The sequence below is a fragment of the Vombatus ursinus genome, unplaced genomic scaffold (genome assembly GCF_900497805.2).
Source record: "Vombatus ursinus unplaced genomic scaffold, bare-nosed wombat genome assembly UNPS02001419.1, whole genome shotgun sequence".
NCBI lineage: Eukaryota > Metazoa > Chordata > Mammalia > Diprotodontia > Vombatidae > Vombatus > Vombatus ursinus.
The window spans coordinates 31302847-31428571 of record NW_020941197.1 but is presented as its reverse complement, the minus strand read 5'-3'; the positions used below and the strand labels follow the sequence as shown (position 1 = coordinate 31428571).

General features: G+C 39.7%; 1 protein-coding gene across 1 annotated transcript; it reads left to right on the top strand.

Annotated features, from left to right (window-relative positions):
• The first annotated feature begins 11972 nt into the window (after nt 1–11972).
• On the top strand, nt 11973–92187 carry GPR156 (G protein-coupled receptor 156). Its single transcript, XM_027868426.1, has 9 exons — nt 11973–12068; nt 15368–15504; nt 45606–45741; nt 58928–59038; nt 60003–60128; nt 60542–60637; nt 69283–69519; nt 80686–80844; nt 90496–92187. Exons 1-9 carry the CDS (start codon nt 11973–11975, stop codon nt 91816–91818), a joined length of 2421 nt encoding a protein of 806 aa, XP_027724227.1. The 3' UTR covers nt 91819–92187.
• Nucleotides 92188–125725: the final 33538 nt, after the last annotated feature.

Genomic DNA, 125725 nt, shown 5'->3' with positions numbered 1-125725 from the left:
AGAAAGAAAGAAAGAAAGAAAGAAAGAAAGAAAGAAAGAAAGAAAGATGGTGCAGAGTGAGAAGAATTCTAGATTGGGAGTCAGAAGACCTTGGTTTGAATCCCAGCACTGCCACTTACTGTGTGACATTGGGCAAATCATTTAATTGTCTCAGCCTCAGTTTCCTTATCTGTAAAATGAGAGAGGTGACCTTTAAAGCCCTTCCAATTCTAAATCTAATATGCTATTAGATTTAGATTTAGGTATTACATGCTCTAAGAGAATAGAACAAGAGATGATTTTGGGCTGATGAAGAAATGATTACTGGTTAGAAAGGTTTCATGAAGAGGAAGAATTAAGAAAGATGGGTGGGATTTGGCTAATCAGAGAGGGTGAGGGAGAGCAGGTGTGTGGCCATGTTTTAGAATTTAAAGGGCCCTCATCTGGAGATCTGCTGTGAGACTAGCCAGCCTTGGTATTCAGATATTCTCTAAGGGGGTTGTGACTCAATCCCAGGGACCCCCTCACTGGTTCCATTCTGCTTGGGGTGGGGGAGTCCATCTTGGGAGGGATCCTGCAACAGGGAGGGCTGCAGAGTCATACTTCTTCCCTGGCCTCTTTCTTCCTCATGAATAAGAATTCCTTGGAGGATTCTCCTCCGGGGTACTGGGATGCTTTTTAATGAACACTTAGAAAGTATATAAGGACTTTATATGGAAGCACTGCCAAAGTTTTATGAGTGTACTTTGAGGTTTTATTGCTAAATCTCTCCCTAGGACAAATGTGAATTTCTGAGAAAGGGATTGACTCAGTCTCACTTTCAGAGTTGGGAAAGAAGTTTACAAGTCCCAGGGCTCAGGCTTCTTCAAAACGATGTCCTTTCTCTTTCTACCTGAGCACAGTTTCCTCCACAAATTTCTGATCATTACCTCATAACGATTCCCTCATTAATATAATTTGCCCTACCTATGTCAACCTCAGAATCAAGATAAATGAGATAATATTTGAAAAGTGTTTAGCACAGTGCCTGGCACGTAAAAGGCATTTAATCAATGCTTATTCCTGTCCATTCTATTCATCTTTCAATTCTTCCCTTGTTTTTGCCCCATGACCTCACCCCTACCACATGCGTACTTTTTTCTGCTTTGAAACAGCAACCCGAGCTGCTGGCTCAGGTTCCTGGAGCAACTTTACAACATCAAAGCTGGAGGCAAAAGGGGTTCATAGCAATAAAACCAAGTCTCTTTCCTTTTACTATAACTAGAATCCTCAATTAGAGAATTCTTCTTTCATCGAGTGTGAGACTGTGATCTGGGGCTTCAGCAGTTGCCTGATCTTCCCTCTTGTCCATCAAATCTAATTGAACCCCAAAACTGACACATGAAAGGAAAAGAAATCCTAAATGTAAACATCACCTCTTATTTGCTTGGGGGGTGCAGGGAGAGAGTTTAAGCAAGATGGTGAAGTGAGTGGTGGCCCACTGCCACATGACCTCAAAACAGCAACAGCTGTCAAATAAAATAAAGGAATAACCACCAGAACAAAAGAAGGAAAGGAAAGAAAATCTCACTTCAAAGAAATACTAATAGAAAAACTAAAGAACTGAGTAAGCAAAAAACTTTAGTGAAGTAAATGCCATGGAATAAAAGAAAGCCAGTGAGCCCCAAAATACAGAATGGACTAGCACTAAGAACCATCAAAGTTGTTAAAAACACTAAAGATCTGACAGCTACAAAAATAGACAAGGGAGGAATAAAAGAATAACCACCAAAAAAAAAAAAGATTAGATTTGATAGCATGAAACAGTTGCTTTGTAAATGACTTTCCCGTCTTTTCCTAATCCTTACCACTCTACTAGAGTCTTTCTCCTTTATAAACATTCTTTCCTGTCCAGTCATCTCCTCATTTTAAAGTAAAAATAGGCAGAATAACAGAAACTTTAGAGTTGGAAGGAACCTCAGCAACCATCTTTTCTAATCCATAGCCGAAAAGAAATCCCCTATAATGTACCCTATAAGAGGTCATTCAGGCTCAGCTTGAAGACCTTAGGTGAGATGGAGCCCACTATCTCAAAAGGCAGACACTTCTACTTTGGGGTAACTATTATTGAGTCAACAAGCATTTATTAAATGCCTACTATGTGCCAAATAAGCACTGTGGTTACAAAGAAAGGCAAAACCATAGTCTTTGGCTTCGAGGAGCATATTATCTAATGGGAAGAGACAACACGCAAATAACTATGTACAGTGTAAATGGGAGATCACCTCAGAGGAGAAAGCACTGGTTAAGGAATGAGGAGGGCACAAAGGCCTCCTGCAAAAGGTAGGATTTGAACTAAGTCTTGAAGATAACCAAGGAAAGTGGGAGGTAGAGGAGAGAGTTTTCCAGGCCAGTAAAAAAAAACAACAGAGACTCGGGAAATGGGGTGTCTGATTTGAAGAACTTCAAAGATTCCTACTCCATTGGATCATAAAGTATGCAGAAACGAGCAAGGTAAAAGAAGACTGGAAAGGTAGAAAGAGGCTAGGCTGTGAAGGACTTTAAAAGCCAAACAGAGAATTTTATATTTCATCCCAAAGGTAATGGCAAGCCCCTGGACTTTATTGAGGAAGAGGTAGAGGGTGACATGGTCAGACTTGCACTTTGGGAAGATCACTTTGGCAATTGGGGAAAGACTGGAGGCAGGGAGACATTAAGAAGTTATTTCCTGACATCAAAGCCTGAATTTATCTCTTTGTAACTTCCACACATTGACTACACTCTAGGAATAAGGAGAGCAAGTAAAATCCCTCTTGCCCATGACAACCCTTTAACCATTTGGACATAGCTATCATAGTCCTCCTGAATCTACTCCAAATTAAACACACCTAGTTTCTTCAACTAATTCTTATATAATATGAACTTGAGACCCTTAGTCTTGAGATGCTGTGGCCTTCTATGGAATGCACTCAAGCATTTCAATGTCCTTCTTAAACTATGGTGCACAGAACTGAACACAATACTCCAAATATGGCCTGATCAATACAGAATACAAAGAAACTATCACATCCTTATTTCTGGAATCTCTGCTTTTCGTGATTCAGCTTGAGGTTTCAATGGTTGTTTTGGCTGCCATGCCACTCTGCAGATTCATAATGAATTTGTAGTTCACTAAAACCCTCAGATCTTTTTTCTGTCTAACCATGCCTCCCCCTTCCTGTACTTGTGAAGTTAATTTTTTTTTTAACTCATGTGGTGGTTGCGCTCCAGGCCTGGAGTCAGAAAGGCTCATCTTCTGAGTTCAAATCCAGCCTCAGATACTTACTAGTTATATGACCCTGGGTAAGTCATTTAACCCTGTTTGCCTCAGTTTCCTCCTCTGTAAAATGAACTGGAGAAGGAAATGGCAAACCACTCCAGTATCTTTGCCAAGAAAACCCCAAATGGGGTCATGAAGAGTTGAACATGACGGAACAAGTAAAACTTTACATTTATTCCAATTAAAGTTCTTGTTACAAACACAGTCGTCAATGACTGTAGTAATCTACTGTTTGATAAACCCAAAGACTCCAGCTTCTGGGATAAAAACTCACTATTTGACAAAAATTGCTGGGAAAACTAGAAAACAGCATGGGAGAAACTAGGCATAAACCAAGATCTTACACCCTATACCAAGATAAAGTCAAAATGGATACGTAAGGGGTGAAACTATAAGCAAATTAGGAGAGCAAGGAATACCTGTCAGATCTATGGAGAGGGGAAGAATTTATGACCAAACAAGAGATAGAGAATATTATGAAATGCAAAATTACATTACATTAAATTAAAAAATTTTTGCACAAAGTGAATGCAACCAAGATTAGAAGGGAAGCAGAAAGCTGGGAAACAATTTTTACAGCCAGTGTCTCTGATAAAGGCCTGATTTCTAAAATATATAAAGAACTGAGCCAAATCTATAAGAATACAAGTTATTCCCCAATTGATAAATGGTCAAAGGATATAAACAGGCAGTTTCTGGATGAAGAAATTAAAGCTATCTATAATTATATGGAAAAAAATGCTCTAAATCACTATTGATTAGAGAAATGCAAATTAAAACAACTTTGAGGTACCAATCACACCTATCAGATTGGCTAACATGACAAAACAGGAAAATGTGGGAAGATGTGGGAAGATTGGAACACTAATGCATTGTTGGTGGAGTTGTGAACTGATCCAACCATTGTGGAGAACAATTTGGAACTATGCCCAATGGGTTATAAAACTGCATACCCTTTGATCCAGCAATACCACTACTAGGTCTGTATCCCAAAGAGATCATAAAAATGGGAAAAGGACCCAAATGTACAAAAATATTTATAGCAGCTCTTTTTAGGGTGGCCAAGAGTTGGAAATTGAGGGGATGCCCATCAACTGGGAAATGGCTGAACTAGTTGTGGTATATGAATGTAATGGAATACTACTGTGCTATAAGAAATGATAAGCAGGCGGACATCAGAAAAACCTGGAAAGACTTGCATGAACTGATGCTGAGCGAAGTGAGCAGAACCAGGAGAACGTTGTGCACTGTACAGCCACATTCTGTGATGACCAGCTTTGGTAGATTTAGCTCTTCTCCGCAATACAATGATCTAAGACAATTCCAAGACTCCTGATAGAAAATGCTATCCACATCCAGACAAAGAACAATGGAGTTTGAATGCAGATTGAAGCATACTATTTTCTCTTTTTCTTTTTTTGTTTTTTGTTCTTTTCTGTCTCATGGCTTTTCCCTTTTGTTCTGATTCTTCTTTCACAACATGACTAATGTGGAAATATGTTTAATATGATCATACATGTATAGCCAATATCAGATTGCATGCCATCTTGGTGAGGGGGAGTGGAGGAAATGGGGGAGAATCTTAAAAAATTGAATGTTGAAAATTAAAAATAAATAAGTTTAAAAAACAAAGTTCTTCTTACTAAATTCAGCCCAATACTCTAACCTCTCAGGTTCTTTTTTGGATCCTGACTCTCACTAAGTATATTAGTTCTCCATCCCAGCTTTGTTTTAAGCCCTGGTAAGAAATGCAAATCCAGTCTTACCTGGACTACTCTACTAGTCCTCCCTGCCTCTGGCATCTTTCATCTCCTATCCATCCTCCACACAGCTGTCAAAACACTCTTCAGATAGCACAAGTCCAACCGTTTTGGTTCCCACCTCAAAAATTTCAAATAGCAACACATTTCCTCAAAGATTTTTTCTCTGTTTGGTATTTAAGCATTTTCTGCATCATCTACAAACATAGTTGGCTTTTATCCAAGTCATTGATGCAAATTGTTAAACTGCCCAGAGTCAAACACAGAAGCCTGGAGGCTTCTCCATGATCTGATACTAAGCTGCCCAACCAGTGGCCATTGAATCTGGGCATTCAAGCAATTCCAAGTCCATCTAATTGCATTAATCATCTAGTCCATATCTCTTCCAGCAAAATTGTATGAGCTACTTTAAAAAATGCTTTGTTAAAATCTAGATAAATAATGTCTATATCTAGGTAAATAAACAAGTAAATAAAAAATTTAGGCAAGTAATAGCTACTAGCTTGGTAATCCTATCAAAAAAGAAAGTAAGGTTAGTCTGGTATGACACATTCTTGATGAAGGCATCCTGGCTCTTTGTAATCACCATATTTTTTTTCTAGATTTTTGTTGTTGTTGTTGTGTCATTTTTCAACTCTTTGTGACCCCATTGGGGGTTTTCTTGGCGAAGATACTAGAGTGGTTTGCCATTTCCTTCTCTAGTTCATTTTACAGATAAGGAAACTAAGGCAAACAGGGTTAAGTTAGTCATATAGCTAGTAAGTGTCTGAGGTTAGATTTGAACTCAAGATGATGAGTAATTCTGACTCCAGAGTGAGCACGCTATGCACTGTGTCCCTTTCTAGATACTTACTATCTCTTTAATAATGTATTCTAGAGTTTCCCCAAACCTTGAAGTTAAACTCATTGTCATGTAATTGGCAGACTATGTTTTATTCCTTTCTTTGAAAAATCTCATCAACACTTGACTTTCTCTAATTCTATGGTAACTTTCCCATTTTCCTTGATCTTCCAAATATTCCTGACAGTGACTTAGTTGTTAAGTTGTTTCAGTTGTGTCCAACTCTTTGTGACTCCATTTGAAATTTTCTTGGTAAAGATACTGAAGTGGTTCACCATTTCCTTCTCTAGCTCATTTTACAGATGAAGAAATGGAGACAAACAGGTTTAAGTGACTTGTCCAGTGTCACACAGCTACTAAGTATCTGAGGCTGGATTTGTACTAAGGTTTTCCTGATTCCAGACTCTATTCACTGAACTACCCAGCTGCCCTGACAATGGCTTAGCACTCACATTTCTCCATTCTTTCAGTGTTTGAAGATGTAGTTCATCTGAGCCAGGAGAGGAAGGCCTTGTTAATAGAAAAGGAATTGATTTGAAAAATGTGGGAACAGAGCTGACAAGATTTGCAAATGATGCAATATGGCTGGTGAAGGAGAGTGAAGGGTCAAAAATGTGACTCTCAGGTTTCTGGGAGAACGCGATACCCTTGAGAGATATAGGGTTGTGTAGAGTAAGAAAAAATTGAGCAGGGAGAATAACAATTTCCATTTTTGACATGTTGAGTTTGAGATGCCTATAAGACACCCAGGAGGAGATGTCCAACAGACAGTGAATGAAAGCCTGAAGCTCTGGAGAGAGATTAGGGTCGGATATATGGACATGGAAGTCATTTGCATAGGGATGATACTTGAACCCATGGGAGCAGGTGAAATCATCAAGAAAGTATATGTGTAGAGAGAAAAGAAGAAGATCTAGAAAAGAGCCCTGGAAGATGTCCATGCCCTGGGTGTGGAGTCATGGCTGAAGATCTAGTAAAGGAAACCTATATAAGCACTTGTTTTCTACAGTTAATTTTTGTCCTTCCTTTTCCAAGTTATTGACTCTCTCTTGCATACCTCTCATTTCTTTTCCCATTTTTTCTTCTACCTCTCTCATTTGACTTTTAAAATCCTTCTTGAGCTCTTCTTAGAAGGCTTTTTGGGCTTCAGACTAGTTCATATTCCCTTTTGATGTTGCAGATGTGGGTCTGTTGACAATGTTGTCTTCTTCAGAATTTCTGCCTTGATCTTCACTCTTCCCATAATAAAAATCTATCGTACGTTTCTTTTTGCTCATGGTGTCTGGTTATTTCGGGCCTTTGAAGAGATTGAGCTCTCCTGCTGGGGAGCAGAGGGCACTGACCCAAGCTTCTTGTGTTGGGAGCCCAGGGTCTGGTCACTGGCTTTGTGTGCTGGGGCCTCCAATGCTGGCAGTTGGAGGCTGTAGGGTTCTGGTAGCTTACCTGGTGTTGGGCTGGAATCAGCAGGGATGGAACTCTAGGAGTAGGATTGGATAGTATGGCTTCTGGAGATTTCCTGTTCACCTGGGCCTTTCCTTCCTTTCGTTTTCTTCAGCTCCTTTCAAATGGATATTGTAGGGTGTTTATCCCCTTGGGGCCCCTTGGGGCCCCTTGGAGCATTGCTTCCCTTAGTTTGGCTGAGGCACTGGGATACCCAGTTGCTGTAGAATGCCAAGGCACCTGGTGGTTTTCCAAGCTGGTTTCTACTGTTTCCCGTGCCCTCACTGAGGCACTCAGGGGTCCAGGTGTTGGTGTTTGCCTGTTCCACCACCTGGGTTTCAGGATCTCCTTCTGGTATGCTGAGGTGGGGCTTTCCATTAGCTTGCTGGGACACCTCCTGTTCTGTACTGCTCCCCTTCCCTCAGGGCAAGAGGGGCCTTTCCTATTAATCCCTCAAGCTACCTGGGCTACTGGACTGCTGCACCCCATCTTTCTTCTGGTTCAGCTGTCCCAAAGTTTTTCCTAGGGTGATATTTTCTGGGCTTTCAGAGGTTAATAAGGGAGGGTAAGAGTGACTTACTTCTTACTCTGCCATCTGGAAAGCTGTATAGAAAGAGAACCAAGAGAGAATAGACTCTTGGTAGCTAAAAAGGAAGAAGATATTGAGTAAAAGGGGGTAATCAGCAATATCAAAAGCTGCAGAAAGAATAAGATTGAATAAAGGCCTCTGGATCCAGAAGTTAAAGATCATTGGTAACTTCATAGACAGCAATTTCAGTAGAAGTGTGAGACTGGAAGCCAGATTACTGGAGGCTGAGAAGAAAGTGAGTGGGTGAGGAAGTAGAAGGAATGAGTGGAGACTATTCTTTCTAGAAGTTCAGCTGTGGGAGGGTATTTGGTATCTGGGTAGGAATAAATAATGAAGTTGCAAGGGTCAAGTAAAGGACTTTTTTTAAAGGATATGTTTTTCTATAAGCAAGGGGGGAAGAAGCCAGTAGATAGGGAGAGAGTGAAGATGAGAGAAAGATGAGAGTATGATTACTGGAGCAGGCTCTTAGAGAAAATGGAATGAAGGATGCAGGTAGTATGACATTGGCCTTGTCAAGAAGTAGGAGTGAAGAAGGAAGAAAGTGAAAATAATCTAGGGCTGAGAATAATCAGGGTGTTAACAAAGGATGGGAAAAAGAGGTAAGTGGGTCAAGGATGGTAGGCAATGCATAGGTCAGTGGTTCTCAAATTTTTGGTCTCATGAATAACTCTAGACAGTATAAAATACCTGGGAGTATGCCTGCCAAAATGAACCCAGGAACTATATAACTTTTTTATACAAACAAAATCAGATTTAAATAATTGGAGAAATAGTAATTGTTCATGGGTAGGCAAGGCCAATATAATAAAAATGACCCCCTTATACTCTTAAAAGTTATTTAGACCCTCCAAAGAGTTTTTGTTCATATGGGTTATATGTATTAGCATTTAATGTTTTAGAAATTAAAATGTCAATATTATTGTAAAATAGTTTTGACTTTATAGACCCCCCAAATGATCTTAATGACAACCAGGGGTCCCCAGACCATACCCTGAGAGCTACCGATGTAGGTGAATTGGTTAACTAGAGGGGCCAGACTGAAAGGAGACAAGGGAGATCAGAGAACAGGAGTGATGGACTGGGAAAACAAGAAGGAATGGCAAAACTGGAAGTAGTAATGAAATTTAGGTTGAGGAGGAGTAAAACAGAGGGCGTGATGGAAGGACAGGAGGTTTTAATAGAAGATGGGAATTTCAGAACGTACCTTGGGAGGTGGCCAGTGACTGAAGAGACACCATGCCACCAGATAGCCAGTCCAGTGGAAGGAGCCTAATGAAAAGGCACCATTGGCATGTATTCTGAAGTCTAGCCCAGACAAGAAGTGGCTCTGCCATGGCTTCTCTTGTAGCCTGAGTGGTCATGGAGTTTTGCAGAACTAGTTTACTTTCTATGACTCAGTACACAGTCCTCTACTGTGAAGATGTCCAGTAGGCCACCACTGTAACTGGGTCCTATATCAGTGTGGTGTAGTGGCAAAAGTACTAGATTTGGACACAGGAAAGATCTGGATTTGAATCTTGGCTCTGACACTTACTAACTGTATAACCCTGGGTAACTTACCTCAGCTCTCTGTGCCTCAGCATCTTCAAATGTAAAATGCAAGGAATGATATTTTGAGGCAGCTAGGTGGCACAGTGGATAGTGTGCTGGGCTTGGAGTCAGGAAGACGAGTACAAATTCAGTCTCAGACACTTATGGGCTTTGTGACCTTGGGCGTGTCACTTAACTTTTATTTGCCTCAGTTTCTGCAATTGTAAAATGGAGATAGTAATAGCACCTACCTCTCAGGGTTTTTGTGAGGGTGAGATAAAACAAGATAATATTTGTAGTGCACTTAGCATAGTTCCTAGCACATAGTTGGTGCTATATAAATGCTTTTCCCTTTCCCATCTAGGTAGTGACATCAGGTCATTAAGTGTCCTCTGGGAGAGGCCAACAGTCCAACTATACTGCCTTTCCCCTAGAGGTATAACAATAACAACAACAACAACAACAATAATAATAATGATGATAATAGCTAGCATTTATTAAGTGCATACTATATGCCGTACACTGTGCTAACCACTTCACAAATATTATCTCATTTGCTCCTCACAACAACCATGGAGGTAGGTGTTATTGTTTTTGTTCCCTTTTTACAATTGAGGAAACTGAAGCAAACAAAGGTTACGTGACTTGCCCAGGATCACACAGCTTAGCAAGCGTCTGAGGCCATTATGCTTGTAGATGATCTATATGTTTCTGTGAATGCAAATGCAGGAAAAAGTATGTCTCTATATGTACTTTAATTATGGTTCTGTTTGAATGGAGCCATTTACCAAGTGTGATTAGAGTAGCAGCATAGGAAAAAGAGGGCTGCTTTTCCAGACTGTCAGGTGGCACACCCAGATGTTTGTGAGCCTTTTCTTCTCTATTCCACAAGACAAAAACAAGGAGCTGTCTGGCTGTAAGTTCTAGTTGCCATGGGAACTGTGTTGCAGAATTTGTGACTGGTGCGCAATTAAAATTTCAACCTGAATATGATGCTAGCAAATGGTATGGGTTTCTATGTTTATTTCATTTCCCAGTCAGCACTTCTCCAGACTGTAGAATGATTTAGCTGACCTTGATAGGGGATAGGGGACACATTTCCCTAGGGATTCCATTGTGGCCAGCTGCTAAATAATTCATCAACCCAGAAGAGGCCAGTGACCGCTCAGCATCTGGTGCTACATTGTTCTTGCCCATGCACAAGGGATGCAGGGATGGCATTGTATGCCCTTCCCAAATATCCTGATTTTCAATGGGCCCCGTACCCCACTGCTGATAAATCAATAAAAGTTGATGTCTTTGCCCTCACCCAATTCACCTTCATAGTCAAAGAGAATTTGCTAAGTCATTTGAAGACCACATGAAAGAAATGGCACCTGCTTTCAAACTGACAGTAAAACTTGTGAGCTATTTTCTATATCTATAAATTATTTGTATAAAGGATTAGGGGTACGTCTCCGTTCAGACTACTGGGGCTGTTGCTTTGTTATTTTCAGCTTTCCTGCTCTCCTTTCGTCAATGAAAGAGAGAGATGAGAGAATGTCACTGAGTTTTTTTCAGTCATTTTACTGCCATCCTGCCGGCCTCCTCTGACTGTTCATTCAGCTGGAATTCTTAGAATGCCCTAATTCATTTTTCTTCTCTCAACTAGCCTTTCTCTCTTCCATTATTCAAAGAGCCAGAAAGTCAGTTCAAGCACTCTGCTCAGGTATAGCCACTTTGAGGACAAAATCAACCCAGGTTGGACAGGAAACTCACCAACCAGCATTGACTGAACAGTAAATTCTTTGGCAGTGCCAAGATGTTACTTTATTCTTAAGAACGGCCCAAGATGGAAGTGCACGTTGTTTTCTAATCTCTTCTCTTGGAGGGCGTGGCCTGTTTTTGCTTTGTTTTTTAACTGTAACAAGAGCCATAAAAATATAGACCTGAATAGAAACTGTGGAAATGTCTTACATTCAATTGTAATTTGACATTTTATTTTTTCCCAATTACATGTAAAAAAATTTAACATTCATTTTTCAAATTTTGAGTTCTAAATTTTCTCCCTTTCTCCAATTTGGCTTATAGGTTATACATGTGTAGTCAAGCAAAACACATTTCCACTTATATTCAATTGTAAACGTCAACTTTATCTACGTTAAAAAAAAAAGAATCATTCTTTGTTTCTTTGCAGGTTTAATGATGGATGGCCCCTTGCCACTGGGGCAGTCCTGGGGTACTTGTGGCAGTGCCTGCCACCTAGTGGCAAAAGAAAGTCACCATCATGTTGGTCAGTCTACACAGTCCTAATGGTTAAACAGATGCACCACTGCTCAGACATCTAGCAACAGCAAACTGGGGGAGATACCAGAGTTATGATGAAGGGAGTGGTGAAATGGTACCACAGTACCAAGAAGTGAGACCTCCGGGTTTCAATTCCAACACAGTACTTCTGATGATGAAGAGACCTGGGTTGCAGTTGCATTTTGGTCAAGGATCTGCCTCCACACCAAAGATGTGACTGACTCCAGACTCAGGAAGGGATCTGATGATATGGAGCCAGAATTAAACTGCTCTGATCTGTGTCACCGTATCCCTACTCAGGAACTGAATGACAGATCCCTTCAGGATTTCTGTGGAACAGCTGTGGTAAGTTCACAGTGCCAAGGGAGCGGGGCGTTTCTAATATGGATGGAGACCCTTACCCACAGACCAAAGAAAAGGCTGAGGAGGAATAACTCAACATCACTATCAAAGGGGATGCTGAGTCTGTCCAGTAGAGACCAGGATAGGCACAAGTATCAGTAGCTACACTCACCAAACCTTGATTTAAAGGTCATATTCATTTAACTAGGGATCCCCTAGTGGAGAGATGGACGCAATTCAATTGAAACCCAATTCAGGGGAGAAACACTTGAGTAGATAGTGTAAAACATAAAAACATACACATACACACAAATATGTGTGCATATCTATATGCACCCCAAATATATTTACATAGGGTTACTGATAGAAATGTACACAGAGGCACATATGGACACATATCCAGTATACTTTAGCTCCCACACATGGCTGCATATATACATGATACCTATACAGGCACATACTATAGCTACAGATCCATGCTCTGGGTGGATCAGAGGAAATCCTGTAGCTTTCCTTTTTTTCTGTCCATGAGGCCCAGGGAAGATCCATGGATTTTCCATGCAGCATGGAACAATCACCAATGGTCCTATTATACTGTATTGTTACTGGGCCAACAGCTTCAAACACTTTGATGGCACAGGGACCACTATGGACTTGCAGGTCTGATTACGGGATCTTAGAAAACTGTCACCACAGAAGGTAAGGACCAGGTTCAAGGTTGCCAGTGGTGCCCTATCAATATAAGCAGTTTGGCAGCAAATTGCTTCTCTATTGTTCCCAGGTGGCTCCTAGGGGCCACCCAGTTGCTGTAATATCCACCAAGCTATATACACAAAAACACAACCAGAATAGTAGGAAAAGAGGCAGGTGAGGACATAGTAGGTTAGTGTGTGGGAGACAAAGTAATCCAATGGGTAGGTGGTTGGGAACATGTGGAAGCTGGATGGGAGAGAGTGGTGTGGGGTGTGTATGTGTGTGTGTAAGGTAGAGCAGAGCAATCACAGGATGCCTTTAGACACTACAATCATCCACCTTGACCTTTCTCTTTGTTATTGCAATAAGTAAAGATCAGAGTTCTCTACTCAGCTTAATAATAGTCATGAAAATTACTACCACCTAGTGTACATTCAAGGTTAAGATCATTCCTTCTTCTTAGGATCTCTTTACATCAGGGTAGGGAACTTTCTTTTTCCTATTCAGGGCCACTGATCCCCAGAAAAAAATCAATCAAGGGTCACACACAAGTAAAAAGCTACGTACAGCTAATTCATTGTTTTTTTTGTTTGTTTGTTTTTTGAGGTGAGCTGAACTCACCCATTAATTAAAAATACAGGACAAAAAATTTTCTTTTAAAAATATCACAAAAAGTAAAAATTATATAATACCTATAGTTCAGTTCAATGCTATGAACAGAGGAGAAAAGAAGGGGCTGAGAGAAAGATTTTGAGAGGAGTAAAGGAAAATAGAAAGCAAGAGGGAGAAAGCCCTGCATTTCTTACCTATTATTCTCTACTCCTCATTCTCACCTCCTTCAGGCCTTTTCTGTGCCTTATTCCTGAAAGCCCTGTCATTCAACATTTTTATTTATATTTCAAATGATCAATTAACAAACATTTATTGCTATGTACTGGGTACTGAGCCAAGTGCTTGGGATACAAAAACAAAACAAAAGAAAAGCTAGACCTTGCCCTCAAGGAGTTTACATTGGAATGGAAAGAATACATACACACACACACATATATATGTGTCTCTATGTCTCTTTGTGTCTGTGTATGTATGTATGTCTATAAAACATATATATCATATATGTACATATATAGGCACATAGAAGATATGTACATACCCTGTATGGAGAGGGGAAAGCTTTCACAGTTTGCCATTGTTCATTACCATGGGAGCATGGGTCCACTGAACTCCAAAATTAATGACCCTGCACTTTATCTTGGCACAGATCAGGGATGGGGAACCTGAGGCCTCAAAGCCACATGTGGCCCTCTAGATCTTTAAGTGTGGCCCTTTGACTGAATCCAAACTTCACAGTCAGTCAAAATGCCGCACTTGAAGACCTAGAGGGCCACCTATGGCTTCGAGGCCGAAGGTTCCCCACCCTTGGTCCAGATAAACCTGGAGTTTTCAATCTTTTGTAGCCCTGTGAAATCATATCTGTTAGTAAGAAGAACAGTGGTAGTTTAGAGAAAGGAAACATTATTGGAGATTGAAGAAGTTAAAGACTTCACAGAGGAATGGGACTTGAGCTGGGCAGGATTTTTTTTTGGAAAATACATTTTATTGATGACTTTTGTCTTTATATCAGTTTCCCACCCCCTCCACATTAACTCTTCTCTTGTGATAAAGAAAAAGTTAAGCAAAAGCATCCTATATAATAACTTGGTGTGACAGTAGATATATTATTTGAGCTTCATGAAGGAGGTGTGTTTTGTCATGTCTTCCCCAAGACCTTCATTAATTCAACTAAGGATGGGTTCGATTTGGAGAGTCAGGTGGGAGGGGAGAGAACATTCCAGACAAGGGACACATGTCAATCATTTGAGCCAGACTGTCCTATCTTTGAGGGGCATAGTGAAAAGAGTGAAGACAAAATCTGGGTTCAAGTCCTTAAATGTAAGACCTTGGGTAAGTCACTTAATTGTTAGAGTCTTACTTTTTTCATTTTTAAAATGGTAATAATTATAGCATCTACCTCCACTACCCCCCCAGGTTATTTTTAGGATAAAATGGCATAATATTTATAAAGTACTTTTTGAACCTTAAAGTGCTATGGAAATGCTAGCTATCATCAACATCAACATCATCATCATCATCATTATTATTATTACTACTCCTACTACACCATCTATCAGAGTTGTTTCAAGGAAAACACTTTGTTAGTCTTAGAGAGGATAGGAACCAAACCTCTGATTTCATTGGTATAGGGAACTCCCAGATGAGGAAAGTCCCTCCACTTACGTAGGTCAATGTCTTTTCCACAACCTATAGTCTTAGAGAGTTGCCTAGAACCAAGAGAGGTTAAGTGACTTGCCCAGAATCATATAGCCAGTATATGTCAGAGGCCGGATTTAAACCAAGGTTCAAGGGCAGTTACCTATTCACTGCCCCACACTGCCTCTCTGAACAGTGCTTCAAAATGTTTTGTCAATGGGATCTATTATTTTGTGTCCCAATCCCTGACGTTACCTCAGTGGCATGTATTTCCCAAATCTAGATGAGTATCCTTGTCAGTTTGTGTTTGCTCTATGGAAGAGCCTTCATTCCTAACTACTGTTCCTTATTCCCTTCCTCAGACCTCTTCCGACCTTGGCACTGAGCCCACCTCCTCATTGTCTTCTGTCCTCTTGGGCATCGTGTGGACTTCCCTCAGTGGTGGACTTCTTCTGGTACTCTTCTTTCTCATCTTCACAATCCAATGTAGGAACAACAGGTATGCCACTCGACACACTGAGTTTCTCAGCTCCTCCGTCTTGCTGGTCTGTCTACATTTGTAAAATTACAAAGGTCATCAACAATTCTCAGAATGACCGGCGGCTAGTTAGTATGGATTAACAGAAATTTACTGCAGTGTTTATATACTATGTCTAGTCATATAATTTCTTTTCTACCCCTCCCTCCCTCTTAATATTTTCTCTCTTAAATAGGGTGGAGAAGAGAGATTTATTTGTGTGAGCATTTAATTCTTAGTCTATGGGCACCATTAACTCAGAGTGAAGGGGAAAAAAATGCATTAAGCATTTAGGTCCCTGTGTGCATGCCAGTGTATTCACAAGAGAAATGGGAGCAGGTGGGGAAGAGATAGATGATTTGCCAATTGAAAGGTGGCATTTACATTTAGGATTTCCTTTCGAGTTTCGGATTTGGATTTTAAATTCTTGTTATTTGGAGGAAGAAGGACCATGTTCCTGTAGAATAGCCATTTCTGTTATTGCCCTCTCAGGGGTAGAAGTGTACTGTTTCAGGCTTGTGATAGAGAACCACAATTCAGTGCGAATGCAATCATTCCGGAAGTAGGAGTGAGACAGAGACAGAAAAGAAGGAAGGAGGGCTGAGGCAGCTGGATATGTATGGGGGAGGGGGAGGGGAAGAAAGGGGTAGAAGATCTATGAATCAGCCATTGCCAGGCAGCTTTGAAAATTTAACCCTTTGTCTACCCTGACCAGTACAAAGCCTAGTTTATTTTATGTGAAAAGTGTTCCCGAAGGAAAGCATCTGCCTCCAACTGTGAAACTAATTTATGTTCTTCAAGTCCCCAAGGAACCTCTGCTGGCAGTCCTGGCTGCCGTTTCAAAGCAAAGAAAAAAGGCAGAAAAAAATGATGAAGGGGAAACACAGGCAGAGTACTGCAGAATAAGATGAGCCTTGAAGATGCTTTATATGTTGCCTGATTTTTGTCAGTAGCATAACCAGGCAAGGACCAATAATTGAGCAATCTCCTAGCAATGCTCTAAAGATGAGTTTTAAAATATAGCAGTACGTTTGAGAGTGCTTAAAGCCATTAATTGTAAAAGTTCACATTGTTACCTTAAAATCAAAACTGTGGTTAGAATAATGAAGTCAGCTGTGGCCATTGTTAAACAGAAAATCAGTGATGTGCATCGTCAAACTCATGGTTATCATAGATCTAGAACTCCAGGGACCCTAGAGGTCATCTGGTCTCCATTTTATAAACAAAGAAACAAAGACCCAGAGAGGTAAAGTCATTTATTTGCCCAATGCCACATTGACAGTAAAGGGAAGAACAAAGATGATTCCAAACCCAGCAGCCTTTCCAATGCACCATACCTACTTTCTTGCAAACAGCTAATATTGACTATTTTTTTTTTTACTAATAAAAAACTTCTAATCCACCCTTCCCAACTCAAGGGACCAGGAACATCCATACCTTCTCTGGGATCTCTGTATGGAGCCCCACCTTACAAATTGGGGGGTTAACTCATGTTGGCATAATCCCTAGGTTACTAGATTATAGGCAGTTCCATTTTCTTGCCACCACACCCAGCTTCCAAAACTTACTCATCAACCATCATTTCATTTGACTGGGTTATGAAGGAATTCACACCTTCCACCCCCAGTCCCTCTCTTTAGGGGAAAGAGGCAGAATCAATGTTTCCAAGTCAGCTTCTAATCCTTAATTATGCTGCTTTAAAAGGTATTGAGGACATGCATCTTCTGTGACTTGTTATGAAGAAATCATGCTGTGTTAGAGTTTTATTTTTAAAATATAATTTTCTAAATTTTACTTATAAAAATGTACCAGATCTAATAAAAAAAAAAGCTGATATCCAGGGTTTTATTTTTCATTTTTTTTTATATCCAGTTTTGTCATATAAAAGACATACTAGAAGGTGATCAGTGTGATTGAAGATTAAAAAAAAATAAGGTATAATTAGTAGACTGGAAAAGTTGATTCTACTTCTAAACTTCATCTCTCCATTTCTGCTGAAACTCTGTAATTTAAATAATAATAAGTACCTGAGGCAGAATTTGAACTTAAGTCTTCCTCACTCCAACTCCTGTACTCTAACCACTGTGCTACCTAGCTGTTCTAGAACTACATTCTGAAGATCATTCAGTTCATGTTCAAGGCATTCAGTTCATGTTCAAGGCATCAAGACTTGCCATTTCTTTCTTTTGCTTTCTTTATTTATATATGTATACACATACATATGTATATGTATATTATACATATATATGTATATATACACACATATATACACAATATACCTTTTTTAAAATTTTGGGTTCCAAATTCTCTCCCTCCCTCCAGCCCCTCCCCCACCACCCAATGAAAAGGCAAACAACATGATATCAATTATATATACAAAATCATGCAAAACATATTTCCACATTAGCCAAATTGCAAAAAAAAAAAAGGCAAAAAATATATAAAGTGAAAAAATTATACTTCAGTTTGTATGCAGAGCTCATCAGTTCTCTCTGGAGATGGCTAGCACTTTTTAATCATGAGTCCTTCAGAATTGTCTTAGATCATAATATTGATCAGAGTAGCTAAGTCTTTCACAGTTGATCATCATTACAATTGCTATTACTATGTACAGTGTTCTCCTTGTTCTGCTTACTTCACTTTGCATCAGTTCATATATGTCTTCCCAGGTTTTTCTAAAACCATCTCCCATGTCATTTTTTATAGCACAATAGTATTCCATCACAATCATATGCCAAAACTTGTTCAGTCATTCTCCAATTGTTGCACATCCCCTCTATTTCCAATTCTTTATCTCCACAAAAAAAGAAGCTATAAATAGTTGTATGCAAATAGGTCCTTTTCCTTTTTCCTTGATCTCTTTGGTATACAGATCTAGTAGTGGCATTGCTGAATGAAAGGGTATGCAGGGTTTTATAGCCTTTTAGGCATAGTTCCAAATTGTTCTTCAGAATGATTGGACCAGTTCACAACTCCACCAATAGTGCATTAGTGAGGGACCTACTATTTCTATTCACTGTACTGTCACTCACATTCTGTGCTCCATGTTTTCTTATTATTCCTCTCAGATTTGCTCTTTAACCATTCTGAGATTATACGGAGCTCAGAAATTTGCCCTTCCTATATACTCTTCTTTTAAAAAAAAATTTCTCCCAATTATGTGTAAAGGTAATTTTTAACATTCATTTTTTTAAAATTTTGAGTTCCAAATTTTCTCTCTTCCTCTCTCTCCTCCCCCCTCCCTGAGATAGTAAGCAATCTGATACAGGTTATACATGTTCAATCATGCTAAACACCTATATACTCTTTAATGCAGTACCTAGAGAGTAACATAGATTAGATGGTGATATAGAACCATGGATCCCTAGTACTAGTATCATTTCATCAGAGTTTGGAGGAGTAGAACACAGAATACAGCCCAACTCCTTGCTGCATTGGCTGGGTCTTCATACGCCTGCAAAGGTTAGCAATCCTAGCCTTAATACATACCTATTTCTGAAGATCCCAACACTCCCTATCTCTGTCTCACTCACTGACATGCCTCCTACACACTATCTGTTTTCCTTGCCCAGATACTCACCCCACCCAGGGCTAGTTTCTCCCACCATGCCTTGATACTAGTGTTAAGGGTAAGTTCTAAAGAAAATAACTGAGTCCTCTTCCCATCTTCAGGTACACAGCTGTCCCTCCTTTTGTGGACATTTTCATCAGTGTTTGACAACAAGCCCTGCCCTTCCCCTCCCCCCACTCCTAACTCCTCCTTAGTTCCATCTTGTTCTTGGAGAAGAGCAGGGGCCAAATCTGCCTCATTGGCCCGGAAGAGAAAATTTACCTCACTCATTTACCTTCATGTTATACATGCTGTGATATTCCATAAATGTTGCCTTCTGGCTAAAAGATTACAAATATTCGGTATACTCATTGGGCTTCTAGGCATAATTTTTTGAGGTTTAATTAAGTTTATAAAATCTCACCTTCTGTAAGAAGTTTTTCCTGATTTTCCTTAGTGCTAGTGCCTTTTCTTTGCAAATATTTACAATTTATCCTTTATGTCTCTTGTTTGAACATAGTTATTTGCCTTTATTCTCCCCTCTTAAACTGAGAGCTTCTTGAGAACAAGAACTGTGTTTTTGCCTTTCTTTGTATTCCCTGTGCTCAGCACAGTGCCTGGCACACAGTAGGCACTTAAGAAATTCTTGTTGACTTGACTTTTCCATCTAGATTTTGGGCCACATGTACTCGCTGAAGGAACCTCTGCCCCATAGGAACTCTCAGATGGGATACCAGGTCTGAGCCTTCACTTGCAGCTTCCCGCAGTTTCACTACATTCTTAACCTTTTTCTCCCAAAGGAGGTCTTTTTGTCAAGCTGTTGTGTTGCCTAGGGAGAGTGGTTCCAGATCCGTCACTCTCTCTATCTCCTTCCTTCTCTCTCTGGAACTGGAACAGCCCAGGCTTTGCTATACCCTTCTTCACATGATCCATCCCTCTGTAGGTGGAGGTTGGAATTCAAAAGTCTTTTCCAATTGGATCTCTTCTCAAGTTTGTACCTAAGGATCTTTTGTATCTCATTTAAAAAAAATATTTCTTAAGGATTTAACGATTATCAACAAACAGAAACATTTCAATATGCAAACAAGAATTTAAAAAGAGCTATGTGCCGGTGGACTCTATCATATACAAAATGACTCTCCTTGAGACCGAAAAGATGTTGTTCTTTCCTTTCCTACATCTAATTCTCATTTTGAGCACTAATAACCTCTTCCTTCTGGGGATCTTGGATTCAGGCTTCCACTGTTACAAAGGGATGGTTGGGGATCACAATTCTACCTCACCAGTCCTGTTGTGGTGGAAGGAAATTGCCCAGATCTACAACTGAGGCAGGAGCATGACAATCTGTATTAAAGAACCAAGTGTCCATGGGCCTAAAATGACTGATGGCTACATCCTTAAGAATAAAGGCCTTTATGTAATACGTGTCTGTTTCCACTTCTGCCTCTCCATGGGCTTACCTTTTTCCAACCTGAGCTCAGCACCGGGAGTGCTGGTGACCTAGATGTCCTAGGGTTCTGCCAAGCATTTAGGCAGTGGCTTGCCCTGATCTTCCGACATTGGGATGGCCTACCCATGCCAAGTAGGCCCAGTGACATGGTCTCATGACTTGGTTATTTGTCCATGGATTTTATCTCCAGTCTTTTGGATAACTATATTCATCCTTTGTCTGATATTGTAGTCTATCATTTCTCTGGATAAACAGGTCAGCAGTTACTAATAAGAAGGGTGCCTTGCAAAGTGGTCTTGAGGTTTATCATTTAATGACTACGCAGTATCTTACGACCACTTCTTCACAGTGCAAAGTGACTTTCAAGTGCCTGAGCTTATTCGCGCATTCCAGTAGCCTAGTACTCAGCAGGTAAGTGGCAGCATCCCATGTCTCATTTGAATATCAATCAACAAGCATATATTAACCACCTTCTACATTCCAGGCCCTGTATTATGTACTGGGCATACAAATACGTAGAATGAAACAATCCCTACTCTCAATAAAACCTACATTCTACATCTCCCCAGACTTCATTTTTAGGATACTGATAATTCCTTAGTAAAAGGTTACCCTTCTCCATTAACACCATGGTCCATCCCAGGGCCACACCCTTTAGTTTACATAGGATGTGGACTACCTCGGCCTGCAAAGTAGTCAGTGTGCAAGGCTACATCTTAACACCAGATGGCACTGTCCCCAAGACACCAGCGTTCATCCTGCTTCCCCTGGGAAACAGATGGAGAAATGGTCATTGGTACCTACAGAATATGGAGGATTCAGGAAGTAGGCAATATGACCTGCTTTTTGTGGCAATTTTGTGGCTCCAAGAGAACTACTGGGATTAGCCTCTGGAGCCCCTTCTAATTTGGAGAATCTGTGATTCTTTGTTGTTGAGATACCAATATATTGGTATCTCATCTTGAAGAGACGATGAGAGATATGGCATAATCTTTTTAACTCTTGCCAAAGTGATTGCATACTCCCTACTTATGGAGATATGTCAGTAGGTTGAGCAAGGTACAGGGAGCAGAGGGAGACTGAGAGCCACCCTTTCCTTGGCCCGGAGGATGCTCTTCATGGGATCATAGTATTTAGAGCTAGGACACTTAGAGCTTATATAGTCCAGCTAGATGAAGAAACTGAGACCCAGAGAGGTGAGGCATTGTGACAGAGGTAACACAGATGGGAAGTAGCAGAGCTTGGATTTGAACTCACATCCTCCAAATCCAGTAGTCTTTCCTCCATACTACATCCTGAGACACGCCCATGTTCCTTGTTATTTCTCTGCTTCCCAGTCTCTGGGAATCCCATTAGGAATCAGGATTCCAACTTCCCTTTGCCCCACCCCACCCAGAGCTGAGAGACACGCTCTTGTGGTATTTAATGTACCAAGAAGGGCATCGCCAGCTCCGTGTGTTCTTTATGCCTCCAGAGACCCTAGCTGTGCATATTATTTCACTCTTCTCATGCATAATGATGCTCAGACTTTTTTATATCACACCCCTCTGCTGCTTCTCTGATGCTTCACAAGCGACCCTCCCCCAGCTGTGGAAAAGGGGTGGGGTCGTCTTTCCTTTGTTTCGCCCATTTCTGAAATGATCAGGCTCTCACCACAGTCTAGGCCATCTCTCATCATCAACAATGAATACTTACTGAGCCAAACACCTACTGTGCTCAAGGAACTGTGGGAAATTTGATTAAAAAAACATAGCCCCTCCTTCCACTGCTAACCCCCAACCACCTCTCCACTTACTGTAGTCCCCGCCCCCCACCAAAATTTGTGAATTAAGTTATGGACAGTATAGCCTGAGTCCAAAATAGGTACAAAGATGAACCAACCTAGATAGTACATTTTGGATTTTTTTACTTTGAAAAGGTTAGTGCTTGATTGCAGGGAGAGGAGATGGGCTTCATCATTATTCCAGGCCTGGTTTCTTCAAGATGAGAATCAAGTTGGGTCTAAAAAAAAAAAAAAAAAGGAAGGAAGATTGCTAGAAAGAAAGGAAAGTAATAACCATGGGGCTGGCAGGAGATAGAATTACTAACCAGCTGCACACAGCATGGATCTCTGGGAGCCTTTCAATAACTCTCTGGAAACCCCTGTTTCAAAAATATGGATCTCAAGGGAAGGAGAAATGGAATGACTGTTGTCATCATTATAATTATCGACCTAAAGAGCAACTGCAGCTGTCATTTGCCCATCCCCCTTCTAGGACCAGATGTGTAAAACAGTGATATAAATAGAGGAGACACTCAGGTTGTTTTGATGATTACAATTAAGGGGTCTTGGAAATTCCTGGGAGATGGAAACCTCATCTTTTAAAATGGCCTTATGTAGTCCCTACCAACAGGACTGCCCCCATGTAAAATGCAAAGGAAGCCAATGTTGTCTTCAGTGCTCCTCCCTCTCCTCTTCAGTATCATCCCTTATGTGCACTTAGTAATTCCATGCTGTTCCATGGCTTCCAAACCCACCTTTTGCTCCTATGTTAAAGTCCCAACCAGTCAGTCTACCCTCCAGGCAGTACCCCAGACTCCAGAGCTACACCTCCAGCCCTGTCCTCTCCCTCAGTCAAAAGATGCCTTTCCCATCCCTCAGGTTCATGTAGTCATTTAGGATCATCTTGTCAGATCACCCCTCTAAGGAAGGATCACAGATTTAGAGGTGGGAGGGACCCTAACGGGTCTCTTGTCCAACCCTTATTTTATCCATGAAGAAACAGAGGCCCAGAGAGGGTTGAGAGACTTTCCCAAGGCCTCCCAGGTATTAAGAACTGGTGGTGAAATTCGAACCTTGGTCCCTGGGATCCAAATACAGTGCTCTTTACTCTGTGTTTTGCTGCCTTACCAATTCACGTTGCTGTGTCAGGAGCTGATAAGGGCATAAATCCTTTGCTGACACAAAGATTTTTTTTAATCTTAAAAGGGTCTGCTTTTAAAAAAAAAATCAAGTGCATGCATCACCAATGGATTGTGGATTTTCAGGTATCATAGCAAGATAAGGGAAAGATCTGGGGGCAGGGAAGCTTCTCTCCGTCTTAAATCATGCTTGGTAGATTCCTGCCTATTCTGCTGTTAAGATCAATCCTGACAGCCCAGGGAGAGTGAAAGGCATGGAGATTAGAAAGGACAAGAGAGAAGCTGGGCAGGAGCCAAGGCGTGCCGGCTACCTCCCTCTCTCATACACCAACCCTAGAAAGTGGAAAGGAGCCAAGGGGCTTATTGTTACCTATTTGTCCCTGGTGAAGAATCGTAGAATGTTAGATCCAAAAGGGGCTTTAGAGATTATAGAATATCCTTCATTTTACAAACGAGGAGACTAAAGCACAGGGAAATAAAGGGACTTTGGATCATAGGTTTAGAGATGAAAAATTATTTAGTCCATCCCTCTTGTTTTACACCTGAAGAAACTGAGCCCCACAAAAGTAAAAGGGCTTGTCTAAGGTCACACAGCTAGTCAGTGGGAAATTCAGATCTGTCATCTCCCAGGCCAGGGCTCTTTCTACTACCACTGCAGGGTACTTGTGACCTTTTACTTAACTCATTTATAGATAAAAAAATAAAAGCTAACACTGTGATCTTCCTCCAGCCCAGGCCAGGTCACCACCTCCCCCTACCCCCATAAATGCCAGTGTCTCCCAATCACCTCCAGGATCAAATGTAAAATCCTCTGGTGTTCAAAGACCTTCCTAACCTGCCCTCCTCATTCCCACCTTTCCAGTCTTTTCCAGTCTTTTTGCACCTCACACATGGAAATGATCTTCAACCTAGAGACACTGACCTCCTTGCTGTTCCTCAAACACAACATTCCTGAATAAGCATTTTTCCCTGGCTGTCCCCCAAGTCTGGAATGTTTTCCCTCCTCATGTCTGCCTCCTGGCTTCCATCAGGTCCCAAATAAAATCCCACCTTCTACAGGAAGCCTTTCCCAATCCTTCTTAATTCTGGTGCCTTTCCTCTCATTTACTTCCAATATATATAGCTTGTTTGCACATAGTATTTGCATGCTGCCTTCCCCATTATGTTGGGGATTTCTCCAGAGCAGGGACTGTCTTTTGTCTTTCTTTGTACCCTCAGTACTTAACACAGTGCCTGGCACAAAAGAGGCAATTAATAAATCTTTATTGACTGTCTGACAAGAGCCATTTAAGATTAAATGGTCAAAGTACATGAACAAGTAGTTTTAAAAAGAAGAAATTCAAGCTATCAACAACCTTATGAAAAGATGTTCAAACTCACTAATAAGGGAAATGTTAATTAAAATAATTCTGAACTCTACCTTATTGGCAAAGATGACAAAAGAGGATAATGGAGGTGCTATGGGAGGACAAACACACTAATGTTCTGTTGGCAGGACTGTAGGCTGGTTTGTTCATTCTGAAAATCAGTTTGGAATTGTACCCCCAAAATCATTAAATAGTACATGTCTTTTGACATAGAGTTACCACTAATAAGCATATGCCCCAAAGAGAGAAAGCACATTATACATACATCTATATGTGTATATGTATGTGTGTATAGTGAGCATATATAGTATAGGATATATACTGCATATAGACATAAATATGTGCATATATATCTACCCACATACCTAATATATGCATATTCAGTATATATGTATATAAGCATATATATCTATCCACATACCCAATATATGTGTATTCAGTATATATGTATATAGGCATATATATCTACCCATAGACCCAGTATATATACATATACATGTGTGTATATTTATTTTTATATATCTCCCACATACATATATGTTTTTATATGAATACATATATATATATAGTTGTAGCAAAGAGCTGGAAACAAAGTAAGTGCCAATCATTTGGGAAGAGCTGATAAGAAATGGTGAGTATGACAGATTCAGAGAAACCTGGGAAGACTTGTGTGAATTGATAAAGAGTCAAGTAAGCAGAATAACTTACCACAATAATGGAAAGGAAAATATGGTGAAAGAATGAAGACATATGATCAATACAGTAACCAATCGTGATTTCACAAGACTGATGATAAAGTATTCCTCTCATATCTTGGCAGAAAGGTGATAGGCTAGGGGAGCAGAATGGGATGTATATTTTAAGACACAGCCAATGTGTTGATTTGTTTTGCTTAACTATACTCATTACTAGGGAGGATTTTTATTTGGAAGAAGGAGTTGATGTGTACTGACAGTGATGTCAACAAAAAAAAAAGAAAGAAAAGAGCATTAATTTAAAAAAATTTAAATACACAGAAAAAAAGAAAGTTTGGAAGGGGACACAGACAAAGAAGTCAATTTTGTTATTATTGTGCTAAATTTACTATATACTTTTTTTTGTTGTTTTTTGCTAGGCAATTGGGGTTAAGTGACTTGCCCAGGGTCACACAGCTAGTATGTGTTGTGTGTCTGAGACAAGATTTGAACTCAGGTCCTCCTGACTTCAAGGCCAGAGCTCTATCCACTGCGCTACCTAGCTGCAGTAAAAAAAAAAAACTGTACCTAACTGGAGTTCACGGTTTCATACACAATCCTCTTTCCATCTGAAATGTTTGTTGATTTGTGTTAAGTTTATAATTTTGAAAAAAAAACTTTTACAAAATAGAAGTTGGCTTGCCTAACGTGACTCGAGATCTCTACTACGATTATCTGAGCCACACAGGAGAGTTCCAGAGCTGTCAGTGACACACAGGCAGCAGACCCTAGAGGGGGCAGAATATTTCTCTCCAGGGAGTCCAGAGGCAGTATGGCTCTGGGAGGGAATATGAGAAGAGAGCAGAAAGACATTTACCCATTCCCCACCCCCATGCACACATCCAGGGCACATTTCCATCTGTCTGCTGGATGACTTCATCTGGATGCTTCAGCTTACCACCTCAGACCCAATGTATTCACCATCATGCTTTTCTTCACCTTCAAACCTGCCTCTCTTCCCAATATTTCTATTTCTGTGGATTGCAACACCACCCTCCCAATCGCCCAGGCTGGAAGTTTTGAAGTCTTTCTTTGATTCCGGCTTCTCCCTAACTCCATAATATTTAATGAGTCGCCAGTTTTATCTCCAAAATAGCTCTTGCATCAGTCTCCCATTTTCTACTCCCACAAGCCTAGTCTTCATTACTTCTCATCTGAAATCTCAGGGAATCTCTGAATTGGAAGGGACATTAGAAGTCATCCAGTCTAACTCTCACCTAAAGCGTAAATGAATCCCTGCTACAATATCTCTGCCAAGTGATGGCTTTCCATGTGAAGACTCCAGTGACAGGAAGCTCACTACCTGACAGGACAGCCCATCCTAGTTTTGGAGAGTTTAACTTTTACCAAATTTTTCCTTCAATTTTGCCCAAATTTGTGTCTGTTTCCTTGCACTGGACTATTGTAATAATAACATTCCACTTGTTCTTCTTTATTCTAGTCTTTTCCTGCTCTGGTCTGTCACATTGCTGCCAGGATAATTTTCCTAGTATATAGGACTAAGCAAGTCATTATCTTGATCAAAAACCATTACTGACTCCCCATTGCCTCATGAAAAGCCTCCTTATCCTGGAATTCAAGACCCTCTAGAATCTCCATCCTACCCGCCTCCCAGACTTATCTTACATGATTTCCTTCATACACCTTACAATCCAGCAACTTGACTGTTTGCCATTCATTGATCTCATTGTGTGACTCCTCCTGATCCTCCCACTTCTCGTCCCCCCAAATCCGTTTCACTTCAAGGTCAGGGTAACACTCTATAGGAATTGAGGAAGAGGAGGTTACTGGAAAATTTCTGCCTGAACTGTTTGGCATCCATCTGTAACATCTGTTTGTAGGAGGCATGGCCAAGATTGGGCGTAGAGAACCTGTGGCCTCCAGGCCACATGTGGCCTTCTAGGTCCTTAAGTACAGCTTTTTGACTGGGTCCAAGTTTTACAGAACAAATTCCTTTATTAAGGGGATTTGTTCTGTGAAGTTTGGATTCAGACAAAGGGCCACACTTGAGGACCTAGAGGGCCACATGTGGTCTCAAGGCCACAGGTTCCTTACCCCTGGAAGATGGTGTCTACACCTATAAAGGCCTCTCTTTTCCACTATCTTTCCTTATTGAAATCTTTCAATTTTAATTTTTTTTCAAGGCCTAACACAGATGCTTCCTCCTCCAAGGAGTCTTCCTGATCTGTCCTGCTAGAAATGATTGAGCCTCCTCTCATTGACCTCTCGGAGAACTTTATTTAAACTTCTATGCACTTATAATACTTTAATTTCTATTGTAGGTAGTACAGTAGTATGCATGTCTTATCTCCCTTTACAGCTCCTTGAGGGCAAGGAATATTTCCAATTTCCATCTTGCTATCTTTAGCATCCAGAACAATGCCGTCTTTACACTGAAGAGGTGAAAAATGAAAATCCATTGATGTGAAAATTAGAGAGTAGAATAAGAAAAAAAAGGTTCATTAGTTGAAGTTACTGGAGTCAGAGGACAGATGTTGGGTCAGAAATGGAAGCCAAGAGTGTCTACAGAAGAACCAAATATATGGATGAAAACTCAATCATCCAGATAGTTTGTCTACATAAAAATTTCTAGTTGCTTCCGAACAGGTGTCTATATTGTTCCAAATACTTTCATAGTTCCCCCGCCCCCTTCAGACTATTTTTGTAAACATAGCCTACTACCAGAATTGCCTTTAACTTGGGCATTAGTCAGGTTAGAACACAATCTATTATTAATCAGTTTCTGATACTATACTGTGGTGGTGGTATGGAAAGAGCGTTGGAGTCCAAAGGCTTACTTCCACTCCTGACTAATATTTACTGGTGATCGGACTTTGGGCAAATCACTTCCCCTCTCTGAGCCTCAGTTTCCTCATCTATGAAATGGGAACGTTATCTAGACCTCACCAGGGTGTTGTGAGGATCAAAAGGGATAATCACCACAAAGTGCTTTATAAAGCTTGAAGTCTTCCTAATAGGAGTTATCTTATCATCTCCCCACTCCCACATCTCACCATTTTCAGACAGGTCAAAGACATCCTTTCAGTACTTTGCCACTGTGTGAGGGAAAAGGTGTTAGCACAGTGTGTCTGGTGGGGGGAAGGGCAATTTCCATAATGATGCTAATCTATGCGCAGTGACCTTTGTTTCTATTTGACTGTGTAGATGCAGGGATTAATCATTGTCACTTGGAAAGGCCTCTGGGGCTGCTCACAGTCTGCTGCCTCCTCTCTGCCCAATGATAGATCTTTTCCTGCCTTCATGTTAGCAGGGAAAACAGGCTTGTTTTCTTGAGCGTTAGCAATTAGCAAAGCTTATCTGTAGGGGTGTTTCTTTTTTTCTGAAAAAAATGTATGCGATACAGTTCCAGATATTGTATTTTGTCCTTTCACATAGCTAGATCTCCTATGTATGTAGCATCTATTAAATTATAAACTTGATGAGGGCAGGGTTTGAGTTTTACCAGTTCAGTAATAGCAGAGCTAGATTGGAGTCAAAGGACCCAGGTTCAAATCCTGACTTTTGTAATGACTACTCATGTGACCTTAGACAAGTAGAAATGAACTTCTGTGGGCCTCAATTCCCTTATTCGTAAAAATGAGGAGTTTTGCCTAGGTGACCTTTTAAATTCCTTTTATTTTGAAAACTATGTTCCTGTGTTTTCCTCCAGTGACTAGCATATAATAAGTGCATTGTAAAAATTTTTTTAATTAAAGGGAGTTGAGAAGATAGCAGGGAAGAGCAGTGAGATCAAATAATGATATCCTCATGTTTAAAGATCCAGAGGAAGGGGCCTAGGAACGCATAAGCTGCAGCCCCCAGCTTTATCGGTGACTGGCAGGAAAGCAGTTGTGAGAGGGAACAGCTGAGCTGGCCCCTGGGCACAGACAGGATCCAGTTACTGCAGCAAAATGCACATTTTTGTTCTATGAAGATGAGTGACTAAAATAAATGAGAAGAACCTGCAGCAGATAATTGTACAGTTATTCCCTTCCACATGGGAGGGGTTAGAGGGATGCCCTCCCCATCTGGAAAATTCTTGTAAAAATTTTGGGCCCTCCCTTAATACCAGAGAAGTCTGAATTTTTTCTTTTCCTTTTTTGGGGGGGGGAGGGAGAGGCAATTGGGGTTAAGTGACTTGTCCAGAGTCACACAGCTAATAAGTGTTGTGTGTCTGAGGTCAGATTTGAACTCAAGTCCTCCTGACTCCGGGGCCAATGTTCTATCCACTGCACCACCTAGCTGCCTCTTGAATTTTTTCTTTTTCTCTTATGGGGTGTTTACAGTACCTTATTGTAAAATTTGGGTTAAGTATTTGGTCATAGGCTCTTTGTTGTCTGCTGGCCATTATGTATCATCTGCAGCCTCAGGAAAACTCCCCCAAAATTCCCATCTAATTTTTTATGCCAACCTGCAACGTATTGAAACTGTGATGGGGAAAGTTGTCATGTGGAAGGAATAACTACTGGGTCAAGGTTGGTCTGGATGACTCTTCCAGGTCTCTTTCAGTTGTAATATGCTCTACCCAGAGAGGTCAGCATCTTGCATGTGTTATATGTGGCAATATGAATGAAGGTCTTAGAAAGGACAACTCAGTTTCTCTAAGCCTGAGTTTCACTATTTACAAAATAGGAATAATAATACGCTAAGAGGTACTGTGGGGTGATGGATAGAGAGCCTGAATAGAGGCAGCAACGTGCCACAAGGGATAAAGTGCTGGGCCCAGAGTCAGAGTACCGGAATTCAAATTTGGCCTCAGACACTTATTAAGCTATGTGACCCTGGGCAAGTGACCTAATCTGTTTGCCTTAGTTTGCTCAACTATAAAATGGAGATTATTATATCATCAACCATCTAGGTTTGTCATGAGTCTCAAATGAGATAATATTTGTAAAACACCTAACACAGTCCTTGGCACATTGTAGGTGCTTAATAAATGTTTGTTTCCTTCCTAAGAGTCAGAGTGCCCCCTCTGACACCATGTGGTTCCTGTGATTCTAATCGAGACACTTAATCTTTTAGTGCTCAAAACAACTGTCTATGACTAAAAGTTACGAAAAAGGTAGCAACCTGCAGTGGTAGAGGACATCTCAACTGAGAGTTCTTTATTCCAACCCAATCAGAGCTCCAGTACCTGTATCCTATAAAGGGAAAATTTATTTTCAAAGAATCAGAAAGCAAAATGAGATAAGCAATGCTCAAGTGATCCTGTCCGAAATATGTGCTTACTTTTGACTCATAATTAGCATTAGGATGCTTCAGTGGCTCAGTCATCATTATGACACTGCTTCTTCACTTCATACCACTGTTGACTTAACTACAGGCAGTTGGACAGAATATGTATTGACTTCAAAATGAACCCTGAAAGTTGGTTTAAAAATCAAGGCCAGATATCACATTGCTTCCATTGCTATCTGATGTTTAGGTCAGGTGCCTTAAAGGTTGTCCCCATAGTCAAAACTTAGGGATACTCACCTTTGAAGCCTGTTTGCTCCATACAAAGTTTCCTAACCCCCAAAGTTATAATAACTTTCCCCCTCAGTCTCACAGTTTGTAAACTCTAATGTATTTATGTAATGTATATTATATATAGTACATATAATATATAGTATATATATGGAGTATGTGTGTGTGCGTGTATATATATATATATATATATTACAGTTATCCCTTCCACATGACAACTTTCCCCATCACAGTTTTGATACATTGCAGGTCGGCATAAAAAATTAAATGGGAATTTTGGGGGGAGTTTTCCTGAGGCTGAAGATGACGCATGATGGCCAGCAGACAACACAAAGCCTATGACCAAATACTTAACCCAAATTTTACAATAAGGTGCTGTAAATACCCATAAGAGAAAAAGAAAAAATTCAAGGGGCAGCTAGGTGGTACAGTAGATAGATATATGTATTTGTGTAAGCTCCACGAGGACAGGGACGTATTTCTTATTTAAACTTTGTATCTCTCCAACACCTAACATATTCCTGCTATGCATATAGTCGTCATTCTGTCTATGTGGCAGTTGGGCAGGTAGGTGGTACAGTGGCTAGAATGCCAGGCCTGGAGTCAGGAAGACTAAATATTCCTGAGTTCAAATCTGGCCTCAGATACTTAGTTGTGTGACCCTGGGCAAGTCATTTAAGCCTGTTTGCCTCAGTTTCTTCATCTGTCAAATGAGCTGGAGAAGGAAATGCAAACTACTCCATTATCTTTGCCAAGAAAACCCCAAACGGGGTCACAAAGAGTTAGCAACGACTGAACAAAAACAAATGTACCTCACTGTGCTAAGCACTGGGGTTGTGAAGAAAGACAAGAACCAGTCCCAGCCCACAAGGAGAATACGTTCTAATGAGAGGGGCAACATGTAAATAACAAGATACATATAAAATACAGGCAGAACAGATAGAAGGATTCTGAAAAGGGAAGGTAATTAATTCATTAGGTAATAACTAAATATTCATGGAACAAATAAATGTAAGGATAAGGCAGGAGAACAGAAAATAGGAAATTAAATAAGGTTGCTACAGCAAAACCAGTGGGCAAAGACTATCCAAGTTAACACAGCCATGACCTGAATACCAGCCAAGACCCAAGATACTGGAAAGAGTCCAGAGCCAAAGGAGTCGTCAAGGAGGAAGAGTGATCTTGCAGTATCCACCCCCTGGAGCCTATCAGAAGACAGCTATTGAGACAACTTTGCCTACTTTTGTGTTTAGTACCAGATGACAACCGGGCCTTTTGATTGTAGGCAATCTAGGAAGCAGGTGCAAACCTGGTCCACACCTGCCTCATGAGATCAGGACTGGAGGCAGTGGTACATGTGGTATGGAGAGTCTTGACCTGGGAGATGTGGATCCTGGATTTGAATCCCAGATGTGCCACTCACACCCTGTAGAGCCTTGAACAAGTCATTTTAACTCTTTGGGCCTCAGTTTCCTCATCTGTAAATTAAGGGGTTGGGATTAGATGACCTCTGGGGCTCTATCCAGGCCTAAAAATGATGACTGGATTCAAGTGAAGAATCACTATCAAGGAGATCATCCCACCGCAGCAGCATATGACCGTATACTCTTAGGATCCAGCTTGCTAGAGTCAGCCTCCTGGAGTGCCCAGACGTGGACCTCAGCTTCTAGAAGCTTTCAGCATTGCTCTTTGGGCCTCTAGCCACCCCAGTAGATGAGGTATTCTAATATCTGACCAGGGGACCTCCTAGAGCCAAGGGTTCAGCGGCCACCAATTCTTCATGCCCTTGGAACTACACAAGCTGTTGAGACGTCCACTTTGACCTGAATGAGTAGAATGACAAGCCTAAGCAGGAGGGACACAGAGGGATAGTGGCTAACATCCTTAGTGACAGTTTTGGTGAACTCTAACAACTGTTAGGCAACAGCAACTCTCCCTAGGACTTAGCAGATTGCCTGGAACATAGAAAGAGCTTAATAGATATTTAGTGATATGCGTATAAGGTGCAGTCCTCTTGCCTATAATACTCCCCCCTCAACTCTACCACTTAGCATCCCTAGTCATTTCCAAACTCAACTCAATTCTTCCCACCAAGATGGCTATCTGAATAGGAAACAGGACTCCTAGCTCCTACATACTTTCTCCAGCAAAACCCTAAAGTTCACACTAGACTGAATAATGATCAAGAAATTGAGGGGCAGCTAGGTGGCGCAGTGGATAGAGTACTGGCCCTGAAGTTAGGAGGACCTGAGTTCAAATCCAGCCTCAGATCAAACCCTTCACATATACTAGCTGTGTGACTCCAGGCAAGTCACTTAACCCCAATTGCCTAAAAATAAAAAATAAAAAAATTTAAAAAATAAATTGAATGACATTGTCTATCCCAGAATTGCACAGAAAGTCAGGCCGAAATCCGAGGGGTCCCCTCTAGTAAGGTAGATGCTAGCACAAACCAGATATGGGACGTATGTAGTCTACAAGGTTCTGAGTTCAAACAAAGGAGGAACAGAGGATTCCCATGAGAAAGCCCCAAAGTGGTCAGAAACCCTCTGAGTGGGAAGGGTCTCTACCCCTTTCTCTACCTGCCACCATCAGAGTCATGAAGACTCTTACATGCCTCTGACAGGCCTTGGCTATGTGACTCTGGACAAATCACTCAACCTTTCTATCCTAGACAATTCTCTAAGACCTTTAATTGTGGCTCAGGTGCCAGTCTATATCAGTAGACATATTTCCTTATTAGGAGTTCCCTACACCAATGAAATTACAGGAAAAGACATAAATAAAACAACACGCATGTATCTGGTGCTTTGAGATTCACAAAAGACTACATGCATTACCTTCCCCATGAGACTGTGAGCTTTGCCTTTCTTTGTATCTCCAATGCTTAGCACAGTACCAAGCACATAAAAGGCACTTGATAAATGCTTATCGACTGACTGCCTCGGTTGTATCCCAACAACAACACTGCTAAGTGGATGCTATGGGGATAACTCTTATTTTGCATGGGAGTAGATCAAGGTTTAGAGAGGCTAAGGGATTTGTCCATGGTCACACATGTGATGTAAGTATAAGAGGTAGGATTAGAACCCAAGTCTCTCTGACTCCAGGGTCAGCAGGCTCTCCACTATGCTACACTCCCTCTTAAAGTCCATTGTGGGGTTTGGGTGCTGATCACTGTGAATGCCTATTTTACTTGGTATGATTCTAACCTTAGATGACCAGGAATAATCTTTTGGCACACCTATTTGCATTTACATCATTGTGCTATGTCACGTGGTCCCTGTGCCCCTGCTTGTCCTGTGCAGAAAATGTTTATCCTTCTATTTCCTCTCCAGCTTTGAAGAGGCTGGCTCTGCAGCCTTGGACCTGCCCTGCGGTGAGCTGAATGAAGGGAGCAGCCTTCTGCATGAAAGGAAAAGGGCTGTGGAAATATTAATGACCGCAGGAGGGCAGGGCCAATTCAAAAGCAACAAAGAGCAGGATAAGAAGCAACTGTTCATATTTTGGTTAGCAACAAGGTGTCATTTATTTGCAGCTGCATGGAAATGGAAGGAGAAGGCAAGCTTCCTAGCACAATGGCAAAGGAGGAAACCCAGTCCAAAATCAGCAGGCTTTCCACAGACAAGAGAACATTTTGTAAGAAGAGAAGCTGATGTAGATGAAAGAGGCAGTGGTTGGTATGATGCTGCAAATGGACTCTCAGCAAGTCATCCGTCCCCCATCCCCCCCCATAAAGACTGTTACTGTATCACTGGGCCGGCTTGGACTTTGACGCATCAATCAACCAAAAAGCATTTATTAAACACCTCCTAGGTGCTAGGTTCTGGGTATACAAATAAAATGAATAAAAGAATTCCTACTCCTGAGGAGTGCTTACATTTGACAGGGAGAAACAAATACATATACAAGTATGTGTAGAGGAAACATAAAAGAGAATAAATACAAAGTAATAAAACAAAAACTCTATTATTATCTATTAGGCACATGGTATGATCAGATCCTCTTGAAACTATTCCTCAGTAGGAATTCTTTGACTCTTGGTAGGATCAGAATTTAAAATGACAACAATTAATTAAAACTCCTTTGGATTTCTTATGGCTGTTCATGGCTCTTTTAAAATGAAGTTTATATCAACACCTTGCTCAAAGTACCATAATGATCTCCAAGTAAGAAATTGTATTGGAGATTTCTGCAACAGGATTTTATATAAGGTAGTTTGGGAGGGAGCACTAGTACTTAGCTACTTGGGGGAATCAGGAGAAGTTTCATGTAGAAGGTAGTGTTTGAGTGGCAACTAGAAGGAGGCAGGCTGGGGATTATATGAGGCAGAGATGAGGACAGAGTGCACACCAAGCTTGGAGAATGTCTAGTGCAAACTCATGGAGATGGGAAATAGAGTGTGTGTGTGTGTGTGTGTGTGTGTAGGGGTAGTGATGTACAAGAAGGTGGGAAAATAGATTGGGACCAGGTTATGGACGGTCTTGTGGAAATCTGGACAGAAACAAGCCCTGGGAAAGAGCTCCTGAAGGAACCCAGTCAATTAAATGGTATATTTTAATGACTTGATTTTATTATATTGTGGAAAAGAGAAAGAGAGGTGTGTAGGCATGTGCATATTCACAGACAACACCTTCTCTTGTTTGCCCCTTTCCCTCATTTATCATTAACATGTCATGAATGAATGAAGCACTTCATAAGTGCTTATTATATGGGCCAGGCACCATGCTAAGTGCTAGGGATGCAAATTTTAAAAACTAGACAGTGTCTATCCTCAAGGAACACACATTCCAAAAGGAGAAAACACATACAGGGGAGTGGTGGACAGGGAAGAGAATTTTTGTCTGGGAGAGTCAGGGACATGGTAAGTGGAGCCAGAGGGCTAGAACTTCCTCTCTTGGTGTCTTGGTCTCTGTTTCTCTCCATTTGTCTCTCCTCTGTCTATGTCCTTCTGTCTCTATTTCTCTTTAGCTCTTTTTTTCTGTCTCTTCCTCCTTTCTTCCCTCCCTCCCTCCTTTCCATCTTCTCTTCCTCCTTCTCATTCTCCCTCTCTCTTGCTCCTTTCCTTCCTTCCTTTCTTCCTTCCTTCCTTCCTCCCTCCCTCCCTTCCTTTCTTCTTTCCTTCCTCCCTTTTCCTCTCCCTCCCTCCACAAGTAATGCCTATATGTCACCACATTAGCATTACCACAAAATGAAACCAGAATTCAGGCTGCCAAGACACTTATGATGCTCTTTTTTAGCTTTTATTTTGGAGCAAGTTTTTGCAGACTCATTGTTCACTTCTGGCAGCTTCAAGTAGCAGAGGTATTTAAATCACATCCCAGGCTCATGAAGGTTGAAAGCAGGTGGGGCCTCAAAGTACTAAGGCTCAGAGCCCTGTGTGAAGCAGCAAATATCCCAAAGGATCTACTCCAGGGCAAAAGGTGGGCTTTAGTGCTTTCTTTCCAGGGAAATTTCATACCACTCTAGGAGCGCCCTGGGGATTCTAGCCCCTAGGAGCTTCCCAAGCTACTCATAATGGTCATCCCATAGAGTCCCCAAAGTAAACCCGAGTTAGAAGTACTGGAAGGCCAGATCAGCAATCTTAACAGTTTTCTCTGCTAATCAGATAACCAGCTCATGGCTCTCCACCGGGTGGCAAGGGGATCTAGCAGCTACTGAAGACAAGTTGGCAGTAATTAATTCCCTCCACCCTCACTGTTTCTTCTTTGTAACTAAGGAAAGTGTCATCAAGGCAAACATTAAAGTGGGAAAATGGGCAAGGGCGGGGGCACAAAAGAAATGAAGAAGATAAAATAGATTTACCAGATTTCTTTGGCTTTCAGATACTGTGTTCAGTTCTTCCTCTCCTTTTCTGTCTCCAACTAAAAATTGCCCTTAGAAGGGTGTGGTTCTAGAAATCAAACTAGACCACTTCAGAGAGACAGAGAGAAAGAGAGAGACAGAGACAGAGAGAGACAAAGAGAGGCAGCTTGTCAGAGTAGATAAGTGTCCTCAAGGTAATTTGAGTCAGAAAGAGCCAAATTTGAATCCCACCTCAGATGCTTACTACCTTTGTGATTTTGGGCAAATCACTTAACCTCATTCAGCTTCAGTTTCCTCCTTTATAAAATGGGGATAATAATAGCACCTACCTCACAGGAGTGTTATGAGGATTGAATGTACTAGGTAAACATGTAAAGTGCTTTGCAAGCTTTAAAGTACCATATAAAGGATATTATTAAAGCAGGGCACAGAGGAAAAACTATAAAGTCAGCCTACCCTGGTGCCTGATTTTGAATAATAATGTTAGATTTGTTTAGAAACTCCTAAATGTAGAATCATAGACCTAGAGTTGGAAGGGACCTCAGAACCCATCTAGTCCATCCCCCTCATTTTTCGGATGAGGAAACTGAAGACCAGGAAGATTAAGTAATTTGTGCAAGGTCATTTAGGTAGCAAGCATCAGAAGTAGGATTTGAATCCAGTACTTCTGACAGCAAAGCCAATGATCTTTTCACCATACCATAACATTGCAATATCCATTCATATCTCATTGCCTTATAGCTATTTGAAAAAGGGGATGACATCCTTATCTCGACTTTTCCCACTCCTATCCAGCCCAGATTCAACTACAAGAGTAGGTCTTTGAAAACAAGGGACAGCAGTAGACCAAGTGATTGGGTTAAAGAGGCCACTTTCTGTTATTAATAGGAGTGCACCTTCTTAGTTCAACACTAATCTGTCCATTAAAGAAGGGACAGTACTCTCACAATAACCCTAGACTCTGTTAGAGAGATTGAACTGCAGAAAGTTTGATTTTGCCTCCAGCCCTTGGTGAGCTAAGGAGAAAACTGTTTGAGATTTATGTAAGAGACGATATGATATGTCCAAAGAACTTTAATACATTATTTCATTGGGTCCTTACTCGGACCCTGCAAGGTTCTACTTTATGTGTCATTAGTCACATTTTGCAGATAAGGAAGATGACACCCAAAAGCATTAAGTGATTTGCCCATGCTCATGTAACTATTAAATGGTGGATCTGAGATTAAAACTCAGATCTTCCCTGACTCCAAGCCCAGTACTCAGCCCAGTCTACCATGTTGTTATGGAGACTCTAGCAAGAGAAAGGGTAAATACATATGACCTGACTTGACTGAAAATAATACAGGAAAGGATATACACAGGACTTTTTCTGTCTTTCTTTCTAAAAAGATTTCTCTTTGCTAGTGGACTAAGTAACAACTCATCCAAAGCCTTCCATTTGTCCTTACTGTCTCTTGGTACCATTCTCTTTCAGATGGCTAGGGTATCAGGAAGATGTCACTCCTCTTTTCTTTCTGTGCCTTAGTTTCATTGCTCTTCCTTTCCTCCTCCACCTCCACCCCCACACTATGACCTCATGCCAAGTAAGCCAGCTCAATGGGCCCTAGGAAATATACTAATTTATAATTTAATTCTATCCTTCTGACATGAATGCTTGTGTAGCTCTGTCTTTAGGATTATTTTTAAGAATTATATTCTCCATTCATAGAAGTCATTTTGAGTTAGTTATTTCCCTGAAAATCCATGTGCTTATATGTTCTTTTTAAACACTCCCCTTCTATAATAGACTGGTGGAAAGCCATGTCTTTTTTGTTAAGTGAGATTTTACCTGAGATCTAGGAAGGGAAATTACCTGAGTGCTAAATCACTTCTCAGGGCAAAGCTCAAAGCATACTGCACAAATATATGTGGGATTGTCAGAGTTATGATCACTTGAATCCAGAATGCAAATTGCATTTAGAATAAATATCTGTATTTTTGAGAAAAAATTGTCACTTTAGGAGAGTGTCATTTGAGCATTAACAAACTTGGAATGGGGTAGATTCATGAGTTTACAGTGTGAATACAATCAAAAGTCTTTTAAAATAAAAATGTCAATCTTTTCTTTGTTAAAATGCTTTCTGAAAGAAAAACTACATTAATAAAAAACTATATAAGTGAAAGCTTAATTTAAGCTGTAGTAGCCTTTGGGTGTTCCCTCACACATACACCCCTTGGAAAAGCTGCCCCAGAATTGAGACACTCTGTCAATCAACTTAAAACCTTAATTCATGAGTTCCCCAAAGAACGCAGTACTTCAAAATAAGATATTTAATCAAATCACAGAGCAAATAGAGTGAGAAGAGAATATTCCACCTATGTGAACATGGGTTATACTCTCCCACAGGATACATTTTTGCCAGTAAGAGTTGACATATATGCTGAGAATATGTATGACCAGGTAACATGCAGAGAAGACATACACATGAAGAATATGTGTGAAAAGCCATGTGCCAAGAACCCACATGGCTAGGGCTCCCATGTTAAGGGCACACATGTCTAGGGTAATTCACATCTCCAATGATATAGGACTATTGATATCTTCTCATTATCTCTTCATGATGGTCTCTGGTGGGTGTCATATCTATGTTGTCTACTAAGCATCATGGTGCTTCTCCTGAGTATTCTACTGGTCTTATGATTGCCAACATCTTGCCTCGATCTTTCTAAGACCATGTCTTTTCCTGTCTACTGAAGTACAATGCCTAGAAAGCCTCTCCCTGAAAAAACCTGCTGGCAGCATTTTGTTATTTAGCAAAGGCTATTAACTATCATATCCAGGTAAGGGACACAGACTAAAAAGCCAGTCAGCATGACCTCAGGTAAAGTTTAATTATATTCTTTGTACTAATTCTGGGACTGAATCAAAGTCAAAGATAACTATCTGAATCGGGGTTATGAATTTCCTGTAACTTCTATTTAACCTTTTGTGGGGATTCATTGTCCCCCAAACTCCTTTTAGGGGTCTCAGATAAAGAAACCACATATGAGCTATATGAAGTCTGGGGCTACAAATCCTTTTATCCCTAAGACCCTTGTTGATTAGTGTACTAATGAAGTTGAATGAACAGAAACTAAACAAAGAAAGAAATGTCATTATCTTCTACCATCTCAGACCACATTCCTGCCTTTATCATGTATGCAGCAGCAGCTGCAACAATAACTTATCTAGATTTTGTATTGTATTCCAACCAATCCAATACCTTGCTTCTACATAGGTATTATTTTAGTCAACCATGTTTATTCAATATTTTTAGAAATTTCCTTCAATAGGTTACAACAGGCTATGAATTATCTCTGACTTCTTCTTACCAGAATTGTCAATAGAAGTAGAAACTATGGCGTGGATATCCAGAAATCAAACATTTATAATTCCAAATATAATAAATGTTAGATCCAAGAAATAGGTGATTACTAATGAAGTTTTATGAAAATGATACCAGTGAACTGCTAGATGTCCCTAGACTTATGAGACTATTTAAGTCATAATATAGATTTTAAGAGTATTAGCTTCAAGGGAGTGGAACCAAGATGGCAGAGAAAACACAGTGACTCACCTGAGTTCTCCCCCAAATTCCTCCAAACACCTTTAAATAATTCCATAAAACAATTCCTAGAGCAGCACAAAAGGATGGGGTGAAATAATTTTCTAGCCAAAGACAACTTAGAAGGTTGCAGGAAAGGTCTGTTGCACCTAGGTGAGAGTGGAGCACAGACCCAGCCCCAGTAAACCAGGATCAGGCCTTGAGAGTTATTGAATCAGCAGCAGCAGCTACTGCTTATGGAGCTCTTAGCCCAGAGATGGTAAGGGGGGTTGAACAACTGGTCAGAAGAGATTACAGGGGTCTCTTTGCTAGCACTGAGGCAAGGACTCTGTTGCTTTGCTCATACTCAGATCTGGGCTGTAGTCCGAAGGCAAGGAGGAGAATTAGCGTAGCAGAGTTTGTGAACCCAGTGGAGCAGGAACCCTCATCACAATTTCAGGATGGAAAAGAGTGCTTGGAGTCATTCACATACCAGAGCACAGTTCAGGAGAGTAGTAAACACACCTCTCCTTAGATCATAGCACTTTGGAAAAACTAAAAACTTACAGGTCCCTGGAAGTAGCTCTGAAAACAATCCTTGAAGCTTGGGACAGTGTGCCCTCCATCCTGGAAGCAGAGCCCTACTTTAATAAAAAGTCAAAAGTCAAGAAACAAGCTGGGGAAATGAGCAAATAACAGAAAAAGAATCTTATAAAAAATTACTACAGTGACAAGGAAGATCAAAGCACACATTCAGAAGAAGCCAACAAACTCAAAGCTCCTACATCCAAAGCCTCCATGGAAGGCTCAAGGAAGAGCTCAAAAAGGATTTTGAAAATCAAGTAAGGGAGGTAGAGGAAAAATTGGGAAGAGAAATGAGAGAATGCAAGAAATGCAAGAAAATCATGAAAAATGAGTCAACAGTTTGGTAAAGGAGACACAAAAAGATAGTGAAGAAAATAACACCTTAAAAAACACACTAGACCAAATGATAAAAGAGGTCCAAAAAACCAATGAAGAGAAAAATGCCTTAAAAAGCAGAATTAGCCAAATGGAAAAAGAGGCACAAAAATTCACTGAAGAAAAAAACTCCTTAAAAAGTAGAATTGGTCAAATGGAAAAGAAGGTACAAAGATTCACTGAAGAAAATAATTCCTTAAACTTTAGAAATGAGCAAATGGAAGCTAATGACTTTATGAGACATTAAGAAACAATAAAATGAAACAAAAAAGAAAGAAAGAAAAATAAAAGACAATGTGAAATATCTCATTGGAAAAACAACTGACCTTGAAAATACATCCATGAGAGATAATTTAAAAATTATTGGACTACCTGAAAGCCATGATTAAAAAAAAAAAGAACTTAGCCATCACCTTTCAAGACATTATCAAGGAAAACTGCCCTGATATTCTAGAACCAGAGGGTAAAATAGAAATTGAAAGAATCCACTGATCACCTCCTGAAAGAGATCCCAAAATAAAAATTCCCAAGAATATTGTAGCCAAATTCCAGAGCTCCCAGGTCAAGGGGAAAATACTGCAAGCAGCCAGAAATAAACAATTCAAGTACCATGGAGCCACAGTCAGGATAACACAAGATTTGGCAGCTTCTACATTAAAGAGATGAAGTGCTTGGAATATGATATTCTGGAGGGTAAAGGAGCTAGGATTGCAACCAAGAATCCCCTACCCAGCAAAACTGAATATAATCCTTCAGAGGGAAAATGGACATTCAATGAAATAAAGGACTTTTCAAGCATTCTTGATAAAAAGACCAGAGCTGAATAGAATACAAGACTCAAGAGAAGCAAAAAAGGTAAACAGGAAAGGGAAATCATAAGGGACTTAATAAAGTTAGGGAAATCATAAGGGACTTAATAAGGTTAAACTGTTTACATTCCTCCATGGGAAGATGATACTTGTAATCCATAGGAACTTTTTTTATTATTAGGGCAGATAGAAAGAGTATATTTAGACAGAGGGCACAGGTTTGAGTTGCATATGAAGGGATGATATCTAAAAATAAGAGGAATGTACTGGGAGAAAGGGAAAGGGAGAGATAGAATGGAGTCAACTATCTCACATACAAGAGGCCAGAAAATGCTTTTATGGTGGAGGGGAAGAGGGGGAAATGATGGGGAGCAAGTGAACCTTACTTTCATCAGAATTGGCTCAAAGAGGGAATAACATACACATGAAATTGGGTATAGAAATCTATCTTACCCTACAAGAAAGTAGGAGGGAAAGGGGATAAGAAAAGGGGGGGTGATAGAAGGGAGAGAAGATTGGGGAGGGGGTAGTTAGAAGCAAGACATTTTTAAGGAGAAACAATGTGAAAGGAGAAAGAATAGAATAAATGGGGGGAAATAAGATGAAGGGAAATATAGTTAGGGATAGTAACTGGGGAAAAAATTTTGAAGCAAGTTTCTCTGATAAAGGCCTCAGTTCTCAAACATACAGAGAACTGAGTCAAATTTATAAAAATAGGAGTCATTCCCCAATTGGTAAGTGACCAAAAGATATAAACAGTTTTCAGATGAAAGAATCAAAGCTATTTATAGCCAGAAAAAAATGCTCTAACTCACTATTGATTGGAGAAATGCAAATTAAAACAATTTGGAGATACTATCTCATGCCTATTAGATTGGCTGATAGCACAGAAAAGGAAAATGACAAATATTGGAGGGGATGTGGGAAAAATGAGATATTAATGCATTATTGGTGGAGTTGTGAATTGATTCAACAATTCTGTAGAGCAATTTGAAACTGTGCCCAAAGAGCTATAAAACCATGCATATCCTTTGACCTAGCAACACCCCTACTAGATCTGTATCCCTAAAGAGATAAAAAACAAAAAGGAAAAGGACTTATATGTACAAAAATATTTATAGCAGCTCTTTTCTGGGGGCAAAGAATTGGAGATTGAGGGGTTGCTCATCAACTGGGGAATGGCTGAACAAAGTGTGGTATGTGATTATGATGGAATACTGTTGTGCTATAAAAATGATGAGCAGGATGCTCTCAGAAAAACCTGGACTTACAACGAAATGTACTGTGCTTAAAGTAACAGCAATATTGTATGATGATTAGCTATGAATGATTTAGCTATTCGCAGCAATACAATGATCTAAGACAACTCTGAAGGACTTATGATGAAAAATGCTATCCATCCTCAGAGAAAGAACTGATGGTGTTTGAAAACAGATTGAAGCATACTTTTTCACCTTATTTATTTTTCTTGAGGTTTTTTTGTGCTGTGTTTTCTTTTACAACATGACTAATATGGAAATGTTTTGCATGACTACACATGTATAACCTATATCGAATTGCTTGCCTTCTGAATGAGGAGGGCTGGGGAGGCAGGAAGGGAGAGAATTTGGAGCTCAAAGTTTCAAAAAACAAATGTTAAAAATTGATTTTACATATAACTGGGGAAAAATAAAATACTAAACAAAAAAGAGTATTAGCTGATTTGAATATAGGAAGAATACTTTTTTTTTTTTTGCTTTTGAGTTAATTCCTACTAAACTGAGAAATCATTTGAGAACTAAAAAGTCAGGAAAGCTCTTGCCTTTCTTTTGAATTCTCTAAATAAATAGTAAGAGGAAAGTGAAGATTAGTAGCTGCAGAGGACAATATTTAAATTTCTCATCTCATTTGACCCCTTATTCTCTCTCCCTTTCCATTGCCATAACCCTAGTCCAGACTTTGGTTTACTTATACCTAGGTTATTAAATAATGATGATGATGATGATAATAATAATAAAATAATAATAATAGCAATTCATATTCATAAGGCAATGAAATATAACCTCTCTGAGTAAGGACTTCTTCCTTTTTGTCTTTGTACCTACAGTCCTTAGCACAGTGCCTGATACATATTATGTGCTTAATAAATGTTTGTTGGTTGATATGGTTCCTTACAGTCTACAAAGCACTTTTCCAACAACAACCTTGTGGAGTAGGTCATGCAAGTTGTTACCTTTGTTTTGTAGATGAGGAAACTGAGGCTCAGAGGTCGTGACTTGCCCCAGGTTACACACTGGAATGTGGCAGAGCCTGGAATCAAATTAGGTCACAGTGATTCTTTCAAACCTACCTTTTGTGATGCAAGGATGCTGTTATCCTCTGATGATATAATCCATTGCATGCCAATCACCTCTTCTATAGTCTGCCTTTACCAGAAATTTTAGTCACATTTAAATCTCAAATTGGTAAATATTTTTGTATATTTATATGTGCCTTATACCACAATGCATGTTGTTATAGAAAAATATTTAGCATCTCTAAGCTCCAGTTACATAAAGTCATTTAAATGCCTTTTGTCTAGAGAATTGCTGTCCACCTAAAAGGGTGTGGTAAAAGGATTCTGCCAATCCCTACTATTAACTTGTTGGACCAGAGATAATTCATCTCCCTATGGCTTCACAAGAAAATCTACGTCATTTGTTTTGGTAAATGCAATACTCAAATCAGAGTTCAGCTTTCTAATGCACCTGTACAGTGATTGGGATGGTGGGGGGGGGGGGGTATCAGATAAATTCCCTGCTTTAAAATGTATAATGTGTACCTTCTAAAAATGAAAACTACGTCACTCAGTGAACTGAGGAGATACATCAGGATTTTGTCAGATAATAAGCATGGTAGAAAATAACAATCACATTGAATTTTCTTAACCAAATCAGGAGGGAAAGCAATTCCAAATCTGGATCTGTACTCAGTCAAGTCTGCCTTGCTTACAAATAAACCCGAGCATAAAGCAGCATTCAGATCAAATGGATCTAAATGAGAGCTAGAAAGGATATCTATATGACAGTAACCTAGACAACATAGCCATTTGAATATGAAGGCTCCTGCTACTTCCACAAGGGCATTTCTGTAGTGAATGAGCAGCAGGATACATAAAAAAGAGCACCTGGTTTGGAGTCCGATGACCTGAATTTGAATCTTGCTTCTGCTACTTGCTACCTCTGTGACCTTGGAAAAGTCATTTAACTTCTCTGAGTCTCAGTTTCGCTACCTGTAAAGTGAAGAGATTGGACTAGAACAACCTTATCATTGAAAAGCATGTAGACAGAAAATAACAAGGCTATAAAACAGAGATATGGTGATTTTTCAATAAGGGTTCTTTCCTTCTAAGTACTCTCATGCTTAGGCGGTGGTGTGGAGAAAATAACTGTACAAGCTTATATTCCCAGTGTAGAAGAGGCCTGATGATAAATTTATCTCTTCTTGACTCTTATAGGATTGTGAAGATGTCCAGTCCCAATCTGAACATTATGACCTTGATGGGCAGTGGTCTGACATACACAAGCGCGTATCTCTTTGGGATCCCAGATCAAGATATTTTTCTGGGATCCTCCATGACAACACTCATTCAGGTAGGTGAGAGAGAGAATAAATAAACTTGACTACTTTGAGTCTCATATATCACCTTCAAACATGTCTCTGTTAGGCCTATTTGATTCATGACAGGCACTCTTAGGGGACACATTTCTAATAGGAAATTTTATGATTGAAAGCATCCTATATGCCCATTTCAGATCATTCAAATGTTTTTACTCCCTTCTTTTTCCTGTTTTTCATTTCCTCCTCCTCTTCCCAGACAGATATCCCTTGTATTAAAGAATAAAAAAGAAAGAATTTTAAAAGCAGTTTAGAAAAATTAACCAATACATCACCTGAGTCTGATAGTATAAATACTGTTCCAATCCCATAACCCTCTACTTCTGAAAGGAAATGAAGGCAATAATATACTTTCTCCTTTTCTCTTCAGGTCCAAACTTTATTGATAGCATTTTTTAAAAAAACATCTTCCCAACATATTTGTATGGATGCCATAATCACAAAATATGTGTGATCCAAGGCCCAGGAGGTATATTAAGTGGCTAGTAGTACTAACAGCCATGAAGTCAGTTGAAGCAGGTGCTATGAAGTACTTAGAGCTTAGTCAGGCATCGAAGACAAGGTTATTTTGTCTTGCCACTGGTCTTCAGTGACTCTCGAAGAGAGAATGAGGCTGATGACTTTGTGCAGCTCTGCCTCACTTAAATCCAATTCATATGCAAGTCAAGACATCACCTATGATGTTACTGGCCATCTTTTAAAAATGGAGGATGGGCAACAACAATAACAATAATTTTTATACATATATTTGCATTTTAGAGGTAGCTAAGTGACTCAGTAGATAGAGCACTGGGCCTGGAGTCAGAAAGACCTGAGTTCAAATTTGGCCTCAGACATTTACTAGCTGTGTGACATGGTCAAGTCACTTAATCTCTGCTTTAATCCACTAGAGAAGGAAATGGCAATTCACTCCAGTATCTTTACCAAGAAATCCTCATGGACAGCATTGGTGTGCCATGGTATATGGGGTCACAAAGAGTTGGACATGACTGAACAACAAGTACTGCTCATCTTATATATTTATATAGCACCTTACAGTCATATAGCATCCCCTCTAAGTCTCTCTCTCCCCAACTTGCATTCACAAGTTCGGCCCATGGGAAATAACCACCCCAGGTTCAAGGTACCTAGGGAATTCATACTCCTAGAAGCACAACTTATGAGCTCACACCAATGCATTCACCTTCAACAGTCAGCCAGATGATTAGCTCAAAGTAAGGACATATAATGAAATGACGGGGTATAAGTAGTAAAAACATCTCTTCCCTCCAAACCTCAGGCTCTCTCTGCTACAAATACATACAACATCAGTGAAAAGAGTGAGTCCATACACAGAGTTAACAAGTAGAGAGGCACACAAATAGGGAACATGTGTGATCAAGACAACTCATACCCCTGGCACTCCAAGGCCCCGATGTCTTTTTTCTTTTAGTGGTGTCTTCATCTTGCACCCTCTAAGTACAGCATCTCTGCTGGGCATGTTGCTCCACCAGACGTCCTGGCCCTGCTCTTCTCTACAGCTCAACTTAATTTTGTACCTGAAAACTCTAGACCTGCCTTTTGGTCACTCTACCTGCCCAAGAGTTACTCTGCCTGCCAGATGAATTGGCAAGGAAGAGAGAAAAAATCTGGTCTCCCCACCCCTGCTGCAGTCAGGAAGAGATGCACAAGGGAAGAAGCAATTAGTGATAATCTCTCAAGAGCCACATTCTTCTTCAATAGACATCTCTATTCTTGGTTGGCAAAGCTCTTCAAGTCTGGACTAAGTCCAGAATTGGCAATTTTGCTTTCTAAGGACCTTTATCAATGTGGCCAACCCTATAATTTCATTAAGTTTAATTGAGAAACTTATTCATAGCTCCTAAAGTAATAAACACTTCTTTACACATCCTCTTCACCTTCTTTGCAGGTATAAAGCACTTTTGTATACAGTATCTCTTTTGATCCTTACAAAAACTCTTTGAGGTAGAGATTGTTGTTCCCATTTTTATCCATGATTTATGTCTCAGAAAAGATAACTGATTTACTCCAAGTAACATAACTTATAAGCAGGGGAATGAGAACTCATACCCAGGTACTTCTAACTCCAAGACTAGGCTCCTTCCATTCTACTATATTGTTTCTCTTTCATTAAAAAGTAGAAGAAGGAGGTCATTTCACTTTATAATCAATAGCAAAATGTGCTGATCTCCCTTGAACGTCATTTAGTATTTTCAAAAAGAAAAGTGCTTGTCTGGAAATATTCATTAGAGACATCTTGACTCCTCTAAGTGCATTGGATTAAGCATTTGAAGGTCAGATCTCATGGAAATCTGGTAGAAAGCTCCCTTTTCAGAGAATGTCCTGTAAGAGGTTACAAAAGACCCTGACTTTCCATAATTTGCTTTAAAAATATTCATAGAGTGCTTACAGGAAGAAATCAAGAACTTTGACAGGAAGGGAGATGTTCAAATTTTAGTGACATTTGTTATTACTAATATAAATAAGAAGGATTCTATTTAGTGTTCTTTAATTACATTCAGTTAAAGAATAGAAGTAATACAAGAAACTTTTAATTCCTAACAAAATGAACATTAGTTTAACAAAGAAACATAGAGAATAAGCCAAATTTAATTATTACAACATTGGGTGTAAATGGATCTAATTCTCTTATAAAGAAAAAAATGATTACAGATTAGATTAAAGAAAAGAATCCAACAATATGTTTTCAAAAGCAAACACAATTAATGCAAACATATGCATTTAAATTTAAATCAAAAGTTTTAACTAATAGTTATCATGCTATAACCAGTTCAGGAAAATCTGGGGTTGTAGTGATAATATTTGACCAAGTTGAATGAGAAAACATTAAGAGATATCATGATTAAATTCACAATTCATAACAAGAGCATGTTGACTTTACATACATATATATGTATACACATATGTATAGTCAATTATATAGAAGTTAGATTTATAAAGAAAAACAATTGTTAAGAAGAAATAGAAAATTAACAATATATTTCAATATCCTATAATCAAGATATTATTAAATCAGAAAGATAAGGGAAAAAGTTCAGAGAATTATAGATTTAGATCTTGAAGGGACCTTAGTGGCCATTGAGTTCATCCATTCCATCCATTTTTCAGATGAAGACACTGAAGAATACACAGTTTAAGTGACTTACCCAGGATCACATAGCTAGTAAGTTTTGGAGATTGGATTTAAATGCAGTTCTCCTTCAAGTTCAGTGCCCTATCTACTACCATGCTGCTTCTCAGACAGACTTGAAAACTATTGAAGAAACTAGATTTAATAGCTATATAGCAATAACTTTGGGGGGAAATCAGGATATTTTCTTTTTCTCAAGTACATATAAAATATTCACAAAAAAATTGATCATGCCCCAGGTCATACAGAATTCCTAAGTAAGTTTAAGAAAAGCAAAAATTCTAATTTTTATACTTGAGGCAATAATTCAATAAAACTAGAAATAAAGAATGATAATGTTATCAAGAGATATAGGCTTATATTGTAAAAAGTTTGCTTTTATCATAATAAAATTATTTATTGAATTATGCCTGGTTTGGAAAAATTATAGAAACCATAAGAGATTAGCCCAAAGAAAATACCATGTCAAAATTTGTTTGATAAATTCAAAGCAATGTTCAAAAATATTGACAATTGACAAAGAGGCAAGTATATAATACCAGCATCTAGATAAAAAGAAAAAGAAATGCAACAGAAATTGTAAACTGAAATTAGAACATGAAAACTATGATCCTCGAAAGAAAAGGAGAAAAGGGAGAATTAAAAAAAATAAATTAGTAAAATGAATAACAAGAAAATAACTGAATTGGTAAAACTAAAAGAAGATTTTTTAAAAATTCGGTAATCAAATACGTAATGAATCTGAACTCAACAATGTGGAAATTCTCTCCAATGATACATATCACAACTCATCCAGGCCTACTTCACAACTCTCGTCCATGTCCTTCCATAAATTTACCATAGAGTCTTGTTATGGAATTGAATAATATTGACAATCTTCTCTTTGAAATGATCATAATCAGTCTTGATATCATTTCTCTACCCATTTCCCATTTTCAGCATCAGTAATTTGTTTAAATAGGTCAGGCTGGGGTTGTTTTAATTGTGTGCCATGTTTCTTTACCATTTTATTTTTTTCTTCTAGGTTTGTACTAATGGTGATCTTTGCTCTAAGTTGTTTATGTGGGACTATATATAGAATTCAGGAATGATTCAGGAATGATTCCCACATTAGTAATGAGTCATTTCCTTTCTGTTAATATATAATCACTTTCATCTTTGTGATGCTACTTGGTGCTTAATTTATTTCTCAAAGTATTCATGATGCATTGGCAAATAAAGTTTCTATGTAGGCTAAATCTTTGGTTTCTCTCATTCCTTCCTCCTGAATCCTATTTTCCAACATGTTTTTCCTTGCCTACTCCCACTTTTGCATTAAAGTCACCAAGCACTGAAGAATGTGTTAATTTAATTTGAAGGATCTTTTTTTAGTTCTTTGTAGAGTTAATTCCTCTACCTCTTCATCCTCTGTGACAAATGTTGTTCCATAATTTGCTATTATTTTCATATTGATAATTTTGCCAATACTTATTATGAGTACATAACTTTGCCAATACTTATCATGAGTGCTATAATACGTGAGAACCAAATATTCCACAAAATGTTGACTTTGAATATATGATAAATGTAATACTGTTAATTCCTTTATTGGCTTCTCCAAGGTTAACCTGGTACCATCTTTCAGTTTGCTGTAACTTATTTCTGTCTTCTGGTTTCAGTTATAATGAGAATACTAAGACTGATGTAATGGTTTCAAATACTCCAAAAACACATCCACTCAGTGATCATTAAATGAGGATCTCATAGTTAGAATACCAACAGCTAAGCTAAAGTTTAGAGACAGTCTAAAAATTGTGATTATTAGCACTTTCAGATTTGTTATTAACAGACCAATAATGTTGACAATTAGAAAATTTAATCAAAAAGGAAATAAAAACTCAAATGAACAAAATTAGAAATAATAAAAGGAAGATAAATTTAAAAGAAATTAAGAATAATAAGCTTTCCTTTAAATTGAATAATTTAAAAGAAATTGATGAATGCTACAAAAATATAAAGTGCAAAAAAATTATAAAATAGGACATATGTGTATTATATACACATGTACATACATATACTTACATATAAAACCTAAATAGCGCAGTCTCAGAAGGAAAAAATCAGTGTATCAGTCATTAAAGAGGGGCCATTTAAAAAGGTACTGAGACTAGAAAAATCCACTAGGAAATTTTTTCAAAACCTTTGGAGAAAGTAAGGTATAGTGGAAAGATCACTGCATTTGGAGTTCTAAAACCTGAGTCTTGGCTCTGCTACTTACTATCTGTGTGACCTTGAACAAATCACTTAACTGGGCTTTAGCATATCCTTAACCTTATCTGTAAAATAAGAGGATTGGGCTAGAAAATCCCCAAGGTTCCTTCTAGCTCTATATCTTATGATCCTAAGTAATCTTTATATTACATACAATATTTCTAAGTGTAGAGAAAGTCTATTCAACTCTTTCTGTGAAGTAAAAAAGAGAGATGAGGTTTTGATCCCCAAGCTTACCAGATGTAAGGCATAAAATGAAAACTACAAGCTAATTTCATTAATGTTTTGGGTATAAAAATATTAAATAAAATATTGGCAAGTCTAATAGAGCAATGTGACAAAAACATTTTTATTACAACCAAGAACGCTTTATACTAGGAATGCAAGGATGATTGAATTTTGGGAAAACAATGAGTATAAAAAATCCTATCAACAATAAACATCATCAAAATTATCTGATATTAGTATATAGCTTGTGTGCTCTGGCCCCATTCTCTCAGGAACAGGTTGCTACATCTCCCCCTCAGAGTTCTCAGATACCCTTAGGAGTTTAAAGTATCTCTTCTCTATTACCCTCTGCCTTAGTCCCCACCAGTTGTGTTACCTCCATTGTTAGGGGGCCAGTGCTGAGCACCCCAATGCCATTCCTTTATCTTTGTGCAAAGGGATATTTACCTCAAAGATTTAGCCAAAACAAATATACAGACTTGCCCCCCAACACCTCCAGGGCATACACTCCCCTACATCACCTCAGTCTCTTGTGGTATGAAGGTGGTAATAGTCTACATAACATTGGTTCCACCAAGTTCATATACAAAGGCAGCATCTCTGTCTGATGAATCCTCAACTCAGTTTCCTCTGGGTGCTCACCCGAAGATCATTCCTTGATACCTGAGGTATGAATACTGTGCTGGCTAAGAAACCTGGCTTCAGCCTTTTGGATTCCTGCAGCTCAATCTCCCAAGCTTTTGAAACTCCCAAGATCAGAGACTCCACTCCCTTCACCAGATACCCCAAGCAAAGAAGTCTCCAAGATCCCTGAGAAGTAAATAAAGCAAAGAAACAGTAGTTGAAGTTAACAGACTTTTTTGAATGTCTCCAAAGCCAATAAAAGCACCTCCTCTTCAGCACGCAGTTAGCCAACTGGAACTAGTTAGAAAATGTCTATGAATCTCCGCAGTCGGTTTCTCCAAAACACTTCCCATTCACATCACGATTCCCCAAGAGGCAGCTCTAGCAATCTCCACATGGAATTGCCATCTGAGGCATTCTGGGAATGTACCAAATCCCCATTATAAATAGATATAGAAAGGGTCTTCAATCAAATGCATCTATTTATATTCAAAAAAGTGTAGAACTAGAGGGACTTTTCCTTTAGAAGTAGTATATGCTAAAAAACAAAAAACAAAAACAAACCCCTGCCCCCCAAAACCAAGAGCCAGCATATGTGATGGAGAAATGTGAAAGACATTGTCACTAAAAACGGTTATGAAGAAGGATTGTCTCTTTATCCCTCCCATCTGACATAGACATGTTAACCATGATGATCAGTCATGAAAAAGAAGTTGAGGGGATAAAAAATTTATAATAAGGAGTTTCAAATATCCTTATTCACAGATGGCACAATTAGATGTTTGGAAAATCCAAGAAACTCAATTCAATCACTGTAATTGGTAATTACTTTAATGATAATAAATTACTTTAGTAAGGTAGAAGTTAAGGTTTCTTTTTGTTGTTATATTATTTTGTTTTGTTTAGCTCTGGACCGGTGATTTTTTTTAGTATCAGAAATCATCTGTGGGGAAAATTACTCTACCAATCTAGATTCAAAACAATTCTGCAGCTTATAGTTTTAGATAGGCACTGAGAAGCTAAGTGAATTCTTCATAGTCAGGTAGTCAGTATGTATCAGAGGCAGAATCTGAACCCTGGTTTTCTTATGGCTTTCTAGTCAATATGATACATTATCTCCCAGTGAATAAGATAAGCCCATAAAAAGCACATGAATTTTTATATATAATTTTTAAATCAGGAAAAATGATGCAAAATAACATCATTTGAAGAATGGCAAAATTTATCAAAGCTGTGTACATCAACCTATCAAAATCACAAATATAGCTATATGAAGACATATTTCTGTTTATTTTAACAAAAGTGAAGGAAGAACAGAGCAGTTGAAAGAATAGCCTCTGCACATGGATATGCTGAGCTAATGTGATTAAAAGTTTAAATTTCCAAAATAAATTTATAGACTTAATGCAAGACCAATCTGAATACCAATATTTTATAAAATAGAATAAAAAATTTCTACGGAGAACAAAAGAACAAGAATGTTTAGGATAACTAAGAGGCAAAAAATAATGAAATAAAATTTGACCTGTCAGGTTTCAAAAAATAGTATAAAGCAGTAAATATCAAAACTACATGGTACCGGGAAAATTTTTGAAAAAATAATCTGAGCAGAATCAGGATAAAATGTATATTAGAGATTCATATTTGATAACCCCCCCCAAATAAAAAACTTTGGAAATAGAGATCCTTAACCAAAAAAAAATTGGAAGACAATTAGAAGTCAGTATAGGGAAAACCCAAATGTATATGTCATGCTATCTGTTATAGTAAATCCTAATCAGATCAGTGATAAAAAAAATTTTTTAAAGATTATAAGAGAAAGGAATGATATATATGTTGAAAAGATATTTTTAAGCTATCAAACTAATGGAATTACACAAAAATAGATTTGATTATATGAAAATAAAGGAATTTTACATTTAAAAAAAGCAATATGGCCATGTCCCAGTTGTGATTTTACATCTAGTGCAATGGATCCCTCAGAGCCTAAGGGCCCAGATAAATAATTCCTTTAATAACAACATCCAATAACGTGGGCAGCCAGGGTCACAGATGGCAGTTTTATGACTCAACAGCTTTTTCCCATCCCCTCATCCCTGAAGCAAAGCTGGGAACCCCATTGAAACCGCAACAAAAGGCCAGCATGGGCTTCCCACTGCTGCTGTCCTGTCCATCCATCAGGATAGAATTGTGCTGTTTCCAACACATCTAGCTGACTGAGGTCTGCCCATTCACCCTGTGGCTTTTTTCTGCCCACATGCTAGATGCCACTCTGATTGGCTGAGGCCCACCTGCAGCTACCTGGAGCTATGACTGCCATCTTGCCAACTAGAATTAGACTATCCTTTCCACTGTCTTGCTGCAGGTACAATTGGAGTAGGCTGGGTGTCATTGTGAATGTCACTGTCTCAGGGCTCGCAGTGCTATTCATGCCAGGACCTACTATTTTCCCATTATGCTGATGCTGCCAGGCTCATTCTATTGAAGCTACTACCCAAGAGGCCAGGGCACCACTGCTTTCTCCATTGTCTTTTTACTAAGGTCAACTCAAGTCTCCCAACTCCCACTAGTGTCCTGACCCACAACAAATCAAAAGATAAAAGAATCTGATTGGAGGAAAAATTTTTATGGTAAATAATGCTGATATACATATGAATGCATATTTGTATACGTGTGCACACATGCATATGTAAATGCACATATTGGAGAAGGAAATGGCAAACTACTCTAGTATCTTTGCCAAGAAAACCCCAAATGGAGTCACAAAGAGGTGTATACAACTGAAAAATGACTGAACAACAAATATATACATATGAATATTTATGTATTCTACAAACTACAAGAACATTTTATAAATTTTTATGGCTATTAATCATTCCCCAGTGGATTAACAAAAGATGTAATCAACAATTTTAATTGAATAATTCCAAATTGCTAATAATCACTTGAAAAATTGTCCAAAATCCCTGGTAATTGGAAAAATATAAAACTACCTCAAAATGCGTCCTTCTAACTAGCTTATTGGCAAAGACAGTTTCAAATGACAAAATTCAGAGTTGCTGGGGCTGTGGGGAAACAAGCCTAATATCACTCAGTAAATTAAGGTAATCTTTTCCTAGAACAACGTGACAATGGAATAAGAGTTATAGACTGGATCAAAGCTTTTGACTTAATGATCTCATTAACAGGACTAAATACTAAGGATAATGTTAAAAAGGAGAGAGTCTGTCTATACAAAAATACTCATTGCTGCTTTATTTTCAATAGCCCCCAAACTGGAAATAAGCCAATAATTAGGAAATAGCTGAACAAATGTTTGCACATTCATGTCACAAAATATTATTAGGCTACAAAAAATGGCAAATATGAAGGATATCATTAAATGTAGAAAGATTTTTACAAAATGATATAGAGCAAAGAAAGCCAAACTAAAACAACATACACATTTGGTGTAACTGTTAGTGGGGAAAAAATCCCAGCAATGAGGTGAAAAGCGATAAGGAGGGGGAATGGAAAAAAATAGCTGTTTAGTTATTATTATTTCAAAGTTTATATTTGTGCATTTATAATTTATTAGGATGTCAATACTTTTACAGCATCATATCTTTAGGGATGGAAGGGACAGGAGAGGTCGTCTAGAACAATCCTGTCCTTTTATAGATGAGGAAACAAGCCCAAAGAGAAAGCTGAAGATACTTGCTGCCCAAGATCAGATCACGGGAACTCTAAGTGGCAGAGCTAAGCTTCAAACCCTTTAACGCCAGATCAAGCGCTCTCTCTACTGTATTGGTCTGTAACTTATAGATACTAAATTTAGAATTTAATGCTATATTCGCTGTTGTTTTATTTGATTTAGAAACTGCCAGGTAGTGCAGTGGGTAGAGTGCTAGACCTGGAGTCGAGAAGATCTGAATTCAAATCCAGCCTTAGATGCTCACTAACTGTATAGCCCTGGGCGAGTCTTTTATCTTCTGTCTGACTCAGATTTAAAATGGGGATAATAATAGCACCTATCTCCCAGAGTGCTTATAAAGATAAAATGGGATGATAATTATAAAATGCTTTGTAATCCTTAAAGCTCTCCTTAAATGTTAGCTGTTATTATCATCCTCGTTGTTGTTGTTGTTGTTCTCTCTACTGGTATCTTACTGCCAAAGTCAGATCTCCTAGAAGTGGCCAAGCCTTTGCTCTAAGTACCAACATCTAAGAGGGTACATCTCCTACCTGAGGGGCATGTTTCCCGGCACCCTTCAGAGTGCAGCAAACCTGACTCACCTGTTCCTTCCTCCAGCATCAGCTCCCAACCCTAGGCTGCCAATTGCCCAGATGCTATAGTTCTCATTGCTCCTCTCTTCGGATCCGACTTTAACCCGCTTTCTATCCTGGAGATCTGTGCCTTAGGAGACACCTGGAATCAGTGCAGGATCAGTTCCTCCTACCACCCTCCCCACCCTGACCCAGCAGTCAATTCAGCCCTAGGCTTTTCCATTCCCTATCCTCTTCTGCTCTTTTTTTCTACTGTGCCCTAGGGACATTTCCTACATCGTGTACAAGCTCCCCTTCCTCCTATGTCTTTTCCTCTTATATTCCTTGCCACTAAACTCTAGCTTTCCCCAGAAGACATCAATGTTTGTTGTCACCCATTCCAAGGCTAGCTTCTCTTTCTGTCAAACCTCCCACCATCACCCCCCATATAAAAGGCTTAGGGAGGAACTGCCGTACTCTGTCGACTTTCAGACCCGCCCTCTTCACTCCTTTGAAGTTTCTGTCTCTCCTGTCCAGAAACTTATTGCTGTCATCTATGGACTAGTAGGTCAATTTCCTTCCTCCCTAATAAGTTCAGAATGTACCTGGCTCATAGTCTTTTTCACTACCTCAGCCTCCCACCCCCTTTCAATATCCTGGTCTCTCCATTCTAGACCTCCTCAATTCACAAGACCCCTTTCTTCAGTTTATCTGAATGATACAGGAAGAGTTATACTTTATTCCTTTCACAGGGGAGACTGGAAGGGACCTCAGAGTTGGCCATTGAGGCCAATTCCCTCATTTTAAAAAGTGAAACTGAGGCTGAGAAAGATTAATTGAATTTCCCAGGGTCACACAGCTAATAAGAATTCAAACTCAGATCTTCCTGACTCTTAAGAGTAGCATTCTATTTACTGTACCAATGCTCTGCTTCACTTCACTCCTCGAAGGGTGCTATCTACCAAATGAATTTGTCCCGGGTATTAGAATTCCTAATTAAGGCTCTGCCTACTACTCATTTGGAGGTGGAGGTGACTCTTAAAGGTTCTGCCAGCAGCCCCAAAATTCTGGCAGGCACTCTCAAGTTGTAAAGGCTGCAAATACAGGCACCGGTGACTTATGGTACATTTCCTCTCAGGACCAGCCTAAGTCATTTTGGAGATTGCCTCCCACCCTCAGGGTATTGACAACCAGATCATCAATTTTTTTTCCAGACACAGTAATTCATGAAACTATAAGGAATTAGGTGTTGCATTTACTGGTAGAGGGAGTACCCATACCACTGAAGATCCCATGTACTTGAAGGATTGAAGTAATCTTATTATTAATTAGTATTAATGAAATCTCCTGACTCCCAGAACTTTCTTGGTTGAGGGAACTAATGATATTTAGTCTGGTGAAGAAAAGACATAGCAAGGAAGATAACGTTCTTCAATTATTTAATGTACTGTCACTTGGAAGCAGGATTGTATATATTCTTCTTGGCCTCAGCAAGAGCAGTGAGTTGGAAGTTCTAATCAATCAATCAAGGAAGCAGATTTCCAGTTGAGGGAAGAAAGAAGAAAGGATGGAAGGAAAAGAAGGGAGGGAGGAAAAGAAGGAGGGAGAAAGGAAGGAAGGGAAGAGACAGGGAGGGAGGGAAAGGAAGGAATGATGGAAGGAAGAGAAGGAAAGAAGGAAGGGAGAGAGGGAGCCAGGAGGGGGAGGGAAAGGAGAGAGAGAAGAGAAGGAAGGAAAGGAGAAAGGGAAGGAGGGAGGGAAGGAGAGGGGAAGGAAAGAAAGAAGGAAGGAAATAAACATTTAATAATCACTTCAGCTCCTCATAATAACCCTGGGAGGTAGGTGCTATTATTTTACAATTTTACATTTTACAATATACATTTTACAATAAGCAGAAGTTAAATGATTTGCCTAGCACATAGCTAATAGGTGTCTGAAACTAGATTTGAACTTAGGTCTTCCCAGTGCTTCCTATCCACTGTGCTCCTGTCTCCAATTATAGGCTTTTGCTTTCCTCAGTATAAAGAACTCCAGGCTTAGAAACTCCCTTTGCTAACTGTGGATCAGTAACTCCCCTGTAACTTTCAGTCTTACATCACTGTCTGGGAGTACTGAGAGGTTAAGTACCTATGTTCACACAGCTAACCCATGCCAGAGGCAGGACGTGAACCCAGGTATCCCCAGTTCCAAAGCTGGCCTTTTGCTCACTAAACTATGCAGTATCTCTCCAAACCATTAATATTATTCAAAATTATAATGGGCTTCTAACAAGCAGTAGTTAGTTGTTCATGACTGGATTTGTTCAAGTGGCTGGATGAAAATACAAAGAAAAAAAGAATTATAATAAGTGATGCTTGGGTGAAGAAAGCAGAAATAAATGGTTGTTGTGATTATATTTTTTTTTAAAAAAGGAACAACAAATGTTTTTAAGTATATAGGTAAAAAATCAGCCAAAAAAGGAATGCAGTCACAATTAAGGAAATTATTTCATTAAACTGTGTACACATGTAGTTTTCAATTTAAAGTTTTACTTAAGATTTTATTCTTTATTTTGTTTGTGTATTGGACTTTTGGTACCTATGGTGCTTATAATAAAAATTTATAATAAGTAAGAAAACTCTTCTGACTCATTTATTTCCCTCCCTTCCCCCTTCTTGTTACAGGTCAGACTGTCCCTACTATGTGTTGGGAGTTCCTTAATATTTGGCCCCATATTGGGGAAGAGCTGGAGACTGTACAGGGTTTTTACCCAGCGGGTCCCAGACAAGAGAGTGGTGAGTCACTACTGAATTCATTCTGCTTTGTTGCAGAGGAAATTTCTTTTTGGTCTCTGTTGATGAGAAGAAGATGGAAAAGCCTTCATATTAATTAGATCATGGCACCTGGCCTATCACCAAAATAAACAGGACTTTCCAGAGGCAACATGCTGTTAGTGGTGGGATCCATGACTCACTAGCAATAATCCCCGATGCATTTGCTATCTAAACCCTAGGACTGCTGTGGAGGAGGGGGACAGTGTAGTCCAATGGAGAGAATGTTGGAGGTAGACGACTTGGGTTCCAATCTGGACTCTTCAAATCCCTCCTCGTTTGACCTTGGATAAGTCACATCACCTTAATGAGCCTGTTTCCTGAATTGTAAATGAAAGAGTTGGACTAACCACCCTTCAAAGTCCCATCCAGTTCAAAATCTATGTTCCTCTCTGCTGCTCTGTGCTTGGCACAAATGAGAGATTCAAAGAGAGGATTGTCATAGTGATATTCTGAACACATCCATAGTTAGGAGACTTGAGTGGTTCCTCATGCAGGGTTTTATGCCTAGGCATATTCCCTGCAGTACCTCAATGATATCTGGTTAGATCTCCCACCCTTATCCCAGTTGGATGGAGAGCATGGGCCCAATCCCAATATACATTTGTTTTCTTTTAAAAAATGGCATAAGATGACAGATTTAGAACTGGAAAGGACCTCAGAGACCATCAGGTCCAACCCTTTTCCCATCTGACAGATGTGGAAATGAAGCAGAGAAGTTAGGTGACTCTGATTATAGAGCCAGTGAGAGAAGGGGGACATTTGATGATGCCACCAAAAAACTACTGTGAATATTTTGTGTCTATTTTTGGCATTATTTGCCAGATGGGAAGCTTCTCCCAAGGAGATACTTATACAAAGGGCTTGTGCAGATCTGGCTCACTATGTATATATAACCAATAAGGACCTTGGGCTTAATATGTTGCAGATTATTAAAGACCTACAGCTGCTTGGGCTGGTAGCAGTGCTGGTGATGGTTGACATTATCCTGCTTGTGACATGGGTATTATCTGATCCCATCCAGTGCCTTCAGATTCTCCGTTTTACAGTGAGGGTAAGGAACCAGATTCCCTGGGAAACTTCTTCTCTGAACTGAACTGGGTTGGGTAAAAGCAATTCTTCTGCCAGAATACCCTGGGCAGTAACATTAGCCACAAGAAAGTCTTATAGGGCAAAGGAACAAAGTGGAAAGAAAGGAAGGAAGAGAAAGGCCACTACCAGGACGACTTCAAGACAAACAAAATGCGTACCAATTGTTTTCCTCACATCCATTACTATAGCAGCCCTCTGAATCTTGCCTCTGTATTTCTTCCTGCTTTTCATGAAACAGGCCTCCAAGACATTGGAAGTGAAGGGATATGAGGGTGATTAAATGAAAGAATGAAAGAAAGAACATGTATTAAGTGCTTTCCATGTGTCAAGTATTGTCCGAGGATTAGGAGCACTGACTCTTTCTGTCTCTCTCAGATGACAGAGAGAGACATCACCTGTTCCATGACCAAGACCTACTTCTGTGCCTCCCTTTACTCTGATCTCTGGATTGCTCTCATTTTGGGATATAAGGTTGGTAACTATTACTCTGTGGAATACAGAACAGCTGTCACACACTATGAATCATTTTAGGCAGTGTTCCGTGCATTTCAAGTTAAATATCCCAGCTTACTCTGTGGGGTTATTCTGTCCTACAAAAGTGAAATTTATTTTTTAGTAAGACATTCATTATAGTTAATGCCTCTTACTTTTCCTGAGGAAATTACTAAAATTTGGAGCTCTTAGTTTAGCAGAGTGTGCATGTGTGTGTCTGTCTGTGTTTGTATGTATGCAGACATATGTGTGTGTTTATATATATTTTTGTTGTGTATATATATATATATATGCATTTAGATAGAAATCTGTATCTCTATATATCCTTAAAGCATAACACTAGCATTTTAAAAGCCAAAGAATAAAGTTGTTTCTTCTGATAGTGCCCCTATTTCCATATGCAAATATATGAATGTGCAAAGTATATATGATTTCATCAGTATGGGGAACACCTAGTGTGTGAAGTCCACAAAAATTGAAACCAGTCACCAACTTAGTAGATGTATCCAAGGGAGCTCCTCAAGGCTCAGAGAGGTTAAATGATTTATTAGCAAATCTCTGGGGCATGATTTGAATTCATGTCTTTCTGATTCTAAATCCAGCATTCAATTTATTATACCATAATGTCTCTATTATTTCTAAATGATAACAATAAAAATAATAATGACTGATATTTACACATGTCTCATTACGCAGTGTTATCACATATGATTCTTACAATGACTCTATAAGGGTAGGCAGGACAAGGGCTCACAGAATCATAGACTCAGAGCCGGAAGGGACCTTTGAGGCAATTTTAAAGGCCAAGGAATAAAGTTGTTTCTTCTGATAGTGCCACTATTTCCATACGCAAATATATGAACATGCAAAGCATATGTGATTTCATCAGTGTGGGGAGCACCTAGTGTGTGAAGTCGACAAAAATTGAGGTTAAATGTTTTATTAGCAAATATCTGGGGCAGGATTGGACTAGAGTCCAACCCTCACACTTTACAAATGGGGCAACCAAGCTCCCGAGAGGGAGGTAGTGTGACTTGCCCAAGATCACCCAGGTAATAAAGTGGTAGAGCCAGAATTGGAAACCAGCTTCTCTGATTCCAAATCCATTGGTGTCATTGCCATTTTAAGGATGAGTCACTAAGTTCACAATATGGGAGCATCAGCATATATGTCCCTGACCAGGATTACTCTTTTTAAACACCAAACAACAGTCTAGGTTTTACTGTGATCCCTCACCCAAGGGTCGTGGCTTGGAGGTTTGCACATCAGTAAAATGCTGCTGTTACAAGGCTTTGAAGGAGTTCCAGGTTTCTTGCAGCCCTCACCCCGTTAATCCTTACATCCATTTTGCAAAGAGAAATGATTTGTCCAAGGTCATATCAACTCTTCTCCAAAGCATCTTGTTCCATAGTATTTCTTAAATAACATTAACCTATATCACTGACTATAGGAAATAACTTCTAAAAATTATTGGTTGAAAGACTACAGCCAAATACTATAAATAATACTATATGTTGACATTGTTATGTGGTATTAGAAAAAACAACAATAAGCCTCATCAAGGCCATGTGTGCTGTTGTTCCCGTATTTTGAGTCATTGCATTTGGAATCAGAAGAACTTAGTTCAAATCCTACTGGTTTTTTTGTTTTTTTAATTTTTTACTTTACTAAACTTTACCTTTCTGAGGCAGCTTGGTGGAGTAGAAGATAGAACACTCACTGGTCCTAGAGTCAGGAAGAACTGAGTTCAAAGATGGCCTCAGACACATACCAACTGTGTGACACTGGGCAAGTCACTTGACCTCTGCCTCAGTTTACACAACTATAGAAAGGGGAAAATAACAGCACATGACTCCCAGAGTAGGGACAGCTAGGGTGGCACAGTGGATAGAGTGCTAGGGCTGGAGTCAGGAAAACTCATCTTCCTGGGTTTAAATCTGGCCTCAGACACTTACTAGTGGTGTGATCCTGGGCAAGTCCTTTAACCTGGTTTGCCTCAGTTTCCTCATCTGTAAAAAGAACTGGAGAAGGAAATGGCAAATCACTCCAGTACCTTTGCCAAGAAAACCCCAAATGGGGTCATGAAGAGTCAGACATGACTGAAAGTGACTGAACAACAAACAACCTGCCAGGGTTGTTGTGTGGATCAAATGAGATAACATTTGTAAAGCACTTAGCACAGTGCCCAGCACATAGTAGGCATTTTATAAATGCTTGTTTCCTTCCTTCCTATAGATCCCTTTCCTATCTGTCTTATGGGATTGTTATAAGAAGTACATGTGATGATGCTTTGTAATGAGAGGTGCTGTGTAGCTATAAATGTCAGCTTTTCTTTTTCCTTTTTGGTGAGGCAATCGGGGTTAAGTGACTTGCCTAGGGTCACACAGTTAGAAAGTATTAAGTGTCTGAGGCTGGATTTGAACTCAGGTCCTCCTGACTCCAAGGCCAGAGCTCTATTCACTGCACCACCTAGCTGCCCAGCTATTATTATTGCAAGGAAAAAGTAGAAGCAATGTGGCTTAGTTAATAGAGTGTTTGACTCAGGCAGAAGGACCCTACCTCTGACAATTTTTTGCTATATTTCCACTACATTTTGTCATCAGTATCACTTTTTAAACTCTTGTTGTTCAATCATTTTTCAAACATGTCCAACTCTTTGTGACCCCATTTAGGGTTTTCTTGACAAAGATACTGGAGTGGTTTCCCATTTCCTTCTTCAGTTCATTTAACAGATGAGGAAACTGAGGCAAACAGGGTTAAGTGACTTGCTCAGGATCACACAGCTAGTAAGTGTCTGAGTTTAGATTTGAACTCAGGAAGATGAGTCTTTCTGACTCCAGGCCTGGTGCTCCATCTACTGCACCATCTCGTTCCAAACTATCTTAGCTTCCAGTTCTAAACTTTCCTAATGGAAAAGTGCATTGTTTTCAAAAGTGCATTGGAGTCAATGGGGCCTGAGTTCAAGTTCCAGCTTTACCACTTACTGCCTGTGTGACCTTGGGTCTCTCTGGGCCTCAATATCCTCATGTGTAAAAGAAGAGGTTGGGCTAGATGACCTCTAAAGACCCTTCTGAATCTAAGCCTGTGGTCTTCTGTGCTTCAGCCACCATTTTTCACAGGCTTTTGATTATTTTTTATATTAAGTTTTTATTGATGCTTTTAACATAACTCTAACTTTCCAATAACACCCTCCCCTTGAACCTTCAATGTTTAACAAAGAAATATCATCAAGCAAAGCAAACAAATGCATTGGCAATATCTGATCATAATCATTCCAGACTTATAGACTAACACTGGTCTTCCAAGAGGTAAAAGGTATATTTCACCAACAGTCTTCTGGAAGTCAAGACTGGTCATTGCATCAAATGGAATTCTGTTGTCTTTCAATACTATATATATTTTTTTGCATTGTGGTAAATCATTGTGTAAATGTCCTTTCTGGTTCTGATGACTTTTCTCTGCCTATTTGATTGCCTTCTGCACTGACTGACCAACACTGGTTTTACTTTTCCACTAACAGACACTGTGAGATATTTTACCTAACTCACCAAAGTCTCTCTAATACTCACCATTTTCCTTCTGTATCCTCTCTCTTGGACTCAGATGAAGACAAATTGCTGCCTTTTCCCTGACTTCATCTTCACTTTAAGGCTCAAAACTTTAAAATTGAAGGCACTTACCAGTTCTCTATGTAGAAGAAATGATCATAAGCATAATATTAACTACCCCAAAAGTATGTGCACATACCCATAAATACCATTGCTAGGTGTATACCCCAAAGAGATCAAAGAAAGAGGAAAAGGACCCATAGGTACAAAAATATTTATAGCAACTCTTTTCATAGTAGCAAAAAATTGGAAAATAAGGGGGTGCCTATCTACTGGGGAGTGACTTAACAAGTTATGATATATGGATGTAGTGAATTATTATTGTACAATAAGAAATGATGAAACAGTTTCTAACAAGATAGCTTGGTGTGGTGGAAAACTTTTATGAACTGATGCAGAAGGAAGTGAACAGAACCAGGAAAATAATTCATATAATAGAACAACATTTTAAAAGAAAATAGGTTAAGAACATAGATTAAGAACTCTGACCAATGAAATTTCAGATTCCAGAAAAGCAGAGATAAAACATGCTACCCACCTCCTGACAATGAGGTGATGAACTCAAGATGCAAAATGAGACATTTTCAGACAGTCAAAGTTGGCATTTGTTTGCTTGACTATGAATATTTTATATGAAGGTTTTATTTTTCTTTCTTTCATTTGGGGGGTGGTAGAGTGAGGGAGAGGGAGAGAAAGAAGGAAGGGTATAGAAAGGGGAAGAAAAGTAAGAAAAGAGAATCATTGAGGTATTTTCAAAATACACAGAAGGCTGGTCAGGAGGAAATGCAGACAAACAGGACAGCTTTGAAGAGGGTATATTGAATCTGTTGCATATGTCAAGGGAGAATCAAGCTACACCTGGTGCCAACTGACAGCTATATGTGAAATCCTCTTTTTCTGATCAGCTTTTTTACAGGGGGATGTTCAGCTTATCTGATAGTTGTCAAATTCTTAATAAAGTAAGTTTTAATAAAATAAAAACAAAACAGGGAAATCAATACCTGTGGTAGCTACCTATAGTAGAGGGTTGCTGTGGCTACCAAGTAAGATAATAGGTATAAAGTACTTTGCAAACATTTTTAAAAATATAATAATTCTCATTTATAAAAATGCTTCAAGGTGTGCTAAGTGTTTTCCTCATAACAACTCCTTGATATAGTGTGCAATAATATCCCCATTTTAAAGATGAGAAAACTGATAGTGTGACTTACCCAGCAGGTAGGGAACCATATACTCAGTATAATCAGAAAGGGATTTTAAGACCCCAGATGCCCTCCAGATGTTTACTCTACTAATCTCTCATAATGCTGTCTTTTCCCCTCTGACATTCGAAATTAGACCCACTCCTTGAGATTACAAGCCATTCTCTGCTAAAGGCATGTATTAAAAAGCACATCAGACCTGGATTCAAGTCAAGTCACTGTAAAAACAAACAACTTTGAGGGGTAGCCAGGTGGCACAGTGGATAGAGCTCTTGCCCTGGAGTCAGGAGGACCTGAGTTCAAATCCAGCCTCAGACACATAACACTCACTAGCAGTGTGTTCCTGGGCAAGTCACTTAACCCCGTTGCCTCATTAAAAAAAAAAAAGGAAAAAGACAAACAACTTTGAAAGAGTTAAGAACCCTTATCAGTGCAATTACCAACCATGATTCCAAAGTGCCAATAATGAAGAATTCTATTCACTGGCTGACAAAGACATGACACATTCAATATGCAGAATGAAACATATTTTTGGACATGACCAATGTGGGAATTCATTTTGCTTGGTTATGTAAATTTGTTACAAGGGTTTTATTTTTCCTTTATCCTTTCTCAATAAGAAAGAGAAGAAATAAAAAAATCTTTGTTAATTGAAAAAAATTAATTAAAAATGCAAATCTCTTGTGAGATGCAAGACTTTGAACTGTTATCCATCATCAGAGAGATAGCTTGGTGTAGTGGAAAGATCATGAGACTTGGGAACAAATGACATGAGTTTCAGAGTGTAAAATGAGACTTTTTTTTTACCTGACCAGTGTGGAAATTTGTTTTGGTTAACTATACATGTTTGTAATAAGGATTTTATTTTTCTTTTATTCTCAACAAGGGGTGAAGCGGGAGGGAAAGAGGTTGATTTTTGTTGTTTGAAAAAATAAAATATATTTATATATTTTTCAAAAGACCTGAGTTTGAATCTCAGCTCTACTTCCTAGCAATGTGACTATGGGCAAGTCCTTTACCTCTTGAAGCCTCCCTTTCATCATCTGTAAAAAGGAAATAAAAATACTTCACGACAGTGTTTTATGAGGATAAAGTGTGATGTGAGTAAAGTACTCATATAAATGTAAGGCAGAGTTCTTGTTTTAACTAGAGGACTCCTGGGGGTAACAACATCTCTATTCAAATGAATGAATTTCTAATTTTGGAATTTCGTGCCCAATGGCAGACTGTTAGGCAAAGCATTTTTGGAAAGAGTGAGAGTTTCACAGTTTCCCTCAAAATCTCACCACCTACTCTGTCTGTGCATATAATAACACACTTCCTTACTTCCAGGATCTGTGGTTTTGTCGATGTAGAGACTTTCTTCACCAATATATATCACTGCTCTTCTAAAACTTAATATGTTGTTTTGGAGAGTTACCATAGCTGAAAGACTCATTTCCTTGTGGTCAACCCTAGGAATGAGCCTCTCTGACCTTGCTGGGCTGGTCCTCAGACAAGAGATACCTAGCCTACAATCAGACCAGTACTCAAACTTTTCCAGCTAACCAAGATCTGTTATATCTTGCCTTTGTCTGGCATAATCTTGGAAAGTCCCAAGTTGCCTCCATGCCCTGAGGAGACCTCACAGCAGGACTTCAGTGGAAGCTTATAATAATGAAATAATTGTTTTATCCAGGCCTATCATTTCATTGATACAGGGAGCTCCCAGTCAGGGAACTTCCTCCACCAATGGAGACTGGCATTTATTTAGAGTCTGCACAATGAATCACTAAGTAACTTGCCCAGGATTCTAAAGCTATTATTTGTCAGAGGTAGGGCTTGAACTCAGGTCTCAGTCTACTACACTAATGTAATAAGGATCAATAAATCAAAAAACATTTTGTGTTGTTCAATTGTGTCTCATTTGGGGTTTTCTCAGCAAAGATACTGGAGTGTTTTGCCATTTCCTTCTCCAGGTGAGGAACTGAGGCAAACAGCGTTAAGTGACTTGCCCAGGGTCATACAGCCAGTAAGCATCTGAGGCTAGATTTGAACTTAGGTCTTCCTGAGTCCAGGCTTGGAGCTCTATCCACTGTTCCACTTAACTGTTAATAAGTGTTTATTAAAAGATACAAATATAATAAAGAAACAATCCCTATTCAAAAAGTACTTACATTCTAATGGGGAGACAACAAGGACATATATATATATATATATATACACACACATATGCAAAGTAAATATAAGGAGAATAAATACAAAGGATACCACCATATGTTGTCAACAACAACAACAACACTGTAGTTACAAAACTTTTTTATACATATTACTGTATATCCTTGGCTAATGGAAAAAGTAGGGGCAGCTAGGTGGATAAAGTGGATAAAGCACCAACCCTGGAGTCAGGAGAACCTGAGTTCAAATCCAGCCTCAGACACTTATTGGCTGTGTTACCCTGGGCAAGTTACTTAACCCAATTGCCTTCAAGGGGGAAAAAAAAGTAGACATATGGCTGGCCCTTGAGGGATCAATTAAAAAGCATTTATGAAATGCCTACTGCATGCTAAGCATTAGGGATACAAAGATAAGAATGACTATCCCTGCCATCTAGGAGCTTATATTCTGTCAGAGTAAACAATGTGTTGCACATAAGTAAATACAAAATAAATATAATGTAATTGTTTTTGTCCTAAAGAGTGGAGGGAAAACCTCACATAGGAGGTAGCAGTTGAGTTGAATTTTGAAGGGAGCTGGAAATTCTAAGAGATAGAGGTGATGAAGGAGGGTATTCCAGGTGTGGGACAGACTGTGCCAAGGCATGGAGACAGAGGATAGAGGGCCGTGTGTGTGGAACAGCAAATAGGCCTGTTTATCTGGGATTCCAAATATGTTTGAGTACTCAGGTATACACAAACTATATTTACCAAATGCTTGAATATTCAGTGACCTTCGACACTAAATTAGATTACAGATGACAGGGTATTAGAGGTAGAGGAGCTAAGTAAGGTCACTTCTAAGAAAATCTTCTCATCCAATTCCTTTGGTTTGCAGATGGAAACTAAATAGAGACCCCCAAAATATAGTTCCACCAATGTTCTTTTAATCCACCTTCAACCATAATGTTCATTCGTTCAAACCTACTATGTGTAATGATAATGGAAATACAGAGACAAATAAGATATGGATCCTGCCTTCAAAGAGCTTATGATCAAGTAAGAACAGCAGCTGTTAAAAGTGGCCTGTGGAACTGTTCAGAATGAAGCAAACAGAACGAGGAAAACAATATACACAAAGAGTGCAACAATATAAACAGAAATAGCAACAGTAACCAAAACAGGCAAACAAGGAAAAAACCCTGAAACTGAACACTGCAAAAAAGCCAAATCTGTCTCTGGACATTTAGAAAATACAGCTCCCTCCCTTCTTGGAAGAAGTGGGGGACTATGGCGGTGAAACATAGCATATGATATTGACACTTGACCTATGTGTCGGTTAGTTTTGTTGACTTACTTTGTTGTTATAAAGGATGGCTTTCTAGGGATCCCGGGAAAGAGATATATTTGTAAAACAAGGTGATGTTTTTAAAAGTATCCCTAAAAATAAGACGACCTCTTTTTAAAAAAAAATAAATAGTATACTGCTAGTGACTATTCTCCTTACCCATCTGAGTGTTTGCATCCAAATTAGACTAACTGCAACATAGAACCTTCCCAGTATCCATAGGCAGTAATTAAAGAAGTGAAAGATCTGATTCTGTTACTTTCTATTCCTTACTAATGTTTTCAGATTCTTCACCTAAAAGACATTTCTTGTTTCTCATTGTTGACTCCAGGGTGTAGTCTTGCTCTATGGTGCCTACCTGGCTGGGCTGACAGACCATGTTAGCTCTCCACCAGTGAATCAGTCTTTGACGATCATGGTTGGAGCCAATCTTGTGGTGCTGGTTGCTGGGCTTCTTTTCTTGGTCACCAGATTCTTCCATGACTGGCCCAACCTTGTCTTTGGACTCACAGCTGGAGGCATCTTTGTCTGCACAACGACAATCAACTGCTTCATCTTCATTCCACAAGTGAGTATGCAGGCGGGTGATGAGTTAGCCAGAACCAGCAGTGGTTGTACTCAATTGTGTGTCTTATGTTTCTTTGTCGCCTTCCAGGTCCAGCTATTTTCGTAGTTGGAAGTAAAGTGAGTGAGAATCAGCCTGAATGCAAAACTAGCATTGGAGTCAGGAAGACCTGGATTCTAATCCCATCTCTGACATATCCTGGTTCTGTGACCCTGGGCAGGTCATTCACCTCTCAGTGCTCCCAAGAACTTCTCTAAGATTATAAGTTAGGGAAGAATTATCGAGCTGTTTTGCTGGAGGAAGTGTCCTCATCAAGACATCCCCGTATCAGTGAATCAGAATTTAGACCATCCCCATCCCCAAAAGTAGAGCATCTGATATTCAGCAATACAGCTGGTTCACTATTGGTCTGTTGACTTTAGAGGGCCACATATTAACTGAGGATTGGCAAGTAGGTGGCAAAGTGGAGAGAACTCTAGGCCTGGAGTCAGGAAGACCTAAGTTCATATCCAACCTCAGATACTTACTAGCCTTGTGATCCTAGGCAGATCGCTTAACCTCTGTGTGCTTCAGTTTCTTTGTCTGTAAAATGGGGATAATAATAGCACCTGCCTCACAAGACTGTTGTGAGGATCAAATGAGAAAGTAATTGTAAAAGACTTAGTACAGTTTGTGGCAGAACTATATAAATGTTATTATTATTATTATTATTATTGGCATGGTTCACGAGAACATGTGCTGAATTTAGGGTCAGAGGATCTGGATTCTAATCCTTGCTCTTCCATATATATTACCTCTCCAGACCTCAGTTCCCTCATCTATACAATGAAGAGGTTAGATCAAAGGGCAGCTAGGTAGCGCAGTGGATAGAGCACTGGCCCTGAAGTCAGGAGGACCTGAGTTCAAATGCGGTCTCAGACCAAACATTTGACACGTACTAGCTGTGTGACCTTGGGCAAGTCACTTAACCCTGATTGCCTCACTTAGAGAAAAAAAAAAAGAGGTTAGATCAGATAACCTCTAAGGTCCCTTCCAGCTCGGAATCTATGAGCCTATGATCATTGCAGGTGAAGAAGCATGGCAAATGGGTAGAGGGTTGACCTTGGAATTAGGAAGACCTATGTTCCAAGCCAGCAGTGCCCCCAGGCAACTAAAGCTATACATTATAGAGAGTTGTTAGTGTTCATTCAGGGAAGGAGTTTCTATACTGGAACTTGCCCACATCGATTAAGTCACAAGTCCAGACCATCCATTACTAACCACATCAGCAGAAATTGGGGCCATGGAGAAATGGGACATAAGACATGCATATTTCAATAGAAAAGGGAGGAGAGGCAAGAAAGCCCTAAGCTTTACCGTATGAAGCTTTGTTGACAAGAGTAGGATTAGGGTGCTGCAGGTTGAGGCTGGGACAAATTAGGTGCTTCCAAATAGGAAAACCACAAGTGAAATTCCAGTCTCTACTCTTCTGGTACTTACAAGCTTAGTGTCATGAAAAAGGTGATGAATTTTTTTTCCATATAAATTCAATAAATACTTACGAAGCACCTATGCGCCAGGCACTCTGCTAAGGACAGGGGATACAAATAAGAAAAAGAAAGCTGCCTTCAAGGGGCTTATAATCTGGGTTGTTTAAAAGGTGAGAGAAAGAAGAATGTGCCTGTCTAGGAGCATGATGATGGTGGATTCAAATCCAGAGAATACAGCTGGTGGGAAACAGTTGGTCTGTGAGTCCTTTTTAATGGAAAAGGAAGACTTTTTTTGCCCCACCCTCCAATCAAAGAGGCAGAAGATGCTAATGAGGTATGAGTACCAAAGCTGATACAGTTCCTAGGATAATGAGTTTCCTAGTGAGAAGCTTTTTCTAGGAGTATGAAGACAATATAGTCAAATCCAAGGAGTACAGCTGGTGGGAAATAGTAGAAAATAGAAAGAGAGAGAGACAAAGAAGAGGGGATCAAAGAACGCTAAAGTAAATACACCAGTATTCAAATATCCATTTCTATGCTGTTCAACTGTGGCTGTGGATTTTTCCTTCTCTGGACCTTTGATTTAATCAGAATATGGAGTTTTCTCCACAAGAGAAGATCAGGAGACAGCTAGGTAGCACAGTGGATAGAGCACCAGCCCTGGAGTCAGGAGGCCCTGAGTTCAAATCTGGCATTAGACACGACCCTGGACAAGTCACTTAACCCATTGCCTAGCTTTAATTAATTAATTAAATAAAAAATAATATTTGAAGAGAAGATCAGCAGCCTGTCCACAACTCTATGGTCTTAAAGAGTTGCCTGGTACACTCAGAGGTTAAGTGACTTGTCCAGGTGTCCTAGGAGAGACTTGAACTGGCACACTATTTATTATACATCCACTAAGGATGACAGAGTAAAAGATCTTTGTTTTTGGTACCTCTTGATACTCACCACTGGGCATCCTTTTCTAGGGATGGGAAAGCTGGAAGATATGCTCAGTCAATACAATTCAGATAAAGCTATTATGGCTCAGACCACAGCTCCATTGTTATTCACCTTTGGTGCAGTTCTGGTACGTGCTATGTACAGGTTTTGGAGCTGCATGGCCATTACCCTAGTGTGACGCCTGTAAATAACCACATTCTTCTCAGTGACAATATGAGGGGAGAAAGGCCCAGAACCAAACATCTTAGGCAGCACAGTTATATTTGTCCTCCAAGCCTAAGCCAGCCTCTCTCCTACCTTCCTTTTTTTTTGGTTAGGCAATGGAGTTAAGTGACTTGCCCAGGGTCACACAGCTAGTAAGTGTTATATGTCTGAGGCCAGATTTGAACTCAGATCCTCCTGACTCCAAGGCCGGAGCTCTATCCACTGCACCATCTAGCTGCCCCTCTCTCCTACCTTCATATGACTCTTGCCAGATGTTCTCTCCACCAGATTCTTGGGTTGTTCAATCCAGGATGTATCAACTTCCTGGTCCCTTTCTATAGAGCACCTAAATGCCCTGGCAAAAGTGGCCATGGTCAAGCAGTCAGCTTCCACTTGTTGCAGTTACTTCCAAAGTCCCAGTGAAATTATCTGACTGTTGTATAAGACATATCTACATCCCTATGATTCTGGCAGCATCTTCCCTGTCTTCTTTATCAGTACTCCTTTTCTTCATCCTGGGATCTCCTTTCCCCAAGGCACATGCGCTCCCAGTTCATTTAAGTCATGTCTAACTCTTCTTGAACCCATTTGGAGTTTTCTTGACAAAGTTACCAGAGTGGTTTGCTATTTCCTTCTCCAGATCTTTTTATAGTTGAGAAAACTGAGGCAAACATTGTTAAGTGACTTGCCCAGGATCACACAGCTAGTCAGTGTTTGAGGCCAGATTTGAAACAGCAAGACAAGTCTTCCTGACTCCAGGCCCAGCACTCTATCTAATGCATCACTTAGCTGCCCTTAGTTTGAGTTATGATACTTATATTTAACTAAAGAGAAATGAAGCAAAGATGTGAGTTACTGAAAACTGTCTAGTTTCCCCTAACTAGCTTAATTTCATCATTCTAAGCTTGTTTTCTGGAGAGTAGGGCTGTAATAACTGAAGGTCTGAGTTTCAGAGATTCTTCCTATTGGACTGAGTATATTCAGTAAAAAAACAAAGAATGCTAAATTCGCTTAAGTTCTTAATCTCCTCATTTTTGCCTTCAAATGACTTTTTAGTAGGCATAGTCAAGGGGAAAGAGCACTGACTATGAAGTGAGAGAACCCATTATATTCAGATCTCTTATCTACGTATGTGACAATTGAAATGAACTCAACAATTCAACAAAAAATTCATTTCCTGAACTATATTCAAGGCACTATGAATACAGAAGTAAAACCCAAAGACAGAAATTAAAACATGTTGCCCTTGCCCTCAAGGGGCATATATTGTACTAGGGTTTGGGGCTGGGGTGGGGAGGTGGAGAGAGAGATGTAATACATATGCAAATAAATAAATCCAATGTAATTTCAGAAGTAGAGCGTTGCTAACAACTGGAGGAAACTGAGAAAGGCGATATGCAGGAGGGGCTGCCAGCTGCTCTTTGTAGGAAGAGAGAAATCTCAGGATGCAGAAGTAAAAAGAGGGTGCATACTAGACATGAAGAGCAGCCTCTGACCTTGGGCAAAGCACCTTAACTCTGGAGGTCTTAGGGTTTTTATCCTCAAGTGAGGAATTGAAATTAGGACAGGAGCTCCCAAACTTGGATATACACAGGGAGTATGCTGGTAAATATTTAACAATTGACTTTCCGAAAAAAAAAAAAAATGTATTCATGACACACTTTTAAGTTTAATCTGCATTATTAATATTTTCTCCTTCGCTTTCTTAAATCAACAGAATAATAAACCAAGTCTCAGTTTGTAGTTTGCTGATTTCCAAAGCATAAACGCTAACTCTAAAAATTTCACAACTCCTGGATATATGTATTCCCCATAGGTATAACAAGGAGTATAGAATATTTGGTAAATAACTATATTGTCCTATTGAAATTAATGAGTATCTTTGTGTCATTTCTTATGTGTGTGTGTATGTGTGTGTGTGTGTATATATATATATGTATATATATATAGCAAGTCCTATAATTTATTTCCTTTCATATTAAATAAGAAGTACCAGAAGGTTTATTGAAAGCCAAGGGTTATGGAGATCCCAAAAGGTTGAGAGCTCCAGGATCGGACGATCTCCAAAGGCTCTTTTAGTTCTAACTCAATGCAATCTATCTTTCAGTAATAAAGTAATTAATAGTAACTATGTATTAGCTAAGAATTGAGGTGAAGACCCTGGCTAAGGTAGAATTGTAAGAATATTTGCATTTCAAAAGGGATGTGTGTCAGATAGAGGGTCTGTAGATCGTGAAGGGAAAACCTCTTTCACCTTCTTAGTCTTCATCAACTAGATTCTGTACTGGGAGCCTAAGACAGGATTTATCTGGACACACTGGTCATACCTGTCCCCTTTTGAAGAAATGAATAACTAAGACTTAGAGGAACAAGTCTATCCATTGTCCCTATCCCTCCCTGCCCCCCACACACAAGACTTGAGTCATGCAGTCATAGATTTCAATCTGGAAGGGACCTTAGAAGGTCATTGAGTCCAGCAGTGTGCTGGTAAATATGCAACAGCCAGCTCTCAAAAAAAGTGCCAGAACACACTTTAGTTTAATCTGAATTATTAACATTTTCTCCATCACTTTCTTAAGTCTAGACAATTAGCAAAATAATAAATTAAGCCTTAATTGGAAGCTTTTGCCAATTTCTGAGGTGTAAATTCACACTGAAAATTTAACCATCAGTTCTCATGAGTCAGTTTGAGCTGCTCCATCACACCCTTCATTTCATAGATGAGGAAACTGAGGCCCAGAGAGGTAAGGTGACCTGTCCAGAGTCACACAATTAATAAGTATCTAAGACAAGATTTGAGAAACTTCCTTTGGAAATTGAAAGATGCTACTCCTTTTACACAGTTAATTCTGTAACTGCTTTTGACATATGTATAATTATTGCACCATTGTCCTGTGATCTGGGGCACAGATGGACCTAAAAGGATAAAGAATGGTCCAGAAGGGGCAGCTAGGTGGTACAGTGGATAGAGCTCCAGTCTTGGAGTCAGGAGGACCTAAGTTCAAATCTGGCCTCAAACACTTGACACTTACTAGCTGTGTGACCCTGGGCAAGTCACTTAACCCCTGTTGCCTCACCCCCCCCACCAAAAAAAAAGAAAAAAAGAATGGTTCAGAAGGTGTTGTCAAGGATGCACCTGTCAATGAACTTGTGACCTGGAAAAAATCACAACCCATCACTTGCACATGTGCTGCTCCTTAAGCATTCTAGCAGCTTGCAGTAAGGATATTCTCCAGGGTCATATATATCACAGGTGATGCCAACACAGACACACAAAGAAGGTCATCTGGGTACCTAGACACCCCAGAGAAGCACAGAGGTCTTGCCTGACTCTCTTTCTCTGTAATGGGAAGAATAGTTTCTAGGAGCCTCTGTCTTTGGTATGTGATTATGGGCAGCATCCTTTTGCAGCATTTCCAACTTGGTCAGTCATTTTCAGCTGTGTCTGACTCTTCGTGATCCTATTTGGGATTTTCTTGGCAAAGATACTGGACTGGTTTACCATTTCCTTCTCTAGCTCTTTTTACAAAGGAGGAAACTGAGGCAAACAGGGTTAAGGGACTTGCCCAGGATCACACAGCTAGTAAGAATCTGAGGCCAGATTTGAACTCAGGAAGATGTCTTCCCATCTCCAGGCCCATTAGCTATGCCCTGGGCCATCTAGCTGCCCTATTCCCAAATTAGAGCTGTTCAAAAGTGGAATTGATTGCCAGAGCTGTTTAAATAATAGCTAGGTGCTGGACCAAAGCTGTGATTGCTTTTTCTTTCTAATGATGATGATGATAATGATAATAATAAGTATAACAAAAGCTAGCATTTACATAACACTTTAAGATTTGCAAAGTGCCTTACAAATTTTCTCTTATTTGTTCCTCACAACAACCCTGGGACATAGGTCCTATTATGATCTCCAATTTATTGAAACTTAAGCTGAAAGAGGTTTTGACTAACCCAGCTAGGGATACACAGCTAGTAAATATCTGAGGTAGGATTTGAATCACAGTCTACTGTAACTCCAGATCCACTGTTGCATCCACTATATCAAACTGCCTTTCCCTTAACAGCTTTGGGCACCCTGGGGTTACATTTGAGAGGAGTACCATTTTCCAATAAGGTCTACAGATGGAATTAGTCAGGGGCTACATCTGGCTAGAAAGTCTTCAGGCAGCTCCTCACCCTTGCCCCACACACTCATTACTCTATCTATAGCAGCCATCTTCTTCCTCCCAACCAAGCATCTGTCTCCCTACCCATTCTCTATCCTTCTTCCCCCTTTTTCCTGAGGTTATCTTTGCACAGATGAAGTAAATGCATAAAAAAATTACTGAGTTTTTTTCTTCAGAGGTCAGTCTGTACTTTGGTGTCTTCATTAACCCAGTGTTTCTCTAGAGCAAGAATTCTCAACCCCGTGTGTATGTGTGTGTGTGTGTGTGTGTGTGTGTGTGTGTGAGAGATAGAACCCTTTGGAAGTCTGGGGAAGCCTATGGATGCTCCTCTCCTCCCCACCATCTGAGAACAATATTTTTAAATGCATAAAATGAAATACATAGGATTGCAAAGGAAATCAATCATATTGAAATAGAGTTATCAAAAATACATATTTTTTAAAAACGAATTCATAGAGTTTCGGTTAAGAATTCTTGCTCTAGATTGTAGTAATAAAGTCACATTTTATAGGACTTTTCAGTTACAAAGACCCTTCTATATGTAGTATTTTGTTTAATCATCACAGCGGCCCTGTGAGGTGGGCAAAGCTGACAACATTTCCATTCTCCTGGTAAGGAAACTGAAGCCCAGAGAGGTTAAATGACTTCCCTCAGGTCACCCAAATAATATCATCAAACCTAGTAATGTCATAACCAAAACTAGAACCCTGATCTTTTCATTCTGAAGCCAACCAGACAGTTATATGCCAGGCATTGTGCAAGGGGTTGGGGATATAATGACAAAAAGTAAAAATCATCCCTGTCCTCAAGAAGCTTACATGTTATCGAAAAAGTCCTGGGTTTATTCCACTAAACCACACTGCCTCTTATCTAAAATACAGCATGAAGGTATATTCAGATGTCGATACATACACACCTAAAATGTAGAAGAAAACATGAGTTGTAGGCTAGTTTATAATATTAATACAATACTGTTAATACAGTATTAAATACAATATCAAAGATCTATGTAGTTAACAGGCATTGATTTCTTGGGGTGGAGAGGAACAGGAGTTCTTATTGGGAATGAGGATCGAGAAAATTAGAGATCTTGGCTTTTCTTCTTTTGTCTTTTACCCTCTTTTTCCTCTGGTCATCTCCCTCTCTCTTCTTTCTACCATTCTTTCTAGTTTTTTCCCCCACATCTGTCTCTATATCTTTCTCTATCCTCTAACCATATATTAACTGTAGTGTACATTTTAGTGTTTGTGGTACTTCTTCCATAAAGTTTTATGTTTCTCCTCAATATTTTAAGGTTGTGAATTGTACATCCCATATTTTTCTCAAAAAAAAACTAAAGTTATACATAATTTACCTTTTGCTTATGTGTGGCCCTCAAGGGTACTCTTGATTGAATAGAGCTTTCTTCTGTGGATAATGAATTATGGCTACTGAAGAACAGGTAGATGTCGCCTACTTTTAGCTTTGAAATAATTGTTCCAAGCAAATGGGAAAACTTCAATAAAATTTCATAGAAAGGAAGATTAATGTGGGAATCAGATAAATGATTCCTTTTTTTGTTATCCTACCTGGAGTTGTTTGGTAAAGTGGAAAGAATACTGGCTCTGACTTCCAAGGACCTGTGTTCAATCCCTGCCTCTACTGCGTACCACCTGGTTGGGCAAACCATCTAACCTCCTTCTTTTTCAGTTTGCTCATTTGCAAAATGAGGAGGTTGGACCAGATGACCTCTGAGGTCTCCTCTGGCTCTCAGGCTATAATCTTGTAACAGAAGGTGGGTGTGGTTGAGTAATATTGGAAGAATCTGTTAGTAAAGGGCCATGAGTTTTGGGGACTAATCCAGAGGACCATTAGGAAGGCCTGAAGGGCCTGATGAAACCAGTTGACAGATGCTGTTGAAGAGGCATGCATGCCAAAGAAATGTGTTTTATAACTAAATAGTTGTTGACAAGTTTTTAAAGAGTGTAAAGATAACTTTTGTCAATCAGCAAGGTAATCACTACTCATCAGTGTTTGTTTCAGTTGAGCCCTCCAAGGTCCCCGTTTCAGTACATAGGGCTAATGCACCAGTATGACATACTACTGGATATGTATGCCATCTCAGGTAAATTTTGGAGGTAGGAGCAGGCTAAATGAGGCTGCCGTAGGACATCCAAAGTAGGAGTTCTTCACCTGGTGTCCATGAACTTTTAAAAAATATTTTAATAACTGTATTTCAATACAATTGGTTTCCTTTGCAGTCCAATAGATTTTATTTGATATTTAAAAACACAAAGGGGTCAAGGACACAAATGAGGTTAAGGGCCTTTAACCTCTCTTATCATATCATTCCTATCTACCCCGGGTACCTCAGTCTTCTGAGTGAGTTCTAGGAACATTCAGGGACAAGGGGCGTGGTAGGCCAACGGGCCTGACAACAAAAGTGACTCCTCCGTGTTCATGGACTCACTTGACATTTTCTTTAGTGGGCATCCACCAGGTGGCAACAGTGCCCCTCAAGTCCCAGCCTAGGTATGTGACTTTCTGCAGATGCCCCTGTGCCGTACCACCCCCACCTCTGCCTTTTATAATCCCTACTTCCCAACACAGCTCAGTTCCAAGTGCTACCTCCCACGTGAGACCTTTTCTTATGCCCCAGCTGCTAGTGTCCCCCGCAAAAAAATTGTGTATTTACCATGTATATTTACCCACTTTTGTGTGTGCCTATTGCTTCCCTTTATAGAACATCAGCTCCTTAAAGATAGGACCTGATTCATTTTTTACTTCAAATCTCAGCATCTAGTACAATGCCGGGCATTTAAAAGTGCTTAATAAATGCTTGCTGATGTATTGATGAATTACACTAATTAGACCTCCATTTTTTCAGATTATTCCTCCAGATTTGCTTCTCTGGGGATATTTCCCTGTGTAGTCAACCAACATAAAGACTGGTGTTTGTTGATTTCTCTCTGTCAGTCAGCCAGTCTGTCAACAAGCTTTTATAAAGCACCTACTATGTGCCAGCAACGTACTGGAGATATAAAGAAAGGCAAAAACATAGTCCCTGAGCCCGGCTTAAATTCATCAGGCAAAGAATGTTTTCAGAAGGACCAAGTATACTGTTGCTGCTTAGTAAGATGTGAAGTAAATAACTGTATACAAATAGGAATCATTTCGCAGTGGAAATATTCTGATATTTGGAATATACTTTCAGTTCTGGAACAATTCAATGCATTGTAAATAGTATAATACATCAATTCTGATTTGGTGGGTGGCTAATGGGAAAGATCATCAGTTTGGAGTGGAAAAAAAAAACCCCAAACCTTAGTACCCAGCTAATCCAACCTCCTTATTTTGCAAATGAAGAAATTGAGGCCCAGGGATGATATATCACTCACCCAACACCATATGATAAGGTTTTTGTCCTCCGCCATCTTTCCCTAATGACTGGTATCCTCAGTTATTTTGGTGAGAAACAAATGTTCTTCACATATATCCTTCTTTTAATAATTCAAGGGACCTATGATATCATTAGTATGGGTAATCCATCCACTGACCCAGATTGCATTCTCTTCTTGCCTTAGTAGACAGGAGTTGTGAGTTGCTGTCACCTAGTAACCAACCATTTTTAGTGATGAGCCTCTTCAAATTTAGCTGACCTGGTCCTGGGGTAGCAGACATGCATCCTGTTGCCAGACTCTTACTTGAAACTCTTCCAGTGCTAGAGTTTGTACTCTGCTGACATACTCTTCAAGAATTCCAGGTCATTTCCCTACCATGATGAATGACTGAATTAGAACTAGTATAGGTGCACCTGTCCCTGGACTTTAAAAAAAAAAGATGTCTTTGCTTTGGCAGAACATAGACTAAAATTGGAATAATATAGAGGTTTGCATGGCCCCTTCACATATTATTTTATTATGATATTTTGTATTTCCAGTAGAGTATATAACTCCAGTACCATTCACAAGAATGACATGGAAATTTGTGAAGCATTCCATACTTAAAAAAAAAACCTTGATGTTATCAAGTATTAGCTTTTAAATAATTGTGAAGGGAAGAAAATATGTTTGGACTTATACCTAGTTACAGTTATAGTGATTTTAGTTGCCAGTAGGAAAAGGCATATTGACTTTCGCTCTAAACTAATATGTCCTCTGGTTGCCCTAGTAAAAACAAACAGAATAGTGTGGGCTTGTGAGCCATGGTTTTGAATGGATAATGACATGCCAAATGTCTCAAAACTAGAATGGTTTTCTGGGAGCCCATGTGCTTTGTTTCTATGATTGCATTTGTGTTTGTATAAGAGAGAATGTGGTGCATGTGTGTCTGTGTACACACCCGCATGCACTAGTTTCTGAGTGTGTAATTTAATAAATAGTCTGTGTTTTTTTTTTACCCAACAGCTGAAGCAGTGGAAGCCATTTGATGAAGAAAACCAAACAGTTGGCCATATGGCAAAATACTTCAACAGCCCCAGCAAAAGCTTCTATACCCCATATAGTGAGGAGCAGATTTACCATCTAATAGGGGAGAAGAACTCCATGAAAAAACTCCTGACCGAGGTGGGCTACACCCACTGGGCAGCTCAATCAGAACAAAAGGCAACCCCAAATACTTCTCTCTTCTGATGCATCAGTGGCTACACTGCTGTGCTGTCTGTCTCCCCTTTCTTAATTTTTCTCACTTTTTCCTCGATTTCTACAAAAAATCAACACCAAAGATATAGTGACTCAAAGAGATGTGGGTTTTGTTTTTGTTTTTTTTTTTAATCACTGACTTTATCAAGAGTAATGACAAGATTAACCTTTCGTTCCTTGGTTGATGCCTCTCTGATACCACTTATAACACTAGCCTTGGATCCAGGTAGGGGGGAAAGGAAAACTAAACAGGGTCTTCTGCAGTCATGTTAGATCAGAATGAGGGAGGAGGCCAAGAAACCCACTAGAATCTTTTCCCTTTTGGCCAGACATTGGCAATGCTCCAATCAAGCCTGGATATCTATTTAAGAGTCCAAGTGTTACTTTTCTCAGGCTGTGTCAGCATTACATAACATAGTGAGGTCAGCATCAGGTATATTAGAAAGGAGCAGAGGCTGATGGAAGGGAACTCACTGTGACTTTTTACACTAGCTGAATTAAATTAAAGGGTTTGGTGGTGATTGTTTTAATTTAAAAATTTTTCAAATTAATTTTAAAAGTTGAATTTTTTCATTATAGTGTTTTGTATTTCTAGTAGAGTACATGAATAAGCACATTTTTTTTGAGTGTGTGCTATTTGTAATAGGATGCGTGGCTTTTCCAAGTAGCAATGTGATTAGTTTTTTTTGTTCAATGGTTAAAGTCATAAAATAATATAATTATAGCAGAGCGGAGCCCTTCTTTCTGCCTCTCTCCCTCTCCCCCTTTAAGCATGCTCAGTTGCCTTCCTGGTGTTCACATGGAAGCTTTTGGGATAAGGGTGGGGGCAGCTTCCAGCTGTTTATGACTCCTCATTGAGGGGCTTGCAATGGGAGAGGACAAAGAATTCGGTAATTGGCTGCTGAGTCAGAGGAGCTGATGACTCGGTAGACATACTAAAGGGATTATCCTGTCTCTGTCTTTTTTTCCCTTTCCGGCTGTGTTCTCAGCTTTTACTCTCCAGATGGCACTATGAAACTTGGGTCCTTCCTTGCCTCATCTCATGGGGAGCCTACCACCATTCCCCCCACGGACCAGGAACTCAGCAAGGCATGCTGTCCTGGAGCCCCTGGATGCCTTTGCCCCTCCTGTATTTGTTCTCTCCTGATCTTAGGCAAATGACTATCCCAGTATGGACAAGTCCATGAATTGAGCCTTGTGAATTTGAAAAGCTCTGGGTTTCAACTCAGCAGCCAATTAGGGAACTCTCCTCTCCCACTGTAAGCTCCTCAGAGATAATCATACATAACGGGAAGCTGGCCCCTCCCAAGTTTCCATGTGGCCTCTAGAAATGGAGACTGATCATACTTCCTGGGAGCAGGGAAGTGAAGAGGGGAGCTTTTATTATGCTGATATCATGTTGTTGTTGTTGTTGTTCGTTGTTGTGGTCATCAGCCACATTAACTCTTCACGAGTTTTCTTGACCAAGATACTGGAGTGGTTTGCTATTTTCTTCTCTAGCTCATTTGAAAGATGAGGGAAAGGAGGCAAACAGAGTCAGGTGACTTGCCCACCTAGGAAGTATCTGAGGCCAGATGTGAACTCAGGAAGATGAGTCCTCCTGACTCCAGGCAGTATCCATTAGGTCACCTCGCTGCTCTAATATTATAGGATCATAGATTTAGATCTGGAAGGGACCTTGGAGGTCATCTAAGTCTTTCTGATATCACTCTTAATACCAATCTGGTCCAGGCAACAATTACAAATAGAAAAGGAAATTAACACGGTTCTTTGTTTTCATGTTAGGACACCAGAGTAGGCATCAGTTTTCCCTTTCTGAGAGCTTGACATGATGATTACTAGGAAAATATAGATTTCAAACCTAAAAGAGAAGGAAGGCAAAGAAATGCTGCATAGATCCCCTTCCCCTCTTTTCTCATGTCGTCCTGTGCTCAGATCAGCACCATTTCTGTCAGAAAGATCTACTCTTTTCCAGCTCTTCAGCATTCAGGATTTTATTTCAAAGCCAGATGTCTTTCAGCCTGGCAAAGACAGATACATGGTCTTTGATACTGAGTGAGGAGACTTCAAACAGGATCTTTAAAAAAAAAAAAAAGGAGACGATATGTAAGCACATAAAAGAGGGGAAAATAGCTAGATGTTTTTCATTCTCAGTCAGCAAATGTCACAGGCAGCCAAACAGACCTAGTCTTTAACCTCTGCGGTAATTTGTGACATCCTTTTTGTGTGTGTGTGTGTGTTTCAGCCATGGTATATCATCTTTCTCACAAGGTGAATGAATCTTTTCTGCCCAAAGAGATGTCATTAGTTTAGTTAGGGGGAGGGGAACCACAGATGAGGTACAAAGGAGGATGCAGCGTAAGCCTTTTGTCTGCAGTGAGGTTTGCAGGGCCTCGGGCGGGGTGTGCCTTCCAACCACAGCCTGTGTGCCTTGGGGATTTGCCAGACCCCTGGGAGACACGCTATGGGCTCAGATCAGGGAAATCAGCAGTCATTTCCAAGGGGTGGTCTCTAGTCCCTGCCTAATTCTTGGGGCTATAACAGATTCTAGCATTCCTGACTTGTAAACCCATTGGGTAAAAATAATTGCCCTTAATTCTCTCTCCCCTTAACGCATATGCACATCAGCCTGACTGTTCCCTGACTCATATGTAATCTAGGGCAAGGTTGATCTTGAATGCTTTGCAGGTTTAATGTCCTCCAGTGCAGCTGGGTGATCTTAGACAAGTCACATAAATTCTTTGAGTCCTAGTTTCTTAATCTACAAAATTGGGATAATAAATAGCTTCAGTACCTACCTCTTGGGCATGTTGGGAGACACATATGAGGCAACATTTTGGCAATTTTAAAGGACTATATAAGATTGTAGATTTAGGACTGGAAGGGACCTCAGAGGACATCAACTCTAATCCCTTCAATTTAAAGATGAGGAAAGTGAGGCACCAAGAAGTTATGTGACTTACCCAGGGTCACACAGCTAGGAAGTACCTGAGGTGGGATTTGAATTCATGTCTTCCTGATTCTAAGCCCAGTGTTCTATCCCCTACATCACCCTACCTTTCATTGCTTTTGTTGTTATTCAGTCATTTCAGTTGTGTCCTACTCTTCATGACCGCATTTGGGTTTGGGTTTTTGTTTTTTTGGCAAAGATACTGGAGTGGTTTGCCATTTCCTTCTCCAGTTCTTTTTACAGATGAGGAAACTGAGGCAAACAGAGTTAAGTAACTTGCCCAGGTAGTAAGTGCCTGAGGCCAGATTTGAACTCAGGAAGATGTGTCTTCCTGAATCCAGACCCAGGTGCTCTGTGCACTATGGTGCCACCTAGCTGCCCTACCTTTTGTATGAATGTGTTATTTTAATGTCTTGGACTGTCTTCTGCCTCTTTCAAGGACTCTATCACAAAGTTGAAAGTCACACCTTCTTCTCACTCCTAGCTTTCCCAGTTGACCTTGGCTCTACTCCCCCAGCACAGAGCTACATATGTGGAAGAAATCAGGGTTTCTTGGGCTGGCTCCCTGGGTCTGCATACTTCCTGATGGTGAGAATGCTCCCAGGGCAGAAGTTACTCTTGCAGTAACCAGTAGAGGAAGCTCATTCATTCCTTTTTTTCTCTCTTGGCACTGCCTAAACAGAAGGGGATTTCCTCTTTTCCTGGTTGACTTTACATTATGAGACAGGCCTGTGGAGATTTTCCTTCCAATTATAGGGATGTGCAGAAAACAGAGATGAATAAGGCTCAGCCAAAGACAGCTGCCTAAAGTAGGTCAGATTTTGGTCTCAAAACGGCAGCTCCTGACCTTGTGCCTCTAATTAGTATAGAGTCTTGGTGATAGCACAGCCCCTCTTTCTTTACTTAGTGACAGAGATGTATTGTTTAGTTTGACATTATTAAATCAGCCATCAATCACTTTGGGGTGCTTGGGTTAAGGGAAGATCATCTTTACCCTGCTCCATGTTTATACTATTGTCCTGTATTCCAAGTGGTTTGAGGGGGAGATAAGGGAAGCCTTTTTAAAGGAACCAACCACCCAACTATTCACTAGCCTTGTAAGCTGATTGTCACCCCCAGACCCTCTTACCAACATTGTATAGTTGAAATTTCCTCTTGAAGGTCAGACTATTACATTTGTAAGAGGGACTTTGCATCATAAATTTAAAAGTGATAGAGACCTGAGACACCATTGAGTCCAATTCTCTGATTTTATAGAAAAGAAAATTGAGGCATGGGGAGATTAAGTAGTAGTAGCTAGCATGTATGGGGACAACTAGGTGATACAGGGATAGAGTGCTGGGCCTAGAATCAGGAAGACTTATCTTCCTGAGTTCAAATCTGGCCTCAGAAACTTCCTAGCCGGGTGACCCTGGACAAGTCACTTAAGTCTGTTTGCCTCAGTTTCCTCATCTGTCAAATGAGCTGGAGAAGGAATGGCAAACCACTCCAGAATCTTTGCCAAGAAAACCCCAAATGGGGTCACAAAGAGTTGGACACAACTGAAATGACTGAACAACAACAAACCAGTGTTTCTAGAGCTTTAAGGTTTGCAAACGGCTTTACAAATGTCTAATTTGAGCCTCACAATAGCCTTGTGAGTTAGATGCTATTATTATCCCTGTATTACAGATGAGGAAACTGAGGCTGAGAAAGGTTCAGTGACTTGGCCAAGTCTTACCGTAGCTAACAAATATCTAAAGTAGAATTTGAACTCTGCCAAGGCTAGTGCCCTATCCACTAGCCCATACTGCCTGTCTTCTTCAGTGTCTGCTTTCCACTCAAGAAAGGGACAGCTTTGGTAGAAAGGGTGGGGCTGCCTTTACTTAGACATCCAAGTAGAAGAAAGACTGGTACTGTACAGAACAGTTACCTTGAGTTGAATACATCCTATTACTCACCCACACTGCCCTTAACTGAGCCTGAGTCATTCTCACTCACCTGACAACACCCAAGATCTTATTGCCTGAGGGGGTGAAAGGAAGAAATGTGGGCCTTCAGTAGGTAGGGGCTCCTTCTGTCTGATACACCATCAGCTCCCCTGTGACCCGGACCTTCACTGTAGTATCTGTTTTTGATAAGGAAACTGAACAAACAGAGCAGGATTATCCAGATCCTTAATAGCCCTAACAGGAAGAAACAGGAAAAAAAACCCTGCCTTCATGCTTATAAATGAAAAGCACTGTCTCGGGAGATGAAGGAAGAACGGATTTGAGAGTCTATTCAGTGGGGTTGGAGTGGCCTCTTACAGTGAGGAGCTCAGCCAGAGGTGCTTCCGGTAGAAGCATGAGCCTCCCCTACCACCTTCCCACTCCAGCACTATGGCCCAAGTTGGCTTCTGTTTGTCTGTTCTAACTAGTCACTGATGCCTTAAACACCTCATTTCCCTGCACTCAATTCATGCAAACTAGGTATGGGCCAAAGGCAAGCTCTACATATGGCTTATCCCAGGGATGGGGAGCCTGCAGCCTCAAAGCCACATGTGGCCCTCTAGGCCCTCAGGTGTGGCACTTTGACTGAATCCAAACTTTACATCCTCAAGGCCACATATGGCCTCCAAGTCCCAGGTTCCCCACCACTGGCTTATCCCTTTCACATCCAAGCCACTCACAAAGCCTAGATTTAGAATTGTAAGGGATTGTAGGGATCATCACCAACCCCCTTCTTTTACAAAGAAGGAAAAAAAAGAGGCCCAGAGAAATGGAGTGACTTGCCCAGGGTCACACAGGTGATAAGAGGCATAACCAGGATTTGAATGTTGGCATCTTTCCTTAGCATTTCAGTTTTTGTCCTTCTAAAAAATGGGTTGACAAACTACAGTTGGGAGTCAAATCCCACCTGCTGCCTGTTTTTTCGTGGCCCATTATAAGAGTGGTTTGTGTATTTTAAAATATGATAAAATTTTACTTAAAAATGAAAAAAAATTTTTAGTCCCTGTCTTACAAAAAACAGGCCCACTAGCCATAGTTGGATGACCTCTGGTGTCCCTGACACATGGTACAAATATTGTGTCATATATGAATATAAATCCCTGTCATTGTTGGACCCAAAGTCTAATGGTTCATTATCACAATAGTGCCCACAGGAATAGGAAAGGTCAGTCTTCTTCTCTCTACTCACCTGTAAAATCTGTTCAGGAACTATTGCTCTATCTTTTTTTTTTTTAAAGCTTTCTTTCTGGAGACAGTCAGGGTTAAGTGACTTGCCCTAGGTCACATAGCTAGTAAGTGTCTGAGGTTGGATTTGAACTCAAGTCCTCCTGACTCCAGGGCCTGTGCTCTATCTGCTGTACCACCTAGCTTCCCCTATCACTGTATCTTAATAAGCCCCTGTTGTATGCTAGGAACTGGGAGATACAAAGACAAAAGTGAAATAGTCCTTGCCTTTGAAGAGCATACAATCTAGGGAAGAAGGCAGCACGTCTGTATAATGCCATGCACAAAGCAGATGCAACATAATTGCCAATAACACTCTACTGGCCCACATTTTTATCCTTACGTAATGCCTCTTGGTCTTCCAACCAAATAATCTTCCCCAGGGAAGGTGGGAGAAAAATTCAGAACTCAAAATCTTGTAAAACTGAATGCTAAAAATTTTCTTGACATGTAACTGGGGGAAAAGAAAGGATAAAATACTATTAAAATTTTTTGAAAAATAAGAGAAAAAAAAGAAATATGTTACCTACTCGAACTACTGAATCTTTCAAGAGCCTCCTCCTGTCAAGTGGCAAAAATCTACACTACATCTTAGTAAGTCATTGCAAACATGTCAACTCATTATGTAGTATTATAAACTTTTAAAAATGGGAACATCTGAGGATGAGCTATTGTTCTCAGAAAATACTTACCTCATAACTTCTGTGTTGCTCCAATAAATATGACTGGGTAAAAAACAAAAAAAAACAAAAAACCCAAATAACCCTCCTTAGGCTTACCCCCGTCGTCAAATGGCAGCTAGGTGGTAGAAGGTAGATAGCACAAGTCTTGAGTTAGGAAGACCAGAGATCAACTCCTGCCTTGGACATTCACTAGCTATATGACCCTGGGAAAGATATTTGATGTTGCTCAATTTTAATTTTATTATCAATAATAGCACCGACTTTACAGGTTCTCATGAGAATCCAGTCAGATAACACACAGGTAACTTTGTAAACCTTAGCTATATAAAATCTATCAGTTACTGCTCAATAACGGCCAACATTCCCAACCATTGCCCAACTAACATATCCAACCTTGCTCTTCATTTACCAGGTCACTGTGAAGGAAAATATGAATGCTTTTGTCAGTTAATGGCTAAACCATAAGACTTTCCAATCTTCCTCCATTTTACAGATGAGGAAACTGAGGACCAGAGCTTTTTGTTTTGTTTTGTTTGACTATGCATATTTGTGACAGTACAAGGATTTTGCTTTTCTTTTTCTTTTCAATGGAATGGGGGTAGGGAGAAAACAGATTTCTTTTAATTTTCAAATTATTTTTCAAAAGAGGGAAGGCAACTTGCCCAAACAGCGTCATACTGTGAATCAGGGGCAGGAGTCAAATTAGAACCTTTTCTGATGACATCACAGAGGCCTGACTAGGTTCAGCCTGTCCCACCGAGAGCACGTCCTCCCTCCCCTTGCTCAAGTTATATCTATTTGGATCAGAGATTATGAAAGCACCATCCCTAGCTCAGGTTTCCTTCTTTCCACATGTATCATCTCTCTTGCATTTCTGTGTTGTTCAATGGGACATATCCTTTGCTCCTCCCTTCACCTATTTCCATGAGGATGTTCCTCAGATTCTTTCTTCTGAGAAAGTGTGACTCACCCAGCCTGCCCCAGCAGGCATTCCAGAAATTGCCTGGTAATAAGAGGGATATGCCTACCTTCTCAGAAGGAGGAAGGAAGCAGTGACAACCCACCTCTACCTCTGCTTCTCCTCAATAACTAAGCCCTGTTGATGATGCCGCATAGGACATTACTAATCTCTAGATTCTGCCCATCTTCATTTGGGGCTTGATACATTGGAATGAGCCTGGACTTGCAGGCAGAAGTAACCCGGAAGAGTAGATCCAAAGAATATTAGCTGAAAAACACTTTAGTGGTCATAGGATTAAGAGCTAGATTCTCTCATCTACTAGGAGCATCTAGTCATTAAGAAGGCTCCCCTATAAGGGGGAAGAAACTGAGGCTCCGAAAAGGGAAATAGGAAATTGATTCCTATATGGCATAGAAAAAGAGTCATATTGCTTTCAGGCAGAATAAAAATCATTTAAAAAATTTAGAGATCAGATTTTTAAATAATTTTGTAAAAAAGATTCTTCATATAATCTAAAACCTCTACAGGGTTTTAATTTAAGATACTTAAACCTCAAAAGTAACAAGAATAGAGTTTTTAAGAATAATTATTTTAGTAGATGAGAATAAATTCATGTAACCTTTTTTAGAATTCAATTCAATAAGCATTATTAAGTACCTACTATGTTATAGGTGCTATGCTTATAGTTACTGCAAATACAAAGACAAAAATGAAACCGTCCCAGGCCTCAAGTAGCTTTTATGTCATGCCACTAATTCACAGGATGAACTTGTTTGTATGAGTCATTTTCCTCCTTTTTTTTTATCCTGAGAGGACAGGGGAATAACATATACTAAGATAAATACAAAGTAATTTCGGGGGGAAAGACCTAAAACTAAGGGAATCAAGAAAGGCTTGTTGTAGGATGTGGCTTTTGAACCTTGAAGGGATTCTAAGAGGTAGAGATAAGGAAGGAGTGCATTCTGAAGATTGGGAAAAGGTATAGAGAGGTGATTCCACCAGTGATTCCATAGTACCAATGGTGAAGCAGGCTACCCACCTCCTGACCTCTGCTGGCCACAGAATGTAGAATGAGGCCTATATTTTTGAACATGTTCAATGTGGGAATTTGTTTTACATGACTATGTCTATTTGTTACAAGGGTTTCCTTTTTTTTTCTTTTTCCAAATATGAGGGGGGTGGAGTGGTGGGAGGGAGAGAAAATTGATTTTTGTTCATTGAAAAAAATGAAAAATTTAAAAAAGAAATGGAAGGTTTTAAGTGAAGTCCATCAAATGGGCCAATTTTGCCAGAATGAAGAAAGTCTATAGCTAGATAAAAATAGACTAAGAACTCTCTTGTGGGGACTGATTTTTTGGAGTTGCCAGAGGTTTCTCTATAGGTTACTTAGATTTAAAAAAATATGGCCTGACCTGGTGGAATTTAGTGCTCAGTTAAAAAAGAAGTCCACTCTGGAGTCAGTAAACATCAGGTGTTTACTACCTGTGTGATTTTGGGCAAGTCACTTAACTTCCTCCAAGATCCCTTCCACCTCTAGATCTAAGAATGTAGCTCTCAAATGTAGCTTTTCAATGTAATGTAGCTCATTCCATTGAGAATGTAGCTCATTAAGCTCTCAAATTATAAGAAAGATAAGACATTAATCCCAGAAATAAAGGCACTGTGAGAATGCTCAATGCTCTGTGTGTGTGTGTGTGTGTGTGTCTCTTTCTGTCTCTCTGTCTCTCTGTCTCTCTCCCTCTCTCCTTTCTCCCCCTCTCATTGACAATTTGACTTTGATTTTTACAGAAAAATGCTGTGATTGAAAGCCTACAGGAGCAAGTGAAGAATGCAAAGGAGAAACTGATGAGACTGATGTCAGGAGATCACCCTAACGGAGCTGCCACTCCCAGCCTTGCTCAGGGCAGGGCTAGCCCCAGCGAAGCCTCTGTCCACGGGGGTGTGGCAGCTGAAGGTCTCTTCAATAGTCCTTCAGATTCTGCTGGGGAGCCCTGCCCTGTCTTTCCAGCCCTCTTTACTAGTTTACAGAGCCTTAAGGATCATGTCAAGGCCCAAAACTCTTCCCCACAACACCAGGAGCAGAGTTCTGACTCAGAAGACACATCTAACCATTTACGCTTAGAAAATACCCAGAAGCCTCAGACTTCCCAGAGTGGCAGTCCGAAAGCAGAAGACCAGGGGCTGACATCCCCAAGCCAGAATCTTATACCAGATCCCAAAGCCAGCATTCCTCAGAGACAGAAGCCGGCGCCCCAAGAGCAGCCATCAAAGATTAATTATGTGAGCAGTGAGATGCTTCAAGAGGTCTTACAAGAACTGAGTCTGGGCAAAGTAACTTACCCTTCTTGTCCTCCCAGTGGTCCCCATTGCCTCAGCCCCAGGGTGTACCAAGAGGACAGTGCTGCCCACAGTCCCCAAAAGAGGTCTCCCTCTAACGACATGGGCATTAGCCCATATATGGTGAGAAGGAGACGGGCAGCCCAGAGAGCCTCCATGCATTTCCCAGGGTCTGTGCCTTCACAAACATGGTGCCTAATGAACAAGACAGTTTCTAGGACACAGACTGGGCTGAAGGTTCAGAGGGAGAACAGGTTCAACCAGGAACTCCAGGCTGGGGATCCTGAAGGACAAAAGTTCCTTTCACGGAGACCTTCCCTGCTCACTCCAGCCCATGGTAGTCTGAGTCCCCAGGCTGAGAACAGGCAGAGCCAGTCTGAGGATCCCAGAACCAGAATAAGAGTAAGAGATGGATTTCCAAACCAGTCGTCCTGCTCTGCTTCTGTAGAAAATCAAGTTGCCTCTCTCCTTTCCAGTGACCCGTCAAATCTCCTCCGGCTGGAGAGACCACAGCTCAGTGGTATGGGCTGGCCAGCCCTGCCTTCCCTGTGTGACTATGGCGACTCTGAATCCAGCAGCTCTGATGAACCATTCTGCCGCTGCCATCGGCCTTACTGTGACATCTGCTTCCAGAGTTCCAGCGACTCCGGTGACAGTAGTTCCTCTGAGAATGATCCTGAACCGCCACAGGGCACAGCCCACTGGGCCAAACTGTATGCCAGGTCCCACCCCATTGTGAACTTCAGAGAGGACTTGAAACCCACATTGGTATAAAAAACAGTGGAGCCAGTCTATTTAGAAGGATATGATGATGCCCTCAGAGGTCTATGGAGAAGCTTTTGACTCCAAGGGAATGGATCTAAGTTCATTCAGCAAGTATTTATTAAGCAACTGTTCTGTTCATGACCAACTTACTGTGTGACCTTGGTCAAGTCATTTCTTCTCTTTGTGATTCAGTCTCTCCATTTAGAAATTATAATGCTGTTACCTGCCTTGTCACTACCTCATAGGGGTTCAATGATACTCCCTGATGGGATGTCTGCAAAACCATTAAGCTTCTGAGAAGCAAACTTTAGCTCAGCCTTATAAAGAAAAACTTCTTAACAACTAAAGTTATCCCAGGATAGAATGTGAAGCCTGGGGGAGGGGACAGAGGGATGAGTTCCCCATTCCAAGAGCTTAGTGAACAGAAGCTGAATCCCCACTTGTTGGAGATGCTGTAAAAAAAGGGGGGGCTTCCTTCTGAGGTATGTAACAAATTTCATGAGATCCCCTTCCACTCTGTGACTCTATGGTTCTATAAGGTGCTTTGAGATCCTCGGGTAAAATGTATGTGTGAGTACAGAGTTTGTGTTGGAACTATACTGGTTGCACTGAACTCTTTGGTGCTTGATGAATACTTATCAAATGAATGGATGAATGGATGCATGATCTATGGAGCCAGTTCAGCGCCTATGGCACCTGAAGTTGATACTTTGGTCAGAATGGGTTCTATTTTCAGAATAAGTGCATAGGCCCAAGCAATGTCCTCTATCCCAATCATTCCCATCTCTGAAAAAGGAATTGATTTTAGTGCAGGGCTAATAGAAATCATTTTGGTGCTATTGAAGACCATACTGATCTCACTCATATTCCTTTGTAGGAAAATGGGAGGTGGGATGCTGATTAACCAGAAAAGACACGGAAACTATAATCAGTGTCTTCAAGTATTATTCAAATTGGCCATCATTGCAAGAGGAATTAGACGTGTTCTACCTGGCCCCAGAAGGAAGACCTAGGGGCAGTGGGTGGAAGATAAAGAGAGAGACTTTGGTTTAGTGGAAGGAAAATGTTACTGATAATTAGGGCTGTCCTCAAGTGAAATGGGCTGCCTCGGGAGGTGACAGATTCTTCCCCACTCCTGAAAGTCTTTCACTGGAGGCTGTTTTACCATTTGTTTGGTATGTCATAGAAGGTACTCCTGTTCAAGTCTGGCTTAGACTACATAGCTTCCAATTCTGATTCTTTGAAATTATGAATAACACAAATTTGTATTTATTTCTTTTTACCCTTCCAGCCCTTTCCCTTATTACTCCATGTAGTAACTTCATAATGTCTTCTGGTCTCCCCAACCCTCCACTGAAACATACCCTAAATAAGCTTAGACAACACCTTTCTGATTCTATTCATTCCCACCCTGTGTTTCCTTAGGACTCCTGATTTCCCAATGTTGGTATCGCTTATAGTGGACATGGATTTTAACTCGTTGAAGAGTGAACTGGGTATTGCATCCATAGTGTGGAAGATATCTCTAGGCAGGGAAGTTTTATACCACCTAAGGGACTTTCCCTCCATCTATGTATAAGGCCAATTCCTGAATAGATCCTTCTACCTCGTGGAACAGGAAACAGGAGAGAGAAGAGAAAAGTGGAGAGGAGTGGAGAGAAGAGAAGAAGAATGTGAGAGAAAGCTTTGCTTATCTTCTCATCAATGGCAAGAGGAAAGGGAAGGAAAAGAAACTTTGATCCTGTGAGAAGAAAAGAAAATTTGAGTAGCTTGGGGGAAAAGCCATGGTAGAACATTTTTCTGCTCTTCCTATATAACAGGGCAGCAAAGAATAGTGACTGTCTCCTTATGGGATGAGGGAGAGACCCTCTTCATAGGATCACAGGATCATAGAATAAGAGCTAGGAGATACCTTAGAGACTTATCTAGTCCCACCCCCTCATTTTGTAGAGCAGCTAATTGTCACTATGGATAGAGTATTTGACTTGGATTTAGGAAGACCTGAGTTCAAATCCTACCTCAGATACTTACTAACTGGACAAGTCACTTTACCTCTCTTGGCCCTCAGTTTCCCTACCTATAAAATGGGGATAATAATAATAACGCCTACCTCACAGAGTTGTTGTGAGGCTCAAATGAGATTAAAAAGCTCATTGTAAATCTTAAAGTACTATATCAATTCTAGCTACCATATCATTACTGGATGGAGAAACTGAAGCCTGAATTGGTTAAATGACTTGCTCAGATCATACAGTTAGTAAGTATCTCTGGTAGAATTTGAACCCTGGTCTTCCTAATACTAAATCCAACACTTTATCCACAATACCATAGTCTTTGTCTTCTGATTCCTTGCCAGCAGCTGGGTGTGTATAACAACATTACTTATGGGAAGCTGAGTCACAGAGGGAGACTATACTTGTTAGCTGCCCTGATCTAATGGTCTATTTGCAGACCTAGTTGGTCACTGAATGTGTATGTTTCTATGCATATGTGTGCATGTGTATGCACTGGAGTGTATATATGTAAAAAGGTGTTCCAGTCATTTTGGCTTTGTGCAGTGTGAAAATGCATTTTTTGACAACTAGTAGGTGGTATATGAAGAGCATTATGGCATCATGTAAAGAGCACAGGATTCTATTAGAGTCAGAGGACCTGAGTTCAGATTTTAGCTCTACTACCTACTGCCTGTCTAACCCTAGATTCAGGTTCCTCATCTGAAAAATAGCAGTGGGACAAATAAATCCTTACTGACTCCAGATCCCAGGATCTTATACTTAAGCTCTCATTTTTCCCCTTGAAAATCCTTGAAGACTAATGCTCTGAACCAACAGTTTAAGGACAACTTTCCTGAGCAGTCTATCATGTCACTGTTATTTATTTTTCTTTAAACCATTAACTGACTTTATAAGTTATTGTGTGGGTTTGTAGTTCCTAATCATTTTGTTCTTGTATTGTTTGAGCTGCAGTTTAATAAAAAGAGAAACCATTTTCCAAAGCTGGTTTCATTTCAAATCCTAAGCTCAGGCCAAGGAGACACTGGGGCACCACAAGAAGAATTGGTCAGGGTTATTGACTCTGGACTTTCCCAATCCCTAATCTACCCAATGTTAACATTCCTATCAGATGCCTCAGTGGTCTCCCTGAGAAGCTCCTAAATCCTGCCGGTGTAGCCCAGAGTGATTCTTACTAAAAATCCTTCTTATTCTTCATAGCCCATTGTGGGTTATATGACCTCCTCCATGAGATATACCCCTTTCTCCCTGGCCAAAAGTGATTCCTCTCTCCAGAAATTACTCCTCTCTCTCCATTGAACTTTTCCTTTGCACTGGTTCCCATACTTGATGTACATGCTTTTTTTTCTTTGCATCTCACCTAATGCCTATCATGGTACTTTCCACATATTAAGCACTTGATAAATGTTTATTGAATTAAACTGAATTGAGACTCTGATCTCACATCCTTACATACATACATTCAATAGATATTTATGAAGTGCTTACTATGTGTAAATCACTGTGCTAAGCAGTAAGAAGTGGGGTACAAATGTAGATATTTGGGGATAGACATCAAGCCCATAAATGTAGGGTTTGACATTTAGTCTAACCTTTTCATTTTTACTGATGAGGAAACTATGAACCAGAGAAATTAACCAACTTGCCCAACATAAAACAAAGTCATAGATTCTGCCCTCAAAGGATTGAAAATCTAGGGTTAGAGGGAAGGAGGTGAAATATACTCAAATAAATATAATACAAAATAGATCATAAGACCTTGCCTTGGTGGTCACTGTTTCTGGGCACAAGAGCCTACCTAGCATATTACCCAAAAAAGATTTTTATTAGAATATCCATCAAATATTTTTCTTTGCCATGATTAGATTAAAAAAAAAACCCTGTTAAGCATTATAATTCATCTCCTTTTTAAGGCAATCTCTCCCAGTTAGTTGTTGACTCCCTACCCACTGCCACTTCCTCACTTACAAGTTTACCACCATTCAGTGTGAAAGCTCTTGATCATTTCTCATCTGCTGATCTAGCAGTGTCAGTCTTAAAGAAATGATTTCATGGTAGGTTCTATTTATCTGATTGCTTGAGGCTTTTATAGTAATTAGGAAAGAAAAGCCAATGGCATAGCGCAGGTCTAAACTTAGTGACATATGTAAGAGGGGTACAGAACAAGGCAAGTTGTGGCTGTTGATTTTCCAGGATACTCTTGGTCCATGCTTGGGCAAGCCATGGAGTGAACATGACTTTGACCTCAACCATCTTGGTCCATCTGGATGAAGAACCCCATCGCAAGCTGTGAAGTATAGCTTGATCTTGGAAATATTACTTCCTGTTCCTTAGTAACCTGATACTAGAAATCTTTATCTCCTGATTCCCAATCACCCAAATTCATATTAAGACTGTTTTGACTTAAAGGAAGAATATTAACCTTTCTGGGGTCCTTGGAGAAGGAGAAAAATGGAGAACACATATTTTTCAAAAAGTGAGCAAGCTTTGGCCCCAGGCACGAAAACTGATTTTCTAGACGATAAAGGAAAAGTCAGAACTTTCATTCCACTTACCCATGTTTGATTGCAGATTTCCTTTACTAGACTATAAGTCCCTTGAGGGGAGGGACTACATCTCCATCTTAATATCTCTCACAGTCATTGATAGATGTTTGACTGATGAATGAATGAATGAATGAGTGAAAGAATGTATGAACAGGAAGTGAATGAATGAATGAATGAGTAACTGAAACCTACTCCAGGCCTGAGACCGAGAAGTAGAAAAAGCAGTCATTGGATTTCACTGTTTTACATTGAAGTAAGAGAAGAGCAAGAAGCTAAGCAAGATCCAGAAATTTTGGAAATTAACTAGTTTTACTCAAGTAAAGAGAGTGGGGTCAAAGGACAGAGAAAGCCAGAATATCATTTTGACCATGAATTCCTCCTAGAGATGCCTTCTCAATAAAGTGGATAAGGGACAGTGTCAACCTCAGAGAAATTTTGTTCCTTTTTTTTCTCACTATAGCCTCTGTAGAAAATAATTTGCCCCCAAGCTGTTACTTTTCTCTCACCCAAGGCCACTTATATGTGCCCAATTTGCAGCTTACTAGATGGTTTCTTGTACTGCTAGGAGCTACATCTATGCCCCATCCCTGCCCTAGGGAAAGAGCATATCTAGTCCCAGAACTGCCATTAACCAGTTGTGGGAGCTTGAGTAAATTCTTTTCCCTCTCTGGGCCTCAGTTTTCTCATCTGCAAATGAGGAAATTGGATTAAATGTTAAACCACAAACTCTTCCAACCTTACCTTAAAGCAGACAAGTGGCACAGAGCACAGAGCACTGGGCCATAAGTCACCAAAATCTCAGTTCAAACACAAGCTCAGATACTTATTAGCTGTGTGACCCTGATCAAGTCACTTAACCTTTGTTTGCCTCAGTTTCCTCATCTGTAATATTAGGGTAACTATAACATCTACCTCTCAAGACTGATATGACAATAAATTCAGATATTTATAAATGTTTTGTGAACCTCAAAGTTCTATCTAAACACAAGCTATTCTTCTTCTTCAAGATTCTGTGATTACCCAAGCTTGGGCTTCCTTGATCTCCTATACAAATTTCTATTCTTTTCTTCTGAAAGGACTCTGGAACCTGGCAAATAAACCAATCAATCAGTACCTGCTGTGCACTGGGCACTGTCCAAGGTTCTGGGGATACAAAAGAAAGAATAAACAGTCCCTCCCCTTCAGGGAACTTACAGTCTAACCAGGAGGGATAACATGCATATGTGTGTATATGCACATATAGAGAGAGAGAGAGAGAAGGGAGAGGAGAAGACAAGAAAGGAAGGGAGAGAGGAGAGAGGGAGAGGGAGAAGGAAAAAAGAAAGGGGGAAATAGGGAAGAGGTGGTGGGTGGAGGAGGGAAAAGGAGATGGAGGAGTGAGAGGGTGGGTAAAGGGGAATAAATGAAGGGAGGGAGAGGAGAGGGAGAGCAAGAGAAAAAAAGGAGGAGGGAAAGGAAAGAGGGAGAAAGCAGGGAGGAGTGAGGGGAGAGGGAAAAGAAGATACATATTATATATGTATATATATATACGGGCGCGCACACACACACACACAATAGCTTACAGGGTGATGTAGTACATTGAATCTTGCCACAGATACTTGGTAGCCATGTGTCACTTAAACTCTCTGGGTCTCATTTTCATCATCTATAAAATGAGAGGGTTGAGTTCAGTGATTTCGACAGATAAATCTACGATCCGATGACTCAGTTCATTATTAGGCTCAGAGATAGAACAGAAATGCCCATGGCATATTGTGTAATATGCTATTTTGAGTTTTGACAGACTCTCCAAATGTAGGCCAGTATTTCCCAACCCTCTTCAGTCTCTGATACACCTTTAGATGTCTTAATAGTTTCAGGCACGTCATGGACTCTAGGGAGGGGCAGTTGGATCTATTATCACAGAGTTGCTTCTTCTGAATGGCCCAGTGAGCCTGGCAGAAAGAACCCAATGAGACTGACAAATGCAGTCATCCTTCTCCTACCTGGGAACCCTGCAGAACAGTGGAAAGAGCACAGGATTTGGAGACATGTTACTTCGGTTCAAATCCTCGTTTTGATACTTACCATCAACTTCTCTGACCCTCACTTCTTATCTGTAAAAATGAAGAGCTTGGGACCAGATGATCTCTAAGGTCCCCTCAAGTCCTAACTTTGGATCCACTGATCCATACATGCTCAGTGAAAGATAGTGTGATATAATGGCAGGAAGGCAGCACTTTAGGTTACAAACCCTGGATTTTAGTCCCATAACCTTGTACATTCACTTACAAATTATGTGAACTTGGACAAGTCTCTAAGCCTCACCTTCCTCACCTGTAAAATGGGCACAATAATACACTACCTACCTCACAGAGTTATTGTGAAGAAAACACCATATACGTGAGCTATTATTAAACACTATTATAGAGGAAAAGTGAGGAAAAAGTATTACTGACTACACAAAGCTCCTCCCTCATCTACCCCCCTCCCAGTATTCTCAAGCCAAAAGGTCAGAAAAATATCCAATTATTTATTGTCAAGAGGCAGCATGAAATAAAGCCCTGGGTTTGAGTTGCACAGCAAACACTGGCTGTGTGGTCATAGACAAGTAATATGAGCCTCAATTTCTTCATCTATAAAATGGAGATAATAATAGCTACATTACCTACTTCACAAAGTTGTTGGCAAGGCTCATAGAGTTAGATAATGCATAAAGCACTGTATACAGATCAGGTTTTGTTTTTGTTTTTTAGAAAGAAAAACTGCATGGTATAGTTACTATTCCATAATACATAGAGGGTTACATTTGGAATCAGAAAGACTTTGAGTTCAAATCTTGTCTCAGGTACTAATTAGCTGTGTGATCCTGGATAAAGTGACTTGCCCTCTATCTCCCCAGTTTCTTTATCTGTTAAATGGAGATAAGAAGAAAATTTATTTCACAGGAGTGTTGTAACCTTTGGAATCAAATCAAAAGAGATAACATATGTAAAGGGCTTTGCAAATCTTAAAGTGTTATATAAATTTTAGCTATTATTATTATTCATTATTACTCATTATAAGATGAGAATATTATCATTATTATTATTCATTAAAAGATAAGAATAATAGGACCTAGAGTCACATGAGCTCATTTTACAAACCTTATATACATTTTTAATTATTTATTACATATTATTTGTTATTATTTACAAAATAATTCAGAAGCTTAGAAAGTCACCCAAGTGTCCAAGTCTTCCTGGTCACTACTACTTCCTGGTTACCTAGGATCTGAGACCCACTTGCTTCTGATTTTTACTCAAAAGTTTTTCTTTGTTCTCAACTGAGTCCTGAGAGCCAGTCCTTTTAAAAAGACCTGGCAGAACAGGGAGATAGCTTTGTTTTACTTTGCCAGCAAAAGTGAGGAAAGAACAACAGGCATTTACTCTATGGTAAGTCCTACCCAAATTCTTAGAAATAAAGTCTCTTAGGGATCTGGCCTTGGCAAACGGCATAGTTTGCATGGTGCAGTTGCCCTGGGGCTTAAAGGCCGGAAGATCCCCAGAGAATGGGGCATTGTTGAGAAGCCAGTGAAATGAGCGTGAATTTGGGGCACAGGCAGTACTAATAATTCTCGTGCAAGCAGCATCCTCAAATCAAATTAATTTTTAAGACAAATTCAATTGAGGTTAGAGGAACTCTCAAGGAGAAACTTAAGACACCTTGATATAAGGCCCAATGGAATGGAATTGAAAAGCATTTGTTAAATTCTTACTATGTGAACATTTTGTGCTAAGTACTGTAGATAAAAATAGAAAATCAAAAGTCCTTGTTCGTGATGAGTTCATGTTCTAATTGGGAAGACAAAATGTAAAGGAGGGCTTTCATTCATATTCAGTTGATGGCAGATGGAAAACCCAGATAGCATTTAGGTAGGTAAAGTAACAAGGCACATGGCAAGGCCCGAGGACCTTGGGGAGTAATGGTAGGAATGACTCTGACCTTGAGCCATGAAACGACTATTGATAGGGAGCCATGCTTGGAGAGGGTCAGTTTAGGGCCAGACTGGGCTGGAGAGGAGATCACCTGGGTCAGAGGTGGGGAACCTGCAGCCTCGAGGCCACATGTGGCCCTCTAGGTCCTCAAGTGTGGCCCTTTCACTGAATCCAAACTTCACAGAACAAATCCCCTTAATAAAAGGATTTGTTTTATAAAACTTGAGCTCAGTCAAAAGGTTGTACCCAAGGACCTAGAAGGCCACATGTGGCCTAGAGGTTGCAGGTTCTCCACCCCTGAACCTGGGTGAAGCCTTCAGGATGAGGAAGATGTATCCATGCCTTCCTGTTTTAACTAATCATTCTTGATAAGGAGGTGCTAAATCCAACAGTTTCTATCTACTGTTATCAATGCCCTGGGGAAAAGCTCTGTTCTCCCCTACCCTAGTTACAGTTACTATATAAGGAGTGGGAATATTTTCTTTTCTCTGCTATATGACCTGTGCTACATTATGGCCACCAACATGTTCCATAGGAAAGAAAAGAAATTCTAAGCAGAGTAAAGACTTAAGCAGGAAATTCCTCTGTACAGCAGTATTTCTTTAGGAAAAGTGAGCTGGTCTGGTTCTGTGTGTTGACAAACACTTTCCATTACAGGGTTGAAGCATCTTGGGGCTAGAACAAAGAATCTACGTAAGTTATCTTGTTAATTCCCTTCATTTCAGAAGGATCTCAGATCTACAACCTCCTGAACAGCTAAGAACCTCTCCTATTTTTAAAGACACCCATCAGCCCAGCTAGAATCCTCTCAAATATACACCACTGGCTCTGGGCCTTGTATACAGTGCTGAGCAACGGCCTTGAAAACCTTCAAGAGAAAACACAGAATACGGCCAAATACCAAATGGGTTGAGTATAAGAGTTTGGGACACTATGAGAGGTCATTAATTTGATTACATCATACCACTGCTCAGAAGTCTTCAATGGTTGCCCTTTGCCTATAGGATCAAGATAAAATTCTTTAGCCTGGCCTCCAAGGCCTTCCACAACCCAGCATCCTTGTTCCCTGCTGTTTTTCTCATACTTTGTACTCTAGCTACACTCCTTTTCTTGCTACCTGTCACCTGAAAGTGAGGTTATTTTCCCACCTTCATGGTTTTAATCACAGTGTTTTCTACCTACCTGAAATGACCTACTCACTCTTTCCTGTGTTTCCATATCCTCCCTAGTTCCACTGCCATTTTCTCCTTAAAGTCTTCCTTACCACCCCAGCTCAAAGAGGGTAGAAGCATCCTCTGAGTTTCCATAGCAATTACAATTTGTATGATGGCTTGCCATGAACCACAATATACAAATAATTGTAACATGAGTTCAGAAAGCAAAAGTATGGAAAACCATGGGTTTAAAGTTCCAGTAATACTTTTGCTTAAAATAACTTTTATGCCACTTTTCCTGATCAGTTCTTTATTGGCAGTGTGCTACCACCTCCTCCCACCCACCATTCATTTCTCCACTGCTCTTTGGGTGACCTAGAGGCAGATCTGTTGTTCTGTGAGAGCAAGGAGTGACCTGAAACTTTGGGGTATAATGGTAAGGTGGATGGATGTGGAGTCAAAGGACATGGGTGCAGGGATTGGTGTGTTAGAATTATCTTTAATGGGCTCAGTAGGGTCGGTTGTTAAATTTTGAATGTGAGCACTTAAAACTCCGAAATCAGCAAACACTACAAATCAGGATTGATTTATTGTTTTGCTGATTGTCTAGACTTTAAAGAGTGATAGAAAAGTATTAATAAGGCAGGTTGAGCTTAAAAGCGTGTCCAGTGTTCACTCCCTCCTCCCCTCCAGAACTGGTTGTTAAACATTTATCAGCACACTTGCTACCTATTGACCTTAGACCTCTTGGGCCTCAGTTTTCTCATTTGAAAAATGATGATGTTGGATTGTTGTTGTTGTTGTTAAGTTGGTCCAGGCATACCCAACTCTTTGTAATCCAGTTTGGGGTCTTCTTGGCAAAGATACTGGAGTAGTTTGTCATTTCCTTCTCTAGATCATTTTATAGATGAGGAAACTGAGGCAAACAGGGTTAAGTGACTTGCTCAGGGCCACATAGCTTAGAAGTTTCTGAGGTCAAGATTTGAATTAGTGTTCCTGACTCTAGGCCTGGCACTCTATCCACTATGCCACCTAGCTGCACCTGTTGGACTCGATGACCATTAAGCCTCTTCTAGTAGTTCCAAATCTATGATCCTGTGATAACTTATGTGCTTCATTGGGACCCTCACAATACTGAGAGATCTACAAGAAGACCCCCAAAGTGTTGAGTAGAGGCCCATGAAGGATATATGGGAGGATAAGGTCAAGACTCAAATGACATAATGTTCTGTTAGGGTTTCCAAACCCTAAAAATTCTATGTAAATGTGAACTATAAGGTTGTCCAGGATGAGAATTCAATTTAAAAAGCACATAGGTGCTTTTTATGTACCAGCCCCTGTGCTAAATGATGAGGACGCACACACACACACACACACACACACACACACACACAGAATCAAAATGATTTTTTAAAAGAATTGCAAACTATAAATGACCATAAGAAAACGTACTCCAAAACATTAATACTAAGAGAAATGAAAATTAATATAACTCTGAGGTTTCACCTCACACTTTCATACTGGTGAAGACGACGACGAGAGAGAGAGAGAAACAGCCAATGTCATAGGGGCCTCTGGGAAGAGAGGCACATTAATACAATGTGGTAGAATTGTAAATTGGTTAGATTTCTTCTGACCATAAATTTAAAATTATGCAAGAAATGTGGCTAAATTGTTCATACCCTTTCACCCAGCAATATTCCAAGGAAGCCAAAAGCAGAAAAAGAAGTGCAAAATATTTGTAGTACTCTAAGGCCCACAAAGAACAAGAGCTGGAAACAAAATGAGTGCCCATAACTGGAAACTGGCTGGGGGGGAAAATCTATGCTATATGAATACAAAGAAATATTATTTTGTAGTGATAAATGATAAATATTAAGAACTCAGAGAAACCTGGGAAGATTTTTATGAATTGAGAGAGTAAAAAAAGGCAGAAGCAAAAGAACAATATACACAGATGAGAAGTTCCCTGGAAACTGAATTGTTTTTTAAAAATCAATAAAGTTCCCTGAAAACAGAGAGTGAAATATGGCTCCCAGCTCTGAGTTGAGAGGTAGAAAGACTGCTAAAGAAAAATATTGCCTACATCAGCAGACTTGGTCACTGTGTCAGGTGTTTTGTTTAATTGTTTTTCTTTGTTGCAGGGGAGGGGTCAATCTGGAGGAAGGGAAGGGAAAGGAAGGGATTTCTATCCAGAAATATCAGTGACATAAAAGCAAAAGGCAGTTTTAAATGGATTAATAAAAAGATAGGTCTTTGTATCTGAGAGTATTATATAATTTCCCAATTCATTGTCCATCCTCAGTGCCTTTCCCAGACATAAGTTTTCATTAACCAACTCAGTGGACTTCCTATACAACTGCATGCCAAGGTCTGAATGGTAAGCGTTGGTTTTTCTGCAGTTAGTTTTTCTCCTTTGGATTGTTAGGTCAACAACCACACATCTTATTTTTCAATCAGCACAATAACATTAATAAATAGGAGCATCTGAAGACCCTCACCATCTATAAAAACTCTCTCTTCCACTTTGTCTTTATGGAAAACATCCTCCTTGACAATAATAAATACTTTTGGCAAGCATGTATCTCCCTGTTTTATGCCTCATTTCAGGCTGGCAATCAGAGGGCCATTTTTTTAAATAGTATTTTATTTTTTCCAATTACATGTAAAGACAATTTTTAACATTCATTTAAAAAAAATTTGAGTTCTGGATTTTCTTTCTCCCTTCTTCCCCTCCCCCAGGATCATTTCTGAATAGTTATCTCTGTGGTTGCCTTTATCAAGAAATTTTTTTGACCTATCCGAAGAGACCTTCCTTGTTGGAAGTGATCCTTTAAAGTCTTCATTTTTACCCCAGAATCAAATGCTTCTTTGTAGCCAATAAACAATAAACACAGTGAGATCTTATATTTTCTTCATCTTTCGATCAATTGTTTAACTATAAATATGTGGTCTTCTTTAAAGGATAATTTTATCTCTTTTTATTATTATTGATATAATCTTTTTCAATATCACCTTCATTTCCAAATATATCCCTTCTCTCTTTCTCCATAACCATTCTTTGTAACAAAAAATAGAAAAGGGGGAGGGGGAGGAAACAGTTCCAAAAAACACACATAACATGAGTCTGACAGTATATCCAATATTCTGCCACCATCTTCCCCCACATTAGCAAAGAAAGGAAGGAGTTGCCTAGGGAATCATTTTCAAAAGGCATTTTTAAGCTCTAAAGTGCCACAAGAATGTAATATATTATTATTCATTTGGCAATTAATTATATACTGCCTTGACATCTCTTTATTGAATTTTTTTGTTATTTTTATTCCAATATGCCATTTAACTGGTGTAGAGAACTCTGGGTGAGGAATTTCCCCATTTCAATGCAGATTAGAATAATCTTCAGGGACCTAGTTTCCTGGGGAATTGAAAGTTTAAGACTTGACCAAGTTCAAACAGCCAGCATCTGTGTCAGAGGCCAGCCAGCTTTGTCCACCACCCCAATCTACCTCTCTGTTGAATTGTTTTTTTTTAACTCTTTTTATTTTTATTTAACTTTTCACATATCTCTCCAATTAGGCTGTAAGTTCCATGAATCCAGGAACCTGTATATTTGAGCTTATTTTGTACCTCCATAATACTTAATATATAGTGTCTGCACACAGAAGGTGCTCAATGATTATTTCATTAACTTTCATTTTCACCAGCCTAATCTAACAGGAGATTTAAGTATCCAGCGAGACTTCCCTGCAGTCACTTACTCCCCAATTATAATTTGTTATATTTTGCTAACCAGATTAATCTTTCTTGCATAGTTCTAGCAATGGTAATGTGCTCTAAAATGTCCAGTGGCTCCCTATTGCCATATTGAATAAAGGTAATACTCTCAGCCTGATATTCAAAATTCTTCACGATCCAGCACCACCTTGCCTTTCCAGTCTTTTCTCTCCAGGTATTCTATACTCCAGCCAAATGGAGCTAGCTACTCTCTGGCCCTTGAACATACACTATCTTCTTCTGATTTTATGCTTCAGCTGCTGCTATTTCTTTTGCCTAAAATGCCTTTCCTCTCTCTTTTAATCTGTGGAATTCATACTCATCTTTTATGACCCATTTCAAGTGCGGCTTCCTCCATAAAGGACTGCCTGGACTCCCTGTCCACCTCTTCTATCAGTAATGCCTTTTCCCCTTGGATCTTACTGAACACTTTGTTTTGTAAATTCCTACTGTACTCGTCATTTGTCATTTATGTTTGTTTCTTTTCCTCCCCCATAGACTATAAGCTCTGTGATGTCAGGGACACTGTTTTGTGAATGGATGAATGAATAAATGAAAAAACATTTATTAAGGGTTTATTATGTGCCAAGCACTGTGCTAAGTATAAGGGCTCAGGGGAGGTGAAGCAAATAACAGAAAGTAAAAACAGTCCCTGACATCCAGGAGCTTGCATTCTTTTTTTTTTAATTTTATTTTTAATTTATGGAATAAAACAAGCATTTCCATAACATAGTACAGTAAAAAAAAAATGATTGTACCTGAAACTGCAAATCTACTATGCACAACTTGCTATTCCTTTCAAATACATAACAAAAGTATCATTTCCCTTTTTTTTCTTCCCTCTCCCCTTGCCCTAGAGATGGCTACCATTAGATACAAATAGGTCTGTGCGTGTGTGTGTGTGTGTGTGTGTGTGTGTGTGTGTAAAAATATTCTATATATACTTTTATTTATCATTTTTTTCTCTGGATGCAGATAGCATCTTTCTTCATATGCCCTTTATAGTTAATTTGGGTATTTATAGTAGACAAAATAACTTATTTGCTAGGAGCTTACATTCTAATCGAGGGGGAAAACACGAAGGAGAGTGGTGACTAGGGAAAGGCCTTTTGTTGCAAAAGTTTCAAGTATGTTGAGTGAAGCCATAAATTGACACACCCATCAGGGACAATGGCAGAGTTGATTTGATCACAGTTTCGCGGTTCCAGAACTGGGTCAATGGGTCAGGGGAGTATGTCTGAAGGATTTTCCCAAAATAGTGCTCCAGGAGTGGCAGGCACCAATCAGAAAAGCAGGGCCCCTAAAACATTGTATCTCTCCCAGTACCTAACACAGTGCTTTGATCACAGTCAACCCTAAATAAATGTTTGCTGAATCAGTCAATCCAGCCTTAAGAAAGAGAAAGTCCATGGTTGCCCTGGAGACTAGCTAACCATATCTTCTTCCCTGAATTTCTGTTTATCCAACTCATAGATCAGAGGATTTAGGACCAGACGGGAGCTTGGAGGTCATCTAGTCCAATCCCCTCAATATACAGGTGAGGACACTGAAACTCAGAGAGCTTAGATGGCTTGACACTGACAATAAGTAGCTGAGCCAGGATTAGCCCCCAGGTCTCCTGATTCCAAATCCGATGCTCTTTCCACTACTCCATGCCATCCAGCAGTATCACCAAAAGGAATTTGGCACTATCTCTCCCTCATGATTGTGAGGCAGCAGTTTAGGTTCGTCATCTCAGACTTCTGTCTCTTGTCAGGAAAGAAGTAAACAGAGCTTACAGACTCCAGCTGCAGACAGACTGAGGGACCTTGTAACACAATGGACTAAAATAACAAAATTTAAAAAAACACCTCAAACCTTGGATTTTCCCAGAATACCCTTAGAAAAGCAATGTTACCAGATAACTCCTGTCCTAAACACTGTCCCGGAATCTTAGCTCAGGCAAGGACCAGTTCGGTCCAGCCCCTGCCCCCACTGCTGCTGCTGCTGCTGCTCCTGCTGCTGTTGCCATGAGACTATGGTAGAGAATTGGAAACAGGATATAAGTCTGTCAACACATTCTTCTGACGTCATCAGCTGAGTGTGGGTACTTTGCAGACAGGGGATAAAGGCCACGTCAATGGAATGAAGCCACATGTCATATTTCCGGCAGCAATTCCATCTCTCCTGAATTGCAAATGCCTTGTGTCTGGGCCTGCCAATCTTGCCCTCGTGCCTCTCCCTCTTCCCCTCCCCCACTCCAGACCCTGCTGTTTTTACTGTTGCTGCAGGTGGGACGTGAAGCTTGCAAATGCAGGCACTGGCTGTTCCAGGTCTCCTGCCACAGCTTCTTTCTTGGTGGCCATGGAGATTGCTGGCTCACCTATGGCTGAGAGGACTCCACAGTTACTGCTGAGTGCTGCCTGGTCCTCATAATAGCCCTGGGAGGTAGATGCTTTCATTATCCCCAAATGGCAGGGAAAGATCTAAGGCAGAATTCAAATCTTCACAGTACTAATAGGCACCTTATCAAGTACAATCCCCCCATTTTACAGATGGGGAAGCTGAGGCCTAGGGAGGATAGGTGAATTGTCTGAGATCATACAGCTACAAAGTGTCTGAAGCAGGATTCTAATTCAGACATTCCTGACTCTAAGGCCAGTACTTTATCCACTATGTCATGCTGCTTCTATGGGCCCTTCTAGCTCTAAATTCATACACTAATATGAATCTATGAATTTCCATCGGGTGTGTTATCCCTTTTCTCCGTTACCAAAGCTAGTTGAAAGCTAATAAAACTTGAATTCTTATGCAAATTTATACCTACCAGTAAATGAACCCCTTTTATAAACAGTCCATCAGCACTAATTCTAGATGTAAATTGGGCAACAGGCCCATTACTGGGCAAGGCTGCAACCATCTGGTGCTTCCAGGTATTTCCCATCTGAAAAGAGGCATACATTTGCTCCACCTAGATTTAGCTAATTCATACTTAGTTTTTCACCCAAAGCACCAAGGATGGTTTATTGAAAGGAGACTACGGAGAAAAATCTAAATATTTCCCTCTTCCTCCCTCTTCTTCCTCCTTTTTATCTCTCTAAATTCTACTCATTCTTCATTGCCTAGCTCAAATCTACACCATGAAACCTTCCTTGACCTCTCCAGCCAACAATTTCTCCTCAGATGTCCTGTCACATTTATCATATGTCACTAATTTGGCATCTATGACTTTCTATTTTGTGGTGTTATATAAATTTCATAAGTGAAAGTTCCATCTCTGCAGTGAGGGAGACTACTCAATACGCTTGTCATGTTGCCTCATATATAATAGATGCCCATTAAGACTTACCGAATGAATGAAGGGAAAACATCATAAGAATTTTCTGCTGGTTATGTATCTAGAACTATAAATGAAATAGAACAATATGACAATTGTGTGACATGGAAGGGACCTTCAAGGCCATTTAATTTCACCTTCCTCATTTTCCAGATAAGAAAAGTGAGGGCCAGTGACTTGCCCAAGGTTAAAGAGGTAGTGACATAAGGGATTTGAACCAAGGTCTTCTGACTGAAAATTTCCATGAAATGTGAACTTTAGTCCCAGTAAAGTATGAACATAAACAAATAACATAATATGAAGGTCATAGTCAATCCACTTGGGTATTTTTTCTACCCATCCAATGATTGATAATCTACATCCAGTATCCCAGATGGTCTTTCTGCTCTACATTAGGGCTCATACACGCTCTGTAGAGTTGATTCTTGCCACTTTTATGAACATTTTTTTTTATTTCAGGAGAAAGGGATAGCACAGATTAGGACAAAAAAAAATACGACAGACCAATTGGGCATAATTCTTGAGACTCTGAGTCAGCAGTAACAACATTTCCATGTCACAAGATGTCTGTCTTTAAACACACACACACACACACACACACACACATACACACACACACACACATATTGGCAAGATAACAAGAGCTGTCTGAACAGTCAGTTGTGGCTGCAGATCCCGCTGCTCTCCTCCCCTCAAATCAGCGGCCCTTGGTCTGACATAACAATTCTCTATATAGCAACTAGCCATGAGTCACAGAGAAAACTAGATTCCATGTTAGGAATGAATAACAATCAAAAGACAAAGGTTTCCCAAGACTGAGCTCCCTTTTCAAGAGCATGGAAAAAAGGAAATATATAAATTTCAAAAATTTCCAATTAATAAATCTATATATAATAAAGCATCCCTTAAAAATAATTCTGCATGTTCCATCATATACTAACCACAAGGAGCTCCAAATGTCTACATGATCTGAATAAAAAATATTTCACCATTAAAATACATATGTGTAGATGTGTATGTACATATATGTGTATATATGTATATATATATGTATATATGTGTGTGACATGAATAGGTACCATTTATAATTCTTGCTAGGGGTAGAACTCAGCCAACAAGGGATAGAGGCAGCATTATGCTGGTAAAGTTTTAATAGCTGGGTCTCTGGGGGGAAAACATTTGCATGACATATTTTTCAGTTTAATCTGCATTTTAACATTATTAACATTAACATTGCCACCACTTTCTCAAGTTTAGACAATCAACAAAATGATAAATCAAGCCCTGATTTATAGCCCTTGCTAATTTCTCAGGTATAAATACTCACACTGAAAGCTGAACCATTGGTTCTATTGAACCAGTTTGAGCTGATTCCAGGACACCACTGGATGGAAGTGACCATTGAACTAGAGAGAGGGATAGGGGATGGACCTGTTATTTCACTGATATGGAAAACAAAGGTGATCAAAAAGATAAAATAGACAATTTCAGTTACACAAAATTTTTAAAGTTTTTTTTTTTTTGCAAAATCAATGAAGATAGAAGAAAAAGAAAAACTGTAAGGAGGTATCTTTCATAGTATGGCTAAGAGAGAGCTCTTAATCAAAAAGTGATAGAAGTGATAACAAAAAAATAAAAAACACACCCTTTTGATAGTATGAAATTTAAAAACTTTTGTATGAACAAAAGCAAAGATTGAATAAGATGAGAGCCAAGCATGAGATATCTTTGCAAAAAATATCATAAAAGTTTGATATTCAAGGCACATAGAGAGTTAATATGAGGGAATTGTGGGAATTGGGTGAACCACACTGATTCTATCTTGTGATTCAATTCTGGAGCTAGCTTACTTCACTTTCTATTCAATTATGGGTCCAGTTAAATTTCTGTCTTGTGAGAAAACTTTATCCAATTATGGGGATTGTGAGAAAACTTTATTACATTGTTTTAACCTAGCCCTGAATGTCTGGGAAGCTGCACCTTGACCTGTTGCTTAGAGACCCTTAACTAAGGACCTAGATCATGCTGACCTGAAACTCAGTCAGATATGAAGATTGAAGCAAGGAATTTTCTCACAATTATACATCTCAAGCAACCCATATGTTTATCTGAAAACTGGTCTCATACTGGTCAATCAGTTACTGTGTCCTTGTTCCTAGGGTTGAATACAGACACTTGGGGAGCAGGGAGGAAATGGGATTCCTCTTTTTTCTGATTTCAGGGAATTGCACCTGTTCATTCTCCCCCTCCCAACTCAGAAAGCCCATAATCTTTCCTCCAATTAGAAATCAAATGACCTAATCTTGTCTTCTAGTTTATATCCTATTGTTTTCTTTTAATGCATAAAAATCTGTCTTCCCCTGTATCTGGGGTCCAGTGCCAAACTGAGGAGGCCTGGTCCTAGTTTGTTATGCAAATGGCAAGCATTGCTTAATGAATCAATATGCCTGGAAGCTCAAACCTTTGTTTCCTCAGTCATTTCAGGTTTCACCCAACACAAAATATAAATATAAAACTAAAAGCCATTTCCCAGTAGATAAGTAGTCAATATATATATAAATATTTTTCCTAAGAAGAATTGAAACCTATAAATAGCAATAAGAAAACGTTCCAAATGACTAACAAAAGAAAAATATAACTATTCCCCTCATATCTAACAAATTGACAAAGCTGATGAAAAAACTAGCGAATGGCTGTGGAAAGAAAGGCACAATGATAGACTGCTGGTGGATCAGTGAATTAACTCAACTGTTTTGAAAATCAATTTGGAAATATGCAAAAAAAATGACTAAACTACTCATCCCCTATCCCCAGAGATCCCACTACCCCAAGGAGGTCAAGAACAGTGACAAAGGTCCAATAAACAAATATATCCAAATACCCATGGCATAATTTTTATAATAGCAAGGAACTAGAAATAACATGAGTACCCATAGGTTGAGGAATAATTGGATCTATCAATAAATAGAATGCAATATTGTTGTGTAATGCAAAATAGTGAATATAAGCAATTCAGAGAAGCATTGGATGGTCTGTATGAACTGATGCAGAGTTAAATAAGTCAGACAAAAAGAGCAATATACATAATGGTGACAACAATGTAAGTGAAATGGTAACCAAAGAAAAATTGAACTCTGAGTAACTGAAAAATCAATATTAGTCTCAGATTACAGATAAAAAAGCATACCCTCTTCCCCAGGAGGCAAGAGAGTACTAAGGCAGAAAGAGATTATAAACTCCATGAAGGTAGGGACTGTCTTTTGCCCTTTTTTGTATCCCCAGCACTTAGTACAGTGCCTGGCACATAGTAGGTGCATAATAAATGTTAATTGATTGTCATATTGAGTATTTTGCTCAACCTTTTCCTTTATTATTATCTTCTTTATTTCAGGAAGCTAGACAGTGCAGTAGGTAGAGAACTAGTCCTAGAATCAGGAAGAACTGAGTTCCAATCCAGCTTTAGACACTTACTAGCTGTGTGACTCTGGACAAGTCACTTAACCCTGTTTGCCTCAGTTTCCTCATCTATAAAATGAGTTGGAGAAGGAAATGGCAAATCACTCCAGTATCTTTGCCAAGAAAACCCCAAATGGGGTCATGAAGAGTCAGGCATGAGTAAACAACATGACAATAAAAGTGGGGATAATAATAGCACCTATCTCCTAGGTTTGTTGTGAGGGTCAAATGAAATAATACTTGTAAAGCACTTAGCACAGTGCCTGGAACACAGTAGGAGTCATATAAATGCTAGATATTATAATAATAACTATTATTATTATTATCACAATAGTGTGTTCAATTTCAAATAGTGATATGGGAGAGTAGGATTAGAAATACCTATGATATAAACACAAAAGATATCAATAATATTTTTAAATAAGTAACCCATGCACAGTGCCTACATTCAAATACCATATTTCACCATGTAATTGTTGCACCCGGCTTTTTTTCAATCCAAAAATTGGTTTATAACTTTTCATCACATAATTATCACATAGTATAATTCTGTTTCTCATGCCACTTAAAAGGTAAAGAGCAGCAATGTATTCACCAATAGCATATGGACACGCACTTATCTCTCACACATTGTGAGCCGTGAGCCTAGAATTCTCAGTGCACACACATTGTCAGTATTCAAATTTAATGTAAATTCATGAGTATTCCATGTATCCTAATCTTGCACCAAAGACAGTTTAGTAATAAATGATTTTTAGGTAATACCGACACAATTTTTTAAAAGCTTCACATAATGGTCGCACCCCACTTTTTTGCAAGAAAATGTGGCATAAAATCTGTGACGATTATGCAGTGAAATGTGGTATGTCACCATATGACTCCTAAATGCATTATCTTCTCTTCAAAGTGTACCCCAAATACTACATAAACTGTCAGAACTTCTCTAGTTTCCTATCCTGGATTCCTAGTCTAAGTGTAACTCTTCAGCTTTTTTCCACTTTCCACTTAGGCTAACCATATCTACATTCTTTCATTTATTCAGAAATCATAGTGATAGGGCACTATGCTAAGTATTGGGAGATGTTCAGAAATTTACAACTCATGCTTCGTACCCTCAAAGAATTTGAGCTATGGCCTATTATCCCTCCCAATAAAAGGAAGCAAAAGTCCCTGAGATCTCCTTTTAGTAGATAATGTCCTGAAGGGTCAACTGTTGAAGGCCAGAAATGTTAAGTGATTTGCCCAGACACAAAGACAGTAAGAGATTTGAACCCAGATCCTCTTACTCTAAATCCAGCGATCTTTCAACAGCATTCCTCAGTGTTCTCCTTGAATGCTTGTTATTGCTCTTCCCTTCTTGATTTCATTCTGTAGTGACTTGTGACCCCAGCTCCTAAGCCTGTATTCTCATTCTGATGGCTTCCTGTTCATATGCTCAGGTTTTTCAACCTGTCATCACATATCATGGTTACCAGTCCTCTCACAATCCTAGTTGTTACCTCCAAACTTGTCCATGTCCCTTCCAAAATATGATGTCTCAAATTATACATTATTTCATGTATGCAATAATTAGAGCAAAGCATAAGAGAATCATCATCTCCCTAGAACTGGATGCTCTGCCTTCCATTAATGCAGTAAAAGATCACAATAGCTTTTCGGGGTTACTATCTCACACTGCAAAATAAGTTTGAACTTAAAGTGATTTAGAACCCAGAAGTATTTTCACATAAGCTGCTTTAAAACCACATCTCCCCAATTTTGATCTTACATATTTTTTAACTGTAGTGCAGGACTTTATATTTGCACCAATTAAAGTTCCAAACTGTTAAAGATCTTTTTGGAATCCAGAGTCTGTCATCCAGAATATTAGCTATCCCTTTCAGCTTCCTGTCGTCAGAAAATTTGATAAACACGTCATCTGTCCTAGTTGATTTCAATAGTCTTGAAGAATCAAGACAGTCTTATGGTATATAAATGCAATGGGATATTATTTCACTGTGAGAAATGATGAAGGAGATGGTTTCCGAAAAACCTGAGAAAACCTGTATGAACTGATGTAAAGTGAAGTGAGAGAAACTAAGAGAAATAAATTTATACAATAATAGCAATATTGTGAAGATAATCAACTTTGAGACTTAGTAACTCTGATCAACACAACAACCAGCCACAATTCCAAAGACCTTATGATAAAACACCTTCAGATAGAAAGCTGATAGATTCAGAATGCAAACTGAAGCATATTTTCTTCTCTCTCTCTCTCTCTCTCTCTCTCTGCTAATGTGGTCCTTTGTTTTGCATGCAACCCATTCATAATTTTTTTTGTATTTTCTTGCCTTCTCAAAGGGTGGGGGAGGGGAAAGGAGGAAAGAGAGAATTCAGAACTGAACAACAATAAAATTGAATTAAAAAAAAAAAGAAACAGGACAACCACTGAACAATTACTCTACTAGCCTTTTATTATGGTCCATTTTAACTTATCCAAAAGAAGTCTTGGTTTATGAAGAAAAACCAGGGCAAGCACAGGGACAGGAGCTCAAAGGAAAGATACCACGGGAACAGCCAACCAAGAGCAGAATTGAAAGCTCAACTCCAGAGTCTGGGCTGACATTTGCAAACTAAAGCAGCAAAGGGATACCCCCAAGGTGTTTAGCTAGTCAACAAACATTTATTAAGCACCCAGGCAACCAAAGAAGCTTGATTACATAGGTCAATCAATCAACAAGCATTTATTAGGTATTGATTTTTTGCCAGACACTGTGCCCATTTCTGAGGATATAAAGAAAGAAAACACAGTACCTGCCCTTAAGAAGCTTATGTTCTAATGGGAGAGATGACATGTATATAAATAGGTATGTACATGATATACATAGAATAGATAGCTCTAGAGAGGAAGAGACTAACAATTAGGGGTAGGCAGGTAGGTGGTACAATGACCTGAGTAAAGGCCATCATTGTTGTTTTGATTTTGTTTTGTTTTGCTTTTTGTAGGGAGGGGCTGGATCCTTGCTCAGGCATGAAAGTCTGATTTGTTTCCTATACTGGCCGCACGCCGACCTTCTGCCAGCCGTGCGCCAGTACCCACTCCTTCTATAAGGAGTACACTACCAGAGTCTTACCCACACTCGGGTCTTCGGTTCTCAGCCGGATCACCACACAGAGAAGAGCCATCGGGAGGCGCCAACACCAGAGCTTTATTCAGAGGCCAACACAGCAAGCCATCATAGCAAGCCCAAGCAGCAAGGCCAGAGCAACAGGGCAGGAGCCAGGGGAGAGAACACGTGTGTTCTGACCACGCTTGTTCCTAAGTACCTACTTAGCCCCTCCTCCCCAGCCCGCTACTAGCCAATGATTGTAGGGTCAGATACTGGAAGGGGCTGTCTGAGTTTAGCACACCAAAGGGGAGGGAGTGACGTAGGAGGCTCGGATTGGATACAGGAAGGAGGCATCTGGGATTGACGCATAGACAAGAGTACGTGACCTAGGAAGTCAGACTCAGGAGGGGACTGGGTCAGTGCTGCACAAAGGGACCCGGAGGTCAGGAAGGTCACAAGAGGCATCTGGGGATGATGTTGCATATTGGGAGGGGACTAAGCAGAGGGAACTCAGTCCTCTGCCATCCCACTCCCACGTGGCACCGCCCCTTGCCTCAGGAGCTCAGGCTCGGCTACTTCCTTGCACCCAGCTTATGTCACAGCACTGCCCAATTGCCTCATGGCTTCTCCGTATCCAGCCCATCCCAGTACACACGACTCTGCCTACCACAGTCCCTGCCTCGACTTCCAAAATACCCAGATCTTACCCTACCCTTGCCACAGCACCCAACCTGGTAGCTGCCAACATCAGACAGTCCCTCACAGTTTCCCATTTCTAATTTCACAGGCTGGAAGATAATGGAGATTTCCCAGTGGACCACCCCACCTCCGGCTTTACAGGGATGGGACATGAAAGTTTCCACATATATAAGATTCCAGAAGAGGGCAGAGAAGATTTCAGCAAAGAGCAGAAGGAGAGATGGGGGTCAGGGGTTGCCTAGATCAGAAACAGCCTACCTCAGCAGACTAGGCCTCAAAATGATTTGTTTCTTTTTTTAAAAAAATCACACCCTCTATGCATTGATCCAAACCACTGATAATAATGTTAAACAGAACTGGAACAAGGACAGATCTCTGGGGCACTCTATTGGAGACCTCCCTATAGGCTGACATCAATACATCAATAAATAGCTAGAGTCCAGTCATTAATTGAGTTCCAAACTCACCTAATTATACTACCATAGAGGTAACACCTGCCCATCTCTTCCACAACGACACAGTAAGAGTCTCTGTCAAATGCCTTGCTAAAATCCAGGAGTACCATGTCCATGGTATTCTTATCACCTAATAACCTTGTCATAAAAGGAAATGACATTAGTCTCTTTAGCAGAGACCAATTTGCCCTTACTGCAAATACCATACGCTTGTTGAAACACAAACATGGCACTGTGTCTGCTGGTTACTAAAACAGTTTCTTCATCTTTCAGACCTACTGAAAAAGTCAGGCTCTGGTTATTTACGGGTGCCCACACTCCCAGCTGAAAATTGCCACAACAAACTGCCTCTATCTGCTCATCTGTTTAATTTTATCTCAGATTTAGGAAACTTAGCTTTTCTAGACAGCTGAAGTCCTTTCCTTCTGTACTTCCTCTCCTAATCTCTTAGTCATCCATGTGCCAGAGTAGCAGAGTTCTGTCAAAGTCTGAAGTACTCCCAGTGTAATCAGTAGCTTTAATCTGCAAAAATATTGTTGATAAGACTGAAAGATTCTAAGTTCACTTACCTCCTCCCTTTTACTTTCTCTTCTTCACTGTTCACTGCTGCTTCTCTACTTCCCTTGATTTTGTTACAAAATTTCTATTAAAGCAGCCTAAGATCACATTAACTATTTTGGAAATCACAACAATCTATCAACAAGTGTTTGTTAAGCACTTACAATGTGCAAGACACTATGCTAGGCACTAGGACATGATATTGTTGACTCTTGTTGAATTTATGATCAACTGAAACTTTCAAGTAGTTGGATTGCTTTGTAGTAACTACTGCCAAGACAAATCTCCTAATATCATGTACTTTTGCAATAGAATTTTTAACCTAGCCCTCTCCCTAAGATGTGATTCTGAGTCATCCAAACAATTCAGTTGACCAAGGACAAGAAATATGTGTATGTCATTATTGGAATTCAGTGTAATTCTGAGTCTTGAGGGACACCCAATTCTCACACCATTTATACTGATGGAACCATCCCAGGCCCTAGATTGCATCTATAAAATGAGGATAATAGTGTATGCATGCCACCTACTTCACAGGGTTTTTGTCAAGAAAGTGCTTTGGTATTTCTTAAGCTATAAACAGTCATATCAATGTAAGCTATTATTTTATGGCTGTATTCAAGTCTTTTGGTAAAAATGCTGAACAAGGCAGGACCAAGGACAGAGCCTCTGACATGTTCATGGTCTTCCTCTCCAATTTATCCTGTCACTATCCTTATGAATTTTAATTTGCATGTTGGCAATCTCTCTCACACCCTAACCAAATTTGGTTCCTCAAAATCAACTCCACCATATTTCTTATATACCCTCACTTCAGTCACACACCAACAGGGTTATAATATAAGACGTCATAATCTCAAAAATTGTGTTTACTCTAGGGTAGTATAATAAAGTGTTCATCTTGGTGTCAAAGGAGAGAAGGGTCTGAATTTTATATGTCCATGGGCAAGACACTTAACTTTCATCTGCATCTCACTTTCCTTGTCTTTAAAATGCAGATAACAATACCTGTGGTACTTATCTCACAAGGTTGTTGTAATAACCAAACGAGATAATGTACATAAATCCCTTGGCAAACTTTAAAGTCCAAGATGTAGTAGATAGAGAGCTGTCTTCAGAGTAAGAAAGATCTGTGTTCAACTATGACCCAAAATGGCTGGGTGATTCTTGGCAAGTCACTTGGCCTCTCAGTGCCCTAGCAAAGTACTGAAAGTTATTAGCAAGGGAAGCCCATCACTGGTTGCTCTATATACCAATGAAATAATAGGACTGGTTTGATTAAAAAGCCCTATATAGATGGAAACTTATTATCCTGGACTTCAAAATTCCACTCTCAGAATACAGCTTTTTATCTTTCCACTTCTTTAGCTATTTATGTTGTCTGTTCTTTGCTCTAAATCATCATAACCTCTATAACCTTGATCCTTCTTGATTCTCCTCTTTTTCTCACTTGCCTCTCACCCAGCCTTGGCCTTATAGCCCTTTTCTTTAATGATTCACTAGCCAGTATCCTAAGCCTTCAATACTCTCACTGTTTATTATTCTTGACCTGCCAATGTGCATCCCTAAATTATCTAAAGCATCCAATTGCTCCTTGATGGAGAAAGTAATGAAATTGAGATCTTGATGTGTGTTTGTGTATGTAGAGTTGGGGTAGAGATAGGGGGAGATATAAATCTGTGCTTTTATTAGTGAGGAAATTCCTGGTAATGTAATCCCTCCATAGATACATTCTGGCAATTCTTCTGTGACTTAGAGTCTTAAATGAGAAGTTAATTTTCTTGCTCGTGCTCATATGGCTAGTTTATATCAGAGGTAGGATTTGAATCTGGTTCTTACTGACTTCAAGGCTGGCCTGCCTACTATCTACTACCCACATTCATTTTATTCATTATAAATTTATGGTGAAAAATCTCAGACACACCCTCACTAATAATTTTTATTGACTCCCATTACCATTCTATAGCTTTCCTTTCTCTTCAAGCCCCTAATTGCTCTCCAAACCTGAAACCAATAACTTAGCCTTCTACTTTACTGAGGAGATTGAGGACATTTGCCAGGGACATTCCCCTATCCACTTCTCAAAACTTCTCTACATCACCATATAGAGGAGGGGATGGGAGATGTTGGATCAAGAATACAGATGCAGCATCTAGTTTCTTCCTTTATGTGCCTCTTCCTCTATACCAGCTTCTTCCTATTGGCCTACAAACATTCTCACATTTTGCCAGTCTTTAGAGAAATTTCTTCTTTCACACCATCTACATACTATCCCATCTCTGACTCCAGGCATGGTCTTCCCACATCAATTCTCTCCTCTTTCAGTTTACCCTTCAAATGATTGCCTGACTTAACTTTTTTGTGAATAGCTCTGCTCACACCTCAGTTCAAACTCCATCAATAAACAATGTTAAGTTCAAACTCCTAAGCCTGATATTCAAGGTCACAATCTGGCACAACCCTAACTTTTCTGCAAAACTGTTATGTCAGGAACTCCAAAACCACATTCATGGCTGGCAGGGATAAATATCAGACAAGGGCGTTTTCTACCATATGGCATGTCAGGACAACCCAATTCAATTCAAAAAACATTTATTAATCATCTCCTAGATGTAAGTCAGTGGGATAGGCACAGGGACATTATGAAAAAACAAGTGTCCTTGCCCTCAAGGGGTTTTCATTCTACTATTGTTGTTGTTCAACCTTTGTTTTTGAAGAGGACCAATGACATCACAGGGTGATATCTTCATTCTTAGGTGAATTGAATTTAAGTGAGGCAGAGTTGCACAGCCATCAGCTTCACTCTCTCTTCCAGAGTCATCAAAGTCCAGTGGCAAGACAAAAGTAAAGATGACTAGTGATGGCTCTGAATGGTGTAGATACCCTCGGTGTCTTCGATGTCTGACCAAGTTTTAAGTACTCCACCATGCCTGCTTCAATTGCCTTCATGGACATCAGAACAAATTATTCTCATCCACCCATTCCACCCAGGGAAGTCTTCACGTGCTTGGGGCAGACATCTCCCTAACTCACCAATGGGCTTGAGGCCTGTCAGTTACCTTAAACCTAGTGGCTCCAGGAAGCTGTAGCATGGGAGATGGCCACATCCCAGTAAAAAAAAAAAAATCTTAGCAGATGGTCTAAATAAAATGTTTTACTAGGAAAAAGGAAGAAGAGCATAGAACATGCACAAAAGTAAATATAAATACAAGTTAATTTGAGGATAGAAGTGCACTGTTGGTGCAGGGACACTCAGGGAAAACTTCACAGAGGAGGTAACATCTGATCTGAGTCTAGAAAGAAGATGAGGATGCTAATAGGGAGAGGAAAAGATGGAACAAATTCCAGGTATGGGGGCAGTGGAAGTTGGGAGTGTCAAATTTGCAAGAGAATGAGCAGCCCACTGGAACATGTGGAATTATGTTCTATTGGAACATAGAGTTTATACAGCCATGGCTGTCTCAAAAATGAATGAATTAAAAGCACTTATTTTGTTTGTTTGTTTTTTTTATTTAGTGTTTTATTTTCCCCAGTTACACATAAAATTCATTTTTAAAACTTTGAGTTCCTCATAAGAGACTTATTAAGGTTGAACTGTTTACATTCTTTCATGGAAAGATGATATTTGTAACTCATGAGACCTTTATCAGTATTAGGGTAGTTGGAGGGGAAAAAATTATATGTACATATACATAGATATAGATAGATAGAGGGCACAGGGTGAGTTGAAAATGAAGGGGTCATATCTGGAGAATACAATTAAGGGGTGAGAGAGGAATATACTAGGAGAAGGAGAAAGGGAGAGGTAGAACGGGGTAAAGTATCCCACAAAAAAAAACCAGAAAAGAAAAGGCTCTTACAGCGGAGGGAAAATGTGGGAAGGTGAGAGGGAATGAGTGAATTTTATTCTCATAGAATTTGACTTAAGGAGGGAATAACTTACACACTCAATTGGGTATGGAAATCTGGCTTACCCTACAGGAAAATAGGGGGGGAAGGGGACAAGAGAGTAGGGAAATGATAGAGAGGAGGGCAGATGGGGAAAGGGAGTAATCAGAAGCAAATACTTCTGAGGAGAGACAGGGTCAAAAGAAAGAATAGAATAAATGAGTGGGCAGGATGGGATTAAGGGAAATTGAGTTAGTTTTTCACAGCAAGTCTACTATGGAAGTGTTTTGCACAACTGCATATATATAACCTATATTTAGTTGCTTGCCTTATCAATGAGGGTGGGTGGGGAAGGAAGAAGGGAGAAAATTTGGAACCCAAAATTTTAAAAACACATATTTAAAAAAAATGTTTTCACATGCAACTGGGAAATAAGAAATACAGGAAATGGGGTACAGAAATCCATCCTGCCCTACAGGAAAATTGAAGGGAAAGGGGGTAAGAGAAGGGGGGGATAGATAGAAGGGAAGGCAGATTAGAGGAAGGGGTATTTAGAATGCATGCCATCTTGGGGTGGGGGAGGGGCAAGATGGAGTGAAAATTTGGAACTTAAAATCTTGTGGAAGTAAATGTTGAAAACAAAAAAATAAATAAAAATTACCATTAAAAAAAACATTTGAGTTCCAAATTCTCTCCCTTCCTCCCCTTCAACCCCCCTCATTAAGAAGGCAAGCAATATAGGTTATACATGTGTAGTCATGCAAAACATTTCCATAATAGTCATGTTGTGAAAGAAAACATAGATGGGGACAGGGGGAGAGAAGAAGTAAAAAAAAAAAAAAGAAAGTAAAAAAAAGTATGTTTCAATCTGCATTCAGACACCATCAGTTCTTTGTTCTGGGGATGGATAGCATCATAAGTCCTTCAGAGTTGTCTTGGATCATTATATTGCTGAGGACAGCTAAGTCATTTAGAGCTGATCATCTTACAACATTGCTGTCACTTTGTTCATAATATATTGTCACTTTGCATCAGCTCATGTAAGTCTTTCCAGGTTTTTCTGAGAGCATCTGGCTCATTATTTATTATAGCACAATAGTATTCCAATATAATCATATACCACAAATTGTTCAGCCATTCCCCAGGTGATGGGCATCCCCTCAATTTCCAATTCCTTGCCCCAGAAAAGAGCTGTTATAAATATTTTTGTACATATATATGTCCTTTTCCTTTTTGTTTTTTATCTCTTTTGGGATACAGAGCTAGTAATGCTATGGCTAGGTCAAAGGGAATGCATGGTTTTAGTTCCAAATTGCTCTACAGAATGGTTGAATCTGTTCACAACTCCACCAACAGTGCATTAATATCTCATTTTTCCCAGATCCCCTTCACTATTTGTCATTTTCCTTTTCTGTCCTATTAGCCAATCTAATAGGTATGAGGTAGTAGTTCAGAATTGTTTTAATTTGCATTTCTCCAATCAAAAGTGAGTCAGAGCATTCTTTCATATGGCTATAGATAGCTTTGATTACGTCATCTGAAAACTGTTCTTATCTTTTGATAATTTATCAGCTGGGGAATGGCTTTTATTTTTGTAAATTTGACTCAATTCTCCATATATTTGAGAAATGAAGCCTTTAGCTTTTACAGTGGAGGGGAAATGGGGTAAGGTGAGAGGGAATGAGTGAATCTTATTCTTATAGGAGTTGGCTTAAGGAGGGAATAACATACGCAATGGGGTATGGAAATCTATCTTACCCTACAGGAAAATAAGGGGGGAAGGGGGCAAGAGAGCAGGAGGTTGATAGAAGGGAGGCAGATTGGGGGAGGGGATAATCAGAAGCAAATACTTCTGAGAAGGGACAGGGTCAAAAGAGAGAATAGAATAAATGGGGGGGTAGGATAGGATGAAGAGAAATATACTTAGTTTTTCACAACATGACTACTATGGAAGTGTTTTGCATGACTACACATCTATAACCCGTATCGAGATGCTTGCCTTTTCAATGAGGGGGGGTGGGGAGGGAGGAAGGGAAAAAATTTGTAACCTGAAGTTTTAAAAACATATGTTAAAAATAAAAAAAAGAAATGAAGCTTTTATCAAAGAAACTTTTTTTCAGTTACTATTGCTAACTGTATTTCCTTCCATCCTATCTCCCCCATTTATTCTATTCCCTCTCTCCTTTTACCCTGTCCCTCCTTAAAAATGTTTTGCTTCTGACTACCACCTCCCCCCAATTCACCCTCCTTTCTATCAGCACCACTCCCCTTCTCTTATCCCCTTCCCCTCCTACTTTCCTGTAGGGTGAGATAAATTTCTATACCCAATTGAATGTGTATGTTACTCCCTCTTTGAGCAGCTAATTCTGATAAGAGTAAGGTTCACTCATTCCCCCTTATTTCCCCCTTCTTCTCCTCCACTGTAAAATCTTTCTCTTGCCTCTTTTATGTGAAATAATTTACTCCATTTTATCTCTACCTTTTTGTTTCTCCCAGTACATTCCTCTCTCACCCCTTAATTTTATTTTTTAGATATCACCCCTTCATATTCAACTCACACCTGTGCCCTCTGTCTATATATACTCCTTCTAACTACCCTAATAATGAGAAATTTCTTATGAATTACAAGTATCATCTTCCCATGGAGGAATGTAAACAGTTTAACCTTATTAAGTCTTTTATGATTTCCCTTTCCTGTTTATCTTTTTATGCTTCTCTTGAGTCTTGTATTTGAAAGTCAAATTTTCTATTCAGCTCTGGTCTTTTCCACAGGAATGTTTGAAAGTCCTCTATTTCATTGAATATCCATTTTTCCCCTTGAAGGATTATACTCAGTTTTTCTGGATAGGCTATTCTTGATTGTAATCCTAGCTCCTTTGCCCTCCAGAATATAATATTCCAAGCCCTCCAACCCTTTAATGTAGAAGCTGCTGAATCTTGTGTTATCCTGACTGTGGCTCCACAACACTTGAATTGTTTCTTTCTGACTGTTTGCAATATTTTCTTCTTGACCTGGGAGCTCTGGAATTTGGCTACAATATTCCTGGGAGTCTTTGTTTTGGGATCTCTTTCAGAAGGTGATCAGTGAGTTCTTTCAATTTCTACTTTACCCTTTGGTTCTAAAATATCAGGGCAGTTTTCCTTAATAATTTCTTGAAAGATGGTGTCTAGGCTCTTTTCTTGATTATGGCTTTCAGGTAGTCCAATAATTTTAAAATTATCTCTCCTGGATCTATTTTCCAGGTCAGTTGTTTTTCCAATGAAACATTTCACATTGTCTTCCATTTTTAAATTCTTTTTATTTTGTTTTATTGCTTCTTGCTGTTTCATAAAGTCATTAGCTTCTATTTACTCAATTCTAGTCTTTAAGGAATTATTTTCTTCAGTGAGCTTTTGTATCTCCTTTCCCATTTGACTAATTCTACTTTTTAAGGAGTTTGTTTTTTTCTAGTGAATTTTTGGGCCTCTTTTTTCCATTTGGCCAATTCTGCTTTTTAAGGCATTCTTCTCCTCATTGGCTTTTTGGACCTCTTTTACCATTTAGCCTAGTCTGTTTTTTAAGGTGTTATTTTCTTCAATATTTTTTGTGTGTCTCCTTTACCAAGTTGTTGATTTTTCTCATGATTTTCTTACACCACTCTCATTTCTCTTCCCAATTTTTCCTCTACCTCTCTTACTTGATTTTCAAAATCCTTTTTGAGCTGTTCCATGACCGGAGGCTAATTCATGTTTTTCTTGGAGGCTTTGGATGTAAAAGTTTTGAGTTTGTTGGCTTCTTCTTAGTGTTTGCTTTGAGCTTCCTTGTCACCATAGTAACTTTCTATGGTATGAATTTTTTTTTCTGTTGTCTGCTTATTTTCTCAGCTTATTTCTTAACTTTTGACTTTTTATTAAGGTAGGGTTCTGCTTCCAGGGTGGAAGGCACACTGTCCCAAGCTTCAAGGGTTGTTTTCAGAGTTACTTCTAGGGACTTGTAAGTTTTCAGTTCTTCCAAGGTGGTATGATCTAAGGAGGAGTGTGTTTATTACTCTCCTTGTCTGTGCTCTAGTCTGTGAATGATCATACTCTTTTATGCCCTGGAACTGTGAGGAAGGTCTCTGCTCCACAGTGGCTGAAAATTCTGCTGTGCTAGTGTTCCTTCTTGCTTTGGGACTGCCACCCAGGTCTGTCACTTGGACCTGAGAATGGGCAAAGTAACAGAGTCCTGCCTCAGTGCTAGCAAAGAGATGCCTGTAATCTCATTCCAATCAGTTGTTTGACCATCTTACCCTCTATGGGCTGAGAGCTCCAGAAGCAGCAGCTGCTGCTGCTGATTCAATGGATCCCAAGATCTGCTCCTGGTTTTCTGGGGCCCCAATTACCTGAACGTGGCCTGTGCTTGACTGCACTCCTCTCTCACCCTGGTGCAACAGAATTTTCCTGCCAAACTTTCAAGTTGTCTTGGGCTAGAAAATTGCTTCACTCCATCTTTTTGTGGGTTCTGCTGCTCTAGAATTTGTTTAGAGTCATTATTTAAAGGTAATTTGGAGAGGTTTGGGGGAGAGCTCAGGGGAGTCCCTGTCTTTAGTCTGCCATTTTTGCTCTGCCTCATGAATAGAGTTTATTAAGTGTTTACTATGTGTCAAGCAATGTGCTAAGTCCTAGGATTGCAAATACAAAAGCAAGACAATTCTTACTGTTAAGGAGCTTACATGCTAATAAGGGAGGCAACTCATATAGAGATATATTGGCCAGGGTATTGCATATTTTTTAAATAATATTTTCCCCCAATTAATGTAAAATTTTTTTTTAAAGTTTTGAGTTCCAAATTCTATCCCTCCCTTCCCTTCCCCCTCTCTGAGATAATAAGTAATCTGATATAGGCTATACATGTACAATCATGTAAAACATTTCCATATTAGTTGTTTTGTGCGAGAAAACTCAAAGAAACATAGGAAGGAATGAGGAAAGGAAGGAAGGAAGGAAGGAAGAAAGGAAGGAAGGAAGGAAGGAAGGAAGGAAGGAAGGAAG

Excerpts from the sequence above, each read along its gene's own strand:
- GPR156 (XM_027868426.1), top strand. The coding sequence starts at position 11,973 with ATGGAGCCAGAATTAAACTGCTCTGATCTGTGTCACCGTATCCCTACT. Across the intron at positions 15,505-45,605 it reads ATCCAATGTAGGAACAACAG|GATTGTGAAGATGTCCAGTC; the intron begins GTATGCCACTCG and ends TGACTCTTATAG. Across the intron at positions 60,129-60,541 it reads TTCTCCGTTTTACAGTGAGG|ATGACAGAGAGAGACATCAC; the intron begins GTAAGGAACCAG and ends TGTCTCTCTCAG.